The following is a 140,306-nucleotide window of genomic DNA, read 5'->3' on the forward strand; positions in this document are numbered from 1 at the left end:
CAGAAAATGTGGTACATCTACACAATGGAATATTACTCAGCTATCAAAAACAACGAGTTTATGAAATTCGTAGGCAAATGGTTGGAACTGGAAAATATCATCCTGAGAGAGCTAACCCAAACACAGAAAGACATACATGGTATGCACTCACTGATAAGTGGCTATTAGCCCAAATGCTTTAATTACCCTAGATGCCTAGAACAAATGAAACTCAAGACAGATGATCAAAATGTGAATGCTTCACTCCTTCTTTAAAAGGGGAACAAGAATACCCTTGGCAGGGAATAGAGAGGCAAAGATTAAAACAGACACAGAAGGAACACCATTCAGAGCCTGCCCCACATGTGGCCCATATATATACAGCCATCCAATTAGACAAGATGAATGCAGCAAAGAAGTGCAGGCCGACAGGAGCCGGATGTATATCGCTCCTGAGAGACACAGCCAGAATACAGCAAATACAGGGGCGAATGCCAGCAGCAAACCACTGAACTGAGAACGGGACCCCTGTTGAAGGAATCAGAGAAAGAACTCGAAGAGCGTGAAGGAGCTCGATACCCCTTATGAACAACAATGCCAATCAACCAGAGCTTCCAGGGACTAAGCCACTACCTAAAGACTATACATGGACTGACCCTGGACTCTGACCTCATAGGTAGCAATGAATATTCTAGTAAGATCACCAGTGGAAGGGGAAGCCCTTGGTCCTGCTAAGACTGAACCCCCAGTGAACGTGATTGTTGGGGGGAGGGCAGTAATGGGGGGAGGGTGGGGAGGGGAACACCCATAAAGAAGGGGAGGGGGAGGGATTAGGGGGATGTTTGCCTGGAAACCGGGAAAGGGAATAACACTCGAAATGTAAATAAGAAACACTCAAGTTAATAAAAAAAAAAAAAAAAAAAAAAAAAAGAAAGAAAATATAGTGGCCTAAATTTGAACCTCTTTTGTAGCAATCTGTTTTCCTTTATTGAAATGGATAATTAAATGTTTAATATCATCTTAAATAGGTTAATAATGTGGCAAATCTAAACCAATTTTACTTTTTTGATGCATTAAGTTTGGAAGGATATTGAGGGGGTAAAGCCCTAATTCAGACTATAAAACTTTCATGATAGCCCTGAAATAAATTAAAACTCAGTTTTGTCTCTCTTTTTAGATAGCTCGGAAAAGGTTCACACTTAGCATTCTACCTTGGGTCCCATACATACAGAAGAAGAAGTATATACAAAAGCAATCATTTTTACGAAAACCATGCAAGAGACCACATTAATGAACAAGCTAAGAGAGCCAGATGAGAAGCTGTGATTTACAGCTGTCTCTTCCTTATTAATGGAAAGAGTAAGGAAGATGTCAAAATCATAAAAAATAGAGTTCAGTCTTAATTTTTGTAATAAAAGTGCTTGGAATTTGTTTAAAATATAAATTTGACCTAATTAGCCATAGATCATGTAAGGAAAGGAAAGTGTACATGTGGTATTGGACAGATGATTGGCTGGAGATCAGCACCTGTGAGGTATTAAGGGAGCTGCTCAACTCCTTTTGAAATAATAAAGATTGTTTTCAATACTTTCTAGACCATGTTTTCCAATATCATGTTTACAGCATTAGTTTTTGGATGACTTTAAGATGTACTGAGTAAATGAAAAGTAGTTTATCTATTTTCTAGTCTAGTCTAAATATATTTCTAGTTTATATAAATTTCAGTTTAGATAAATTTAAATATGATTCAGTAGGATTTCGTGAAATCTCTGCAGTGCATCCGGTCCTACTCTGAGAACAGAAATTACCATCAATATCTCCAAGACCTAAACAACTTCCCCCAAATGAGAGGTTGAGGAAATCTTCATCCTTACCAATGGCAAGGAGCAACCAACTGGATCTCTGCCCTTTAACTCTTCTTACCAGTATCCTAGAAACAGTTGTTTGTGCAAGAAGAACGAGGTCCATGTGTTGGTAAAAATCACCTCGGAGTAAAGGTGAACATGTTGCAAACATAGAAAGTGTACATCTGCCAGCATAAGGTGAAGCATTTTATTGCTCTCCCACTCGTCCTCAGAAAAGGAAATGCACCATCTGCACTGGGTGTAGAACTGGCTTCCTAAAGTCAGGATATGCTTGAAGGACTCCCTGAGACCTGAAGGAAAATGCACAGGCATGGTGAGTTTTCCTGGGTATGAATTTTATTTAATCTGCGTTGGAAACATTAACAAAGTCATAGGTTGTGATATAAAGTAAAACATAATCAAATATTAATTATGTAATGGGAGATGCATGTTCAATTTACCCTTTAGCCATGCATAATTATGTAACATGTAACACATCCTGTTGCGTATTACATAATTGTTTCGAGTTACAACGTGTTCTAAAAACATAAACGAAAAAAAAAAATACTTTCAGGTACTGAATAGGCATTGCGGCCGTGTTCTTGGAAAAATGAAAGTGTGGTAACAAAACGCCCACCATCACCCAGCTTTCCCATAAATTGCTTCTCAAAACAGGGTGAAGGGGAGTGGAGCTCAGCAGTTTTTCTTTGTAATTAAAAAAAAAAAAAAACAGACTCCAGTTTGACATTTGAGAACAGGAGCAGGAGAGAGATGTGAACACAAAAAGCTGTAGAAATGAGCACAGAAGTATAGAGCTCTTAGCTTAACATGGATCTAAATTTTAACAAGAGCAAGAATACCTGTCTGTATACAAACATGTATATGTCCAAACACAGAGGGAATATACATATAAATACACCTGTACATATACAGACAGACAGATAGACGAGTAGAGAGACAGGTGGTAGACAGACAGACAGATTGTGATATTAGTGGGATTTCTGAAAGTTACAGAGTTATGGGAGATGACTTTGAGAACAGAGAAGACAGTGAGTTGAGATCTCCAAGATGACATGGGGCAAAAATATGTTACAGGATTTGCAACAAACCTTACTGAAGAACAAATTCTGCCACACACACAGTTGCTTGAACCAGCGATGGAAGAGGATGAGACCAACACAGCAACAGCATCACACAATGATCTCTGGACCAACAAACTAAACAAACTTGAAGAACCAAAAACTTCGACAAGATGAGTTAGATCCAGTGACCCAGTAATACATGTATTTCCAGACTAGAAAAGATAAAAAAGAAAGAAGAGAAAGAAAAAAGAAAAAAAACTATTTAAAGACAACACAGTTTACACGGGCCTAGTGGCAGATGTATAATTTCAACTAATCTGCTCAAGGTCCTACGCCTAATTTCAATCCACAGTATTAAAGAACAGAGGGGGGTTAAAAATCTGGCATGTAGCACTCATTATTAAATATAAGCCATTAAAAGAGCCAGGAAATTTGATGGTAGAAAAAAATACTAGAAGCAGAGCCAGATGTCCCACAAATTTCAAATTTAACCATCGATATTTTAAACTCACCACACAAACTATCCTAAAACATGTATGCATATGTAGACTAGAAATAAATACTGTTGTATGGATGGATATAAGACAAGGATCGTGAAGTGTTTGTCTTGATTTTTAAGTAATTTTAAGTAATTAAGGATTGCTGAAGCAATAACTCAGTAGTTAAGAGCATGCACCACACTTATAGAAGATTCGAGTTTGAGTCTCAGTACCTACATCAGGTGACTCCCAGCCATCTTAACTCCAGCTCTGGGGAGACCAGATTTCCCTGGGCATCAGAGACACGTGTACCCAAGTGCACATACCAATACACATACATGTAGATATAATTTAAATTTTTAATGTGATTTTTTAAAGAAAGAGAAAAAAGATAGTTCTGAAAATAAATAACGAAGAAAATAACAGAAGATCCAGAATGTAGAAATAAAAGATTCCTGTGAAAGAAAATAAATTAGTCAAAATATAAGAAAATATATATATATATAGATTATATATATATAGATTATATAGAATATATATATAGATTATATAGATTGTTTATATAATCTAACAAGCTGACCATTCTCCAGAAAAACTCACCAAACAAATGATTCTAAAATATATATGCATGTGTAGGCCAGGAATGAATACTGTTGCATGGATAGGAGGATCACATGAGATCTAGGTAGATTGTTTTAGGTAACTTACAATTTGTGTGGATTGTACAGTACAGATGATAGTACAAAACAAATCACTCTAGGTGGCTCACATAAAATAGAAAGACGTGTAAGTGATCTAAGCTATTGGGGATTTGGGTGGTGACAAGGGTAGGAATTTTTCTTATGTAGGGATTGTTTAGGTGTAATGAGAAGGCTACGCACCATTTGAAAATTTGTCATCTAAAATATTATTATTAATGTTTGGAAGAATGATCATATCTGTGGATAACAGCACATGTGGTATTTTGAGTTAAAATTGGTTATCCTAAAATTTCTTACTAAAACCCTAACCCACTGCACTTGAAAATGGGACTACCTTTTGAGAGATCCTTGATTTAGAAAAAGCTATTTTTCTTACTTTTTTAATTTTTTGAGATTATGATATAATTACACTTCTTCCTTTCATTTCCTAGCTTTGAACTCTTCCACATACCTCCTTTTTCTCTCTGTTAATAGTTTTTACTTCTGTGTATGTTTCCATAACTGACCATTTTGTAGTATATAACCAGTTACTGCGTTCTTACTGGGGAAGATTATTTCTCCCACTCTCAGCATCCTTGGTTGCCTATAGATCTTGGTGTGGGATTGAGGCCTCCTGAGCTTTTTACATCCACTTTGGCATGCCCACTGATATCACCTTTGTTCATCTCATGTTTGGGCACTCACATTGGCAAGGTTTTGTGGGTGTAGCTTCTGATAATAACAGGAGACAGGAACTTAGACCAAACTCCCTAATCTTTTTCCTCTTGAAATCTTTCTGTCCTCTATTCTGTGGTGTTTCCTGAGCCTTAGGGGCAGAAGTGTTTTATAGACTGGGCTCCACAACTTGGCACTTTGATTTGTTATGGTTTTTAAAATTTTAAATATTTGCCCTAATACTCACGGGTGAGTGTAGTCTTTCATCCTCATCAGGGAAACTTATCTTTGCAGCAGACGGAAAGCATGTGGAAATTACATTTTTAAAAACTGAGTTTAGAGGAAGGAGTCACAGCGTCACACAACAAAATTTTCGTCAAACTAGAAGATTAAGACATGAACCTATGAAAGCCCAAGTAAAGACAGGGAAAACATATCTAATTATAGAGCAAAAGAAGAAAATGGGCTTCAGAAAACGCTGACCCAGTCAATACCTCAACAGTTGACTTCTACCTACAAGAATAGGCGACATGTGGTTACTTTAGTCTATTTGAGCCACTGCCTATACAATAACCACTCTAGGTGAACTAATAAACATGGCAAGAGATTTCCTCTTAATAATGAGTGAGATGAGGGAATTTTGGAAGCCTATCTTTAAGAGTTCTAATATTGCAGAGTAACTTACAACAAAGAAAGAGAAATGAAGATGATCTCAGAGTCCATGATTTCCGTTTTGATTCAAGATCGCATTTTGACACTTTATTTAATGGAGCTGCTAAAGATATATCTCAACATGAGAAAATATCATTAAGGTTTTCTGTGGATTATCACACTTATGGCTCTTTGTTTTTATTTTCCTTTAAATGAGGTACATGACCTTGGTGTAGGAACACACTGAGTATTTGAACATGAGAATAATCTTCACATATTAAAATACAGACAAGCTGCATTGTGTAGATGAGAAGGAAGATGTTGCATAGCACAGCAGATGTGTCTGTGACAGTCGTTAATCCCCAGTGTGGCTCTCAGTTTTATGGAGCAATCAAAGAAAATTCAGTGGCTTCCCTTGTTTGCTGCTTTTGATCTTCAAAGGCCCTTTGAATTGTGCACTATACAATAGATTATTCTCTTGGACATTTAAACCTTTCTTCTGACAATCACCTTTTTCTGCAGACATACAAACCCATCTTAGTGAAACACAATCAAAGAAATAAAAATATTAAAAGAAAAGCTGTCATGGAAATCAAAGCACCAGAGCCTGGCTCTCGAAGACGGTCTGAAAACAAAAAAATACCTGGAAGAATTCTGCAACAATGAGATAAATAAAAGTCAAAATAAACCCCCAAAATCTAGGAGTTGAAAATAGAGATCTTTTATCTTCTAATGGGAGAGAGAAAGGCAGGGACTGTGTTTGCTGGTTATTTGATGGTAAAATTAGTGAGATATATATATATATATGTATATACATATATATATATTCTTAAGGAGAAAGAAAACATTAAAGGCATAACTTGCCAGCCACTTGAATGGCTTTGTAAAATAAAGTTTATAAATTGAACTCTCCAAATTTAACACTTGAAGATATAGCTTTGATAATCAAAGCCAAGCAGAAGCATCATACGTGCTCTGGTTACCCTCTGTACCATGTTTCTGTTCTGTGTGCTTATTTCTTAACCAGAACCATTTATGAAGAGAATGAAATGTTGTGGAAGCAAATGTTCTAGGCTAATTGCGGGACACAGGAATCAGGCTTTACAGATCAATATCAAAACTCAGATCTTGCCAGCCTGTTTCCTACCTATTCATATTTAAGAGAACTTGAAAGCAACTGAAAAGCAGAACATTCTCTAGGCTCACTGCTGCATTTTGCTTTGTGCTGTTCTGCACCCATCCGTAAAAGCCTTGCTGGAAGCAGGCAAATCTGCCAGTGGCCTTTGTACAGAGCACCACAAGCCTTCATCCAGTCCACCCTGAACAGAATCAGAGTGATTTCCTGCAAGTGGACACATGAAACAAACCATCTGGGTTCTGAATTACCATTACATTTCATGCTCAGTGATTGCTCTGGATGATTCCTATTCAAAATGTATCCAGGATGAATCCATGAAAACAAATACACTACAAGAGAAGGAAGAACAGTTTGTTTTATTGAGAGTAAGACATGGAACAGTTGCTATACTGGACCAATGCACTAGCCAGGACCACTGACTCTAGGAAAACTATCACATTGAATTGGAAAAACTTAATAAAAGAACAATTACTATCTCCAAGTTCATACACTAAAGTAGTTGGAATAAAGATTAGGAGGAACAAAAAATTCATTTCTATATAGTACTTCGATGTTAACAGATTGCTTCAATGGCTCATCTGTGGAAGGAGTAGTGTGTCTTCTATTCATAAATCATGACACCAAGATTCAATGATGCAAAACTGCTTGCCCACAGCACTTATATATTAAATATTTCTAAAAGATTTTAAACTATATTAATATTTCATCAAAAACAAGTCTTTTTAAATAGAGCTATGTAATGAAGAGCACAAAAATACCCATAACCAAAATATGTGCCTAAAACATGTGTATACATAATATTTATACATAAATAATGGACTCCAAAGATATGGAAATTATTTCTAAGAATGTAAAGCATTCTTTTCTTGGTATATAGATGTCATTAATTTTCTGTGTAAGTTTTTTCTCTTATAGACCATGAAACAAAAAAGAACTTCACCTTTGTTCCTTTCTAACCTAACATAAAATACATGCCAATGGAATTATCTATGAGATTTTATTCTAACTGTAAAATAAAGAGGTGATATGTCTTTGACACCCTGTTCTGACTTCAGCCCTATAGGACCTAAAAACATTAGAAGGAATTGAGAAAATAAGTATGACTTTGAACTATAGTTACATTTTGGCTGGGCTACATGAGTTTTGTAACATGGGAGATGTTGAAAGTAACAGAGTTCTGGAAATCAAACTCAGTTGTCCATTATTACCACAGTGAGTCACAGCCTAATTGTGGCACAAATTATCTCTAGGGAAAGAGAGAAAATAGAGTGTACATTCTGAATTCCCCTTTGGGTTCCTTGAAAAAGAAACCAAGAACATTGATACAGAGGATAGTACTTGCCAAAATGCTTCACTTGGGAGTAGAAGGTGTTTAAAACTATTACTGAGGAGAAAACTTCAGTCTATTGTTGAGGGGCAAAAATCAAGGTCACAAAATGAAAGCTTTAACCTGGTGTATATATTGAAAATCAATACAAAAAGATCTGAACAGTGCTTACAAGAGAACGATAACATATATGGGTGTAAGTTTTGAAATTGTTATGGTCATGGTTAGATAATTGTGAGTAATATGAGGAACTGTGACAGTTTACACTGGATTGGCTTTGGCAGAATACTAAACGTGCTGTTCAGCATTTATTCTGTTTCTACTTCAATAAACTCTGTGCTCATTGACAGCAGAGACAGGACCATATACTTCTACATAATTATTTAATGCTGATGCTTTTTATATCAAACAACCATCATAGTAACTCTGTAATCATTTTCAACAATGCGCAGACAGGGAAAAATTAAAAACATGTATTAAGATAACAGCATCATGTTACACAGGTCAGTGAGTAAAAGTGCTGGTCCTACAAGCCTGACAACTTGAGTTTGTTTTCCAAAATCTACACAAAAATTGTAAGGAGAGGACCAACTCTACAAAGCCATCCTCTGACCTCCACACACATACACACATGAGGCATGTACACACACACTAATAACAACAAAATAAATATTCTTAAAAGATATCAAATAGCCTGGCTACTCTCCTTCATTTAATAAGTGATTGACCATATCTCTCTGACTTTAAATCAAAACTTGGGTCAACTGGTGATGTCTGAAGAGAGAAAGGAGACAGGAAAAGCCATGCAGACAGAAAATGTTGTAATACGAAACTTGAATCAAATATGTGGAGTGTAAGCTAAAATATTCAAAATCAATTATCTATGAAGTATGTATGGAACATACGTACATCTCAAGAAGCATGACCTCACTACTATATCAACATGGCAGGTGAACTACCAACAATTATAAAAGGATGTAGAAGATGCTTTTAAGCTAAAACCAGGCCATATCCAATTTGTGTCTCCTATAATATTTTATTAGACCTAAGCCTCTGTCTTTTTTTTAATGAAAGCCCCAGGTGGTTTTTTCAAGAGACAGTAGCACAACTCTTCCTTTTGACATGCTCTTTCATTTGGCAGCAACATCCCAGGAGTACATGAATAAAATAACAATCAGAGGAGGCTCAGCAGCTGTGAAAGAGTGGATAAATCGCAAGAGAGAGGCTTCTTTGCAGCAATACATCAGCAAAAATCATGGATGCAAGTGTGGTCTTATAAATTCAGTGCAATGTTTTTTAATAATTAAAAGTTATGCCATTAGTTTTATCTCTAGAGCATAGTACTGCTTGATTATTGTGATACTTTTAATTAAAGAATATATATACCCAGAGGTAAATCCTGGGCATGGGGGTATTCTCAGAAAGTAGGGCAAGCTCACATTAACTAAGTATAGGCAGAGTCCTTGGTTTCTTCTCTGGGGCTGAAAAAGATTTACCAAGTCACTCAGAAATGTAGATCCAACTAAGAGCACTCCAACACATTACCATTCAAAGCCAACTCTTATCTAAGTGCATAGCTCTAATCTTGCAGATAAATGGGATATATAAAGTTTAATAGAGATATCAAGAATTTCATCCGCTGAGTGTTTTTCTGCCACATGACTAAAGAAATCTGCTGCATACATTGAGCAGAACTGATATTTCTGGAATCATGAATAATATTAGTAATATGAATAGGCAGACAGTTGTGGTGGGGGTGGGGGTTGTAGTGCTCAAATGCAGGGCTTTGTGTACACTGCTAAGGTTTCTTCTCTGAGCTACAGTAAATAAAGATATTCCATTGTAAAACATGTATCATTGAATCTCATAATACAAATTTGCATAAAATGGTATGGATTTTGCCCATTTCATATTTTAGTTAGTCTTTTGACCTTTATTTACAAGTGTATCGATGCTTTATGTAACATAAAATGAACTTGTCTGAGAGAATTTGACTATTACCAGATTATAAAAGCTCTGGAAAAACGAGATGAACAAAGGTAATTTTCTCCTAAATCCATTTGGCAGGTAGCAATTAGGGATAATTAAACTTATATCCAATACCCTCTCCTGAGCTCAGAATATAAATACAGATTCATGAAGAGCTCTTGATCACAAGAACTTCATTGGTCTAGGGAAACATGGACCCATAAATAAACATTATAATGCTGTGAGGCAGGTACACTGAAGGTGACATACACATGGGTAGGACACCTGGGATGATGAAAGAGAATCCATCCTGAAGTTACCCTTGTATGGAGGTCTGGAAAGCATGAGAATATGATGAGCATAGAGTAATATATGGAAGACATACCAAGAAGAAGAGTCACTGTGAACAAAACCAGTGAACTAAGAATGTATGGTAAGAATTATGAAATGAATCTAAGTCATCAGATTATAAATGATAAAGAGAAGAGTGAAGAGCTATGAGGCTACAAAGCTAAAGAGAGAATAGATATCATTCACAGGCAATGATTTGGCAGATGACGTACAAATGGGCAAAGGGGTATAAAGTCACAAGAAGAGTTAAATGGAGTGAGGGATGGGAGGATGAATTAAACGAGGGAGAATAGAGAGAGAGAAGTATACTAAAGATATTCAAAAAAGAAATATGGAAACCTACCATTGTAGAAGCTGAGATGCCTAAAATAGATACAAAAGTTAATAAAAAGGAAAGAGAAGAACTATTCTGGGGAAAGAACAGCAAGTGGGGAGAGGGAGAACAAGGGAAGGCAATGGAGTCAAATACGAACACAGCATAATATGTGGATGAGAGGTCACAATCGAATTCATTATTAAAATAAATTAGTCTATGGGGCCATTCTTATTCAAACCACCACTGAACTGTCTATGCTAACTGATGATGATGTTGATGTTGATGAGGATGAGGATGATGATGGTGGTGATGATAATGGTGATGGTAATGGTGGTGATGGTGATGATGATAACAAATTAGATAAAGAATCCACAACAAAAGCAGAAGAGGATTACGCAGAGAACCATCAAGAAAATTAGCAGACAAAAAGGCTATAATTGTAAAAAAAAAAAAAAAAAGGAAAAAAGTAGAGAATACTTCTTTTATTTGAGAAGTCAAGAGGGGATTCACAGTAGAAAATGAAGAATCATCATCTAAGAAACCAATTATGGAAAGATGTTCAATTAGAAGCCTAATTAGGAATTCAGTAAAGTCTTTAATAAAAGTGGTTTCATTTGAACAGTAAGTGAGGAAGCTGAAACGCTGTGGATTACGGAGTAAACAGAGGGTGAGAAGGACTCGGTGACGAGGAGCTCTCAGAGACACTTGTGTCAGTGAAGAGAAGCTACTGGGTGGCTTGCACAGGGGGCAAATGAAGTAATAAGGGAAAGAGGAAAGACGCTGAACATAGAAGAAAGAGGGGAGATGTTTAAAGGTCGGTGTCCAAGGGAAGGTGAGGCAATGAAACGTACGAGACGGAAGAGAGGAAATGGCAACCACCCTTTCCAGCGTGCTATTAAGGAGCCGTGAGGCTATCTCATCAAGATGGGGATTTTTGAAGTGAAGGAGACTGAACCTTAAAGTCTTGATTTCTTAATGAAGAGATGCCAGGAGAAAAAGGATTAAGCCGATGTCACAAGATGATGCAGGCTCTTTGGAGTTATGTATTCCTTACAGAACAAGGGAATAGGCAGACGGAATAAATCTGGGTTAACCGTTTCGAAAAACATCTGGAAGACTAAGCTGTCTACTCACAAAGGTCCCCTTTATCGCAGTGGTCTAAATATGCAGTTTCTCTTGCCCGAGAAAAGCATTCATCAAGCCATATGCCAGTGTTTGGCCTTCACAACTAATTCTTCCTGAAGTCCTATGGTCATTGCCCGTATTAAACCCTAACACACTGTCAGTTAGTCTTGTGATAAAGCATGCCAGGTTTTCCTTCCTCAAGGGTACTGTTAGAAAGAACATCCTATCCTTGTTTAATTAACATTGATTTTCCTCAAACTGGTGGTTACCCTCCGGTTTTAAGGTGTTTTTTTTATTTCCTTGAAATGAGGAAAATATTTCATTTTGCAAATCTTCTAAAAGGAACACTCCTGATGCCTTTGACCAATTGAAGACTTTGCTATTTGTTCATATTTCATTCATTTTGTCTTTGGAGGAGAGCAATTTTTTCTTATTGTCTGAAATTTTTTTGATGAGTACCATTCAACCCAGAATACAATATTATTCAAATCTAAGTATGTGCGAGCCAATGGGTCCATTCTGTGGCTCTTTACTTTTGAAGAATGATTTCATCCCTAAATAACTCTAAATAACTAGATACCTCTTCTTGTAGTCAGTGGATAATAAGCCCCAAGCTGCTGCTGTGTCTCCATGGAATACAGGGGGATGTCACCAACCACAGTTAAATCATCCCTAATTGATCAAAATATCCCCCCCCCCCCCGTACGCATCACACTCTTTTCTCTACCTGTAGCTCAGGGCTCTAAGTGTCAACTGCTTTGATCCAACTAAACTTAACATCATAATACTAGATTAGGCCTTGGGAGTAGAGGCAAACAATCGTGTGAAAATTGTTGAATTTGCATATGTCACTAAAAAGCATTCACATATCACCTACCTATTCTCAAAGTACGCTTGGAATGAGGAGTTGCATCATTTGAGTTTTTTTTTTTTCACCATTATATTCTGATCACCACCCATCTACATTCTAGCAGTCAGCCATCCTCCTAGCAGACCTGCTGCTCTGTGACAGATCTGTGATTAGTCACACTTTAAAGAAAAGAAAAGACAAAAAAAAAACCCTAGGGCGATTTGGGAATTTAGCCAAGTTTCAGTAACTAATTAATGGTTAAAGGAGGACGGTACCTAGAGTGAGAGTCAAACAGAATTTAAGTTGCTAACTGGCTATTCCACACCGCTACAGCCAACAAACCACAGTGAGAGTCAAACATCGAATGCCAGTGCTAACAGGCTATTCCACATCGCTATGGCAATCAACAGCAGGGCACGGGGTACCCGGATTCTCTTCTAACACAGTATACATTTAAATCGCCAAAGAACGTAAGTGGCATTGGTGGGTGTAGCCTCTGCAATGGTGAAGGTGTACTGATGTTCAGCTCTGAGACAAAAATGGTGTGGATTCTGACACGAGCCAGATAATGTGTCTGTGGGACCTGAAGAATTTTGTCCCAGGTTGTACAGTCCCAAGTTCTGTAACTGGGTAATCGTGTGCCCACTCTGATGGTAGCGAAAAATTCGTTCCCCTTTTCCTGGTTTCACAACTAAAGAACTTTGGGTCACTTCTGGGATGTATATACACCTGCAGGCTGGGGACCCAGCTGAGCCTCTGTGGCTTCAGCCTAGGGCTACACCTGTCCATGAGCACTACCCATGAGTGGTCCTTGCATCCTCAATGTTTCAGTCCCTCTGTCCCAAATACTGGCATGTTATGCTATCCCGGGTCACTCACTCTTGCTTGGAACTGCCCTCAACCCCAGGCCCTGGTCATCTCTATGATCTTTAGCTGTTGATAAATGTCCCTTCTCTCTTACTCTCTCTATTTCTCTCCCTCCAAGTGAGCTTCAAAGATTCTACGAGTCCTTTAGTAAGTTAGTATTTGCTTGCCAGTTGTCTTCTCTCAAGACTGAAAATGGCGGAGGCTTTTCTTGTTCTCATGCCATCCTTGCGTCAGCCTTTTGTTGGAGGCCTTCTAAGATAGAGAGAACCGGGTGGCAGAGAAAATGAAAATGTTTGTGGGGTCAATCAACCCTAATCTCCAGGTTGTAAAAAACAGAAAGCACGTGCTGGGATGCAAACACTCTGAAGAAGCTCAGATAGGGCAAAGCAAAATGTGGTGAACCTCGCCAACAACTTCCCAGCTGGGAGAAACTCTGAAATAGAAAACTATGCCATGTTGGCCAAACTGGTGTCCATCACTGCAATGGCCGTACTGCAGAACTGGGAACAGCATGAGGAAACAACACGGAGTATACTCACTAAGTATCGTTGATCCAGGTGATTCTGGTGTTATTAGAGGCATGCCAGAACAGACTGGTGAAATTTTTTATGATAATAATTAATAAGAAGAAAGAATAAAGAGCCAGAGATGTTTAAAGAAAGAAAGAGTAAGAGAGGAGAAGTTCCAAGTTCAGCTGCTGCTTGGGTATCCCACATCGTCTCTCCAACCTCCACAAAAGCATGCACTTGCCATATGTCCTTTCTATTTAGATTAATAATAAATAAATATATGATACTTAGGAAAACACAAAAAAAGTTGTCAAGTTGTCTTGTTTTAAAACAGGTTCTAAATTCCGTTTCCAGTAAAAAATGACCTTGAACTCCCGATCATCCTGATTCCATCACTCAAGTACTGAGATAACAGGCTGGCACCAACATACCAGGTAGCAGTATATGTAGTGATTGAGATCCTACCCAGAGAATGATACATGCTAAGCCAGTATTCCACCAACTGAGCTGCATCTCCTACCCTGGGAGTGTCTGATATATGTGACTTTAGGAATCAACATTAAGCAAGATTCAAAACATCTTTTCCAGAATCTTACATGATTCTCCTTCAAAGACTTAACTCTGTTCTTGTAACACACACACACACACACACACACACACACACACACACACACAGAGAGAGAGAGAGAGAGAGAGAGAGAGAGAGATGATTAATTTTAATTTTCTGCATGTATGTTTGTGTGTGCATAATTGTATGCAGGCGCCAAAGGACAGTACAAAACAGTGTTAGGCTCCTAAAGCTGGAGTTACAGTCAGTTGTAAGCCACCCATTGTGGTGTTTGGACCAGAAACCTAGTTCTTTGCATGATTGGCAACTTAACAGCTGACCACTCTCTCTCTCTCTCTCTCTCTCTCTCTCTCTCTCTCTCTCTCTCTGTCTCTCAGCTTTTTGTTGTGCTCTTCCCCATCCCTAAGCTGTTTCTCTCAAACTCCTTCTCTTCATTTCCAAGAAAATTGCTCATATTTACTTTAACAGGATCTCTTTAATGATTTTTTCACAATTAATCAATATTCAAAATGTAAAGAGTTACTCTGAGTTATTTAAGTCAATTAGAATCTACACCCTTGAAATTATGGATTTGAAGAACTTGAGAGATGATAAAAGTATCCAAAAGTAGTATGAAATGCTATTCCAAGGAAACCAAGGAGTCTAAGGATAAGAAAAGAAAGGCAATTGTATCTACTACAGGCTAATACTTCTGGGACTATTTATACATAAAATGCAAATTATTGTAACAGATGCACAGATTGAATATGCCAAGAAATTTAATGCCCTGCAGAATGAAGGGCATAGATAATAATGATCTTCTCTCTCGTGTTTATCAGATTGTAAAGTGGTATCTTGTTGTATTGTATTAGGGAGTTACATAAAAATAAAATAGGTATACTTGGACTGGAGATATGACTTAGTGGTTAAGTGGTACAACTTAGCAGAAAATAGAAGTAAACAGAATGTTCTCAAACAATTAAATATAAATGGCTAAGAAACACTTTTGTTGTTTTTGGTTTGGTTTGGTTTTTGAAATAGGGTTTCTTTGTGTAACCCTAGCTGTCTATTGAAATTCTCTATGTAGAGCAGGGTGGCCTTGAACTTAGAGTTCTACTGGATTCTCTCACCTAAGTGCTTCCTCTTGCCTGAATTGTTGAGAGAAGGAGAGAGAGGGGGAAGGGGGAGGGAGAGGGAGAGAAGGGAGGGAGAGAAGAAAGAGAGAGGGGGGAGGGAAGAAAGAAGGAAAGAAAGAAAGAAAGAAAGAAAGAAAGAAAGAAAGAAAGGGAGGGAGGGAGAAAGGGAGGGAGGGAGAAAGGAGGGAAGATGATAAATGCTGGCATTGATACAGAAAAATGTAAACACCTACTGTCTGTGGAGGAGCAAACTGATGCAGCCAGTAAGAAAACCAGTGTGGAGGCTCCTTTAAAAGCTAGGCATAGATCTACTGTATGATCGATGTAGTTCCAAAGGATCCCAGATCTACTCTATTGATACCTGCTCATCATCATCTTTGCTGCTCTATTCACAATAGCCAGGAAATGGAAACACCTCAGATGTCCAACAACTAGCTAACTGAATAGTGAAAAGGTGTTACATTTGCCCAAGGGAATATTACTCAGCTGCTTAGAAAAATGAAGTTATGAAAATCTCTTGAAGTTAAGTAAATCGATAGAGGTGGAATGAGCATTGTGGGAAAAGTAACCAAGACCCAGAAAGACAAGCATGACGTATTCTCAGCTCTTTGTGAGCCTATTTTCTCTCAGGTTTGTAGGCTCAGAGAAGAGTGCTGTACTCTGTTGCTGTTTCAAGACAGGGCGCTTCCACTTTCCATGTCTGTTTCCTCAGCCCTTCCTTAAGCTCAGTGACCTGTGCATTTTCTCCTCAGTGAATTTCATTCATTCAGCTTTTGTTTCATTTTGCTGTTTCTTTTGTGATCAAGAATCCTGACTCCTGGCGCAAGTCCTCCGAAGAGACTGTGTGCCCTCAGGTACCTGTGTTTTCCAATAAACCCTCTTGCTGATTGCATCCGAGTGGACTCGGCTCGGTCATTGGGCGCTTGGGACTCCTCCTGAGGGAAAGGTCCTCTCCGGGGGTCTTTCATTATGGGGGCTCGTCCGAGATTCGGAGATCCTCCGCCCAGAGATCACCGACCACCCACCGGGAGTTGTAGATTGGGAATCATGACCATCTTTTGACAAGTTAAGAAAGCAAAGATCTGGAAAGGAGGAAAGGACCTGCTCCCGGAAACAGAGAAAAACGAATGAGAGAGCCAAGTGAAGTCAGCTAACCAAGAAGAAAAGGAAGGGAGGCGGAGACACCGCCGGAACCTGAAGGAAACAGACCGGATAAACAGTTCTCTGCACCCAAATCACGTGGGAGGGAGAGCTAAAACTACAGAGAGGCAGACACGCCTGGGAAATCAGAAGAGACTGCACTCTGAGCACATCCAGACGCCAGAGGAAAACACCAAACGCCATCTGGAACCCTGGTGCACAGAGGCTCCCGGAAAGAGCACCGCAGATCTTCTCGGTTGTTGCCGCTGCTGAGAGGACTTAGGCAGTACCCCGCGAGCACACTTGAGCCTCGGAACCTTAGGTAGGACCAACTTTTCCCCTGCAAGTGACCTGCCTGGTGAACTCAAGACACAGGCCCACAGGAACAGCTGAAGACCTGTAGAGAGGAAAAACTACACGCCCGAAAGCAGAACACTCTGTCCCCATAACTGGCTGAAAGAAAACCGGAAAACAGTTCTACAGCACTCCTGACACACAGGCTTATAGGACAGTCTAGCCACTGTCAGAAATAGCAGAACAAAGTAACACTAGAGATAATCTGATGGCAGGAGGCAAGCGCAGGAACCCAAGCAACAGAAACCAAGACTACATGGCATCATCAGAGCCCAATTCTCCCACCAAAATAAATATGGAATATCCAAACACACCAGAAAAGCAAGATCTAGTTTCAAAATCATATTTCATCATGATGCTGGAGGACTTCAAGAAAGACGTGAAGAACTCCCTTAGAGAACAAGTAGAAGCCTACAGAGAAGAATCGCAAAAATGCCTGAAAGAATTCCAGGAAAACACAATCAAACAGTTGAAGGAATTAAAAATGGAAATAGAAGCAATCAAGAAAGAACACATGAAAACAACCCTGGATATAGAAAATCAAAAGAAGAGACAAGGAGCTGTAAATAGAAGCCTCACCAACAGAATACAAGAGATGGAAGAGAGAATCCCCAGAGCAGAAGATTCCCTAGAAATCATTGACTCAACTGTCAAAGATAATGTAAAGCGGAAAACGCTACTGGTCCAAAACATACAGGAAATCCAGGACTCAATGAGAAGATCAAACCTAAGGATAATAGGTATAGAAGAGAGTGAAGACTCCCAGCTCAAAGGACCAGTAAATATCTTCAACAAAATCATAGAAGAAAACTTCGCTAACCTAAAAAAAGAGATACCGATAGGCATACAAGAAGCCTACAGAACTCCAAATAGATTGGACCAGAAAAGAAACACCTCCCATCACATAATAGTCAAAACACCAAATGCACAAAATAAAGAAAGAATATTAAAAGCAGTAAGGGAAAAAGGTCAAGTAACATATAAAGGCAGACCTATCAGAATCACACCAGACTTTTCGCCAGAAACTATGAAGGCCAGAAGATCCTGGACAGATGTCATTCAGACCCTAAGAGATCACAAGTGCAAGCCCAGGTTACTGTATCCTGCAAAACTCTCAATTAACATAGATGGAGAAACCAAGATATTCCATGACAAAACCTAATTTACACAATATCTTTCTACAAATCCAGCACTACAAAGGATAATAAAGGGTAAAGCCCAACATAAGGAGGCAAGCTATACCCTAGAAGAAGCAAGAAACTAATCGTCTTGGCAACAAAACAAAGAGAAGAAAAGCACACAAACATAACCTCACATCCAAATATGAATATAACGGGAAGCAATAATCACTATTCCTTAATATCTCTCAACATCAATGGCCTCAACTCCCCAATAAAAAGACATAGATTAACAAACTGGATACGCAACGAGGACCCTGCATTCTGCTGCCTACAGGAAACACACCTCAGAGACAAAGACAGACACTACCTCAGAGTGAAAGGCTGGAAAACAACTTTCCAAGCAAATGGTCAGAAGAAGCAAGCTGGAGTAGCCATTCTAATATCAAATAAAATCAATTTTCAATTAAAAGTCATCAAAAAAGATAAGGAAGGACACTTCATATTCATCAAAGGAAAAATCCACCAAGATGAACTCTCAATCCTAAATATCTATGCCCCAAATACAAGGGCACCTACATACGTAAAAGAAACCTTACTAAAGCTCAAAACACACATTGCACCTCACACAATAATAGTGGGAGATTTCAACACCCCACTCTCATCAATGGACAGATCATGGAAACAGAAATTACACAGAGACGTAGACAGACTAAGAGAAGTCATGAGCCAAATGGACTTAACAGATATTTATAGAACATTCTATCCTAAAGCAAAAGGATATACCTTCTTCTCAGCTCCTCATGGTACTTTCTCCAAAACTGACCATATAGTTGGTCAAAAAATGGGCCTCAACAGGTACAGAAAGATAGAAATAATCCCATGTGTGCTATCAGACCACCACGGCCTAAAACTGGTCTTCAATAACAATAAGGGAAGAATGCCCACACATACATGGAAATTGAACAATGCTCTACTCAATGATAACCTGGTCAAGGAAGAAATAAAGAAAGAAATTAAAAACTTTTTAGAATTTAATGAAAATGAAGGTACAACATACCCAAACTTATGGGACACAATGAAAGCTGTGCTAAGAGGAAAACTCATAGCGCTGAGTGCCTGCAGAAAGAAACAGGAAAGAGCATATGTCAGCAGCTTGACAGCACACCTAAGAGCTCTAGAGCAAAAAGAAGCAAATACACCCAGGAGGAGTAGAAGGCAGGAAATAATCAAACTCAGAGCTGAAATCAACCAAGTAGAAACAAAAAGGACCATAGAAAGAATCAACAGAACCAAAAGTTGGTTCTTTGAGAAAATCAACAAGATAGATAAACCCTTAGCCAGACTAACGAGAGGACACAGAGAGTGTGTCCAAATTAACAAAATCAGAAATGAAAAGGGAGACATAACTACAGATTCAGAGGAAATTCAAAAAATCATCAGATCTTACTATAAAAGCCTATATTCAACAAAACTTGAAAATCTACAGGAAATGGACAATTTCCTAGACAAATATCAGGTACCGAAGTTAAATCAGGAACAGATAAACCAGTTAAACAACCCCATAACTCCTAAGGAAATAGAAGCAGTCATTAAAGGTCTCCCAACCAAAAAGAGCCCAGGTCCAGATGGGTTTAGTGCAGAATTCTATCAAACCTTCATAGAAGACCTCATACCAATACTATCCAAACTATTCCACAAAATTGAAACAGATGGATCACTCCCGAATTCCTTCTATGAAGCCACAATTACTCTTATACCTAAACCACACAAAGACCCAACAAAGAAAGAGAACTTCAGACCAATTTGCCTTATGAATATCGACGCAAATATACTCAATAAAATTCTGGCAAACCGAATCCAAGAGCACATTAAAACAATCATCCACCATGACCAAGTAGGCTTCATCCCAGGCATGCAGGGATGGTTTAATATACAGAAAACCATCAATGTGATCCATTATATAAACAAACTGAAAGAACAAAACCACATGATCATTTCATTGGACGCTGAGAAAGCATTTGACAAAATTCAACACCCCTTCATGATAAAAGTCCTGGAAAGAATAGGAATTCAAGGCCCATACCTAAACATAGTAAAAGCCATATACAGCAAACCAGTTGCTAACATTAAACTAAATGGAGAGAAACTTGAAGCAATCCCACTAAAATCAGGGACTAGACAAGGCTGCCCACTCTCTCCCTACTTATTCAATATAGTTCTTGAAGTTCTAGCCAGAGCAATCCGACAACAAAAGGAGGTCAAGGGGATACAGATCGGAAAAGAAGAAATCAAAATATCACTATTTGCAGATGATATGATAGTTTATTTCAGTGATCCCAAAAGTTCCACCAGAGAACTACTAAAGCTGATAAACAACTTCAGCAAAGTGGCTGGGTATAAAATTAACTCAAATAAATCAGTAGCCTTCCTCTACACAAAAGAGAAACAAGCCGAGAAAGAAATTAGGGAAACGACACCCTTCATAATAGACCCAAATAATATAAAGTACCTCGGTGTGACTTTAACCAAGCAAGTAAAAGATCTGTACAATAAGAACTTCAAGACACTGAAGAAAGAAACTGAAGAAGACCTCAGAAGATGGAAAGATCTCCCATGCTCATGGATTGGCAGGATTAATATAGTAAAAATGGCCATTTACCAAAAGCGATCTACAGATTCAATGCAATCCCCATCAAAATACCAATCCAATTCTTCAAAGAGTTAGACAGAACAATTTGCAAATTCATCTGGAATAACAAAAAACCCAGGATAGCTAAAACTATCCTCAACAATAAAAGGACTTCAGGGGGACTCACTATCCTTGAACTCAAGCAGTATTACAGAGCAATAGTGATAAAAACTGCATGGTATTGGTACAGAGACAGACAGATAGACCAATGGAATAGAATTGAAGACCCAGAAATGAACCCACACACCTATGGTCACTTGATTTTTGACAAAGGAGCCAAAACCATCCAAGGGAAAAGAGATAGCATTTTCAGCAAATGGTGCTGGTTCAACTGGAGGGCAACATGTAGAAGAATGCAGATTGATCCATCCTTATCACCCTGTACAAAGCTTAAGTCCAAGTGGATCAAGGACCTCCACATCAAACCTGATACACTCAAAGTAATAGAAGAAAAACTAGGGAAGCATCTGGAACACATAGGCACTGGAAAAAATTTCCTGAACAAAACACCAATGGCTTATGCTCTAAGATCAAGAATCGACAAATGGGATCTCATAAAACTGCAAAGCTTCTGTAAGGCAAAGGACACTGTGGTTAGGACAAATCGGCAACCAACAGATTGGGAAAAGATCTTTACCAATCCTACAACAGATAGAGGCCTTATATCCAAAATATACAAAGATTTCAAGAAGTTAGACTGCAGGGAGACAAATAACCCTATTAAAAAATGGGGTTCAGAGCTAAACAAATAATTCACAGCTGAGGAATGCCGAATGGCTGAGAAACACCTAAAGAAATGTTCAACATCTTTAGTCATAAGGGAAATGCAAATCAAAACAACCCTGAGATTTCACCTCACACCAGTGAGAATGGCTAAGATCAAAAACTCAGGTGACAGCAGATGCTGGCGAGGATGCGGGAAAGAGGGACACTCCTCCATTGTTGGTGGGATTGCAGACTGGTACAACCATTCTGGAAATCAGTCTGGAGGTTCCTCAGAAAATTGGACATTGAACTGCCTGAGGATCCAGCTATACCTCTCTTGGGCATATACCCAAAAGATGCCCCAACATATAAAAAAGACACGTGCTCCACTATGTTCATCGCAGCCTTATTTACAATAGCCAGAAGCTGGAAAGAACCCAGATGCCCTTCAACAGAGGAATGGATACAGAAAATGTGGTACATCTACACAATGGAATATTACTCAGCTATCAAAAACAACGGCTTTATGAAATTCGTAGGCAAATGGTTGGAACTGGAAAATATCATCCTGAGTGAGCTAACCCAAACACAGAAAGACATACATGGTATGCACTCGCTGATAAGTGGCTATTAGCCCAAATGCTTGAATTACCCTAGATGCCTAGAACAAATGAAAGTCAAGACGGATGATCAAAATGTGAATGCTTCACTCCTTCTCTAAAAGGGGAACAAGAATACCCTTGTCAGGGAAGAGAGAGGCAAAGATTAAAACAGAGACTGAAGGAACTCCCATTCAGAGCCTGCCCCATATGTGGCCCATACATATACAGCCACCCAATTAGACAAGATGGATGAAGCAAAGAAGTGCAGACCGACAGGAGCTGGATGTAGATCTCTCCTGGGAGACACAGCCAGAATACAGCAAATAGAGAGGCGAATGCCAGCAGCAAACCACTGAACTGAGAATAGGACCCCCGTTGAAGGAATCAGAGAAAGCACTGGAAGAGCTTGAAGGGGCTCGAGACCCCATATGTACAACAATGCCAAGCAACCAGAGCTTCCAGGGACTAAGCCACTACCTAAAGACTATACATGGACTGACCCTGGACTCTGACCTCATAGGTAGCAATGAATATCCTAGTAAGAGCACCAGTGGAAGAGGAAGCCCTGGGTCCTGCTAAGACTGAACCCACAGTGAACTAGACTGTTGGGGGGAGGGTGGCAATGGGGGAAGGGTTGGGAGGGGAACACCCATAAGGAAGGGGAGGGGGGAGGGGGATGTTTGCCCGGAAACCAAAGAATTATTATTAAGTATTAAATAAATTAAAAAGAAAAGAAAAGGAAGGGAGGCACAGAGAGACGACAAAATATGCATAATAGAAGAGAGTTTTTAAAACTTATAAGAACCTAGATGAGTGTTGATAGTCCAGGCTTTTAATCTCAGCACTTGGGAGGCAGAGACAGGTGGATCTCTGAGTTCTAGGTCAGTTTTGTCTACAGAAGAAATTTTCAATGCAGTGAGGGCTACACAGTGAAGCCCTGTCTTAAAAATATAGTCAATCACCCACCTAAACAACCAGTAACAGAAATGAATAAACAACACCAAACAAACAAACAAAAACCTCACTTGAACCTGTTATCTAATTTAATTTCTATTCTCTTATTAGTCAACTGCAAAAGCTAACATTAGCTTTTTCTTCACACTGTATACTGAGTTGAATAAATATATTTGGATAATGTAATAATGCAAAATTTTCAGTAGTCTTTCATGTAAGTATATAATGCAGTAATTTGCGAACATATGAAATGATTGTTAGAATGTAAGAATGAAGGTATTTCAGATTGTATCTAGTAAGGAAGATGAGAGAAATATTTGTAACAATAAAAGACATGATTTAATGATTATCTAATGGACAATGTGACCTATAATTCATCTAAGACAACTATGCCTACTTTGTGGCCAAACTGACTGTTTGCAAGGGATACCAAAAGTTTTATTTGTTGTTTATTTGCTAAAGCAAAATTAATATAATAATTTTAGTTGTAAATGGATGTTGTTTTATGATTCTATTTCATGAGCAAAGACAATAAACCTTTAGAAACCCAAAAAAAAAAAAAAGAATCCTGACTCCTCCAGATTTTACTGTCCTGTTCCTTACTATCCTGATGATTTTTTCATTTCCATTTTGCTAAGAGAGGAAAGACTTAACAGTGCTGAATATGTACATTTTCAGCAAGTTCCAAATGCTTCTAGCTCTTGTATGGCTTAGTGCTATTAAATAATGGCCTTATTGTTCAATAATAAATTTATAAGGTAATATCATTAATAATATCATAACGTGAGATAGATTCAAAGGTCACATGGTTGCTGAGGAGATAGTGGACTCCAGATGACATTTAGGATGTGTAAGTGTCACTGGCAAACAACTTGTACTATTCTCAGCTTTTTCAATGATTTTTCTCCCTTCAGTTCACAGAGAGGATTTTAACTTGCTCCTATTTGAGGGAATAGCTTTTCAGTGATAACAATTCTCCACTTCCCGTGTTTCCCCTGCTTTGAATTTTTACTTCTTTTAATCATAAATAACACTTAATATTCATCTACCCTCACAAATGCAAAGAACACAGTAGTGGTTCTGGCTCCAAGGGAGGGAGGGTGGGAAAGGTGATGTCACTTTAAACTATCATACTGTTGACATTAAGATTATCACACAATTCACCATAACTGACTCTTTATGTCAAGTGAAATTAGTAAGACAAAAAACATGGAAATGTAACAAAAAGTACACTAAGAAAATGAAGTCTGATGTGGGTTCTCAGTGGGACAAAAAGGCACCTATCCTGGAGTGTGGTTTATGTACTTAGTAACCCTAAGGTGGAAATATTTTAAGAACCAGAGGTGGTGGATGACCCCAAGAAAACTGCACCTTCAAAACACAACAGAACTGATGAACATATGAGCTCAAATATCCTGGGACAGCACACACAGGACCTTCCCAGGATTCTAACACTGAGATCCCACAAAATCCCATCCCTAACCAAGAACTGATATTGAGGAAGATGACAGCCTGTTCTTTTCATTGGAACATATGAGCTGAAGTGACCAGGAGTCACTGAGAGGCTAATACTTCTAGGACCCACTGCCAATAACATTAAGTCTCACTCTTATCTCTCTTGACATTATCCAAAGTATAAGTCCACAGTAGCTGGGTCTTTACAACAGCAGTCTCCTCACCCCGGTAACATAAATGAACATGTCTAATGTAGACATTTTTCAGTTAAGGGTGGTTTCTAGAATTGAGGTCCTATTGTTGATTTAAGCTTTCTCATTTCTATCTGTGATCCCTAGTTTAACAACTGTCCTAGATTCATGTCTTAATTCTGCCTAATTGAACAATGTGCTTTACTTACAAATCTCTTAGTTGCTCTAACTATTGAATGTTACTTCAATATAAATTATGAGATCAGGGCTGGGCATTTCTATGTCTAAAATTTATTCTGTTACTTAGAATAATTCTCAGTAAAGAGTTTTATCCTAACATCTAAAAGAAACCTCTAGAGGTTTCCAGTATGGTTCCAAACAGCCTTCATTTTGGTCAATTTCTGTTATCAATCATTATATTACTAAGTAATTTAATGGGTCATAAACCTTTTGAAGTCCAGTAGAATCATTTATTTAATGTATTTGTCAGTCCTTCAAGAAAGATTTTTATCTTTATCCTGAGTTAATTGTCTAGGATAGAATCAGAAAGCAACGCTTTATGGCCAGGGGCATGGTTCACCATGTAGAACACTTGTCTCCATGTCTGATGATGACCTGATTTGATCTCTTGATACACATGGTAGAAGGAGAAAAGCCATCCCTCAGGTTGTCTTCTCACCTCTATGTGTACTCTGCAATCCCCCCTCCTCTCTCAGTAAGTTCCTCATTTGAGAATTTTAGATGTATTACCTTACTGACAAGAGTTTCCAATGTTTCCAATAACAGTCTTAGAATTTTCATAAAGCAGTTCCTTCACAAATGATACCTATGATTTTTTAGTATTTCTACAAATAATTTTGGACAGTCTTACTGAATCTAGATTATACTTTAGGTTGTTAATGATGGAAACTTGATGCCATGACATCAGAAATGGGAAAGAGGAGAAAAGAGTCATGAAAGAAAAACTAAGCAGCTGCTACAAATGGAGTAAGGGAGCAATTTATACAAAAATCTAAAGTTTTCCATTGCAGTTTGGGGCCATTGTTGGAAGAGCTGTCTGTGATAGCTAATGTGTCTGTAGAATTCTTTATCTTGCCTATAGCATGCCTTCTTTCCATGTAAGTCTAGTTTGCATCAGGCCGGGGCGCTGTTGTCTCTGGCTGATAACATAGTTATATGAGCTGAACAATCTGTTCTGACTTCTCTGCTTTGTCGTTTCTTTGCTCTTGCAACCACTCTAAACCTCAGTTCCCCCTTTCTAAATATGCCATGGAAATGCACACAGAGATATTCAAACAGAGAGGGAATATGTAATAACCCAAAACAGCCCTAATATTGGAGGGGAAGTATAAATATATGTTAGGATAAGTTTGCTTGCAAGGCAAAAGTGCCCTAATTGGTAAAAAGAAAAAGCAGTATCTTTTTCACATGTGATGAAAGTTCTAGAAGCAGGGCTATTTCAGTGCCTGAATAAAAACTCGGGGATGAAACCAAGATGCCTCTTTGTGACAGCTTTCCCTTCTGCCACACTTAGATGACTGGAGTTAGTCTTGATTTTTCTCCTGGGGCTTTCAAGTCATCACAACCTTGGTAAAGCACAGCAAGGTAAGGATTTTATTTTCACGAGTTTTTATAGCAGGGAATAAAGTATATGCCAGGAACTATAGAACTACTTACTATTTGGGACTCATAACTGTTAGGGTAGTAAGAATGAGAGCTGAAGACAGCTTCAGCCTCAGCAAGTAGCCCATAATTCTGACAGGAAGGCAGCATGGAGGAGCATATAAGGTATAGGTGGGTGGTGGGAGGGCAACGAGCATATTCTGTCATCCAATGTAAGGCATATTGCATTTCCACGGGGCTTCCAATTTAACACTCATGTCATCTAGTGTGGTTTTTGACAGTTCCTTAGGCGTTCTCAAATAAATTACCCCTTTCATCTTCGCATTACTTTGAAATATAGATTCTTGGTTCCGATTTTTAACCAGAAAAGTTAACTTCAGTAATAAAATAGTACAACACAAATTAAAACCTCTGCACTTTTGTAACTACAGGGAAGCATGAGTTTAAAACTCATCGATGTTGATTAGGACTGGAATGGAGACATTTAGTCAAGAGACACTCAGTGAGGGGAATCAATTGCGACATAGCAGGATAGCAACCAAAACTTCCTTAATGATCAAGTGGAAGGGGGAGTGAGTAAACAAGAAACAATTAGCGCCACAGAAATGGCCGTTTCTCACATATGAGCTCAGAGACTGAAGCAGCAAGCACAGGGCCTGTAAATTATGGTCCAGGTCCTCTGCATACATATTATGGCTATTAGCGCAGCATTTTCGTGGGACTCCTCACTGTGAGACAAGTGGGTCTCTGACCTTTGCTGGCTCTTGGGCCTCTATTCCTCCTGTTGAGTTGCCATGTCTAACTTCAATAGCTGAGAAGCTTGATTTCACAGGACTAATTAGGCACCTAATGTATACAAGATAGCCTGTGGAGAAAACAAATGTGACTTGAACTCAGCCTAGTCTTCAGAAAGCAGAGTCAAACACTAATCAGTAAGTGTTCCACCTGAAATTAGAATAGTACTCAGTTATGAGCTTATGAGGAAAGATGAAAGATATAAGAATACCTGAGAGAGTAGTCAGCATCACATTTAACATTGGCAGAAAGATTTCAATTAGTGAGTAAGCCGAAGGTGGCCATAAACGTCTTGGCTGTGACAGGCAGTCTGGGGTATGCATAAGGATGTGAAGGGAGCCTAGATCGGTAGTAAACATGTTCATTTCGATAGGAATTGGTGAGTGGGGAGGCTGGAGGATGGTGGCTGAAGGCACAGAGGAGCAAATTAAGGAGAGAGAAAACCCAAATAGCATCGCAAGTGTGTGCCATAGAACCATGGGGCATATGTAGTAGCCATGGGACCTAGGGTGTGTTTATAAAAAGATAAAGGGGGGATATGTTCTATGGAGGTCTGAGGAAAGGGGGTGCCTCAGTGGGCCCCTGCTGAGACATCCCTTCCCCCTGAGGGACCAGACACATGATGACAGTATAGACTAGAGTTTATTCAGGGGATGGAGAGGGGAGTAAGAGAGAGAGAGAGAGAGAGAGAGAGAGAGAGAGAGAGAGAGAGAGAGAGAGAGAGAGAGAAGAGTAGCAGCTCTGGCCATGAGAACCTGTGGAGAGAAGGGGGGAGGGGAATGGGAAGAGAAGGGACAGAGGAGGAAGAGAGTAAGAGCAAGACATCAAGAAGGCAACAGAGTGCAAGAGGGAGCAAGAGAGTGAGGAGGGGACAAGCAACCCTTTTTATAGTGTCAGGCATACCTGGCTGGTAACTGTAAGGTGCAGTATACGTGGCTGTTGCCAGGCAACTGCGGGGGTGGAGCTTAGACAGAATGAAAGCAGGGTGGATGGGTGGTTAAAAGGGTAACATATAAGAAAGAGGAAGACTGGCTTTTAGATAGACAAGATTTTATAAGGCAATAAGACGGTATTTACAAGTACAGAAAAGTAGTATTAGACATGGAGTCCATGAAAGATTAGATTATCTAAAATCTTGTGTAGGAGAATGAAAGGCTATAAAGGAATGGCTAGTTTGGCACATGCTCAAAAGTAAATTAGTGGAAGAACTGAACTTGAAAAGAATATGTCTCGGATACTTCTGAACCAGTGGGTCACGGAGAAGCTCTATATTTTGTTTGTGGAGGTTCTGTTACATTTCCCTGTGTCAACTTACATTCCACCAAAAGTGTGCAGGAGCAAGTTATTTTAGAGGCTTTTAAATGAACTATTATTCAGCTAAAAAATAAATAAAATTACTTTGCCAATAACATAGATGGAACTCAGGGATTATATTATGTTAAATCGGCTAGGAACAAAGATGAAACTATGTGCCCTTAATCATCTGTGGAAGTTATAAAAAGTTGGCTACAATAAAATAGAAAGTAGAATCCAAGATGCAGGGATGGAGAAAGATAAGAAGAAACATATTAGCTCAAAGAGAGAAGCCTGCTGTGGCGTTATATGCCACCACAGGATAACTACAACTACAACTATGTATAATATATCCTTTGAAAACTAGATAAACTCAAAGGTTTCTAACAGATAAAAATGAGAAATGCTTGAGAAGTCAAGATTAATAACTCTGGTTTGGTCATTATTCACTGTGATCAGGTATTGAATTAGACCCTACGTCTCATAAATATGTGCAAGTATATATGTCGATTAATCTATACGTTGAAAATCCCCAGAAATAGAGGACAGGATGTAGATAGAAAATTACAGAAATGTTAGGAGAATTTCTGAATGTTCTACATTGAAATATTAAAAGAAATTTATGTGATTCTGGGAAATGAAGGTGATTAGAAAATTGGTTTGGAAGGTTCGATGCTGTTTGAGTCTGAGATATATGAAATCTATGAGGATGATAAAAGAAACGTAAAATGCATATTGAGGTGTTACTACTAAAGAAATAAAAACACTGAAACAAGAACATTTCTTGCATAGATGATTACAACAGAAGATGAGGATGTTAGGATGGAGATGAATGCTTTAGAGACCCCCCCCCGCCCCACATGAATCAATAGTAACTTATCCATAGAGTTTAAAACTCCTGCTACCTAACAGAAAAAGATGTATTTTTAAAACCATTCACATGAGGCTCAGCTGGCAGAGGGCTTCCTAGATACAGTCTTAAGCATCACATAAAGTAAGTTCGTTGTCCATGCCTGTATCCCAAGCACTCTGGAGGTGGTAGTCCAGAGTTTGGGGCTGTCCTAAGCTATATTGTGCGTTAGAAGCCAACATATGCTATTGGAGACACTGCAGGAAAACAAGCAAGTCACTACGTAGGGAGAAGAGGGTAAGGAAAGAGAAGGACAAAGGAGAAAAGAAGGGTCAGAGGAGGGAGGGAGAACATTGCAGAAAGAAAAGCAGAAAGGGACTAGGAAAGGTGGGAAGGAGAGATAATGGTTTAGTACACTGAGGGGATAACATAGGAAATGATTGGCACGTTTTCTGAAAGTTTGATTAAAAAATAAGAAAGTGGTAGGGAGACAAAATTTAGAACAGAGGCTGAAGGAACGCCCATTCAGAGCCTGCCCTACATGTGGCCCATACATATACAGCCACCAAACTAGATAAGATGGTTGAAGCAAAGAAGTGCAAGCTGACAGGAACCGGATGTAGATCTCTCCTGAGAGACAGAGCCAGAATATGGCAAATACATAGGTGAATGCCAGCAGCAAACCACTGAACTGAGAATGGGACCCCCATTGAAAGAATCAGAGAAAGAACTGGAAGAGCTTGAAGGGGCTTGAGAGCCCATATGAACAATGCCAAGCAATCAGAGCTTCCAGGGACTAAGCCACTACCCAAAGACTATACATGGACTGATCTTGGGCTCCAACTGCATAAGAAGCAATGAATAGCCTAGTAAGAGAGGAGGGAGGTAATGGGGGGAGGATGGCGATGGGAACACCCTTATAGAAGGGGAAGGGGAGGGGCTAGGGGATGTTGGCCTGGAAACCGGGAAATGTAATAACAATTGACATGTAAATAAGAAATACCCAATTTAATAAAGATGGAGAAAAAAACAAAAAAGTGGGAAACTTTTTATGTATTTTACTTAAAATGTAATTACATTCCTTCCCACCTTCCCTTTTCCCCCTCCAAATGTTCCCATTTCTTCCTTCCAATCTTTCCCATGTCCCCCACCCTCAATCCCTCTGAAAATTGTAGCCTCTTTTGCTTTTTATCTCATCTTCAAATCATTCTGATGCCTGGGTTGTTTTTTTTTTTTTTTTTCTCCTCTGAGGATAATCACTGTGCTCTGCCCTCCTTCCAACCTTCAAGCTGCTGTGCTTTCAAGGTGCCTGAAAGGGAGCATTTTCTAAAATGCCTCCATACATTTTGTCTCTCGTCTGTGTGTGTCATCATAAAATTTTGATTGTAGTTCCCAAATTCCGTGGCCCAGACTCTCACTGAGTGCGGTGAAACTTCCATAAAATGACACACACAGAGACGGAGCCCAAGAGAAGAAAATGAGGAATATCTTCACCCTCGTGGCCTCAGCGAGGGGTGCTTAGGGACATCAACACAATCCCAAGTCTGTAACCCTGCAAGTGAACAGAATCCATGAGGTAAGTCCCCTCGGGTCTGTAGAAGTTACTTGTGTTTTGTCCTGTTTGGGATTACTGCTTGATTCAGGTACTGGAGGGCATAGTCATTGCCACACAAGAGCTTTGCTGGGAAGTTCCTGGGGAGTTACCTCGCCTTCTCAGCATCCATTCATTTCCCCGGATATGGGGGAATGGGTGGGACCACCTAAAGGAGAGGGTCACACACCTTGGTGAACTGTGATTTACGGCGCCTGTTGGGCTGGCTCCAGTTGCACGGTGTTGACCTTTGGGAACCTGAACAAACAGATAACTGATGTCCTCTACGGATATTTAGAAGATCCAGGCTGTTCCCATGGAATTCAGTCAGCCCCTATCATTATCGGATCACCCCGCCTTCCCTAATAACCTGATGGTCGGCTCCCAATCCCCTAAGCAGATGAACCTGGAAATAAACGTGATTCTTTTGCTTCCTAGTGCAGATAAAAGACATTTTTAGTCCCTGGGTCATCTGGAGCAGCTGAGAATAGGAAAAAGGGAGGAAGCAGTCCTTGTATACTGTAAGCACGTGAGGAACAAGCCTAAATTGAACAGTGACAGCACAAATGACTGAGAGGCTCCTGCTATAACAGCCTGGCTCAGGCCCTTAGTAGCTCTTCAGAGAGAAGACAGGGGTAGCATAAAGAATGAAGCAGCCATCTGTGGAAATGGAGCAAGCCCTGGCGATGCCCCTGGTTTCAATTCATGATTACACAGCTTGACAGAAAAGCCATTTAAGCATGCTGAGCCTCGTTTCTCATTGTATGTGGGCATCATAACTCATTCTGCTTGGAATGCCTGTGATGGTTAAAGGTTAAATGGCCAGTGCAGTCCAGGCAAATGTCACGAGTCCTTCCTCTGTTCCAGCTCTTCCTCTGTCCTCCACACCTTTTTAGTTCAACTGAGAACCTCCCTACAGTATTTTATACTACAGTATTTTCTTTTTTGTTGTTGTTGTTGGTAAAAAGCATTTCCAATAAATGCAGCCATTTATTTTTTTATAATTTTTCCCATCTTTATTAACTTGAGTATTTCTTATTTACATTTCGATTGTTATTCCCCTTCCCGGTTTCCAGGCCAACATCCCCCTAACCCCTCCTCCTCCCCTTCTATATGGGTGTTCCCCTCCCCATCCTCCCCCCATTGCCGCCCTCCCCACAACAATCCCGTTCACTGGGGGTTCAGTCTTGGCAGGACCAAGGGCTTCCCCTTCCACTGGTGCTCTTACTAGGATATTCATTGCTACCTATGAGGTTGGAGCCCAGGGTCAGTCCATGTATAGTCTTTGGTATAGCACAGTATTTTATCCAGCTTCCTTCTCCCTCTTCTTGAAGCAGTCCCTGATAATGGAAATTCCCTCATAACAGAATCCTTACGGAACTATACTGAGAGTCATAATATTGGACAAGAATATTAATTAGTCAGGATGAATGTTGGCCAGTATACCACAGTCTATTCTCCAAATCCTATCTTTAGGAGTCTGAGTTGGGGGAACTCTTTCATGGCTTCATGCAGACCCCTTGGAGAACAGTGATTTGCAGATCTGGGGTCTTTGACTCTCTCCAATTAGGCCTTTTGCCTTGGTGATCCTGAATCACTCCTATTCATATCAGGTTGTTATGTTCTGGCCATCACATCTTCAGTAACCATGTAAATCAAGACATGCCGGGATCTAGGACCTACCCAGAATTTAAACAAAAATACATCTATTGAAAGCAGATCTGATTTTTCCTTATCTTTCTAAGTTTTCCTCCAACTTAATCTATAATTCTAAGTGGTTTTGTTTCTGGAATGTTGTTGTAAAGAATCTATAACCGGAAAGAGCTGAGAGGGTCTGGAAATGGACAAAATCATAGAGAGCAGACAAGGATTTTCTCTCTGGCAGTTGAAAAGTAAAAGTAGGAGTTAATCCTATCTTCGGTAAATTTTATTTTTTTTATAAAATTGTGTTGATTTGACTTTACAACACAAATTCTTGTCTTGAACAATTGGGGTGTGCTCAGCAAAATAAACCCCAAGACAATAACTTCGTTTCATCCACTCAAAATTTCTCTGTGTTTTTCCTACACTCAGCAGAAATTTCATCAGAGATGTCAAAGGCAGAAATAATTTTTAAAAATGAAACTTTGGCATTGCCTGACCTTCTAGGAAATAGGGCAAATCTAGATTTGTGGTCACCTGAACAAACACTTCAAGGACCTGCCCTCTGGGTGTCATTTAGCTGGCTATACAGCTAGAAGAGCTCGGTGCATAGGAATGTGGAAACCGTGGCTGTGATGTGAGTGGCTGAATGACTAGAAGCAGCCTTCTTCTCAGGAGCTAATAAAAGGTGGAAACACCCTTCAACTCTTGTATTAAATTTTATTTTTTTAATGCACCAGGGGTTGCACAGAAAATTGGGTTTTGCGGAAGCTAGCAAAGTGGCATATCCATTGCCTTCCCTGGAGAGTTTGACATTTATATTTATGACATTGCTTCAAAACTGACAAGGTGACTCAAATCAAATTCACTTACCGAACTTGGGACGTGCCGCTGTAGGTTCTGTGAATTACAAGTCCACACCTTGAAAGCGACTAAGTAAATACCATGTCTCCGGTATCGGTGTCCTGTAAGCACTCTCATAGTCAATGCTAAGTGAAAATTCTCATTTTGTTTCCTTTCCCATGTGAAACGTCTACAGTGCAGCTGCATAACTCCCAGGTATGATTCCCTCACTAAGGGAAGAAAAGCTAACATGTTCTCAGTTGGCTCTCTTTACAGTGCCCACTTATGTAGAGAGAATTTAAGGAAAATATCAAAATAGTAAGAAAAAGGGAGGCTCAGAAGAACACGTAAGGGATTTGACCCCAAACCAAATCCTAGTTAGTGGCTGAATGATAGCTACTTCCTGTATCTGTCTACTGACTAAGTCACACATTGATTTAGTTCGAAAAATTAATAGGAATCGATGTCCCCGGTGGGACTTATGTTGCTGCTTGCCTTCGAGCTCCAATTTGAGGTCTTGGGAAGCTGAGGCAGGAGAATTTCTAGATTAAAGTAAATTTGGCCAACAGAGTGAGATACTATTTTTCAAAGGGCCTCAATGAGAAAGTGAAACCTGGATCAAAGGAAGAGAAAGAGAAATTCATTTTCACATTGGGACCAAAATCATATAAATGACAGCCACTGTACCTATACAAACCTAGAATTATATTTCACCTTCAGCTACAAACATGTATGTTCAGCAGCACACAGACAAAATTACCTTCAAACATACCCACCACATGCCCATGCGCACATATATACAAACAGGAACTTTAAAACCATCTCACATTATTTGAGAATAAATGAATTGACAGAAGAAAAATATGTCTATAGAGATGTGTTAGAACACATCTCTTAGAACATTGTTTCCTTTCTACTGTGGTCCCGATGGAGTACAGAAGCCCTGTTCTCAATCTCTTCAGGAGTCGTTTCTCTTCATAATACTAGGAATTACAGATACTTGAAGCAAAATGGCCTCATTAAATCCATACTTTCTTTGAGGTCAAATATTATGGTAGGAGAAAGAACAGGAGCTTGAGCTATACATAGGGTGTGTGTGTGTGTGTGTATAGTGCCAACTTACTGCAAGATCCAATCCCCTTTTCTCTGCTCATCTGTACATTCTACATAAATTACTGTTTCACTTCCCTAAGACCTTTACAGCGTCACCAAAATCAAACCCTATTGTGTAGACTAATAAAGCTCAGATTATACACACCTGTTAGAGAGATAGTACATGCTCCATTTTAAGGAGGCTAAAGAGGCAGTCAGTCTACCTAAGGTCAGTTTGCAGTAGAACTTCCCATTCATGTGACTGCATTTTGAGCAGCAACTCAGACGTCATTTTACTTCATATTTCCTCTCCACTGAAGAGTCATGCTTAGTAACTGATTGATTAAAAATTCAATTGTAGAGTTTGTATCCTTTGATACATAACAAATGCAAGTCTACACTTATCTCAGAGACAATGAAATGTGTTTTCCATGATAAGATCTGACATTTTAGAAGAATGGGCACATTAAGTCTTGCGATAAATAAATAAACAAACAAATAATAAATTACTTTCTGATCCTTAACATCTTACTTATCAATTAATTAAAGACAATACACATATTTTGGATGAGAATGCCCATATGATTGATGTTGCCTATCCAAATATTTATAAGCATAACTGCATAACTGAGAACCATTTTTCTCAACCAAAAAATACTAGTTTATAGGCTACCTATAAAATTTCTCTGTGACCAGTAATATATTTAGTGTAATAATCTTGGATTCCATAGGGACCTTACAAAATGGATTGAAATTAAGAGTTCAGCTCGGACATGACCAATATTTTCAATAATTACAATGGACTACAAAGTAGGCTGGACATATTCCATAGCCTGAAAAATACCTTCCCAAGCACAAAGGGATTGGCTATTCGTACGAAACTGCAGGCAAAATACGTTTCTGTTCATTTTCCCTGGCATTTCCGATTGCTATTATCCCTCAATATCCTCAAACTCCTTAGACACAAAAAGACACAAAATACAGAAATCATGAAAGGTTAGAAATATTTTGGAAATAGAGAAATGTTGATAAATCAGTAATAGGTCTACGTGAAATAAACAAGCTCCCAGAAAGAAATCCAGTTTCAAAGCTGTTTCAGAATAAGAAGTTAATGAACAATGAAAAACTCTTAGAAAATGCTTTCACTCGCATCCACTTTGGGGGATGACATGTTCCTCTCTACCTGCTCTTTTCCGTGAGCATGCTGTGCTTCCGAACATCTCTCCTGGATATCATCACACTTCTGCCTACCGTATCCCTCCTGCAGTTTAAGCTCCAGATGTGTCTTCATTGAAGCTTTCCCTTATCCCACAGGAGAAAACTGGCTCCTCTTTCTCTACTTCCACAGCACCAGGGAGACCTCCTTCATGTCAGGTAGTCATAGTTACCATGAGGCATGCATGCATTTTTTTTTTCATTTCTAGAAGCTAGACACGAAGTACATTTCTAGGGGCTAGAATACATATTAAATACTGCGATACAGGGTGGGCTCTCAGAAAATAAAATATTTTCTAGGCGGTAAATGTTTTATGTTGCTTTTACTGCATGCTGTACTGTTCAAAGATTGTAAATATAAATGTCACTTTTACTTTCTCAGAGGAAGGAATGAGATGAGAGCCGCACCCAAGCTTTGTGAATACACGGCTTGGCCTTAGCATTTCTAACTATCCCTAGGCTGAGGGCTGAAAGCTTCTGCAAGCCCAGACCCTTGAAGGCTTCAGTTTCCAGCCTGTGTCTGCTAACCTAGGCCCCGAATGTTTCAGCCTCTGAGACTGAATGCTCTTTCTGTTGGCTGGTTCAACTCGGATGCTCTGGCTCAAACTCCTAAAGATTCAAATTGGCTTCTCTCAGCTTCTGAGTGAATTGTTCTGTTTAGAAAGATTGCTTCTGAACTCGATGAACTGAACTGAACACAACTCTCTGAGCCTCTCCCTCATGGCTCTTTAAGTAGCCTCTCTTTCCTGTTTGTTCTTGTGAAAGTTGGTCGTATCCAATATCTGACTCATTCTGTTCAATCTTTCTCTGATTCAACAATTTGTCTGCCCCTCAATCAGACATCACTTTCAAACATGGCTTCTTCCTTCTACAAATTAACCTTACATTAATCATTAAGGATTGAAGGTGGGTACTAATGGTATGTCTATATTTAATCCAGAACACACTGCAATCCAGGGTGTGTCTGTGTTCGGGCCAGATCATATCTTTGGGTGTGATTCCTTGCCAAAGCAGCCATGTTACTACACTAAAACTCCTCTACAAAAGACGACATAAGCACTATTTCAGTCTTTCTACTAAACAAGTTAGTGGGTCTCTATCATCTTTTCATTAAACAGAAAATGACAGCCAGATCTTACAGTACATGGTGACAATGTAAATATCACCCTGGAGTTAATCTCAAAATTAGTAGTGACTCCCTTAGTGGCTTTAGAAACATATTAAAACAATCAACCTCATACTCAGCTTTTTCCAGGAATATTTATAATCATGGGGAGTATTTTTAAAAGCATAATTGCCTTAAATCAAAAGGAACATGTCAAATAACATCTGCTTTATGTTCTTCAATACTTAATGTCTGGATAATGATTTATTCTTTCTGGCAGAAAATTGTCACTAATATTGTTCTGATGAGCATATGGTCTGACAGACTGACAAAGAACGATGGTTCATGAAACCTAAGGATAACATCACACTGTTCTGGTCTTGAACCCCTCTAAGTAACTGTGGGCGAAGCTTAAGATTCCCAAGAAGACTGAGAAACAAAGCTGTCTGCACAGACATATAAGGTTATTGACGTTACAACTGTGCAAATTTAAGAGAGAGTGAAAGTCATGTTTGGGGTACAAACCTGTGATCTCACACTTAAGAGGCTGAAGTTCAAGCCAACAATGAGAAGTTTCCTCGAAAAACCAAAAGTCACAGCAGCAGAAAAAGAAGACAATCCTTATTTTCTTTTATTTTTCAAAGCTGTAATATTAGAATTTAACAATTACAAAATATAATACAATTATAAATTACCAGTCAAAGAAAAACACATTACAATGAAAACAGATTGCCTCTGATTTAATAATAAAAAAAATCATCATGAAACAATTTTTTTATTTCTGCACTTCTCTTTTTAAGTATTTCCAAGTAATTATTAGTGTGTAAACCAGACTCTATTTCATAGTTTTGTTTCATGGTAGATAGTAAGAACTCAACACAGTAAAAAATTTCAAATGAGATGGCACAGTTCAAGAAAATTTAGTAAGTTAAAATGAGTCTTTGTAAATTAAGAGTGGGTTTATACAACAGAATTCAACATTAATCCATCCTATCTTAATTGCGGTGCTAATAAACTGACCTCCTTAACAACCATGTGAAGAACAGTTCATATGCAATTACCAACAAAACATGCTCCAAACAATGGACTAGGAATGCCATTTTTCTGACAGTGCTTATGGGCAAAGAATTTCAAAAATGAGTAGTAGCATGACAAACAGTAAAAGAGTAATCCTGGGCTTAGAGTGCCACCTACAGGAAAGAAAAAGAAAAGAGGAAGATTTTGAAAATCAAAGAAAGAGAGAGAGAGAGAGAGAGAGAGAGAGAGAGAGAGAGAGAGAGATGGGGTGAGGGATCTTTTAAAATATTTCTAAGCCATCCAACTTAAAAATTACTTCTGATTAAGGCTAGAGGTCAAATCTTTGGGGCGTATCGCAGCCTACCACTTCACAACTTCCACACCACAATGAGACTCAGGGGGAAATCTCCATCAGAGACACTCAAATGTATCTTGAAATAAGCTACAAGACTCTTGGAGTGACTCTTACCTCCATGAGGTGATCTAAGAAGTTAAATCATTGGTCTAAGGTCAATCAGAGACAGTCCCATGCAAACTCCTTGACCTTCTAACCTCTTCACCCTGCCCATCAGGCCCAGAACAGCCTACTCCTCCACCAAGGTTCTCACTTATAAAAAATTGGAAAGAGCCTGAAACTAGTCAGTATGGGAGACAATTTCCTGAACAGAACACCAATGGCTCAGGCATTTAATTAATAAAAGGGACCTCATGAAACTGACAAGTTTCTGTAAGTCAAAGGACACTATCATCAGGACAAAACAACAGTCTATAGATTGGGAAAAGGTAACCTACATTAACCCTACATTTGGCAGAGGGCTCAGATCCAAAATATATAAAGAACTTAAGAAGTTAGATATTGGCATTCTAAATTGCACAAATTAAAGAATGGGGTACACAACTAATCAAAGAATTCTCAACAGAGGAATCTCAAATGGCCATTTTTGTAAAGAAATGTTTAATGTCCTTAGCAGGGAAATGCAAGTCAAAACACCTCTGAGATTCCACCTTACACACATCAGAATGGCTAAGATTAAAAACTCAAAGGACAGCACGTGTTGGTGAGGTTGTGGAGCAAAGGGAACATCCCTCTACTGCTGGTCAGATTGCAAACTTGTACAACCACTCTGGAAATCAATTTGGAGGTTTCTCAGAAGGTTGGAAATACTTCTACCTGAGGACCCAGCTACACTATTCCTGGGCATATACTCAAAAGATGCTCTACCATCCCACAGAGACACTTGCTCAGCTATGCTCACTTGATCTTAGCCAAAAGACCGAGAAGCGATGCTCGTTTATGTTCAAAGCAGCTTTATTGATTATAGCTAGAAACTGGAAACAATCTAGATGTTCCTCAATTGAAAAATATACAGAAAATACAGAAAATATTGTATGTGGAATACTGTTCAGCCATTAAAAACGAGGACATCATTTGTTTCATAGGCAAATGGATGGAACTAGAAAATATCATCCTGAGTGAGGAAACCCAGACCCAAAAGGACATGCATGGTATGTACTCGCTTAAAAGTGGACATTAGTCATAAAGTCCAGGATAGCCATGCTATAATCAGCAGACCCAAAGAAGCCAAATAACAAGGAGGCCCCAAGGGAGGATGCTTGAATCTTTCCAGAAGGGGAAACAGAATAGACATCAGAGGTCAATGAACAGAGCGAACTGGTGGAAGAGGAGATGGGGAGGGGAATGGGGAGAGTCAGGGAAAGAGAAGGGAGATCATCTGAGCAGTGAGGGCAATCTCTAGGATGTGTCAGAGACCTGGGATGGGGAGAGGCTCCAGAGGGTCTAAGGAGGAAACTATCTGAGATTCCTAGCAGTGGGGGATATGGATCTTGAAGTGGTCGCTTCTTGTAGCCAGGCAGGACTCCCAGTGGTGGGATAGGACAGCAATCCATCCACAAGCCTTTGACCCAAAATGTGTCCTACCTACAAGATGTACAGGGAAAAAAACGAGCAGAGACTGAGGGAATGGCCAACCAATGACTGTCCAAAATTGGAATCCAATCCATGGGCAAGAACCACTCCCCAACACTATTTTATGATACTCTGTTATGCTTGCACACAGGAACCTAGCATAATTGTCCTCTGAAAGACTCTATACAGCAGCCAATAGAAAGAATTGCAGAGACTCACACTCAAACATTAGATGGAGTTTGGGGAGTCTTATGGAAGAGTTGGGAGCAAGATTGAGGGACCCAAAAAGGACAAGTAGTTCACAGGAAAATGAATGGTCAACTAATCTAAACCCTTTGGGACTCTCAAAGACTAAATCACCAACCAAAGAGCAAGCAAGGGCTGGACCAAGGTCCCCTGCACCATATGTAACAGATGAGCAGCTTGGTCTTCATGCAGGTCTCCCAAACAACCATAGCAGGGGCTGTCCTTGAGCCTGTTACCTGCCTGTCTATCTGTGGATCCCGCACTCTAAATGTACAGCCTTGTCTGAACTCAGTGGAAGAGAATGTGCCTAGTCCTGCAGCAACTTGATGTGCGGGGTAAAGGTTGGAGTATGGGGGTGAAGGGTTGAGGGGAGGGTTGACACACAGATGGGGATTCCCCTCCTAAGGAGAATGGAGCAAGGACTTGTGAGAATGGGTATGGGGAGGAAAGTAAGAGCTGATATTAGGTTGTAAAGTTAATAAATACATTTAATAAAAATTTTTAAAAATTTTCTAAAAGCTGGGGGCATCTTCCTTAGTCATAAATTTAACAGACATAGCCAATAAAGGCACTTGCAAGCCTGACAACCTGACTTTGCTCCCAAGACTCATAGGGATTAAGACAAGAACTGATCCTAAAAGTTGTTTTCTGACCTCTACATGCACATGTCAAACCATGTACATACACCCACGCACACACACGCACACTCACACACACACCATAGTGCAAGTTTGCTTACTGTTGCTGTGTTATGCTATGTTAAACACCACGGTATGAAGGAGAGAGTTCATCCAGCTTCTTATGAGTTCCAATGAAGAAGCCTGAAGCAAAATTGAAACAAAGCCAAGTATGGAGTAAGGTCATTTGCTGGCTTGTTTCCTCTGGCATGCTCAGTGACCTTCCCTATGTATCTCAAGCTCATCTCCTCAGGGATCGCACTGCCCACTGTGCTGGGCTCTCCTACATCAGCTAGCAATTAAGAAAATGCCTCACAGAAGTGGCCACAAGTCAACCTAATTAAAGCACCCCACCCCCAATTAAGGTTCCCCCTTCACAGAAACACCCAGTTGACAACTAAGGTTGATCATCAGTTACATCGTAAAGGATATTATTTTCATGTGCTCAAAAGCCAGAGTGCATACAATGTTCTAGTATTAATCCATGAGAATTCCACAACTTCAATTTCCTTCATTTTAACATTATATCTGTGTTTTCGATCATAAAATCGGGGAGGATCAAAAGAGTGAGATAGAAGGGAAAGGATGTGTTGGGATGTCTGAGGGTTGAGAGGGAAAATTGGGAGTGTTGTGTATGTACGAAAGTGCCAAAGAAAGATAAAAGATACTCCATTTTTTAAAGATCTTCAGAAAAGCAAACTTGGTTGTGGGAGAGAGAGAGCAGGTTTCACACAACAAATACAGTATGTGGGCAGATATCTTTCTGAAGATAAAATTCACTTTCTACAAGTCTTTCTTTCAAAATATGGCTACATCCTCTCCATCACTGCCATCTCCAAGCTGTACCTAAGTAGATAAGCTTACAGGCTTAGAATGTCTGTAACATCCCTATAAACTCTCAACTCTTATCTTCACTCCTGTGTCCATAAAAAGCAGCCTATGCACTGCTGCTGTGCTATGCAACATGAGCCTTCTTAATATTTACCGAGTTAAAATTGTATGCGGCTATTTGCAAGCTCTAGAATAAAAATTCAGAGGAGAAGCCCTTGGTGCTATGAAGGCTCCTTTCTCCAGTGTAGGGGAATGCCGGGGCAGTGAGGTAGCAGTGGATGAGTGGGAGGGGGAGCATCCTCATAGAAGCAGGGGGAGGAAAGATCTGGAGGGGGGGAACCGAGTAAGGGGATAACATTTGAAGTATAAATACATAAAATATCCAATAAAAATTTCAGATCCTCTAATTGTAACCCTTCTAAATGATCTAGCCCTGCCTTTCTTCTGTGATTCAGACCTTTCCGTTTATTTATTCAGAACAGCAGCAATGGGAGATACAATAAGATCAGTACAATAGAGGCTGGATAGAGAGCTCAACAGTTAAGAGCACCAGCTGCTCTTCCAGAGAACCTGCAGTTGGTTCCTAACACCTACGTGGCAGCATTTGTAACCCCAGTACCAGGGGATCTGACAGCCTCTTCTGACCTCTGCAGGCACCGGGTACACAAGTGGTGTACCAACCTAAATATAATCAAAACCCACATGCACATAAAAATAAACAGTTTAAAAGAACCACCCATACTTAGACTAAAGACTGTACCATATGCCAGGTATTGTCCTTAATGCATAAATATGGTAAAATGTGAAATGCACTTCATTGATTCTATCAATTAAGTTTATATATACAGCTACATAGCTTTTTATGTGGTCATTTTATTGTGTAATCAACACCACCTTACACCTCCGGGAATGTTTCCATTCTCTTTAGTTGAAACTCTACAGGGACAGTCTTATTCCCTGCTCCACTCTGCCCAGGTTCTGGTAATCACCAACCTTCTCCACAACCATCTCCATCTCTGTGCAGGTAAGTCCTCTAGGAATCTCATATAGGTAGAAGCATACAGTATCTGCCCTTTGTGACTCACTCATTTCCCTTTGCACAATGCCTTTTAGTTCAACTTTGCAGCATGCACTACTATTGCTTTTCTAGCTTAGGTCAAACAATTCATCGTAAATATATGCCACATTTTTCAGTAGGCAGAAACTTGGATTGTTTCTGCCTTTTGACTTTTATGACTATGAAGCCAGTGTCAACCTGTCAGATTGCTAAAACAAAATAATGTCCTGTAAGCCCAATAGAAAATTTCAGTTTTAGAAGTAGTGAGAGATCAACATGTGAGCCTCCATTGAGGGATGTATTAAAGCCAGTGCCTGCCTCCTTAAAGGTGTGTTGACAAGGATCAGGATCTACAGTCTCTTATTTTTCCATGTAGAAAGGTTTAATGATAGAAGAAGAGTAGAAGAGATGTATAGAGGTCAGCCATGAGCACATGGAGAGAAGTGGGGAAGGGGAACAGGGATAGAAGGGGCAAAGGGGAAGAGGGCAAGAGCAAGGAGCAAGAGCCTATGGTCTGTTCTTATCAAGACATATATTCCAGCATGGAGAATGGACAGTGATTCCCTTATCTAATCCCTAAATTCCATCACAATGTCAATATTCAAAATATAGGCTATAGGCTGAGGAGACACAGGCCATGACAATTGCTATACAAGTTATGTGTTTGAACCCTTGCATTCACCTTTTGAGAACATTAAAAAGCAAGACGTATACAACTAGAATTGCAACTGTTAGACAATATGGTAATCATGCTTAGTTTTGTGCAGGACCTAGATTGTTCTCCACAACAAATGAACCCCAGTAAATTCCTTCAGGAAATGCACAGGGTGCCAAATTCCCCCTATCCTAGCCATTTGTTCATTCCCTTGGTTTTAACCATGAAAGAGACATTCTTATAGGAGGGATGAAATAATGCTTGGTGTCTATTCGCATTCACTTAAAAACTAAGGCATATTGAGAGTGATTATCTTTATGGGTGCTTTTGGACATCTACAGAATTTAAGAGAAATCTACTTAAGTCCTTAGCGAACTCTTTTTAAAACCATCTTTAATTCCTTGAGAATTTCATGTATGCATACAATGTATTTTGTGATACTTGCCTCCCTCTATTCCTCCGAATCCCTCCCAGATTCAATCCCTCTCAAATTTTGTCCACTTTTTATTTTCATTATTTCAGATTTATTTTTAATCTATGTATGTACGTACCATGTGCACGCTTGGTGCTGCAGAAGCCAGAAGAGAGCATCTGACCCACTGGAACTGTAGTTACCATTGTGTGCTGCCATGTGGGTACTGGAACAGAATCCAGCTGCTAGAGCAGCAGGTAACCTTAACCTTAACCATCCCCTTTGCCTACTTTTAAATTGGATGGTCATTCTTTTGCTGGAGATTTACATATATTCTGGAGATCAGGTATTATAAAAGCACACTACAGTAAACATTCTTCCATTATGCGACTATTCATTTCTTGTGTACTGTACTTTGAGGCACAAATTTTCAATTTTTATGTAAAATTTTCCATGTTTTTTATGTTGCCTGTGCTTTTGATATCACATCCAACAGCCTACAGCCAAGTTCAGTCATCCCTTGTTCGCTCTTATTTTTATATTTGGGTCAGTTTGAGTTAAGTTTTGTAAATGTTATAAAGTAAGCATCCCGTCTTGTTTGTGTAGTGTTTACTTTTGCCATTGCCATGGCCGTTATCACTTTGTTTAGGTCTACTCTACTGCTTGGAGGCCGTCTTGTACTCACACTGTATAGGAAATTAAACATATGCAGAGTGTGTCCGTGTTATAGAGCCAAGGAGCAGAGGTCAGAGATCAGAAGGTAAAGGTGACTAGGACTTGCAGGGAAGAGTATCAAAGAGTCACTTATCAAAGAGAAAAATGCCAAGGAAGACCTCTCTGCCCACGGAAGTTGTAGCATTCACGTCAAGGAAAAACTAGCGAAGGGAATATTTGCATGGGACTAGGAATAGTTTGATCTTCCCACAGACAGCATTCAAAAAGGCTTTATGGCTCTTGCTCTCTTCCCCTCTTCCCTCTGTCCCTTCTCTCCCCATTCCCCTCTCCCGTCTCTCTCCATGTGTTCACTGCCAGCCTCTATTCCTCTACTCTCTCTCTGCCTTTCTCTTGTTTCTACTACCCCCTTGATTCCCCTCCCCTTTCCCTAAATAAACTCTATTCCATACTTAAAAAATAAATAAAAAAAGGCTTTATAGTCAAATCCTCAGAAACCATTCAACAATGAAGCCATAAAGCCCACAACTCATTGGTAGCATTGTTGTTTAAACAACTTCTATCCTTTATCCCGACTCTCCTCAGCCTTGGCAAACCTGCTCTTCTCTCAATTTCTATAAAATTAACCTTTTAAAACTACCTTTAAAAGTGAATTTTTATGACTTTGTCATAAAGGAATTAAGTAACTTCAAGGTGATGAATATGCTAATTACATTGTTAGAATCATGAAACAATTGTGCATTTAACAAAACATCATACTGAAGCCCCATTAATATGTAAAAAGCTATTCTTGCCTCTTCCTAAAAAAATTTAAAAGTAAAAAAAGAATAAATTGAAATCCAGCTACTTATACATTCTTTAACTCAGTCTTGAGAAGGAAAGGCAACATTGTGCATATTCTGTGTCATGAAAGACGTTATCCCTATCCAAACTTATTAGGTTTTAAATGAGGCAGTTTTCCAGAAAATATCTAGAAGGACTATGAGGAACCAACAGTTTATTAGAAAAACTATTAATGCTACGGACAAGACAGAGGCAAAATATGTTGAGGGCTTTGAGGAGAGTTCAGGACAGACACTATTGTGGGTAGAAGTGGAGGCCTGTTCTTACAGCTCTCTGTTGATGGGAGGTTTCACAGCAAGAGTTTGCAGCCAGGCTCTCTGGTTCCTAGGCAGAAAGATGATAGGGAGCAGGAGTTGTGAAGGAGCTTCCCTAGTGAGAAATCCAGGCATGGTTGCCTGTAATGCCTCAACAGGGGATCTCGATATATAGAGTATCTGTGGAAGGAGGGCTGAGACATGGCTGGATTCTAACATCACTTTCTTACAAAACCCCAGTAGTGAGAGGTTCATAAAGGACCACTGAGAACAGGAGTACTTTTTATTGACTAGTTGTAAGAAAGGGCATTTCCAAATACCTTGGAGGGAACCAATTTTAATCAGTTTCAGTGTCATTTTCCTTCAATTTTTATACCACCAAATACATATATCTGTTGTTTCTACATGTGGGCTGCCATGTTGGATAGAAAACAGACATGTGTGAGTCTCTGGTTCCTGTGCCTTTCTCCATACAGGAACATGAAAGCATCCTCTAACTGCTAATACTGTGTATGTCCAGTTAGGTAGCCTCCAGGGTTAGTCACTTTATGGTAGAAACATAAAAATAGTCAGTTCTGTGGCACACTCGCAGACACACAGACACAGGTACACACGCACGCGTGCACGCACACGCACACACACACAGACACGTGCACAGACATGCATGCACATACATAAAGTCAATCATTTCTGAATCCTTAGATGATACTGAGAAGGATTTTATAACTAAAGTTCTTATTCAGGCTTTAATCAAATGAGTGGTTATCCTGAGTGAGTCATCTGACCCACTCAGAGCGGCTGAAAACCTTTTCTCCACAGACACCACAGGGAGGCTGCATCTGCGGTTGTTCTCTGTAAACGCACTGCTTCCTTTCCTCATTGCCCCCTGGCAGAGAGCATGTCTGTGGCTGAGAGCAGCTGCCTCGTTGTGGTCTTTTGTAGGTTCAGTTGTGTTAATAAGTCAGTTCCTCGTATTAAATCATAAGGCACATCGCTCCCCCACTGATTCTTCTTGCTAAACCCTGACTTACGGAGGTTTTCTTCTCTCTGCAGTTCCATGCCGTGTGTGCAAGGGTCGGCTGTTTCTCACTGATCTGTTTACCTTTTGTCTGTAAACACTTAAAGATTCGTGTTCTATGCCACATGGCATATGTCTTCATCACCTTTGCCCACACCACAACAATTCACAAACCAACCTGTGATGAGAGATGTGTCTTTGAACACTTCAGCAGCTGGTGAGAGGACCTGTGACTCGGGGATCTTAGGAAGGTAAATCCTCTTGGCATTATGTTTTGAATGTGCTTTATAATTTTCACTAAATTTTCTATTTTGATTCCAGTTCCCATCAGGAAGGCGTAAGGATAGCAAATGCCTTCCTAATCTTTTCCTCTTGTGTAATCTGTGGTGACTATGGAACATTCGCTTGCTTTTCATACTTGGTCACTGTCTAATTCCAAAAGTGCTTATTAGTTAACCCAGATGTTTTGATCTAAAAGCAGAAAAAGTGACAGAATTGTATTTCCTTTGGAATTTTCTGAAACAAATAGTACATCTAAATGTTGGTGTTTCCTACATATAATGATATACACTTAACCTACAGTAAGACCAAGTTTATCACCTAAGCGTCATGCTTCTTGGGACTTTGGGAAACACATTCTCAAATGTTTGACTATTACCTGGAGTTCAGGTAAAAAACACTTGATAAACATAATATCTAGTAGCTTTTGACGACTATTCTTTTCTAAGTGGTAATCAAACAGAAATTGTAGATATATAAAACACAGTATATGCCATGTCACCAGCACATAGTGCTGGATGACACATGATAGGAACATCACATTTATTGAATATGTATTTCTTTATACACAGTACATAAGTGAGTACATGACAAAGTGAATACATTGCTGACCTAGAAGTCAAACTGCTTTTCTTTAAAATGGAAACAATAATCATGATACCCTCCCCAAGAATCATGTTCTGAAAACAATATTATAGTACAGTGTATTAATTCTACAACAATATATGATTTTTCCTCCACACTATTATCTGATCTACAATGTAGAAAATTACCAAAGAATCCTTTTGCTCAGCTTACCTTCATTGAATACCTTATGTTAACACAGAGTGATTCTCTTCCTTCAATGAGTACATTTCTTAACATCACACTACAAGGGTTCTTCAGACCATCTTTATTTTTGTAACATCTTTCATAAAAAAATCTATACAGATAAGCATGTTTCTAGATCTGAAAATTCATTTATTTTGTGTAATAGACTTAGATTGCCATTATAGCAAATTCCTATGTCCATCAGCACTTCATTTAGGGAAGTGTTCACAAACATCTTTTCCAGAATTTGGGGTCAGCTCTGACATTGGCAATATCACTCCCATGCTGAGAAGGAGTTGAAGCAATCCTGGAAGGCATAACTGCCATGCCCTCTACTCCATTGTACAGGAGATGATAAATACTACTTTTATTGAAGCAATAGTAGATCTGGCTGAGGATCATAACCCCAGTCTATTGCCATCCATAAATACCATCCACTATCTCTTATAAGATAAATGTTATTATTTTATTAATATATTAACACAGAAACTTGAGTTTCTAGTACTCAAATCAACACTTAAATTGAAGAAAGAATCAGCCAAAATTTTAAATGTAAAGTTTAATTATTGGCTGGGCATGTGGCACATACCTTTTAACCCTGTACTAGGGATGCAGAGGCAGGTGGGTCTCTGTGAGTTTGAGGCCAGACTGGCGAGAGTGAGCTCCAAGACAGCCAGAGCTACATAGTGAGACCCCATCTCAAAGGACAAAACAAAAGTTTAATTATTTATAAGAATTGTATTATTAGCTATTTCAAAGCAGTATACCATTTTAATTTCTAAAATAATGTACTTGAAAAATATTTGGTTTAGATGATTTTCAGAGATTTTTTTATAACTCAGATTCTTTAAACACGTGTGTTGGCATGATTGCACATTTATAATCAGAGTCCTTTAATATACGGTTTCTAAAGCAAGCATACTAACAGATGTTGGGATTACCTGTAGACATAGTCTGACTACTACTTTCTTTGGTCATAACTAAAGGTCCAGATGTTATACAGATTGCTGCTTCTCTGCCAAAGATTTCTCAATATCATCAAGCACTTGAACGGCAGCCTTGGGAATCCGGGTTCCAGGACCAAATACGTTGGAAACACCAACTTCATATAAAAATTCATAATCCTGTTGAACAAATTTGCTTGATTAAAATAAACATTATTTCAAATGCAAAGAAATATTTTATACATATGTGCATGTATGTATGAGCGTGTACGTGTATATGTGTGTGTGTCCGCGCACCCAAAGCTTTCTCAGCTGGAACCCTGTTTGTGGAGCTTCCTTCACTGAAGCAGCTAAAAACCAGCAGCACTGAGATCAGACTATAAAAGGAATTATATGTTCTAGCCAGTCCATATAAAAAACACACAGGCCTAGTATTTTATTTATAAGATGTAGGCCTAGATTGGGCAGGTGAGAGAGCTATTCCAACACACATCTCAGCCATATGTCCCTTGTTACTTGCTGTTTCTCCTGGCCATGTGCTCATGGTCCATCTCCTCTCATGGTGGCCTTCTCTTCCCTTCCTGTCCTTTTTCCTTCTCTTTGGTCTCTCCTGAAATCCCCTCACTCAATCCTCAATCCCACCTTTCTCTTCCTAGTGCCCAATCGCAGGCTCTAGCCTTTTATTAACCAATTAACTTTAAACTGGGGAGCAGGGTTTATACTGCATCACTTCATGTATGTGAGGATCTCCTTGTCAGAGGCAACCAGGTCTTGGGGGCCAGGATTTAGCACGGAATACATAGCAGTACCAGACCAACCTCCAACACACACCCCAAGTTTAAACCAGAAATCTGCCCAGTGTTATTTGTGAAGCTATGTAGCCTAAACAAGGAGGGAACCATGCTTTAAAACCTATTTTTTCTCTAAATCTTCACTGCTTATTGTTCTATGTGTTAAACTTACTATAATGGTATGTCATTGACTTTAAAAGTCAATTTACTTCCTCCTAGAAATATACCTCTCCCTAGTGAATGCTGGCCTCATGGTAAATCACTTCTGCTAATGAAGACTAGGTTTTTGTTTTCTTTGTCTTTTTGTTTTGTTTTGTTTTGTTTTTGTTTTTGTTTTTGTTGTTGTTGTTTTTCTGTTCTGCTACTGCAGTCATTAGCTTATTTTAGTGACAGTGTGTAAGGATTCCTGGGGCTTGAGTTCTCCAACAAGCTTTAGGCTGTGTTAGCATCAGAACATGTTCAGCACTAACACTGAATCTAGTATGTGCCTTGAGGTTTGACCCCATACAGGACAGATAGTCTGGCCTATATTTAACTGTTGCAACACAGATCTTTTCCCAGTTTTCAAATGATCAAAATTAGGCAATAAATTACCAATCACATGAATTATCCACCAAGGACCCCTTCCTACCTTTGTACTGCTCCTCCAATGCTAAGAATTATGCAACAGCATTTAACATATACTCCTAAACCTGTGTCCTTCTTGCCTGAATTTCTGAGAGTAGAGATAATGTCCAATCATCTTTGTATCCCCAGCACTGGACCGCTAAGTACTGAAAACACATCACTGACCGAGACAGCAAGTGCTATGTGTTAAGAGCTTGTAAGAATGACTGAAGCATTTGGTAGCAATCATCTCCAAGTTAAGAACAGGCTAACACATTACTGTTTCCTAAGAAAGTGGTGCTCCATGGTGCTATCCTAACATCTGAGATATGAACTGGGAATGGGGTATTCAAACGGCAGGGCTGTGGAGTACTCTGAAATTTTGATACCCAAAAGAAGGGCTGACCTACAAAGTCTTACATAGGCTTTAGTAGGTCCCTTAAATGTACCTTTAGTGGGTAGTAAAATTAGGAATACCTGAATGTAGGCAGAGGGCACACAAATAGTGTTTATGCCATTTTTATTTTTGTACCTTAGTTATTAACTTAAAACTATTTCCAAATAAAAAGGTACTTCCCAATGTCTTCCACACACCAGGCCAGGAAAATCATGCTTTAAAATGTAACTATAAGTCCATGCAGTCACTCAGTCAGCTTAAGCACTTGAGGACAATGATGCCAAGAGGTGAGGATCCTGGCTGAGTCACAAAGTAGTGATGATGGAGCATGTTTCATCACACTACAGAAACTGTAAACACTATATCAGGAAAGGCTACATCTGCTGGGTTCAGCACTTGGTGTTAATACTTTCTAATTCAGTAACTAAAGAGTCCTAAGCTAAGCACCAGGAGCACTTCTCATACTCCCTGAACTAGCGTTTGATCAGAGTTCCCCAAAGGCCTGCACGTCAAAAGCTTGGGCCCAGTCCTGTGCTTGTTTACAAGGTGCTGAATCCAAACAGGTGGGATCTACCAGGGGTCTTGGGTCACAAGCCTAAGAATTCTTCTTTATCTTTCATGCTGGAGCCTGAGGCAATACTTTTCGTTCTCTGTGCTCTCCTTCTTATAATGTAGACTTCCAAAAGCAGCAGGAAAATAAACAATGGACTGAACTCTCTAAAACTGAGTGGGAATAATTTTTTCACTTTGAAACTTGGCTATCTTAGGTACCTGCTACATAACTCATAGTGAGTAGTATATGGGGTCTGATCCTTCTCATTCCCTAGTAAAGGCTACCCATGCTACACAGAAGTGTACCATAGGAAGCAGCCGTGTTCAGACTGTAAATTACAGAAAACAGTTAAAGATGGCCTCAGTGACTCTACCAAGAAACTTAATGTAAATTTAAATATATTTCTTGAAAATACCAGCAATGGCATATTTGATTTTTTTCTCAACTCTTATATCAATCCAACTATTTCCTAGGGCTTAATTAGTTTAACTCCTACCTTTTAATACTATACCATAGAGCTTATGTGTTAGAATTTCCATCACCACAAGATACATTCATTATCCCACAGATAGGCAATCCTAATGAATAACAGCCCACATGCAAAGTGTGGTGGCATGTGCTGTGACATCACAGGTGTGCCTGCGGCTGACATCACAGGTGTGCCTGCGGCTGACATCACAGGTGTGCTGTGACTGACAGACATCACAGGTGTGCTGTGACTGACAGACATCACAGGTGTGCCTGCGGCTGACATCACAGGTGTGCTGTGACTGACAGACATCACAGGTGTGCCTGCGGCTGACATCACAGGTGTGCTGTGACTGACAGACATCACAGGTGTGCCTGCGGCTGACATCACAGGACTGCTGGAGCACAGGCATTTGTCAGAATCTGGCTAATGTACTCATACCTGCATCTAAAGAAATAAAAACCATACAAATAGTTTCTTTCTTTTCCAAAGCATAAAGTACACTTATGAAAATAGAAACATATTGACTAAGGTGTTTCCGTGTTGACTAGATCACATTAAAAGCTTTCGATATAGGAAGACAGAAGTGTGGAAGCCACTCACTGCATCATCACCAATTGCTCAGTCTCATACAGATGGATTTTCTCATTTCCTAAAACTGTATAAACTTGATATTCTTTTTTCTGAATAAAGTTTGTACATCTAGATGCAAAACTCTATTTAATAATGGATGCTGAGGTGAGGTCTTTGCAGTGCCTACAAACATTTGCTTCTGAAAGCCTCATACACACTCACATCCATTTTTTCTCCTAACCCTAATTAAAAAGAAAAAGTGGTTACCAGTGGAAGCCTGGTTGGGGACAGCCCCTTTTGCATCTTAATTTTTCTAAACCATCAGTAGTATAACACAGGACGGTGTTCTTTCAGCTCATAAATAATCAACTAATACCATTGTTTGCTACTTCACATCTATTTCTCCTTTCCAAAGAGATCTCGTATTTTTGTTAAAATATCTACTTCCTTCTCCTGTAGCCTGTAGTATCCAGGACAAGCTGGTTCCGTGGGCAAGCAATAGGGTATTTTTCACTCATGTCAATCAAAGTGGCTTCACTAGTAAAGGAATTCTGTAAAGCTATGCAAATGATATAACTCTGAGGTGGGGCAACAATCGAGGGTGGGTTATGGAAGAAATGGATGAGTGATGTTTTAACCGATGCAGCTACCTAACAAACCCATTCTGAAGCCACTATACCACTATTGAGGGTTGGGGGACAGACTATATTTACAGCATTTTTCTCTCTCTATTGTGAAACCTATTGCTCTTATCTGAATCCTTCTGCCACTGCTCATTGAATATGAAGATGATAGATAACTATCATAAGTTCCTAAGAGTTTCTCATAGAATTTTTGTAAAGAGTTAAATTAATTAAATTAAATGTTATATAATGAATTAAAATATAATGTTAATAGAAAACAATAGTGTGCACTGTCTGCAAAGTTTACCAAGTAAGATCTAGGATACAATTTGCCTCTACAGCTAAAGCAAATTCATCCTTAGAAACATGTCTATGTTATCTGTCTGTCTGCCTGCCTTCTGACTCTGACTGCATCGCTCCCTCTCCCTTTCCCTCTCTCTCTCTGTCTATGTGTGTCGTTGTATCTGTGTGTACATATGCTTGTGTGTGTGTTAGATCCATGTTATCTATAATCTCAGTCTGGTACATACACATCATGGTGTGTGGAGTGTGTGTGTTGTTTTACATAGCAATTGCCTCTGAATTACTGAAAGCTTCCTTAAGGGAAGAGGCAGAGAGGTTCCTATGACTCAAAAGAAAACAAAATCCACAAGTCTGGAATGGCTGAAACCTGCAAGATTCCCAAGGATCCCACTGCAAGGTTGCGGAAGCAATGAGCAGCTGCCGGAAGAGACTGGCCACCAGAGCTGTGAGGCGGGGATTGTTCTGAGCTCCTGAGCTACCCAAGAACCGCAGACCGGGCTTTTGTGGTGGAGCTGCCTTTGAGTCATCCCTGATTCTGTAAGTAACCCCTCACCCAACAACTGTAAGCCAAACCTCATGTGTGCGTATGTACGTGCGGGCACATGTACATGTATGCACATGCAGAAGAGTACAGAAAAGAGAATACCTGTGGTGGGATCACACCCCCACACATGACAAGGATATCTGGCCGTCCCAGGGCACTAAGTTCTTTGATGAGCTCAGGAACGAGGGTTTTATGACCAGCAGCGAGTGTGCTGACACCCACAGCATGGACATCTGCATCCACGGCTTGCTGCGCCACTTCACGGGGAGTCTGAGCACAGAAGCAGAGATCGATCTGGTTATTACAATGGAACGGTGAAGCAAAGCACTGTGCCACTTCTATCAACATCCGGGGATTCTGACTGACTATCGTACTTCCTCATCTTAGGATTTTGAGTAACATTGACACTACCGATACAATGAACACCAGGCCTGCATTCGCCTCTGGCACTGGAATTTACAAATAAAGTATAAGTTAGAACAAACAACTTCCCCCAGGAATATTCAAGGTAATCTTCATGGACTATAAAATACCAATCTCAAAGAATACACTAATAAAGCCTCTTAAAGTACTCTTCACCTTCTGAAGCCTGATAAAAATTTCATTCTGGGGCAACACTTGGAATGTAAATAAAGAAAATAATTTAACAAAAAAAACTTTATTCTGAATTTATATGTCGTTTTATAAAAATTTGAGCTATCATGAATTTGGCTCTATTTTTATCATAAATTAAATGGAAAATATACATTAGAAAATGCAGAATTTGTTGGGTTTTTAAAAAAACAACTTTAAAAACATCATCGTGGCTATTATCTTTTATTTTTCTAAATGTGCCGCATACCTGAAAAAGAGGGCCTATGTCCACATCAAAACCAAGATCAGCAAAGCCTGTAGCAATGACCTTGGCTCCTCTGTCATGGCCATCTTGTCCCATTTTTGCCACAAGAAGACGAGGTCTGCGACCTTCACGTTCCATGAATTTATTAACTCTAGGAACATTTTAAAAGGCAATAATACAGTTCAATTATTAGCTGTCCAAATATAAGACCTAAAATGCACATAAATATCCACATAAGTCTTTCAAGGACACCCACTGCTGTACATCTTAGTAGTGACTCTGTTTAACAGAAAGAATGCCATTCAAACCTTGAATATGGCTGTCTCCTGTTAACAGCCACATTTGAAAGACTGCACAGCCTGTGAGCCCACAGCCTCAAGAACAATAAATCCCTAAAACATCTAGGCTCCCAAAATTAAATCAAAAGGTCAAACCTGATTGATACACAGCAGGCGATGGACTCAAAGCAGAAATAGTCTCCCGAAAAGAAACGGTTTGGACCATAGTTCGCTGCCAAATTCTACCGAGCCTTCAAAGAAATGGTCCTCAAACTGTTCCATAAAGTGGAAAGGAAAAGGACACTACCACACGCATTCTGGGAAGCCAGTATAACATTTAATGCAGCCCATTGTGATAACACATAATCAGAATGTATATGTGTGTGTTTGCGTGCGTGTGTGTGTGTAAAATGACAAATTATACCAACCACTACAAATCTCTTATCAATTTTTGTTGTTTTTTTTAAATTCCTTTTGATGGCTTTTACCTTGGCGATCTAACATTTACACAGTGCATAAATGCTAATGCAGTTTCTAGAAGAATGTTTAGAGATGAAAACACCAATCGCTCAGAAGCCAGTGTTACATCCAAGAAACAAACCACGCTGCAGCTTCATGCCAGACAGTCGCACTAGTCCTCTCTGTCAGCTCAATGAAAACCGACTTGACTCTTGGCACAGGAAGCAGACAGGTGTTTATAGGTGTTTACTTTTCAAATGCGAAAACTAAGTTTTAACTCTTCAAGCAAGTGAACCATGTGAAGAAAGTTATGAAAACATGAAAGTTTATGGTCATATGATTGCAAGGTCTCTACCTGGAGGATCTGAAGCACCATTAGCATTAGTTACACAAAGGAGTGTTTAAATAAGAAACACCTAATGGCGACTATGGTGCAAGGTAAAAATAATATTCATTTTGCCAAATAAATACTAGCTTAAATATTTAATTTAATTCTCATTAGCCCATATTTACTCTATTTCATAATTATATGTAACTCATTATAGCCATGAGTTATTAAATTATTAAATGTCCTGGTGGACATCTTCAGAGAATCACATCATGAGGTGGTTTTGTCAATGTCCAAACATTATACAATATACGTAAGCTCAGTGGTACAGTCTACTATATATCTAGGCTCTGTGGGGTGTGTGTGTGTGTGTGTGTGTGTGTGTGTGTGTGTGTGTGCGCGCGCGCGCGCGCGCATGCGCGTGCACTATAGCTTTCTGTTCCTCCAAGTGTTGAAAATTAAGTAAATTTCAGGAAAAAATGGTACAATTGAGCTACAGTAAACAGAATGCATGTGGGCCGCTTACTACCTGCATACTATTTTGCAGTACACCATTTTTACCATTAGGAAGAACACACTTTAAAAAAAATGAAAAGTACAGCCAGTGAGTAACAGCATTGTTTGTTATCACTAATTGTTATGTAGTGTCCATGAGGGTAAGAGCTATACTCCTGTGTAATTGGCAGGGAACTCAGGAGTACAACAGCATCACCGTAAACACATGACTGTGACCATGGCTACAGCATCATTAGGTGCAATACTTGCGGGAGACAGGGATGATCACCATTATAACCCAATGGGATCTCCACTGTGTATTCAATCCACTGTTTGTCAAAATATCAATGCTTCACATACTGGCACAGGATTGTTATGAATAACATTAGTTATGGATAATAAATTATGTAACAGATTTTACAAATTATAGATTAATCATCTATTATATATCAGCTATACAATATACATATTTAATTTAATAATTATGAGTTTATAAGAATAACAGATTAGCAAAAATGTTAGCTAGTGTATTTCACAAGTAAAAGGAATACTGAGCCATCAGCAGGCTCAAGGGAATTGTACTAAAATGAAAATGAGAGCCAAGCTCACTAATGCTCACACAGTACCTCTTGATGGCAGATGTGATCTCTTTGCTTTCTCCAAACTCCTGCCGATATGCTCCACTCACCATACGATCATTAGCTTTATGCTCACCAAATACTTTCTTCAAAGCATCTGTGATTTCTCCAACTGTACATCTACAATTTTAAAAAGAGGTTCCAGTAAGAGCATTAATTTACAATAAATAGCTTCATGTTTAGCTACTTATGTTAATATATTTATAATAAGTAACTACATCTTTAGCTCAATAATCAATACAAGTAGAATATTTTGTGAATAAATAAAAATAAGCTGTAAAAGTCAAGAATGTTTTAAAGATACTCTGAAATCATCTTTCCTAAGAATACATAGATGAAGGGGATTCTTGGTGCAATTCTACATTGTAATCCCTTTATAATATCTGTCAACCAACACAAAGACTACATGACCTAAAAGTTACAGGTACATAAGTATCTGAAGTCAGCTCAACAAAGCCCATTTATCAATACCAACCAGCAGAGCAGAAGAACCACTGACAGTTTCGGATGAGCAATACATCTTTCAGTGTGCTTCACCCAGGGATAGTAGGGGACTCAAGACCAGGCAGATTGCAGAAGAAAGCGGTGTGAAATAGGCCAAGATAGCAAGAGAAAACCAGCAACTAAACACCACTTGTACGGGCAAGCTCTGGCCATCCCTTCCCCTTCCCCTACCCCTTCCCCTTCCCCTTCCCCTTCCCCTTCCCCTTCCCCTTCCCCTTCCCCTTCCCTCCCCCTCCCCCTCCCCTTTCCCTCTGTATTCCTCTTACAACTTCAGACTTACTTAGCAACAGCAGAGAAAGAATTAGGATTGGACTATTTATTCTTCTGGTTGCTCCATGATTAATGCCTCGAAAGTGAGAACGTGACAAAAACTCTTTCCCCTCTCCTTCAAAGACTTTGACAAGGTTGTACACACAACCTTGATGATATAATTGAGAGTACATCAGATCTCAACCTAAAAATCTGAGCTACAGTCGAATCACACAATTACTAATCTCTGTCACAGTAAATGTACTACAACTTGACAAAAACTAGTACCAAGTTTCTAGTAGTTTCCATTACTTTCCTTTGGATTCAAAAGGGTTTACAGAAGCGATGGTTTAGTTGTTGAGTACACTCTGAAAAATTAGACTGACCAAACTCTTATTTTCTGGAGTCCTCCCAAGACCCCCATGCTCACCTTGCACGAGCTGCATCCACTGCAAGAGCTAGAATATTGCCATCTCCACTGGCAGCACACTGGGTAAGTGCATTGAGGGACCGCTCAGCCAAAGCCTGATCCCGGCTGGATTTGATCTTAGAAAGAAAAGAAAAACAGGAAGTTTTATCTGAAGGGACAATAAAATGGATACTAAAAGATTAAACCTGGACACATAATTCTATAGACCATCATGTTCCATGATCCTGACCTTAAAAGAGGGGAATCTATGAAATATGATAATATTCAACTGAAGAAGTATGTTTGTCGAACACATTTATTCAGGAGTCTGCAATATAATTCTGATTTAGTACAAAGCCAACAAATCGTAAGCAAGCATAGTAGTAACTTTCCTAACTGTTACTCAGGCTTTTCTGAAGCAAATGCCTGATGAAAATAGGTGGTCCATTTACAGTGGAATGCCAAAGACCTCACAATTAACAGTGGAAGACCGGACCAGAGCTTTCAGATTTTAACTACAGCAGAAGTGTCCTTTAGATGACTGACAACATGCTAGGTATCAGACATATTACAACTCTTTTTATTTAAAAATAAATCTAATAGACTGAGTCAGAGAAGAAAGACACTGAGAAAGAAAAAGATAATAGAAAGTGTTAGCATTCCTTCTAGACTCTGCCCAACAGTTAACTGGCAATAGCCATGTAGGTCTGGCTTCTTATAAAAGAGACTATTTGGCCCTTCCTGGCTATCTTACTGTTTCTTTCTTTCTCTTTCTTTCTTCCTTTCTTTCTTTCTTTCTTTCTTTCTTTCTTTCTTTTTTCCTTCCTTCCTTTCTTTCTTCTCTCTCTCTCTCTCTCTCTCTCTCTCTCTCTCTCTCTCTCTCTCTCTCTCTTCCCTCTCCCTTCTCTTCCCTCTTCCTTTTCCCCTTTCCCCTCTCTCTCCACATATTCCTGTCCAGCCTCCTCTTTCTCCCTCTCCCTCTTTCTTTCTCTGTCTCTACTCAACTCCCTTTCCCACGTCTACTCTATACCATACCTCTCCTAAGGCTGGGATCTCAGGAAGAAGCAATACCTGGGCACAGGCCCACAGAGGCACCCCTCCCACCCTCACCATACTTGGCTCTATCAAACATATCCTGGCTCTGCCTTCATATAATTATGTCTTATAATTTCAGGATGAAATTAAAATAAAACAGAAGCATGGTGCTCGGCAAGATGAACATACAGGGTACACTACAGCAAATGCAGACAACGCCCTTGACACTGCAGCTTACAAAGGTGACAGTAAACACAGGTAATTTTAAAACTCCAGAAGCAAATGAACCATGGTCTGGTAGAACAGAATGATGAGAGCCCCACCCAAACACTGATCCTAAGCCACACTGTGTTCTCATGTTGTGACTTCAGCACTAAAGTCTTAAGAGACCTACGTGAGTCATGACTGGCCAATTATTTATTCTAAGCAACTTTCCCAATGTCTCTCTCACTTTAAAATTAAAAGAGAGTGAGAAATAATATTGGCCTCATGTGTTGTTATAGATGTCATGCAGAACAATATAAGAACACAGAACCCAGGTCCTACTTAGGAAACAATCATGTACAATACCTTCTTAAGTTTTTCAATCTGCTTCTTACGCACTGAAGTATTATCAATGGCCAGGACCTCCACAGAGTCTTCTTTTTCCAACTGATACTTATTTACTCCAACAATTACTTCAGAACCTGTTGATTTCCCAAGAGAAAATAAGGACTTTGCTCATAAATGGTCTCTTATTGAGAATGCTCTGATTATCACATATTTTTAAGGAGTCATCTTAACTCATAATGAATTTCAGCTCAATTCAGAAACTGCATCCTGTGATACAGATAAGGAGGGAAGAATGGTTACCTTGTTCCATGAAGGCCTCTCTGCAAGGAAGGGCTTTGCTACTCTCCTGAGCTACACACTATCTCAGTTCCTCACACAGGAAACCGAGTCAGTTTCCAGCACAGCCTTAGAAAGCAAAGCAAGTAGCAATAGCCAATAGCTTTCTAGATTTTTAAAAGGTTTTCTTACAGCGGTTACTGTTAAATGAAAGGACAAATGTTCTCAAAGCCTATCCATAATATGTCAGTATTATGAACATACTTTCTCGTAGGTTGATGTCAAGGCGATACGTGATTGGACAGTAGAGAGTGGGGTGGGGACAAAGGTTTTGTAAGGCAGGAGAGAGAAGAAAGGAGGGGGATCAAGATGGAGTCTAGGGAGGACAGTTCAGATTTAGGTGAACTAGATTGATTTTATCTTGTCTAGGTGGGCAGTTTCATCAATTGACAATGAATTTATTGTGTGGATGAATTGTGGATTGAGAATTTAACATGTAAATATAATTGCTAAATTACAAGTTTCTGGGACTTTGACTTTTACTGGGTCAAAGAGGACAGTGTGTGAAAAGAAATGGCTGGGAGGCAGTTGGAGCGTGTGGACCTGGTTCTGTTGCCCAATCGGAGAGAGAATGTGCAGGGCCTGCAGAACAAGATGTCTCTGTGTGTCAGGCATGGTAACTACTGCCTAGGGGAGAGGGCAGCTAAAAGGGAGACAGCCGGGAGTGGGCAGATTGCAGATCTCATGGCAGAGGAGCAGCCACAGCGAGTGTATCTGGCGTGTGAGAACTGATAGGAAACGTTCCTTTTTAAATTTTTATGCAACACTTTCTTTCCTCCAAAGATAACTCACTACATGCATCCTTACTTCCTTCACAGCAGTTAGCATCATCAGTAATGACTTTGTTTCTTTACCTGTACATTTCCTCTTTGACTCGAATGAAATCTCTACACTCCCAAGAGTTCCTGTCTGTCCTAGTCACAGTCACACGCCCAGCCACAGCAAACACCTCAAACGGATTGTACCAAATAGTATCCCCGGAGGGAATGAGTAAAGCCCCCATGGAGAGCACAATGACGGTCAAGCACACCATCCTTAATATAGTCATTGGCAATATCCTTTCATATAATCATGTGTGTTATAAGTACACTTGCATATGTGCTTGCAAGAATGCAAATACATAAGATATATACATATGGATATATTCAGATATGCAGCTAGGAGGAATATTTTAGTGAAGCCTATTTTCCTATTGTTTCATTTAAAAACGTATTTGTATCAATTGTGCACACTAACCCTAGACAAAAACTAGTAGTCCTCCTTAATTATTGAATGTCATATATAAGCTTTGCTCTTCTCTCTTACCAGAATCTATTCTAGCTTGTCTTCGGGCAGCACATTCTTCAATGCGAAGTTTAGGGATTCCTTCAGCTACAGCTTTGGCCATTCCACCCATTTCTTCAACTTCATATATCAACTAAGGAAAAAAATAAAAGCAAAAAAGGAAAAAGGGCAAACAGAAAACTAAGACATAAGAGCATTCAGCCCTGGAAGTTACATATCCCTAACAACATTCAAATTACAGGCTAAACACTAATACTTAATAGCTCCAATTCTCAAGCCTTCACTTTTATTTACATGAATAAGAAGTAATGTAATATATGTTATATATACAAGATGGAGGAGAACCGTCAAAAACCCAGTACAATATAGGAAAAATATGCATACAAGATGTGTGTCAAGACACAAGTCAGAAGAGATCTTGATGCATTCAAAAAGAAAGATCTGGAATAAAACAGAATCGAATTTCTGATCACAAATATTAGAGGCAAGAGTATGAACTCAGAATGAAAAGCAGACTAATATTAGCAAATTTGCTCACAGAATTGTTAATAGAAACAGTTCCAAACTAAGTCTGCTACAGCTCATGTGCATGGGTTTGTGAACTTGACTGGGGTGAAGGAGGGGGAATGATAGAAGACTGAGGAAGACGGAACATAAGCAAAGCAGGGATAGGGTGGCCCTGAGCTTTGTGATGCAGAGAGATGTGCCAGCTAGGAGCAGTGGCCATCCAGCTCAGTGCTTCTGCTGTTTTCAGCACAGGAGCAGGGATTAGCGAGTCTCCACATGAGGCCTACACATGGCAGCAGCCTCAGACTGGGAGAAGGAGGCTACTGTTCCTGTTCTGGTACACACTGTGTACATCTCCCATGGACCAGAAGAAGGCTGCGTCAATTCCCTGTTCTGAGTCACTGAGGTCCTTGACCCGGCTGAGCTCAGGATTTAACAATGCTAATCAAGGAGAAGAACAGAATGGAGAAACTGTCAGACATGTAAAATTATAAGTAATTTACCTCCTAGTAAACTTCTGCGAGAAGCGCTTTGTGATTAACATAGATATATAACCATTCGATGCTTAAAGAGCCTGGAGTGCTCCACACAAAACAGGGCATTTATATCACATCCCTTCCCCCTGGCCTCAAGTGAACACTGTGGAAGGGGAGGTAGAAAGACTCTAAGAGCCAGAGAAGGTAGATGTCTGGGGAAAAACAGTTGAGCCAATCACGACAGGAAACTCTACACATGAACTCACAGTAGCTGCTGGGACTACATGTGAAAGACCTGCATGAAATTAAGGCAGTCATGATCTCATTTTGGAGAGAGAAGCAGGTTGTGAAGTTCCATCTATTTTAGGAGCTCTTGGCAGTTAGTGTCTATTAGGAGCAGGGAAGACCATTTTCTATAGGGAAGATGGTCCTGACAGTAGATGGTCTCACATCCATTCAGAGAGGCAGCACAAAATGGACATAGTGTGTATGTAACACATAAAGTAATGAGGAAAAGTGAATGCAGGAAGAATTCAAACAGAAGATATAGGGGGTGGATTTGACCGAAATACATGACAGGCATATATGAATATTGAATAATTTTTTACAAAAGAAGTGCTTCGGAATAACAGGTATGAGATTCACACTTCATATTCCACAAATCTCAGCAGACCTACAGAGAAGTTCAAATCAAATAAGGCCATGAGAACAATAAAGGAGGAACCCTGATATAATAATATCGGTAAGAAGGGGAAAGAAAAGACATATTAACTAGCTGAAATACTATTACTTAACCAAGAAAGCAACAGAAATTGTCTAAAGCTTTGTGTCTAACAACTAAAGCCAAAAAAATTAGAATGGTACACATGTCACTTAAAATACACAGATGATAAAAAATAAAAAATAAACTGTGTCATGTATTCAAAAAAAAAGAAAAATAAGAAATGAAGTCAAGAGAGTGCTGTCTCTGTGTGTGTCTGTCTGTGTGTCTCAGCATGTATGCCTGTGTGTGCATGTATGTGTCACTGTGTGTCTGTGTCTGTACCTGTACATCTATCTCTGCGTGCGCGCGCGCGCGCGTGTGTGTGTGTGTGTGTGTGTGTGTGTGTGTGTAGGTCTGTATTTGTCAGTTGTGTCTGTGTCTATTATATGTACACGTGTCTGTGTATGTGTGCTGTCTGTATGTGTCTGTCTGTCTGTGCATCTATTTAAGTAAATGCACTTTTTAATAGTAGCTATCTTTGATTCCCGCATAAAATACAATCATAGAAACAGAAATGTATTTTAAATTATGTTTCAGTAGTAAAAACTCTAAAGTCAAAATTTCCCTTTACTCAGATATATTTTATCATTTTACTATAAATCTAACAACAGTTATTTATAGATTAAAAAATTATAAAAAGCTAGGTTATAAAGAAGAGCATCTGACCTTCAGAGCAGCTTCATAAACATCATTTGTGAGAGACTCCATCATGTATGATCCTCCCCAAGGATCAGCCACTTTTGGGATCCCAGACTCTTCCTGAATGATGATTTGTGTGTTCCGGGCAATCCGAGCACTTTTCACAGTGGGCAAGCCTAGAGCTTCATCAAAAGAGTTCGTATGCAAGGACTGTGTTCCTCCAAACACAGCTGCCATGGCTTCGATAGCAGTGCGGACAATGTTATTGTAAGGATCCTAAAACATTTGACCAAAACTCAAAGTCAAAGCACGAAAAAGGTTCACAGGCAACAGTGAAAAGACACATTATAATTAAGCAACAACTCTGTCACCTACACCAATTTCAAAAGCACTTTGGGGATGGATTGAACATCAGATAGCACACATCAGAGTAGCAAATAGAGTCAGCCAATTTAGTCAGCAAGCCAGGAAAGAATTAAGAGCCAAGGTGTCTAGTCCAGGTTTGGGCATAAAAACATTGTCTCAAATATTCCAAAGAAATGTCAAACACAGTTACACTGTTTTACTACTGCTCCATAATCATAAAATGAAGTATAGGTTTTCTTAGATTACAAGAAAAATTTTTGTTATCTCCTAATTATGTTGTATACTTCAGAGTATCACCTCAGTGGATATATATAAAGTGTGCACTTAATAAATGACTAATTAAACTGATTGAGTGTAAACTCTTAGGTAGGAAATTGGATTCCACTTCATTATATTCCTGTAATGTTGGCCAGTCACTCAACTTTTATAAACTTCAGCTTTAACTGTAAAAAAATCAATGTATTCAAATATAGTTATAGAAGTTCCTTCCAACCTGGGCATCTCTACTTCTCTAGTCATGAAGAACATGTTCATGTCATTCAATGGTAAAAGTCGAAAAGACGTAACTTAAAATCACAGTAAGTGAACATGGGAAATGAATCGATATAGAAACAAGACTATCACCACACAAATTTAATGGAGTCAAATTACACTTTCCAAATGAATGCCTGTTTGTCTTTGAATGCCTGTTTGTATTCTGCTTAAAACACAACTGTGTGTGTCTAGGTGAATATGTTTAGATAAAATAAAATTTTAAAGAGGTAGTTTTAAGCAAAAACCTATCTCTTAAAATTATTTAAAAGTATGAATTATAATGGTGTTTTTATTTCTTCATCAGGAAATAATTTTGTACTGTATTAGCAGAGTACATAATCCCAAGAACTGAAAAATGAGATTTCATGAAACCAAAAATCTTCTATATAGCAAAGGAAACCATTACCATAATAAAGAGACTTGCTTCAGAAATAATTGAATGGTTAAATTATAAAAAAAAATTACCAATAGGAGACTAATACCTAAGACATATAGAGAACTGAAAAATTAATCTTCAAAACCAAAAACCACTGAGTCAACAAATGGGCCAAAGAGCTGGACAGCTCTCAAAGGACAAAATACAAAGAGCAGGTGAACATGAAGTTTTCACAGCTTTAGAACCAGGGAAGTGCATGTTAAACTGCTTTTAAGATTCCATGTCATAAGGAGCCTTCACCAGCCATCATCATCATCATCATCATCATCATCATCATCATCATAACAATAAAGCTAAACATTAGGCAGAACATCCTGAGGATGACGGGTAGAAATGATTGTAGAAGCCAAGGGTCAGATACACCACAAGAACACAGCACACAGAATCAACTAGCCAGGGCTCATAAGGGCTCATAGAGACTGAGCTAACAATCAGGGAGCCTCTATGGGTCTGGCCTCTGCATTTATATTATGGGGTGTTGCTTGGTGTTCTTGTGGGATTTCTAACAGTGGGCATTAGGACTGTCTCTCTTTTGCCTGTTTCAGGGACCCTTGTACTACTCCTACTGGGTTGCCTTGCCAGGCCTTAATATGAGAGGAGGTGCCTAGTCTCACTGCAGTGTTTTTATACCATGTTTGATTGACGTCCCTGGGAGGTTTGCCCTTTTCTTAAGGTAAACTGAAGAGGGGTGTATCGTGGGGAAGAGGGAGGTAAGAGGGAGAGACTGGAAAGAGAGGAGTTTGGGAAAACTGTAGTCAGAATGTAATACATGAGAGATTAAAAAGGTTCCATTACATCCAAGTCAGAATGGCTATCGTCATGAACACAAACGATACAAGGTATGGAAGTACACATCATTAATCCCAGCACTCAGGAGGCAGAATGAGGCAAATGAGGCCAGCCTAGTCTACGTACTGAGTTCCAGACCAGTCAGGGATATACAGTAAGACCTCAGATCAGAATGGGAGAAAATTAAAAGATAGAAAGAAAAAAGGAAGGCGGAAATACAAGAAAAGAAAACAAATACCAACAAATGTTGGCAGACGTGAAGATGAGCCCTGGTCACTGCTGGTGGAAGTGCAAACTGTTGTGTCGCCACCATGGAAACCAGTGTGCACATTCCTAAGAGTCCTAGAAGTGGACTACTATGTGTTCCAGCTCTAGTGCTCCAAGTATACACCCAAGTATTCCAAATCAACACAGCACACAGACGCTTGCCCACCCAAGTCTCCTGATTCTCCAGTCACCCTGGATCTCTATCAACAGATGTAAACAGAATGTGGTACATAAGCAATGCTGGCTCTTATGCAGCTATAAAGAAAATGAAATCATGACTTGCAGGGAAATCTGTGTAACTGGAAATCCTATTCAGAAAAAGAATTCAGAGTCAGGATAAATGCCTATGTTTTCCTCTTATCCACAGAACCTAGATTTAAAACTCTGTGTGTGTGTGTGTGTGTGTGTGTGTGTGTGTGTGTGTGTGTGTTTGTGTGGGGGTATGGGAGTATGGGGGTGTTTACAAGTGTGTTTGTAGGTCACAAAACTAAAAAAGGGCCATGTATGAATGGAGAGGAAGATACTTTATGGTTGGTGAGTAACAGAGAGAATACATATGATTAAAAAAAAAAAAAAGAGTTCAACAATGGTATCTAGGAAAAGAAAGGAAATCAGTGGGAAAGGGAGTGGTGAAGGTGAGTGGACGGAAGGAATCAAAGTAGAATGCCAGATGTATCTGAAGAGGACTTGAAACAGACGTTGTATGCTAACCTAAAATAGTAAGAAAATAAAGCAGGACTTTGCCTGGACTGAGTCAAGATGAGAAAGATTTTAGTGTTAACCACTAGAGGGAGCTAACTGTTCAATATGTGTGAACTCAAAACCTAAGTACACATTATGCTTCGAGATATTTATGACTCTCAAATATTAACAAACAAGTTACCGAGCACATTTCCTGGCTGTGCCTGCTGCCTAGAATAAAACGGTCACTTTCATATTCAAGTTCTCTATTTTTACATACATACCTGCTCAGTAAGGGACCACCCTGATGTCTGACAATGTGCTCTTAGAAGGAGAGATTTGGAGTTTTTAGGCTGGAACATTTTTTCTATTAAGTGAGCCCACAGTCTTCTCCCAGCTCGCATCTTCGCTATTTCCATGTAGAAGTTCATTCCAATTCCCCAAAAGAAAGACAACCTAAAATGGCAAAGTCCAGAACCCGCCGAAACTTAAAAATCAATAAAGTAAACTAATTGTATCATACACTAGAAAAACTATGTCCAGATTTGAATATCAGACAATGTAATTTGAATCAAAAGCAATGCATGCACATCTATCTAAGTAACTGTAAGCTAACATATGAGTGGCTCTGAACATCTGCTTCTGTTCAGAATTATTCACTTCACAAGTGATTTTCCTTAGGAAGGAATTTTCTCTTGTATGCTGATTTAAAGACAGATTCTTGGGCTGAGGATGTGGCTTTGTGGTTCTTGCCTAATACACCCTGGACCCTGAACTGCACCCCCAGTATCCCTGAAACAAACTCTTTTATTTTCTTTGGGCTGAGACTGAACCTATGGCCTTACACTGGCTTAGACATAAGCTTCTACCATCCAGTACATGTCCAGTTCAAGATCCATTTCTTCTAAAAAAAAAAAAAGGTTGGAATATCAACCTTGCAACACAGGGGTTGTGGCAAAAGAAGAGAATCACATGCTTGCTTTGTTTGTGCAGCGCAGGGTTAACTCTGTGTGTGTCTTAAGAACATGGCTGAGCACTGCGTTTAGTCATTTTCTTCTCTAATTTGTCCTCGGCCTCTCTGTGATCTTTGGTTTCACATTCTGTTGTAGACTAAACTGATTTACATATTTAGATTATTGATTTGCCTTTGATAGCCAGTTGTAAAATCTCAAATTAAACAAGTGAGCTTTAAGATACCAAAATTTAATGAAACCCAATGTACTCCTGTAAGCACTAAGGTCTTAGAATCTGTGCTCCTTCTCAACATCTGAAGGCTGAAGAACTTTTCTTTATTTCAATATACTTATTTAAATTTCATCCGTTAGTTGATATCAAATAATAATCATATTACATGCAAAATGGATAGTATCTTATGAAGAGTAATATTTATCATAAACTTAAAAGAAATATTGTACTTTCTACTTTAAAATGTTTTTACAAGGGTGTCCATTTTGTGTGTGCAGCTGTGCATGCAGAGGACAAAGGACATTGGACAATGTGTTTCTTGAGCATCATCTACCTTTCTTTGATTGTTTATTTATTTTTGGGACGGGTCTGTGACTGATACAGAACTCTTCAACAAGCTGAGATAGCTGGTCCATGAGCCTCAGGAGCCTGCTCTGCTTCCTCAGCACTGGGATTACAAATACACCTCTAGCCTTGACGCTCGAGGTGCAGTGACTGAACGCAGATGTGACTGAACGCACATGCTCAGCACATAGTGACCAACCGAGCCATCTTCCCCGTCCTCTTTCACATTCTTGAAACCTCTTTAATATGCAGCTTAAAAGAAGACAGGTAAGACCTTCAATCTATTTCAGTACATCATGCCATGTAGCTTTAGAGAAACACTTACATAAATTCTGGGAGAAACAGAAATTTAAAAGGAAATTTAAAAGTTAAAGGAAAAAAATGTTAAAGAAAATTTAACAGACCACTTTTAAAATACTCCAGAACAGTATAGACCTTGAAGACCCATGTAATCCCTAGGAGTAACTGGACCACATTTTGCAGTCACTGTAATGAGGTACAATATCTTAGAATAAAGGAACCGTCGTCACTAGCCACGTTTTATACATTTGAATTTCCAGCACAAAGGTGAGAGTAGCTTCAGGGACAAGCTCACCAAGGGATTGCTGATAGGAATGAAACCTAGACTGGTTTCTGACCAATTTAAATACTTCAGAAACTTCAATGACATGTTTCTATACTTGCCATATAACTTTATTAACAATTCATTTTGAGACAAAATAGTATTATGCATCCCCAAATATTTATGTAAGTATTACAGAAAAAAGGAATAAAAAGGAATAGGTGATTTCCACGTTTTCAAATGGAAAAAAATTAAAGTGACTTTATTTTCTGTTTCTATTTTAATATACTTTCTACATATGCATAGTTGTACTCTGTATATCATTAGAGAAATGGCATTACTCCAATTAATGAAGTATGGTCAAATTAACTTCTGAATTTCTTTTGTTATGTGTTACAGATAATACTGACTTATTTTCTCTTTCTCACTTGGAAAAATATAACACAATCTAAACTTATCATGGCACTTATCTCTACAAATTTATTTTATCAGTGTATTTTGCTGTACAAGCAGAAAGCGGTCCTATGCATGCTTTTAATGGAGAAGACACCTAAGTTTAATCTACTGACCTTGGCGCAAATTCATCAATTGTGAGTCCAGCCTGGAGTCCAGTTCTGCAGTACTCCAACCCATCCGCGATGGTATAGGCCAGTTCTAAAATGGCATCAGCTCCTGCTTCCTGCATGTGGTACCCGCTAATCGAAATGGAATTAAATTTTGGCATGTGCTATTAAAAATAACAAAAACAACAAAGAATGAAATATGAAAATGTTTTGTTAGACTTATTTTAGGAAAGCAAGTATATCTAAATGATGTTCAATTGCAGATATACTCTGTAGTTTATAATCTTAACTGGAAAAATACCAGCATCTGTTACATTAGACTCACTCTCAAACGGAAATGATCGATCTATGAAGTGTTTTCAAGATGTTACGCTTGTTTATCTCCCAACAGCTGCACCAGTCATCCCTTAGGCTCATACTTCACAAAGACTTTATAATTTTACCTGACAAGTTGAAGACACATTATTACTTAGATTATTCTCATTTGAATTTAGGTATCAAATATGAACAAGTACCCTGTGAACAAAACTGATTTGGAAGTAAAACAGGACAAAATGCAAGCTTAAAAAAAATCAAAGACTTCCCAGCAGAGACTAAGCAGTTTAAAAAAAAATTAGTCGCCATTGTTTATGTATGGTATAAAATAAATATACCACATTTATATATACCTTGCATATATGCAAATATACATTCAAATAATATATGTAGTTCTTTATTTTATATTCTACTTATAACCCAAAGCCCTTTGAAAATGAACTATAGCAAAACCAAAAGGCGATAGAATCACGTGGAATTGAAAAAAAATGACTGTATATTTGGAGCTAACACACAAAATCTAGGAGCAGGTGCTTTGCTGTGCAGAGGAGTGAATTGATAGTCTTTTAAAATAAGAAAAAATTAAGTAAAATAGGATATTTTTCAACCGTTAAAAGGAAGGAAATTCTGGCATGGTATAAAATGGACAAACACTGAGAAATACTGAATGATCCTACTCATTTAGCAACGTGCAGTATTAAATCCGCTAATGTTTATAGCAATGCAATGGTGGAATACCAGAGCAGGAAAGGGGGCAGAATGGGGCTTTCTGTTGAGTAGATAGCTTCAGGTCTACAAAATTATGAGTAAAGGCAGACGTTGATAATGGTTGCATACGAGTGGAAATACACCTCATGCCACTGTACACTTGTAAGTGGTTAACACAGAAATATCATAATATGTATATTTTCCCATAAAATATACTTATCAGTTTATAAAGTACTTCAAAAGGCATCAGTTGATCAGCATCTGAAATTGGAATGTTGTCACTTACAGGAAGGACTATGTAAAGCAATTCTCAACTTTTGGATAACATTAGGCTCTTTTACAAGGTAAAGTACACCAGGATATAGAAGCTTAGGGTGATACTATGCACTTCAGTGACCAGTCTCCACCTTCTTCCTCTCACACAAAGTCCTATGGTTAGAGTTCCACGGTACCAAGTCCTACACTCCAGTCTATTCTTACTACTGTGTCCACAGAGATAGAAGGAGGACTTGGCTACATTCCTCTGTAAGATCCCTCTGCCTCTCGCACATGTGGCCATCCATCCCTTCGTCCTTCCTTAACCATAACTGATACACCTAACAACAAAAGAGAAACAAGATAAAAGGAACCTGGAGTTCCAATTACTATGGAGCTCTGCAGACGCAAACCCCTCATAGTACTCCTCCTAACTCTCTTAGATCAAACAGAAGTGATTCCTATTCAGCTTAAGCTCCTGCAATTTATATGCTTGCTACACATCACTACTCACAATCTTTCCATATATCTTATAAACTCAGAATGTGATACAAATACACAGCTCTATAGAATGCGAGTATACATATACAATTCTATCTAGTACAATTCAACTGGGCAGATGTAAAACATGAACATATTTGGCAAGGTACAAAGGCTAAGCATCAAATGAGGCATGCAGAAAATGCTTGCAGAATTTCTGATCTAACTAGAAACACAGTGTGAATAAGTTAAAAAGAAACTTTGATGCAGAACGGACTGTGTCTTTAGCATTAAGCAGTTTTAAGGGATACAAGGAGTAAAGCCTCACTAGCTAGGAGTGAACTGTGAGCCCCTCAGAAAACATACACGGCCTGAAGGCAAATGTAGAGGAGATGCTGCCTCTGCAGCAGCCCAGGGAGCCTTCATCCCCCCGCTAATCTGGGCCTAACTTGGGTGAAGTATGTCATTGAGGTGGCAGACACGTAAGTGGTCTGTTCCAAGCCACTTTGTAGAAGAATGAAAGCTAACATTGTGATGCCCATTTGTCTCGACACCAGTATGTATCTTCACTCCATCTGAACTCTGAAGGGGACAGAGGACTAAGGTAGTTAAAGTTCCCTGACGCAAACAATTATCAGACAACTATGAACCAATGAAAAAAACAGTCAGTAAAATATAGCTTAGGTTATGACAAGACGGCAGCCTGACAATATAACTTACTCCGTTATGAAATTGTAGAACTCTGTGAAAATCCCTACAAATGAATACAGCAAGATCTGTGGGAGGCCATCGTACCTGTGCTGTGTATTGGAAAATGTCAGCGATAATCTTCATGGATGGCTCTGGGGGGAAAATATAAGTATTTCTGACCATGAACTCCTTTAGGATGTCATTCTGAATTGTGCCGGTGAGCTTCTCCTTCGGTACACCTTGCTCCTCCCCAGTTACTATAAATGTTGCCAGGACTGGGATGACGGCTCCATTCATGGTCATGGAAACAGACATTTTTTCTAAAGGAATACCATCAAATAGGATTTTGGTGTCTTCTACGGTGTCAATAGCAACTCCCGCCATTCCGACATCGCCACGAACTCGGGGATTGTCTGAATCATAACCACGATGGGTTGCCAGGTCGAAGGCAACAGACAACCCCTGCTGACCAGCTAAGGACATAAAGAAAAACATTGCATACGTTAGAGTCTCATATAGGAGGGAGTGCAGGCAGATGTCCCTCATCACAGTACAGTGTTATTACATGTCCGTGCTCATGTGAGACAAATTTGAAAAACATCTGACCTCCTGGGAATCAGCCCTTTCCCGGAGGCTGGGACACACAAAGTGCTAGATTCATAGGAAATAATAAAAACAGCAGAGAACCACTCATCTCAGACCTACACGAGGATTTGCTGCTTGAGCTCGTGCATCTGATACTTTTTGTAGATGTTTTTACTAAGTTTTTTATTGAGATATTTTCCAAATTCACAAAAACCTCTAGCTGACCCCATATACTCAATACAACTTAGCATGCATATGCTTTTGTTCCTCTATAGTTATTCTTTCCTGTGGTCACTGAATAATGCAGAGCCACTCAAGTATTGTTGAAATAGAAATTTAGTATGATGAGATCATTCTCATCACCCTCAGAAGTGAAGTAGGAATGAAATGCCGGACCTTCCACACACTAGGCAAGTGCACTACCACTCAGCTAAACCTGCAATCCCTGTGCAGTTTTCAAACAACTACAATTGTTTACGTTGAAATAAACCCGAGCTCTCCGCACACAGCATAAGCTTAGAAATTCTAAAGCTTACCATTCAAACAGGAAGATTTTCCCATACATTAGAATGGAAACCCTCCATAGCTATGACTTTCTAATGATAGACAGATGTCACTGTGCATATGGTTATCACCTTATAGCCTAGGACTGTGCTTGGCATCATTTAAGCTCTCCTCCCAACTCCTATTACACAAAAACTAATTAAACGCTTTCCAGAGGCAAACTGCATCTTGCTACATGCGTCATCATCTTGTTTCTTTTCTACCATGCGTGGAGAAGTGTGATTTCTCTCCAACTGTTTTGAACGTCTTACTTTTGATTCCTATCTCTTTGAACACAGAGTTGAAAAGCGTCCGTTTGCTTCACAGAAAATTAAGCACAAGATGAATGTCCTATTTACAGAAATGAATTCGTGTCTCATATTGTCCTGAGCACCATGTCTCATATTAAAATCTTACCCTTAATATTGTCCTTATAGAATTTATTGCTTTCCTCCACAGTACTAAAGCCCGCATACTGACGGATGGTCCAGGGTCTATAGGTATACATGGTGGGATATGGTCCACGTGTGAATGGCTTCACTCCCGGCAGTTCTTCAGGTAAGTCCATAGTATCAGCCCTGGAATATAAGGGCTTTATAGAGATCCCTTCTGGGGTGTGCCATATTAGATCCTCTGGGTTTTTGCCTTTCAGCTGTTTTTTGGCCAGGACAGCCCATTCTGGGTGAAGGGGTTGCTGCTGATGTAGGAGCCGTTTCCATCTGTAGGATGATGCATCTTTTAGCTGCTTCAGGTAATGGGGCGATAACAAAAAAAGCTGATTCTTAGCTCTCAACATGGTGAAGCATGAATACTCCCAAACGAAAATGAGAACGAACCTAGGAAAATTAAGAAAACAATATACATTCATTTAGAAGTGTGAAGAAAATTGAGAGCTTTCAGTGAGTAGGGGGGAAAAAAAGGAAGGAATATTGGTCCTGTTACATCTTTCTTCCCTTTCCTGGTCTTGTACCTGATATAACACTCTTGTTCTTCCAGCTAGTCTTCTTTCTTCACAGTCTCATGGTTGGTTTTACTGACCAGTTTTAGCCCCCTCCAACCTGTTCTATACTCATACAATGCAAATCTGACTATATCATATGTTCCTCAAAATTATGTGGTAGATTATAACATAATATCTCAATTAATCTGCATTCAAAACCCATTTACAGATTATCAGCATATAGTAGACACTATATTGGTATGTGGAGAAAATACAGTAGATAAGACTAGCAGGCATCCACGGCATCTATGACCTGGTCTCTGTGTAGCTATCAAATTTATATCTGACTTAGCCATTTATACATTTTATATACAAGAAATCCTAGAAAGCTCATAGTTCACTGCATTTGCCATTTACCCACACAGAAAAGCAGCAAATTGCCCCAATTTACTTGATACTTGAGTATCACACAGCCTCAACATGTAGAGCCTACAGTTTTAAAGAAGAAAATCAGACACAGATCTCTTTAATATAGTTGTCTCACCAGGTGCTTTACACTAATTGGGCAGTATGAGTTTAAAATTCTATTTTTCATATCACTTCCAACCTTTCAATTTAGTGTAGCCTGGAAGACTGCCAAATACTTATTATGAATCACAAAACAAGAAGCATAAACCACTGATGAGGATAATTTTTAACTTCTTTACAGTGTAAACTTGCAAAGCTTAAAACTCTCAAAAATGCTATGCCCTTAAACTGGATACATCCACCTTGGGAGTTTCTATAGTGAAAGATAGAATAGAAATTCTCTGCTGTTTTATCTGCCCCAGAAAAACAGAAACATAATAAACATCTACAGTTAGAATAGGTGTGCTACATTATAGACAAACGGCAGAATTTAATGGAACTATTATATTTCATATTGGAACTTACAGGAGTATTTATTTAGGACAGTTAGTACATAAAAGATAAAGAGGAAGCCTTTATGGTGACTATGTGATATGGAGATAAATTACATGATGTACCTTGTTTATGGAAACTAGTACTCTGTGCAATTACCTTTGCATGAACTTTCTCTAAGTATCTTGTAATTAATTTAAAAGTTATAGTAACACTCCAGAAGAGTTAGCCACTCTCACTGTTCAATATACATAGGACTACACAAAGCAGGAAAATTATTAGCATAAAGGACTACTAGCCCAAAGCAATGATTCTCAACCTGTGGGTCATGATTCTTTGGCAAACCTCTGTCTTCAAAAATATTCACATTACGATTCATAAAAAGTAGCAAAATTACAGTTATGAAGTAGCAAAAAAATAATTGTCACCACTGTATTGAAGGTTCTTGGCATTCATTAGGAAGGTTGACAACGACTGGACTAAAGAAATAATTAATAAACACAAAACTATGTTTACATTTAACACAACTATGTTGGAAAAAATCAGCAAGTGGTAATTACACTCATGTGTCACGCTCTCAATGGCAAAACAGAGAAGTTAGGTTATTTTTTCTTTTTTATCTAATTAGACCCGCCTTTCTCTTTTCATCTCTTCCTTGTGTCACTTAGCTTTTTTTTGTCCCATTACCTCTAGCAAAAACACCTTAGAAACCACTTGAGTCCCATGCACCTCTAACTCTACAAGTGACCTCTCCCCTGAGCGTGTTTGGGAAACCAGGGAAGAACAGCGACAAGGCAACCGCGCTGTTGAAAAGCACTTTGCAGCGGTGACCTCCGAATTCCAACAGCCTAGCGAGAAACGAGAAGCCAGTCAGTCCAAATGAAAATCTACGCTTCTTCAGGAGCAAGCAGGCGGCTTCCTCTCACAGAAAGTCGGTGAAGAAGGAAGAAGGAAAAGCTAGCAAGACAGAGAGGTGGAGCAGAAAGAAGGATGAACTCAATAAAGGGAGAGACTTGCAAGCCTGACGTGCTCCACAGCGAACGGGCTTACTCACAGTGTTGGGGGTCGACCGCGCAGATCGAACCCCAATGCCCTAGAGCCACTGGCGCTCGCCGCTGGAGCTCCGGAGCCAGTCAACTCAGGGGGCGTAGCCAACTCCGCCCTCGGCTCAGCCAATCCAATCCCGCCGTTGCGGGCGCGCGTCTGATGACGTATAAGACATACGCCCTTAGTCCAGCCTTTTTCTACCAGTGTGTCGGGTTTCTTCATTGACACTTCCGGTTCCCAGGTCCTTGACGTTGTCTCTCTTTTCCTGTTTTTTGGGCGGAGTAAACCAGACGCGCGCTCTTTGAGTCGATGAAGAAACAGAGAAGAGTCGAAGTGCTTAAGCGGCTGACAGATCCAGAGCGGATTAATTTTGAGCTTCACGACTTAGTGGTAAACTCCGTTGTTTTGTACTTTTTTAAGGGGTAATTTCTAATGTCCGAATAGGTCTGTCATCTAGGGCAGCGGTTCGAGATAACTCCAGGGAGGAATAAAAATATTCATCCTCCGTCTCTTTCCCCCCTAACCCTCTCGGTCCTCATTCCTTCAGCTCTGTACCTCATCCTGGAGCTACCGACTGTGTAGCCAAAGTTCGTTCTCGTTAGTGCTTCGCAGATAAACAGCTTAAGTTGAGATAAGTTGACTTTAACTAGTTCCAGTAAACCGGCAAAGAAAACAACAAGCAAACAGTAGCAGGGCGCCTTTTTCCACTCCTCCCATAAAGATTCAAGTGTAAACAAAACCAGGTTCATAAAGCAAAACTAAGCAATTGCCCTTGGAACTGTCACGCCGTCCGACTTAGGCTTGTACCTGATTTGTGCCTGATACCATGGTTTCTTTCAATCTTAAGCAAATGAGAGGAGACTTTAAGGTTTTGGGTTTTTTGTTTTTTGGGGGTTTTTTTGTTTGTTTGTTTTTTTATTGCTTGGGTGGTTTTAATTTTTTTCAGGGGTTCAGCACTGACTACTCTTTAAAGGGTCCAGGCTCAATCCTAGCACACACATAGCATAGTCGTCTCTGACATGTCCCAGAGGACCTGTGTTCTCAGGCCTCTATAACTGCCAGGCATGCTTTTGGTTCACAGACCTACAGAAAGGCAAAGCACTTAGATTTAGAATTTAGAAAGAGAATGGTTGTAAATTTAGTAGATACATGCTAAGAATTATAACGTATATATGTGAATATATACTTTTTTCACTGTGTCCAATTTATAATCTTTTACTCATTATAAAATACAGGAATGCATAACTCATCCTTGTTTTCTTTTTATCAGAAATGAGTTTGGTTATAAAAATCTACTAGAGGAAAGTTACTCTAAATGTTATCAAAGATCGCTCTGTTGCCATTCTCATGTCTGCTTTGTAATTCACAAGAACACTGAGGAATCAGCTTCCTTGTGTAGCATTATTACAATTCACATAGTCTTAATGGAGGCACAGCCTACCTCCTTATGAGTGACAGATTTTCATGTTGTGAAATGATAGAAAAGCCTAAACCGTAACTCCTCTCACTTTTGCAGTAGATTAAATTACTTTGCCATAGATTAAACCTATTACTTGAATTTTCTCTGACCTGACATTGCTTTATATTTTCTTGAATTTAGAAATAGAGATAATATTGTTATGTGGGAGTATTAAAAAAATCAAAAGCATCTTTAAATGATTTTTCTGAAACTATGTAAATGATAGCCATTTTAAGCAATGAAATTATTTATTTTATTTTTTTTTTTACTAAGGAGAGCCAAAGGTTTGCATTAGTTTGCTTGATCATTTGATTTTGAGACAGGATTTCATTTGTCTTGTCAAAGGCTTACCTCAAACCACTCTGTAACTGGCAATGGCCTTTGACTTACAGTCTTCCTGACTCTGCTGTTGAATGCTGAAATTTCAGACATACACGGCAAGCTAGATTTATTCAGCTCTGGGAATTCTATGCATTTTAGATAAGCTTTTAAACAGTGGAGCTAGCCCCAAAGTTACTTTTTTAACATGATTAAATGTATTAAAACATAAGGTGCTTTTCCCAAATTCTGAAGACATAGTTTAGAACTCTTAATATGTAGTTTTTTTAGCTTCCTCTGGCAGTTGTTGGAAGCAGATGAAGAGACTCACACCATCATTAGGTGGAGCTTGAGGAAGCCTCTGGAGAGGGGAGGAAAGAGCTGGAGTGCTCAAGGCACCACAGAAATCAATGCAGCAGTGCTTGTAGGGACTCCCAGGGACGGCAGCAGCAACCACAGCCTTCATGGGTCTGCAGTAGGGCATATATATATATATATATATATATATATATATATATATATATATATTTGTTACTTAGCTTGGTGTTTTGGGGAGACTCCGAAGGTGAAAGTGGGGGTATCTCCTGCTCTTTTGTCCCCTCTTAGAAGACCCTTTTCCTCTTACGGGGTTGCATCGTCCAGCCATTGATATGAAGGTTTGTGCCTAGTCTTATTACATCCTATTATACCATGTTTGGTTGATATTACTGGGAGACCTGTTCTTTTCTGAGGGGAAATGGAGAAGCAGTGGTTGGGGAAAAGAGGAGAGAGCCCGTGACTTGAGGAATAGGAGAGGAAACTGTGGCCGGGATGTATTGTATGAAAGAAGAATAAATGAAAGTTTTTTTTTTTAATGTACTCTTTTCAAAAAAAGAAAAACATTATAGAAGCCTTTATCTCTTTTTTTTTTCCCCCACCTTTGCAGACTATGTGTCATTGTGACTGTACTGTTTAGATCAAAATGTCTGGTAAAGCAAATACTTCTAAGAAAAAATCTCAACGGGTGAAAAGAAATGTAAAACAAAGAGCCGATAAAGAAGATGAGGAATTGGATTCACCAGAGAATAAGGTATTCAAGTATCAAATCTTATCTCTCAGATCTCTTGGATTAGAAATATCTACTCCCTTCAAAGGACTAAAAGTCAGTTGTGCTACAAATTGTAATATATGTCACATATTTTACTATACATTTTTTCTGCCTATTGGAGGGTACAGTATTTATATACATGGAATATGGTATTATAAAACCATCTTTTTATGTGTTGTTTGTATGTCTCTAGGTTGGAAACAGAGCGAAAAGAAACAGAAGTCATGCAGGACATCTGTCCTCTAAAGGTATTGTTCTGTATGTCTTGTTTAAAGTGCCTTCTACTGGCTTTCATGAAAAATGTTTCAGCATCTTGATTATGAGTTCAGAAATAGTAAAAGGTAGTCATAAGCAGCCACATCCACAGTATTTAGTTCTAATAGCAAATATATAGAGGTTTGCTTGTCACATTGGAAGGAACTAGGAGACAAATTATTATCCACCACTATGAGTTACTCATCTTTGATATAAAGACAAACCTACTGCTTCCTCTCAAAGACACCTGTGCTTTTAGTTCTGCTAGTACTGTATAGGCAGTTTGTAATCACAGGCTTAAGTAATTCTAAGGTAATTAATTTGAAGTGCCATTTTCTTAAACATCAATTCTTTGTAAGAAGAATCAGTGCAGATAGTGTTCTGATTTTCTTTTTCCTGCGGTACCATGCTTTTACTGTGTAATTTCTGCACTCCTGGAATTTGCGTAGCATCCCCTTTGTCTTTACCTAATCTTTGTGAAGCCAATACTGTATATTATTGCCTATCCCTTGTAAGTAGAACAGTTCATTATGTAGTTCTTCTAGCAAACACTCTTGAGGTTTACCTGCTATATTGATAAGAACTAGAAAATATATCATTGTTTCCCACTATGAGTTACTTATCTGTAATATCAGTCAGTGTCTATTTCTTGCCTATTCTCTTTTCTAATGTTTGATAGAAATAGTTTTCCAGTATTTTTACTGAAATTCTTAAGAAATCAAGTCATTTTTCAGAAGCAAGTTTTAATAATAATAACTTGATCCTTTACTGAAAAATCTTTGTATTACAGTGTCAGTTGGTAGTATACTGGGTATTGTCCCAATAGCAAATGCATCTTCAGTAACTGACATGTTATAGCTGCAGTAAGACGTGGATTAAAGAGTAGAATGTCTTAGCTTCACAATGCCAGTACTATTCTTTATGTTAAAATTATTTTTAAGTAAAACTGCAAAACTTCTAGATTGATTAGACTCTCTTGTATTACCAGTAACAGAACAAACAAAATGTGTTCATCTAAAACGGGTGAAAATATCATCCAACAAGAGAACAGCCTGGCAACCTCTTCCAAAGAATACTGAAGAGTATTTGCAAAGTATGATGGACTCAGCAATTCTGTGAGTTTAAATAGTTTTTTTTCTAGCTCTTGGCTCTTGGGTGTTTACATTTGTCTGCTATCATGGCATATCCGAGTATTCCTGCATATTCTTTCTTCATGGAGGTGACAGCACGCCTAACATAAACATCCTAAGCAGCAGAGAGATTGCTGAGTCTTACGGGTTCAGCACCTTTGACCCATAGTCCTTAGCGGCAGTGATTCTGAGCCCTCGGGAGGCAGAACATGATGGCAGTGGGAGCAGTACCCTTCAGGAAACAAAGCAGAAGACCGGCACCAGGGACCAGGTGTCACTTAAAAGCATACCCCAGTGCCCTGTGTATTGTTCAGCCGTCACTACGTCCTAGAATTTCCATGAGCTGAAGACCATATATTCCACACATATGCCAATGGCAAGCATATCAAATTTAAACCATGATGGCCTTTTAAGGCGGTATTCTTTAATGACACTGAACTGCCAACCAGGGAGCCTGAATGGGCCTGACCTAGGCCCTGTACATGTTATGTTACAGTTGTGTAGTTTGGTCTTCTGTGACTCCTAACAGTAGGAAAGGGCTATCTCTGACTCTGTTCCTCTTACTGAGTCACCTTGTCCACCTTTAATAGATAAAGAGGTGCCTAGTGTTACTGCAACTTGATATGCCATAGCTGATTAACATCTATGATAGGGCTACTTTTAGCTGAAGAGAAACAGGAGTGGATTGGAGTGGGCAGGTGATGAGAAGAGATTGGGAGGGATGTAAAAATAAATAACAGTAATAATAATAATAACAAATGATCATCTAGTATAAAGGAGAAAGTAAATAATTCTGCTTAGCTAGTGAGGATGAACACTTGAAATTTTTTGAAATACAGTTTGTTTTATGTTTCAAAGTAATATTTATTCAATCTTTTTGTTCCCCAGTGGAATTTTAAACAAAAACATTAAAAGAAAAGAACAAATTCAGTATCATCTCGACCAGTTGAAGAAAAGGTAACCCACGGAAGTGATATCTGCATATGTTCTAAAGTAGATTTCTACAGTATATGCTTTTCATTACTTTGTAAAGGAAATGATGCTTGGAATTACATAGTAGGTTTCAGAGAATGTATACAAAAGAGTATGGTCCTCGTGTAATTTTTATTGCCACTATTTTAGTGTTCTGTGTCAGTATTTAAAAAATACTTGATAACGTTAACTTCTTTACATTTTAACAACTTGAAGTCAGAGTTTACGACGCTCCTTTGCTGTGGTTTACCCAATTATTTTCCTTCACTTCTGTCTTGATTACATCTTCTTTTGTTTTGATAAAACACCAGGACCAAAAGCAACTTGGGAAGGAAATGATTTATTTCACCTTACAGCTCATAGTTGATCACTGAGGAAAGCCATAGTAGAAACCTGGAGGCTGAAACTAGAGCGGAAGCCAGGGAGGAACACTGCTTATTGGTTTCCTCCTTGTGGCATGTTCAGTCTGCTTTCTTACAGAACCCAAGACCACCAGCCCAGCGGTGGTACTACCCACAATGCCCTGGGCGTTCCTACTTCAATTGTCAGTCAAGAAAACACACCACAGGCCAATCTGGTGGGGATGTTTTCTCATTGAGGTTCTGTCTTGCCCACTCAAGGTCATATATTCTATTGCTCAATTATTTACACAAGCAACAAGTTTTATCTGTCTTGTTGATTTTTCTCAACCAGCTCTTGGTTTAGTTGATTCTTTGTATTGTTCTCTTTGTTTCTAATTTATTGATTTCAGCCCTGAGTTCGATTACCTGCCCTTCTGCTCCTCTTGGGTGTGTTCGCTTCTTTTTTTTTTCTAGAGCTTTAGGTGTTCTGTTAACTCGCTAGGATGAGAACCCTCCAATTTTCTTTTTTTTGTGAAGGCACTTAGTGTTCTACACTTAGCATGTCTTTCATTGTGTCCCATAAGTTTGGATATCTTGTACCTTCATTTTCATTGAATTCTAGAAAGCTTTATATTCCTTATTTCTTCCCTGACCCAGTGATCATTGAGTAGAGGGTTGTTCTGTTTCCATGAGTTTGTAGGCTTTCTGTTGTTTCTGTTGTTGATGTCTAGCTTGAACCCATGGTCTCTGACTGAGGCCTGGCTGAGAAAATGTTCCTATACTTGTGATGATTGTACTGCATTATTGGAATGAACTAAGTCCTGTTCCCATCCCCATGAGCAAACAGAAGGTGTTGCCAGGCAGACCAAGCTGTTAGCTCTTAATTTCTAAAGAAAACTGTCCATAGGACATAGGAGCCAGGGAGAAATAGTGACTGTGTAGTTGATAGAGTAACTGTCTTTAGGGTATACTTTTTTAAACTTTAAGTTTTTCAGATTCTTGAAAACGTTAACACCAACTTCAAACACTTAGAACATTTGGAACAGTAAATTGAACCTTACACATAAGTGGTTTAATGAAATAGAAAGGTCATAGTGTTTATGTTAATTCAAAACTAAAATGTATGCTGCTTGGAGTTTTTAGAAAGGATGCTCATTGTAGTCCACTAATGACTTTGTAGGTAGCTCAACTTTATCCTAACAGTTTAGCGAGACTGACTAACTGTAAGGTTTGTGCCACCAATGTTTTCCTACAGAAAGATTTAGCTTTTGAGCATGGTTCCTAAAAGAAAGATCTGGGTTTCACTCTTAAGTTGCTGCTTTCAAACCATTTTTCTTATGTTTTTCATGTTTATTTTTTTATTTTTATGTATAAGTAATCTATCTGTATATAGAACCTGTAAACCAAAAGAGGGCATCAGATAACATTATAGATGGCTGCAAACTACCCTACCTATGGCTACTGGGAATTGAACTCAGAACCTCTAAAACAGTGGCCAGTGCTCTTTTTTTTTTTTTTTTTTTTTTTTTTCCGGGTGTGCTGGGTAGTTTTTTTTTTTTTTATTTTTTTTTATTTTTTTTTTTTTTTATTATCTTGAGTATTTCTTATATACATTTCAAGTGTTATTCTCTTTCCCGGTTTCCGGACAGACATCACCCTCCCCCCTCCCCTTCCTTGTGGGTGTTCCCCTCCCAAACCTCCCCCCATTGCCACCCTCCCCGCATAGTCTAGTTCACTGGGGGTTCAGTCTTAGCAGGACCCAGGGCTTCCCCTTCCACTGGTGCTCTTACTAGGATATTCATTGCTACCTATGGGGACAGAGTCCAGGGTCAGTCCATGTATAGTCTTTAGGTAGTGGCTTAGTCCCTGGAAGCTCTGGTTGCTTGACATTGTTGTACTTTTGGGGTCTCGAGCACCTTCAAGCTCTTCCAGTTCTTTCTCTGATTCCTTCAACGGGGGACCTATTCTCAGTTCAGTGGTTTGCTGCTGTGGCCAGTGCTCTTAACCACTGAGCCATCTCTCCACCCCAGTTTTCAAATCTTTTTTTTTTTTTTTTTACATTTTATTTTTTTTTTTTTTACATTTTATTTTTTTTTTTTATTAACTTGAGTATTTCTTATATACATTTCGAGTGTTATTCCCTTTCCCGGTATCCGGGCAAACATCCCCCTCCCCCCTCCCCTTCCTTATGGGTGTTCTCCTCCCAACCCTCCCCCCATTGCCGCCCTCCCCCCAACAGTCTAGTTCACTGGGGGTTCAGTCTTAGCAGGACCCAGGGCTTCCCCTTCCACTGGTGCTCTTACTAGGATATTCATTGCTACCTATGAGGTCAGAGTCCAGGGTCAGTCCATGTATAGTCTTTGGGTAGTGGCTTAGTCCCTGGAAGCTCTGGTTGCTTGGCATTGTTGTACATATGGGGTCTCGAGCCCCTTCAAGCTCTTCCAGTTCTTTCTCTGATTCCTTCAACGGGGGTCCTATTCTCAGTTCAGTGGTTTGCTGCTGGCATTCGCCTCTGTATTTGCTGTATTCTGGCTGTGTCTCTCAGGAGCAATCTACATCCGGCTCCTGTCGGTCTGCACTTCTTTGCTTCATCCATCTTGTCTAATTGGGTGGCTGTATATGTATGGGCCACATGTGGGGCAGGCTCTGAATGGGTGTTCCTTCAGTCTCTGTTTTAATCTTTGCCTCTCTCTTCCCTGCCAAGGGTATTCTTGTTCCCCTTTTAAAGAAGGAGTGAAGCATTCACATTTTGATCATCCCTCTTGAGTTTCAGTTTTCAAATGTTAAGTACAGGTATCTGTTCTCTGAAATACTTTAGACTAGAAGTGTTTTAGGTTTGGAGTTACTCTGAGACTTGGAGATATTTATATATATAAATAACAGTGAGTCCTAGAGATACCAAATCTGAACACAAACTTCATTTATTTTATCTTATTTTATCTTGTCAGTTCTCTTGAATTAGTTATATGCAATTTTTCTATAAAACATCTTTATTTGTGTATGTGCAGGCTCATAGACACATAAGCAATGGCATGCATTAGAGATAAAACACAATGTTGAGGAATTGTTTCTTCTCCTACCTTGTGTCCCATGTGTTGAAAGCAGATCATCAGGCATTCATGCTAAGGATCTAGGGTCTTTAGCCACTGAAACATTTTACTAGTCCCTTATAGAGTGCTTTTTACACTTTTTTTTTCATAAATCAGTGTCTTTTGATAGAGTGAATTTTCCACTAGTTTGTGAAATTCCATTAGATAGGGAAGTTTCCATCAGTTTGGCACAAAAAGTGGTTGAAATCATGGATCCTTTTGTGTTTTAGCTTTGGAAGGGTATTCACTTTACAGTAGAATTTTTAGAAAAACTACACTTACTGAGGCAAATGATTTTATTCTTTATTTCTTTCTCATAAATTTGAAGAATCAAGTTTGAGAACATTATTTTGCTGACTGCTGGAAGTGGGGACTCACACAGATAAGACTTTAATTAGGATATAAGATAGAATTTGTGTCATACTGCTCTACAGTAAAGCTCGGAGACATCTTATCTGCCTTAGCTTTAAAACTAAATGATCTTTGAAAACATTTAGATTAACCTTTATTGGTTGTGTCCTTTAGAGTGAAAGGTGGGGTTTAGGGTCAGGCTCAAAACTTCCAGAGTTCTTTCTTTTATCCCATATTCGATACTAAATGGACAGACTCACATGCTATAGTAGTATAGAAAGTGTATTTAAATAATAATAGGAAATTCTGATTTTAAAGTATATTATAAAATGTATAAACTAAAAAGTGTTCAAGTAAAGTAGCCTTAACATTCCATAACTTGAGGTAATTGTCAATGTATTAAAAAGGTAGTTGTTGTTTTATCAGGAATGTTTTTGGGAAAGAATGCATTAGCTATTGTTGGGGGGAAAAATAAAAAATGAATGTTGTAACCCTTTCAAGTGTGAAAAGATGAAACTTTAAAAAAAGTTATTCCTCACAAAATAAACCTGTATTCTATTTTTAAGATTTCTGCAACAGTGTGCAACACTGAAAGTCCCCCCAGGAAAGCTCAACTATTTAAGAGATATGTCAAAGCTGCTGAAGGTGGAAAGGGAACAGGAAAGGGCGAATGAGGAGAGCCTGGCTTCACTGCAGGTATGCCAGTCTAAGGCCTGGAACTGGAGAGCCGGCCAAGGGGGGCAGGAGAACTGTAAGCTTCATAGCATTAGTGGGCTAGCATTAAACTCAAATTTTGGATTTTTGTATGTTTTATAATAAAAGCAAAGCTGTCACTTGAACATGAGCCTCTAAATTTGAAGTGTTTATGATTTATCCATGGTCCCATTCTTGTAAAAAACTTTTTTGAAAAATTTTTTCATGTGTTCTGATCATATCCGTCACCTCACTATTTCTCCCAGACCTTCCTTTCTTTCCTACTTTTCTACCTTTACCCACCTTTATATTCTATCTGTATCTCTCTCTAAAACAAAACAAAAAAGAAACAACGACAACCACTTTTCTCCTGCCTCTGTCTAGTACACAGAGGAAGAGCCTCTGGTGCATTCACCATTCGGTGTTACTCATATTCCACAGCCATAGCTGAGGAAGGCACACCTGCTGAAGGTGTAATGGACGCACCACTGCTCTCCACGAGATGCTAAAGACCGCCCTCATCCAGAATGGCCTAGCACATGGCATATGCAAAGCTGCCAAAGCGCCATGCCCATGTCTGTGTGCTTGCACCGAGCTGTGATGAACCTGTGTATATCGAGCTTTCTACTGAGCACCAAACCAACGTGGTTAAGGTTGATGACAAACTAGGGGAATGGGTAGGCCTCTGTCAAATCAGTGGAGAGAGAAAGCCCCGGAAAGTGGTTGGTGGCAGTTGTATAGTTAAGGACTATGGTAAAAACTCCTAGGCCAAGGATGTCATCGAGGAGTACTTCAATTGCAAGTAACGAATAATAAAAATTTTGACTCATTTAAAAAAAAAAAAACCGAAAAACTGGAAATCAAAATAAGTAAGCAAAAAACCATAATAAGACCAAAAAGTCTATACAAAAAAAAAAAAATAGGATTTAGTTTATTTTATGTTGGCCAAATACTCCTAAGCATGGACAACCGCAATCTTTTACTCTATTTTAGTTGACTTTTCAATATTTGTAATTACCAACTCTTATCAGGGAGGGCTATAGTATTGCACATTATTTCCATAGTGTTATGGAAGGTTATAACCATCTAACCATCGTTTGATTGTTATTATCTCTATCGCTCATGGGTATTGAGGACTTTGTGTCCAAACACACCACAGTTACATCTCTAATCCCCACCAAGGTCTGAAGAGTCTAAACTTTATCTGACTTGAGAAAAAAAAATGTTACTTTATCCAGCTGAGCCATAAACAAACTGATTAAAGTGAATGAATGTCAAGCCGTCATACATCAGAGTCTTCATTCTCAAGGAAGCTCTCTCCCTATAGTTTTCTGTCTCCTTTTGAAAGGTTTCCTAGAGCCAAGGCTGTCCTCAAAACCCTGATCTTCCTGCTCCTGTCTTTACTTGTGATTAGAAGCAGATGCCTTCATACCTAGGGTTCCCATGTAATCCTTTTTTCTCAGCAATCGAAGACACATTTCTTGGGGATGCAGCAGAACACAGAGAAGAAGACCCTCCACAGAGCAGGGGAGCTCAGAAGCTGAGTCTTCAAGTCTCAGAAAGCTCTTCCAAGCCTAATTTAATGGTTAGTTTGAGGAAAAGCAGGACAGCGATTGACCCTCGAACTGTTGTCCTCTTCCAGACTTGAACTGGTTAAGCCAGTCCATGGGGAGTGGCACAAAGCCTCTGTTTTAAGCTGCTAGTGTTTTGCTTCAGGTTAGGAGTGTGAGGAAGAAGCCAGACATCTTGAAATTTGCTGCCTTTATTATCTAGCCATAATCTCTACTTCCCTATCTGTCTGTATACCAGGCAGTCTAACTCCTAGCTCCTCATTTCCCCCTTTAAGAGACTACCCTAAGTGCTGCTGGGGTTTAAGGGGTAGAGTGTCTACCACTCTAGCTTCCTTGGACTGTCAAAATGGGCAATGAGGAGAGAGGAGCAGTCAGAGTGCCCAAGAAGGGGAGCGATCTAAGTGGCCACAATAAAACTTAAGAAACTGCAGAGATTCTGAGCATAAGCTATCTAATTGGTGATAGATAGCATGTTTCTTTAGGCTGTGCTAATGGAGAAGGTAGGCTCTTAATAATTCAGTGATCCTCAGAAAAAATTCTGAGATGAAGGCCCCCAAAATTATACCATCTGGAGTCTAGATAGGGTTTATTTTCTCTGCCAGATAAGAATTTAAAAGCAGGGAGTAACTGGCTATGGTTGCATAGACCATTAATCCTGGCACAGAAGCAGGCAGATCTCTTGAATTCAAGGCCAGACTGCCCTACAGAGCGACTTCCCAGGACTACACAGAAAAACCCTGTCCTGAAAAGAAATTAATTAATCAATTAATTCAAGCAAGCTCAATAAGTAGCAGCAGTGAAATCTTGAACACAACAAATTATCAGTTAGAGAAAGGCCTTTATTGGAAGCAAAGAAATTTACATGCAGCAGGGGGAAAAAAAGCAAACATCCAGGAAGAAAAGACCCTCTACAAAACAGAGGGGACATGAAAACCAAAAGTCCCCCCACATAATTTAGAGGGATCATAGCCAAGCCACCATCTTCGTTTTGGGCTTTTGCCCTTCAGGATAATTATTGCATGTCATTTTTCTTTTAATCTATTAGGTTAGCAATAACAAACTGATATACATGGTTTACTTTATAATTGTCTTTATCTGTACTTTGTGAATACAGCAGCCAGTTCATAGCAGTGTGGTGCTAAAGAACAGGTTAACTTCACTATGGAGTGCAGTTTACAAAGAATTCAAGCTCTGGGATGTTCATAAAAACAAACAGCCTGCTCCCTTCTACCTAGCAATTTCAGTGACATAAAGAATTGGACAAAAAAATACTTGAAAGAAAGATAAACCAGTCATAACCAACATGGAGCCTGACTCAAAGTGTAAAGTGGTTCCTGTGTACAAGGAAATCAAAAAGTGAATACGTTCAATATTACAGACTTTATTAGGATTTTAACTAATGTGGTATACTGATCCTAATATATTTGTTAAGTCTTTCAGAGTTGTGCACTGTAGTATTTACAAGTGAAATGTTATACACTTTAAAAGAGTGCAGCTTTAATGACCCAGAAGCTGATTTACAGTTTACTTGGCCTGCAATCAGCATATTTGTGTTATTCCGATATTTGTTCCATAAATTTTGTATATTTTGTCTTCCTCTATAAGTTAGCATATTTCTTTAAGTATTTTACTAATTAATTGTTTAATATTGATTCCAGTGCCTAGCATTCCATTCTTTTGGCATATTAAAACAGCAGGCATTCAAATGTTCCAAACTAAAATTAAAAATATTTTCATTTGTTTCTGGCACTTGAAATTACCTGTTATTTAACAGATTCTGTCGCCTGGGGTCCCTGGGCAGTGCAGCTCACACAAAGGGTTTTGCAGACTCTCCAGTGCTCATTAGCATCTGTGGTAAGGTTTTGAAGAAGCATCGACAGGCAGAGTTATCTCCTCTATTGGCCACGTAGCTTTCTAGAGGGTTTCTTTTTGAAAGATAAGCAAAAATAGTTGACATTTTCTTCCAGAGTGTTTTAAAATATGAGGTATTATATATACACAATCTCCTAGGGTTTCATTTATCATACATTTACTTTAAAATATTAACTTTTCTTTTTGCCTTAGGAAGAAATAGACAAAATAGTAGAGACCACAGAGTCAATGACTGAGAATATTGAAAGCCTAAAGACCAAAATTGAAATCCTAACAAATGAAGTAGAGAAAGAAGAAGAGGAGATGAAAGAGGTAATGGATAAAAGCCATATTGGTAGCATTCTAACGGCAACTTTTAATGCTAAAATGCTACCACGATAACTTGAGTTTTGCAAGGTGAACAAAATCAGCTTTTTGAAATAAACCCTAGCTTTCTGTTTCTATTTAGGTATTTCACATAGATAGCAATAAAGTATTGGCTCTTCCAGAACTTTCTCAGAAAAGTCTTAAAGCACCTATACTTCAGGTAAGTACCCGTTTACCATACTGACTATTGCCAGGCTCTATCACACACACATACACACACACACACACACACACACACACACACACACACACACACACATACACATACACACATACACACACACACACACATACACACACACACACATACACATACACACATACACACACACACACATACACACACACACACATACACATACACACATACACACACACACACACACACATACACACACACACACATACACATACACACATACACACACACACACACACACACACACACATACACACACACACGGTGATATAAAACCATATACCATTTCTTTAAATAAACTAATCCTGTTATAAAACTTTTGATAAATTACTTTTCTTTACTGGCATATAATTTGAACATCTTTTCTGTTCATTCATGTACATTCATTCTTATCAGTGTTTATATAAGATTATATTACACAGATATACCATTGTTGTAAAGTATTTATAGAAATAAGAAATTTTATTTTATACTCCTTTATATACTTTTACATATTTGTATAGTCATAACTATAGGTATATCCCTCTCTGGTGTTTGACTTTTAACAAAGTTATACAGCTCTTGAGAGACTAGCATTGTGGTATGGTATTAATCAATATTCTTGTAAATTGTCTTTCTTCCAAAGAGCTCATTGATATTGTCATATAAATGCTCTTTTTTATTATCTGGAGTACTCCAGCAGAGCAGGAAAGGGGACCAGGAAAGACTTACTTGAAAGTGAAGGGCTCTCTTGCTCCTCCCTTCCTGCCCCCATTCTCTCCCCATTCCCCCCCTCGACACCCCCCCACCATGCTCATGGCGGTCCCCTCCTCCTCTACTTCTCTTCTCTCTCTCCCTGCTTTTCTCTGCCCCTACTACCCTCTTAACTCCCCTCTCCATGCCCTGAATAAACTATTTTATACTAAAAAAAGAAAAGGAAAGAAAATGAACAGCCAGTGGTTGATGACTAGTGACTTCGGGTAGTAGTTATAGTATGTCTCCAAATAACAGACGTTTCACATTTTTCATTATAAAATGCTAAAACTAATTGTGCTGTCTTACCCACAGAAAGAAATTTTAACACTAATTCCAAACCAGAATGCTCTTCTGAAGGACTTGGATGTTCTTCAGAATTCAGCCCCAGGGAAGAACATGGCAGCCTTCATTCAAGAAGCGTATATGAAACTTAATGGCTCCTAAAGAGTTGGTTTTTATTTTGGTATTTAAGCCTTGTTCCATGTTAACTTATTGTTCATGAATTGTAAAACTTTTATCTTTTTATGACAGTCTCTCACTCTGTTTGTAGCCTAGGCTGGCTCAACACTTACTCTTATCTCCCACTTTGGCCTTGAACTCACTGCAGTCCTGCCCCAGCATGGTGAGTGCTAGGATTACAGGTGTGAGTTTCACATCTGGCCCAAAGGTGTGCAACTTACCTGTATTAATACTTCAAAGCTGATGTCTCTGCAGAACAATTACCCTCTGTTATCTACTTTAAACTAGCCTTTGTGGGCTTATCATTAGTATCTAATGTCCTGAAAACATAGCAGTCACCAAATCTAGTAAATCCATAGAAAGAGAGAGATATTTCCTAAAACCATGCACTGAGAATTATTTTCAAAAATAAAAAAAATGTCATGATGTAATATTTATGGTGTATGAATGGAACTTATTTATTGGAGGTTACTTTGTGGCTATGAAGAGTGGCTGAACAGCACCTACTTCTCTCTCCCTCTCTCTCTTCTGCGACTGCTAGGCTTCATTTTCTGTCTGGTCATGTGGAACTTGGAAAGAAAATTCCAAATGCCTTCTTAAACCCCTCCTCTCTATGGAATTGTTGCTATTTTTTTTTTCAGGTGTTTTCGCACTGAAGATAATAACATTGGTTCTTTGCCTAGTGAATTGTTAGATGCTGGATATTTTCTGCTTTCTCAAAGCAGACTCTAAGATTGTTTAAGGGGAACCTGAGTATATAGATCCTTTAGGATAAAAGCAAGCAAACAGCAATAAAAAACAGCTGGAAAACCTTTTTTGGGAAAACCCAGCATTGGAGGAGTGACCGCCGAAGGTAGAAGGCAGATAGATAACGGGGGAAGAGCTGCAGTCTAGGCTTACAAATGATAATATGTGAGACTGGCAGGCAAAAGGATGGTTGTTGGCTTAACAGCAGGATCCTGGCATTGTGCAGTGCAAAAAAGGGTTGCTGTGCTAAGCTCCACAGAAGTGGCCCACAGCTAACCAAACCGTTCCTGCACTTTATCAGGAACTGTTACGAGTTTCTCAGGCCATGTCAGTTATGAGACAGCTTGATGTTAGTGCACACTAAGGGTGTTCATCTTATGTTTCAACAACTATCTTCTAGAATAACGTATGTGCCAGGGCAGCTGACAGGGAAGTTGGCAATTTTTGATCAAGAAAGCATTAATTATATCAAGCTGCATTCCAGCAAAGCATCTGCCTTGACTATGATAAGTTTATATATGTGAAGAAATAAATTCCATAAGCAGGTATAAAATCATCTCTAAGCAATAATATAGTATATTGGCTTGGATTTTTTTTTTATCCACTTATGACTGCGATTGAATTTTTTTAAAGTTTTTTTTTTTTTTTTAATGTATGTGAGTACACTGTTGCTGCCTTCAAACACAAAGAAGATGGCATTGGATCCCATTACAGATGGTTGTGAGCCACCATGTGGTTGCTGGAAATTGAACTCAGGACCTCTGGGAGAACAGCCAGTGCTCTTAATAGCTAGGCAATCTCTCCAGCCCCAAATTTTCTATTGTACTAGAATATTTTTGTTAGTTTAGGAAATGCCATAATACGGCTAATATCTCCCAAACAGAACTGCCCAAGAATTTACCTATGGCTAAGTACCATGGGATTGATATGTGTTATAGAGTAAGGTCATGGCTTAGGGGTCCTGGAGCTGCTCGAGCCCAAAGAATCAGAAGCAGGAGCATCTTCAGAAGGTCAGGAGGACTTTAGGAAAGTAATAGAGTATACAGGATGCCCTAAAACCCTGCCCTCAGCAACTGAAAACTTGGTTCTTTTAGGTTAATAGAACCCTAAGTCATTGTTATCATTAGCTAGAACATTTACACTAGCAAAGTGTTTTCCTCAGGATATCTACTTAGTAGATAATTTCAAGTCAACAGAATATCAGTTTATCATTACTACTGAACGAGAGCCACCTCATGGCTGAACTGCTACCCTCCTAACTTTGGAACTATAGCCTTTTAACTTAGAGCTATGCTATACAGTCCAGAACATAACAGACAATCAAAAACATAGTTTTTCTTTAACTGCTTTATTTTGGCATCTTTTTTGTAAATGATCTGAGGTAAATACACATCTAATACTCTTTGTTTCCAAGTAGATGCTAAGTAGGTAAGGTATGAATGAACAATAGGTGTCAGTGTAGCAAAAGCCCATGTCCTAGCAAACAGAGACGACACCGTGGTAACTGTATGGCTCTAATGGATTTGTAAAAGAGCCAAGCCAAATACTGAGCACACAACAGAGCAGAGAACGGAGCAGTCATTAAACCAAGCCCAAATATATAAGGAACTGCTAAATAGATGTATGTGAAATACCAAGAGAAAATGGGTTAATTCTTGAAAGGTTAAGAAATGTTAACCTTAAAAGCTAAGAAATGTTTGAATAATTATTCAGTCATATAATGATCACTTAGACATAGAAACTAAGTGCTTTCACCAGTTAGGTTAGTGAATCTTTATCATTTTGAACTAAGAATGAAAAGTGTTGAATTAACTCACAGGGAAGTAAGTGTTGACTAAACTATGAAAGGACAGTAACTTGGTATAACTGCTTGGGAGCTACAGTACACAGGTAAGTTGCAGCCTCCATGTCAGCCATTTATATTCTTTATATAAGCCTCTCTATTGCCTGCCACCTCTGTTTGCATAGCTTCAACAATTAGGCTCTGTTCCATGTAAAACACCTGCAGCAGAACCTACGATTAAAGGATTTATTTTACTTGGTTGGATATCATTTCTTTGCATTCTCTGTTTACCAAAAGTATGCAGCTTGCACCTGTCAAAATTAGCATTTGGATTGTTCACACCGGATTCCTTTCTAAGCATGTCTAAATCCTCTCAAGTTTCATTCACTATCAAGAAAGATTAGATGTTGGGTCAGAGAGAGGAAAGGAGAGGAAATGCAGAGAGAAATTCAAATTTTCCAGTGGAGTCATAGTGGGGCTACAGGTGTGAGCCCTTTTGTGTTCAAAGGAACTTTGCTTACAAAGCTGCCTTCTTACCTGCATTTCTTCACTACTAAATCACTACACAGCCACTTCTTGGCATAGGTGTTTCCCTTATTCTTTGAGGGGGCTTCCCTTTGTAGCCCAGGCTGGCCTGGAACTTGTATCAGTTCTACTGGCTCTAATTAGAGATAGCTAGGATTCAAGGCATTCACCACCATGCCCAGTTTGCTACCCTCTGAAATAGCTTCTGTGACAGGGCCGAAAGTTACTATAGCAACAGTACAAAGATAGTAATGATTCTGTTCAAATTGAACAAAAGGATGAAGACTCCAAATTCAATGAAACTATTTTAGAATGTTTTTTAAAGGAAAGTTCATTTACGGACCAATAGGGGGAGAAATATATCTTAGACAATTTTAACAATTTTCATTTCTAAGGAAGTTCTTAAAATTAATGCAAGTTTTCAAATGAGACAAATACCACAAAGGGGTCTTTGTGACAGTAACAATGTTAGGGAGCTGTGTGTGTGTGTGTGTGTGTGTGTGTGTGTGTGTGTGTGTGTACCCACATACAAGCTCATTCCTGGCCTATAACAATATTTAATCTCATAACAACTCAGTAAGGATTAAACCACATGATACTTACTATTTATCCATTTAACAGATAAAGTGAGGTACCAGAAAGCTAAGTCCTAAGATTGCAAATGGTCTGTGATAGAATTTGAACACGTACAATGTAGTTGAAATCTTGAGTTCTTTGAAACTTCCGGAACTACAGTTGTAAGGAACTATTAAATATTAGTGGATCTCCTTACAGTGTCACAGATCTGTGTGTTTTTCCTGTGGAAACAACAAATGAAGTACAGAATTAGCCCTTGTGTTTACTGAGGAAAGCCACTTTACATTTATCTTCATTCACTCTCACGCAAGTTCCAAGTTGAGTGCTCACCTTCCTCCAAGAGGCGTACTGCAGAACAGTCATAATCACCCTGAACCAATTCGGATTTTCTGGGACGTGCACTTGGCCTTTCTTATTTTCCCTCAGGCCAGAAGCAACTATTCCACATCTTCTCAGGTTAAGCAAAACAAAGAACCTTGAAAGGATTAGAAGCTTGTTTTGAATGCAGTTGTACAGGAAATGGTCCACATTGAGGGAGACACTCCTATCTCAGAGGCCGTAAATAACCTGACCTCTAACTTCAAATAATTTTCCAGGATGCGCTACACACATTTTTATTTCCACAATAATAGTGTGAGTTTATTTTTTTAGGTCTATATTTCTTAGTACTTACAAAAAAATACTAAGAAACACTACTTGGAAAACTCTTAGGATCACAATAAAAGCTATACAGTGCTCTCACATGTCTTAAGTTTTTATCAACATACCAGCATACAACACTTTTAATTTTAACACAATGCAATTTTGATAACTTCTGAACTCACTGACTTTCAATTGCTGGTTACTTCTTTGTTCCTGAGGCCAGAGTCTTTTAGTATGAGTGTCCTTTCTTATTTACCTAGACTTAGCATCGAAGACAGAAGACAGTAAACAGCACCGTCCCCTGTGACTACTTCAAGCAAGCACTCTCCCTCTGCAGCTGACCGCATTTCCGTGGCTTATTTTCCAAAGGTGTGTGGAGCTCAACACCTGAGCTTCCACAGATGGGAGATGCTCAGAACGACTCTTTTCACGGGTATCCTTTTCTGAGACTTCCATAGCCTTGGAAGTTTAGGGCAACAAAATCAATTTCTTGAAAATAATTTAAAAATATTCAAGAATGTCAGCTCAAATACCACTTTTCTATTGTACTTCCTTTGCTGGCTTCTGTTCTATTTTATTTCCCTCTGATAAGAGTCTGTTAAATAGGTGCCTATATGTCAAACATGTAGACAGACATCTACTCAAGATTCATATTTATTGGATTTCACACTACAAGACTAGATGAGGTCAAAAAGAAATGGATTGCAAATAGTGTACATTTGAGATGATTTTTTTTAATCAGGCCCTACATAAATCCCTCCCCTTCCCTAGGTGTGGCCACTCTCCCTCCCCTTTCCACTAAGGCTTAATTAGAAAAGTAGCCCTGACGTATAAGTTTACCGTTTACACAGAAGGAGCTCTGCATGGACACACAGCTAAAATACCTGTTTCCGACTGAACTCTCACAGCAAGGTATGTTACAAAATAAGACCTTCCAAATAATCAATCTATCACTAGGAAAGGATGAGAGATGCAGAAAAGATAAAAATTCACTTTGTGTAGACAAAATAAACTATTAGGTTCAGATGAAAGAACATTTTTGTGTGATTTCATTTTTTTTTTTAATTTTTGGTAGGAAAATAAACATCAGGTTTCAAACTCTGCACCGTGGTAGGATTATAACTTGAGTAACAAAAGATATGTCATCTGCACCAGAGGTACTTTAATATGTGACAGTTTCAAGCAATGGATTGCAGGTGCTCAAAATAAACTTGCCTCGCTTAAAAAGGAAAGAAAAACAGTCATATTTTTAACCTTAATTTTGATTCATTCGCCCTAACTCTAAAGTGCCACATAGAAAGCATAAAAATTGTGAATCTGATTGATAAAGAGCTTTGTTCTGATTTTGTTTTTGTTTTTGTCTTTCCCCTGTTACATGATATTTATATCAGAGTCAGAAATCAGAGCTCAATCCTTAGCTTCACAGCTAAGGAAAATGATTTTGTTCCACGGGAGGATAAGTGTTCATTGCTGTTCTCTTTAGCAAGGAGCCTCCCCGAACACAGTTCTGCACTCTGGAGTTTACCTTCAGCAAATTTCAGAGGCTGGAACAGCCAAGGACCCTTCCCAGAGCACTAGTAAACCTACCCAAACCCTTTCCTCGATCTCTACCCTATAGGGTTGTACAATAAACTTCCGTTGTGCTGTATGACTCTGATTGAAGGAACTTGTTAGAGTAGTCCTTGAAAGCTTTAAAAAAAAAATAAGTTAATGATTGTAACTTAAAGTTTACCAGTAGCTGAGCTGCCATAGTGAAGAAGGTAGTTTTCCCAGAGCAATCTTCATCCATCCCACCTGGATGTAATGACCTCCAGAATTTCTGAAATTTGAAAGACTGGATTGCATGATTTATGGTAGTGGGAGATTATGTTTATAGGAACTCTCTGTGAAAATTATAACGAAGAAAAAAATGCTAGCTGTTGTGTTGCAAATGGCGCACCACCAAGAAAACAAATCTTATTTTCCTTTTTTTTTTTTTTTTATAAAAAGTCATTTCCAAAAGAAAGCCATGCTTTCTTTGTACAATTAATCAGGAAAAATTTCCAAGTCTTGCTCTGTGTTGATAAATGCTTAATGCCCATGAAGAAACTCGAGATTTTACAACTTGAAAAAAACATATTTTATTTATTTATTTATTTTTTTTGGCAAGACTTTCTCTGTGCGCCTATTGATAGAAGTTTAAAAATGGGTCTTGCCCCTTTACTTTCCAACTCTAGATATACTGATCTTTAGAGATGTGTAGTGGAGTAGGAAGGATATGTCATTCTTTTTACATAACTTTAACACTTAGTAGTTGTATATATAACATATAGTTGTATATGTATATATGTGTACATACACAAAATTTTAAAATGTATAAAAATGTTTTCTTCATCCATGGCGTCTATGAATAGGTGCCATATTCGGTTTTGTGGCATTAACCAAAGTTTCACATTTAATTTCATAGGTATGAAATTTATCACTCTTTACTGAACAGACCTTTTCACATTGTGTGTGTTAAAATTAGTGTTATATGTTTAAGACCCTGGCAAGTCTGGTCTTAATCAGTTTACCTGAGTCACTTGTCAATTCCAAGAGCTTAGCCTGGAAGGTAGACTGTTAGCTGATAAAGCTTTGACTATTGGGAACTGGTCTATAGTGTAGAGATCACAGACATGCAAACGCAAGCAACCGACAGGAAAAGAGCATGGGGTAATTTCATAGATAACTGAAGCAGCACCTAATCATGTAAGGTTTAGTGTCAAATGTTCGCACTCAGCCTCTCATTTCTCATGAGGAGTCTCAGTCCATAAACTCATATGGAACACGGGTTTAGTTGATAGTGACATAAGGAGACTTGTTTTCATTCACAAGAAACATATAATGTTACTTGGTGTGTTGTTGTTTATTCAGTATGCATTACTCATTGGCTCTCATGAACTTGTCAGTAACACAGAAACACATACATGAACAATGCTTACCTAACATTTTCCTCCAAGAGATCACAGCCCTTTTGCACCAAGAAATATCAAAGCAGTGCTTATTGAGCCATTTAAAAAATTTTTAATTGCTTGATAATTTCATATATTGTGTCATGGACTGTATTTCTTTTGTCCCCTGGGCCTGCAAGTCTTTTCTGTCACACCAGTGAGAATGGCTAAGATCAAAAACTCAGGTGACAGCAGATGCTGGCGAGGATGTGGAGAAAGAGGAACACTCCTCCATTGTTGGTGGGATTGCAGACTGGTAAAACCATTCTGGAAATCAGTCTGGAGGTTCCTCAGAAAATTGGACATTGAACTGCCTGAGGATCCAGCCATACCTCTCTTGGGCATATACCCAAAAGATGCCTCAACATATAAAAGAGACACGTGCTCCACTATGTTCATCGCAGCCTTATTTATAATAGCCAGAAACTGGAAAGAACCCAGATGCCCTTCAACAGAGGAATGGATACAGAAAATGTGGTACATCTACACAATGGAATATTACTCAGCTATCAAAAACAACGAGTTTATGAAATTCGTAGGCAAATGGTTGGAACTGGAAAATATCATCCTGAGTGAGCTAACCCACTCACAGAAAGACATACATGGTATGCACTCATTGATAAGTGGCTATTAGTCCAAATGCCTGAATTATCCTAGATGCCTAGAACAAATGAAACTCAAGACGGATGATCAAAATGTGAATGCTTCACTCCTTCTTTAAATGAGGAAAAAGAATACCCTTGGCAGGGAAGGGAGAGGCAAAGATTAAAACAGAGACTGAAGGAACATCCATTCAGAGCCTGCCCCACAGGTGGCCCATACATATACAGCCACCCAATTAGACAAGATGGATGAAGCAAAGAAGTGCAGACCAACAGGAGCCGGATGTAGATCGCTCCTGAGAGACACAGCCAGAATACAGCAAATACAGAGGCGAATGCCAGCAGCAAACCACTGAACTGAGAATAGGACCCCCGTTGAAGGAATCAGAGAAAGAACTGGAAGAGCTTGAAGGGGCTCGAGACCCCATATGTACAACAATGCCAAGCAACCAGAGCTTCCAGGGACTAAGCCACTACCTAAAGACTATACATGGACTGACCCTGGACTCTGTCCCCATAGGTAGCAATGAATATCCTAGTAAGAGCACCAGTGGAAGGGGAAGCCCTGGGTCCTGCTAAGACTGAACCCCCTGTGAACTAGACTATGCGGGGAGGGTGGCAATGGGGGGAGGTTTGGGAGGGGAACACCCATAAGGAAGGGGAGGGGGGAGGGTGATGTTTGTCCGGAAACCGGGAAAGGGAATAACACTTGAAATGTATATAAGAAATACTCAAGTTAATAAAAAAAAAAATCTAAAAAAAAAAAAATTTTTAATTGCTTGATAATTTCATATATTGTGTCATGGACTGTATTTCTTTTGTCCCCTGGGCCTGCAAGTCTTTTCTGTCATCCCCTTCCTCTCCTACTGGAACCCTTAAGTCTAACTCCTACTTTCATGTCTTCTTTTTATGCATGGGCACTGCATTTAATTAGAGTTCCTTGCCCTTGATCATGGGTAGGAGGTAATTCACTAGAGCAAGGGCTATTTATTAATGGCTATACCACTGAAATAATGGCATGCACTCCCTTAACAACTGTTATTTGTCAACAACCTGTAAGGGAGATGTAGAGCCTCTCACTCCCATCCATGATAAATGTTGACAGGTCCAATCTTGTACAGATAACCACATTGTTTGCTTTCCATCTCCCATCCTCTGGTTCTTTCTTCCTGCCCATTCTTCTATGATGTTTGCTAAGCCTTGGAAACAGTGAAATAGAGGTGTGCCTTTTAGGGCCATTGCTTATCTTCACATTTGAAACATCAAAATTGCCAACAAAAAGCACCAATTTCAGTTGAGTCCATTAAACTTTCAGTTAAGTACATTAAAGCACTAAATGGTGACACCTGCTTGCATCATAAGAAGTGAAATATGACAATAAAGTTCTCTTGAACATTACCTGGAAATGTGTGTCAGGAGATCGGTTTTTATTGCTCTTTGCACATCCACAGAGAACTACTACCAGATTGCCAGTGTTGATTTAGGGGTTACAAATAAATCCTAATTAGAAGGCAGGTGGTCATCAAATTCCAAATCTAGGAGTAAGACCGATTATCTCTGTAAGAACATATTTTATGTTTGTAGAACAACTTTTCTATCAGCTCTATTTCTTTTTTTATCTTATTTCCCATCTGCATGAATTTAAATTTCAACTTAATTGTTCTGCACATATGTAGTAAAAAAAGAATATTAAAAATCCCAGTGTGCCCTGTTCTCCAATCACCCCCCCACCACGGGTCGCAGCAGTTCATGTGGTAGCTTAGGCAGTGCAGCTCCGTGACAGATCCAACGTCACATGCATCTCCCACCTTGATGCACAAGAGGAAGGTTAGAGTGGAAGGAACGGCGAAGGCAGAGCCCAAGTGCCACTCTGCGAGGCTGTTGGCCCAGTCTGCCCCTGCCAAGGTGGATGCGAAATTGAAAAAGGCCGTGGGAAAGGATAAAGCATCAGACAAAAAATCGCAGATAAAAGGGAAGAGGGGAGCGAAGGGCAAACAGACTGAAGTGGCTGACCAGCAAACTCCCTGCAGAAAATGGAGAGACGGAAAACCAGAGCCCAGCCTCTGAGGAAGAGAAAGAAGCAAAGTCTGACTAAGCATCCATCACGTCTGTCAGTGGTCCTTGCCTCAATTCTTGTACAATCCAGAGGAATATTTTTATCAACTATTTTGTAAATGCAAGTTTTTTAGTAGCTCTAGAAACATTTTTAAAAGGTGAGGGAATCCCACCTCATCCCATTTTTTAAGTGTAATTAAGTGTTTATTTTCCGGTATAACCAGAAAATAGCACGATACTGAATCAGGAGAGGCTGTGACTGTCTCAGGGGTCACCATAACATTCCGTAGAGGGGGCTAGTTCTATAACCTACAGTACAAAGCATACTAAATGGTAATGTGGGGTCTCAGTCATGCATTCGTGTCTGGAATATTTTCAGTTATATCTGGTCCCATGTTTCTAGTGGAACCATTTTGTAAGAAAGCCAGTCTTTGGTCCTTGCCCTGTCAGAGCTGTGATGTCTGTGGTCATGGCAGTCCATTTTCCTAACAGTTGTGACAATGTGCTGTGAAAGATGGAGATTTTGAGTATGGTGGAACTGAGTGAGCATTGTGAACATTCGGTTGTTGTGAGAGGTCTTCAAGAAACTTGCCAAGCTTGAGGCTGGAGCATCACTGGAATAAGTTCAAAGAAAAACAATATGTAGTTCTTCATTTGCGTACGTGAACGCAGAGTGACTCTTCAGAGTTTGGGTACATGAACACTATATGGCTCTTTGGATTTTGGGTACCTGTGATAAGAACCGGAATGTCTGTGTACTCTGCTCCTCGACCAATAAAATCTCAGTTGTGAAAGAGTAAAAAAAAAGAAAAAGAAAAAAAATTCCAGTGCTGGCATTCTTCCTTGCCCCAGACCATTTGCGTTCCTGGACGTAAAACACACAGCCTTAATATTTTTAAATAGCTTTAAGCAACCAAGAGCTGAGCAGCTGCCTACCTTCCATGTTCTTAGAATCTCCGTTTGATTACCCCAAGTTATTACTTACTATTTACTATGGTCCATCTGGGCTGCTCTTAACACAATTGGGCAGCCCTCTGGGCCATTTTATCTTGTCCATTAGCCTATGGCAGCTTTCCTTCCCCCTTCTGTATGCTCTTCTTCCATGGTGGCGTTTTACTCTTTCCTTGCACTCTCACAATCTCAACAAACCTCTACCTCACCTATGTCTCTTCTGCCAAGCTATTGGCTATCAACATCTTTATTCACCAATCAGAATGGACTTGGGGGGGGCAGAGTTCCAGGGGCAGACTTCAGGTCTTGGGGGACATACTTAGCATGACAATAGACAGTAAACACATATCTTTTGCCTCTTCCAAAAACTGTTTCAAAACATTTAGGGAATGATGTAGGTAGTGGGTGGTTTCGTTCTATTCTCCAACTAAGGGACAGGGGAAGGTTTCAGAACAAACCAAAGATAAGGCTTGTTGCCAAGCATGACAGTTCCTTCAGTAGAGGAGGGGCCTCCCAGAGCTAGAAAGACCACTGTCTCTAAAGGAGTTTGGGTTTTTATTCCAGTTTAGAATGACCAGCCCAGTTACTTCTCTAGTCATATTCATCATTGGTCCATAGATGTCTATAGTTCTCTTCTATACCACAGAACTTACATGACAGGCGACTTAAAGGAAACAAGAAGCTATTTGAGGGAAACTCACTGAAAGAGAACATACATAAATGTGATATCCCAGCTCTGGCAAGTTCCCTGATGGAAATGATAAGACTCCAGTGGATCTGTAGCCCACTCTATAAAGGATGACGTCTAGTGATCTCCATTTCGACAAAGTCACTAGTTTACTTACCCTCCCATCCATTTCCTTCCTCATCCAAGGAAGCATCAGTGTTATGCTCAACATCATCACAAGCACGTTCCCAGTAGATATGCTAGTAATAGGCGGTGTTAATAAGCACAAATTAAATGTCTATCGTCAATTTCCCCATTAGGTGCAGAAGTATATAACTGTGGAGACGATGTTGGTGCTCAACTGCTCCACCAAATTACTCTTACTGGAGAACATGCTGAAGAGTCACTTTCCTGAATCACTCAAGGTAGTATAAGCCTGGTAATAACACTAAATTTCTCTGTTGCGTGCATCTAATGACAATGTCAGACATGTGGCTGTGCCTGTTCTTCTCTGATGAAAGCATGTTGGTTTCTCAGTCTGCTTCCGTCATCCTTCTGTTGTTCTAGTGGACACTTAGGGGAAATTTGGGCAATGGTAGATTGTTATTTCTGAGGTAAAGTGTCCTAAATGGTAGAAGATTGTGGGTGTGGTGGCATTGAAGGTAAGAATATGCTTGAGGACTGAAGTTTAGATGTAGGTTTGTTACCTCTTGGTTACTCAAGCCTCTGATCGAAAATCCAAGGGGGCCTCCTGATCACTCCGTGCTAGTATAAACGATGTCATAAATCAAAGATTATAAGAAATGGAGAAATAGGGCTGCTGTGAGCACTGAAGTTGCCTTTGAGCTGACAGACATTTAGGTTGTTTCCAGTTTGATGATGATGGTGATAGTGGTGGTGGTGGTGGTGGTGGTGGTGGAGGAGGAAGAGGAGGAGAAGGAGGAGAAGGAGGAAAAGGAGAAGGAGAGGAAGAGGATGAGGAAGAAGAGAAGGAGGAAGAGGAAGAAGAGGAGGAGGAGGAGGAAGAAGAGGAGGAGGAGGAGGAAGAGGAGGAGGAGGAATAAGAGGAGGAGGAGGAAGAGGAGGAGGAAGAGGAAGAAGAAGAAGAAGAAGAAGAAGAAGAAGAAGAAGAAGAAGAAGAAGAAGAAGAAGAAGAAGAAGCAGCAGCTATGAACATTAGCTCAAGAATCCTGTTCCAACTTTCATTAGTTCTGCGTATGCATGATGTTTTAAGATATTTTTCTTAATGAAGGAAAAAGATGGGAAAACTACAGAACAGATTATCATATTACCCTCATATTAATTTGTGCTCACCACGTATTTTCTCACCTTCTTCAGGATTATAGGGTATCAGCATTTAAGTGAGTCTATCCGTTTCAATGAGCATCTTTGAAATGGCAATGCTAAAGAAATCCATATTGTCTATGTGTGTGTGAGTTTATCTATACTTCTCCTCTCAGGGCTGTGATTTTGAGTAGAGCTGGGAGATGGTGATGCAGCTGGAAATGCTAGTGGTATAACTAACTGTCTTCTTTCTGGTTCTCGGGCTCAGGTGTATGGAGCAGTGATGAACATAAATCGTGGAAATCCATTTCAAAAGGAAGTGGTATTGGATTCATGGCCAGACTTCAAAGCCATCATCACCCGGCGACAGAGAGAGGTAAGGTGCTGAAAGGCAAATAAGAAAAGTGCAAAGTAGGGCTGGAGACATGGCTCAGTGCTAAAGAGTACTGGCTGCTCTTCCAAAGGACCTGGGTTCAATTCCCATACCCACGTGGCAGCTCACAATTGTCTGTAATTGCAGAACCAGGAAATCTGACACTCACACAGACATCCATGGGAGCAGAACACCAATACACATAAAATAATTTTTTTTAATTTAAAAAAAAATTAAAAGTCTGCACCAACTGGAGAGAACAGGTTGGATAAAGAGAATAGTATGACCATTATAATAACAAACATGGAAACATGATACATTTCACCCTAGTTTGTAATTGATTGCTTTAGAGGCTCAGATATGGAAGACTGCTAGCCCAAAAGTGGCCCTTACTACCTTACAATCTCTAGAAGATGCAGCAAGCAGTATGCATATACTAGTTCCCTCACTGAGTAGGGGTTTCTTATGACTGATGAATTTGGGAATTTGAAAAACTATTGAGAAAAAAGTAAAGAAGTCAGTGGAAGGAGGAGGCCTCATGATGCCTGTAAAGCCAAAGCAAAACTAGACCAATCATGAGCTGCCCTCCTCATTAAATAGACTGTGAGACCTGCTGTCATTGTTCCGAGTTTTACCTTTTCTGTTTGTATTTGTGTGTGTGTGTGTGTGTGTGTGTGTGTGTGTGTGTGTGTGTGTGTGTGTGTAGCTAGGGGTTATAGCCAGGTTTCCTTATTAGCTGTAGCTGTTAACTGATGTGTTCTAGAATCACCTGAGGCAGTCTCTATTGAGGCACTGCTCAGTATCTATTGGTCTCTTGCCATGTCTGTGATGATTGGCATGGGAAGGCCCAGGCTTCAGAGTGGCAGACTCTGACTATGCTATAGGGGACAGCCAGCTGAACATGAACCAGGCAAACACATTCCTTCACACCTTCTTCAGTTGCTGCCCGAGTTCCCCCTGTAATGGATTGTGACCAGGAAGTATAGGCCAAGCACCCCACCCAAAGTCACTTTTTGGTCAGAGTGGTTTATTATAGAAACAGTAAGCAAGTGACAAGAAGAGAATCTGACCTATGCCAGGCTTTGCTGCTGAGCTGCATTTCCAGCAAACCCCATCTTCATCTTTTGTTATTGTCATGCTTTGAGATGAAATCCTGATATTCCCCAGGTAGCCTCTCAGAATCAAGCAATTCTCCTGCCTCATCCTCTCAACAGCCTCTCAGCTCATGCAGACTGGACTTGTATGCCACTACAATTTTTATTTATATAAATTAAATCCTCAAAACTTGAAATAATTCTTATAGTTTTCAAAGAAAAAATCACAAAACTTCTATTTTTCTCACTGCAGATTATTAGTCTTGTTGTTTCTCTGTTTCCAGGCAACTAATTTGAGAGATAGAAAATTAGCTAGGTAGTAATGGTAACTTAGATAGTAATCTAAGACATGAATTAATCAGAAGATTTGCTTCGGTGTTGTACTCATGACTGTGTCTTCTGCCCTAGGCTGTGACAGATAACCTTGACCATTACACTAATGCGTATGCTGTGTTCTACAAAGATGTCAGAGCTTACCAACAGCTATTGGAAGAACATGATGTTATTAACTGGGACCAAATTTTTCAAATACAAGGTAAGATCAAGTTCAAGGCATACATTACGTACTCATAATCTCCTTTTGCATCAGGTATAACGGAGAGGTAAAGAAAAGACATTTCATGGAGACTGCAGAAATGCTTTAGTGGTTAAGAGCCCTTGCTGCTCTCCCTAAGGATCCAAGTTCAGTTTCCAGCATCATGTTAGGGTTAAACAGCTCACATCCACCCGTGACACCAGCTCCAAGAGATTTGACACAGTCTTCTGATCTCTGCAACCCCCATGTGGACACACACACACACACACACACACACACACACACACACACACACTTTTTCTAAATCTCTTTTAAAAGATATGTTATACACATGTACATTACATATAGGTAGACACTCATGGACAAGTCCGTATATACTTAACATATATACTTGAGGATTGTACAGTTACTCTTCCTATAGTAGAGTATGCCAGGTTACCTTTGATTTACACCGCTTACTTTTTCCTGGTATACAGTCTTTTGAGGGTTGCGTAATATGGGAGCACACACATGAAACTCTGGTGCTTGTGAAGCGGAGGCAGTAGGATCCCAACTCAAGGACATCCCATGCCACATGAACTACATATATAACACACTGTTTAAAAAATAACAATAAAACACAAACCTTTTATTTACTTAGATAGAGCTCAGTTTTGTAATAAGGGATGCTAGCTATTGTGGCAGTAATTTTAGTAGAATGAACTTGTGAACTTCCTAGTCTTGACTGAGATGTAGCTCCCAGGGGGAGATGTCGAGGTTCAGCTGTCACACTGTGTTCAATATGCCTTCTCCCTCAGCTGTAGTCTCAAGACCATGCTGAGAAGTGGCTCACAGATGGAGAGGAAAACATACAGATATGGCATTCTTCAAAACCGAGACCAGAAGAGGGAAAGGCAAGTTATAAAGGATTCAGTTCACTAAGAGTAAGAGTCAGACTGCAAAGGATAGAAAACAAGGGGACTCGAAAAGAAAAGTAATGCCGTAGCTTTGAAGAGCACGAACCCTATTTGTGTACACTGGGGAGGCAGTGGGCTGCAATTCCTAGAACACCATTGAATAAATATGAAGCGAACAAGTGCAAACCCTATATTATATCTGTAGAAATCAGTGGAATTGAGACCTCACTAACAACCACCTACACCTGCAATACCATAATGCATAGTGTGGAAATGCAAGAGAAACTGTAAAAGTAGCCTTGTGCTCTAATCTCATTTTTGTGGGCGATAAAGTATCATGACAAAAGGCAATTTACGGGAGAAAGGAGTTTATTTCTGCTTCTAACTCCAAGTCATCATTCATCATTGGGGGGAACTGAAAGAAGGAACTTGCAATATCACAGCCACAGTCAAGGGCAGAGGAATGAGTGTGTATGCACACACATGCGCATTGCTTAGCTGCTTTTATACTCACCTTGATTTCTGTACTCTTAAACAGTTCAGGCCCCATGCCTGTTTGAATGGTGCCACCCACTGCGGCCTGCTTCTCCCCATATTTTAACGCCAAAGGAACCTGGACCCAGGCCAACCCCAATGTAGGCAATCCTTACTGAGACCCTTCGCAACTGATGTTAGGTTGTCGAGTTGAAGCTAAACATCACATCCTACCATACGGAGTACATCTAAACTCTTATAAAGTTGCTCTTTAATTTTAAAGCTATAAATAAAAAAGACAGTCCTCTTCAAGAAATTTAAAATAATCTGAGGCACTAAGAAAGTTAACAAGTAAAACTTCCAGTAAGAAACTCCAAATTTCCATTGAGATATTTCCAACAGAAATTCCCTTGGCCGGTGATGAGAACATGGCTTGTATTTGTAGGTGAGGAGGACAACACTTACACTAATACATACAACTAACTGTATTCTGGTTACGACATGACAGGGCAGTAAACCTGCAGTATTGATATTGGGCATATAAATGCCAAAATAAATATAGTTGGCTCAACTATCATGAGTGTGTTTTTGTGTTTATTGTTATCCAGGGTTGCAAAGTGAATTATATACCGCTTCCAAAGCCATTGCCAGCGCAAAGCTGTTAGACTTGGAAATAAAGTTGGCTTCCTTCAAGGCTGTCCACTTTTCTCCTGTTTCATCTGAGCCAGACCACAGTTTCCTGTATGTAAGCCAAGTTTTACATTTAGGGCTGGGTGTGTTGTTATACAAGTCCAGAAAACAGTGCTAACATACTGTTATTGTTAAAACTGGTTAAGCTTTTTTAATTGAGCCACTGAGCTGAAGGTGTGTGTGTGTGGGGGGGGGTGTATGTGTGTGTTGGGGGAGGGGTGGGGGGGAGGAGTGTGGATGTGTGTGGGTGTGGGTGTGTAGGTGTGTGTGTGTGTGTGAGTGTATGCGATATCTGTGTGTTTGTGTATTCTTCCTCTTTCCTGTGCTTCACGGTTTATAACTTCTCTGGAAGTCAAATCAGTGTCTTTGCTTATAGTCACTGAGCTCATGAAAACTGCATAATATATAGAGTCTATATAGAAAAATCATCTCTCGGTTTCTTCCTTCATAAATTAATTCTAAATGATCTCTGTGGACTGGAGTCCAAAATTGTTGAGGTTTCTGTTCTTAAAGCTAGAGGTGTATTCCAGATTTATGTTGAGCTTCAAGTACAAAGGACTAAATGTTTGATATATATCACTCTCCCTTTCTTTCCATGGGCCTCTAAAGTAGAACCATCAATATCGTATCGTATCGTATCGTATCGTATCGTATCGTATCGTATCGTATCGTATCGTATCGTATCCTTTCATATCCTATCCTATCCTATCCTATCCTATCCTATCCTATCCTATCCTATGCATTTTGGGTTTTCAAGACAGAGTATCACTGTGTAACCCTGGCCGTCCTGGAACTTGCTCTATAGACCAGGCTGGACTTGAAGTCAGAGATCCACCTGCTTATGTCTCTTGAATGCTGAAATTAAAGGCATGTGCCACCACCACCCAGCTATTATTCTATTTTTAACATCGGAAATAAAATGCAAGTGAATTCTGAGGCCAGCAACTAATTACAGAGAGTACAGCATGAGAAGGCTGTCCTTAAAATCATGTGACAGTGTGTGTGTCTCCATTGCTTCTTCTCTCTTGTTTGGAGGCCTTCCTCTGTCATTATCTTCCCTTCAGCTTCTCCTTCCTGGACCTCATTTCTTCTCAAACATTAGGAGCTCAAGAGATAGCTCACTCAGGCAAAGTGCCTTTGATCCTAGCACAAATACCTAAGTTTGAGCCCAGCTGTGGTGATTCACACCTTTAATCCCACTCAGAAAGCAGAGTCAGGCAGATCTTTCTGAGTTTGAGAACAAACTGGTCTGCAGACTTTGAGAACAATCTGGTCTACAGAGAGAGTTCTCTGACAGCTAGAGCTACACAGAGAAATCCTGTTTTGATAATATATATTGTGTGTATACACCTATATACACACATATATACATACACATGTATACATATATGCATATGCATGTATACATATGTACATATAAACATAAATACCTTGTCTGAGGGTTTTCCTGCTGTGAACAGACACCATGACCAAGGCAACTCTTACAAAGGGCATTTAATTGGGGCCGGCTTAAAAGTTCAGAGGTTCAGTCCATTATCATCAAGGTGGGGGCATAGCAGTATCTAGGCAGACATGGCGCTATAGGAGCTGAGGGTTCTACATTTTGATCCCAAGGCAGCTAGGAGGAGACTGACTTCCAAACAGCTAGGACAAGGATTTTAAAGCCCATGCCCACAGAGACACCTACTCTGACAAAGCTATACCTCCTAATAGTTCCATTCCCTGGGCCAACCATATACAAACCATAAATATATACATATACAAATATGTGCATATGTACACACATATTTATATGCATATACACACACACAAACACACAGACTTTTGTTTAAAAAAATAAGTAAATTAAAAGAACCTGGGTATAGTATCTTTATTCTTTTTCTTTTTCTTTCTTTTTTTGTAAAAGAATGACTCGAGATCAGTTACAAAGTGCCTGCCTCAGTGCACGTTAGTTTCCCTGTTCCCTATGGTACATGTTGAAGGAACTGGTGCTAAAGACTAACTTTAAAGTCACAGGAAATTACTAGGATTTTGTTTTATGTTTTTGCAGTATGAAAACATTGAGTGTACACAAACATTGAAAAGAAAAACTCTCCCCCAGCACAGAGATAATCTTTCCCATATACTCTGAAAACTCCAGGCTAGGAATGCTACGCACCATTCAATTAATTGTCATAGAACAGTACACAGACATGCTTAATCCTAGCTTTAAGATGCATATCTAAAGGAAAGAGATTTTTTTGTTGGTTGTTTCAGGATTTGGGGGTTTTTGCTTTTGTGTTGGGTTCTTTGTTTGTTTGTTTGTTTGTTTATCTATTGGTTTGTATTTTCTAGTGGTAGAGGTTGTACCTAGGGGTTCTCCATGTAGCCCTGGCTGTCTTGGAACTCACTCTATAGACCAGGCTGGCCTCAAATGCAGAGATCTACCTGCCTCTGCTTCCCAAATTCTGAGATTAAAGGTGTGTGCTTCCATGCCTAAGTAAGACAAAGATTTTAAAAAAAAATCAATCTGCCCCTAGCTTCCTCTAACATCTGCTAACCACGGTTTCATTCTCTGCTTTCTAGAGATTATAATTTTAGATTTTCATGTGAACGCGATCGTGTGTGAGTTTTTTTTTTTTTTGTCTTTCTGTACTTGACTTATTTTGATGAATAAAATAATACTCCCACCCATATTTTTATAGATGATAAGATTCAACCTTCTTTTTAAAGATAAATATGATTTTATTTTGTATATGTCCTAGTTTTCATAAACACTTAACATGAATCTGTGTCTTGCTTATTGTGAAGCATGCTGTGGTCAGCAGGGACTGCAGATGTCTCTACTACACACTGATTATTATTTTAGTATACTCTTCATAATATGATTGCTTGATCACAGTATAGTTCTAATTTGTTTTCGCCAGTAACTACACTAATTTACCTTCCTCCAAGTGCTGAGTAAAGGTTTCCTTTTCCCATCAGCACATGACTCCTTGTCCCATTTTGACTTTTGGATAAGAACCATTCTGACTCCCATGAGGTGATATCTCGTTGTGTGTTTGATTCACAATTTTCTTTTTCATCTATCTCTTGGTCTTCTATACCTTATTTTTAAAAAGGTCTCTGTAGACCTATTAGTCATTTCTAAATTAGGTTGGTTGGTTTTAGCCCCATTGAGTTATTTCCATCCCTTCTGTTCTGGATATTAGACCCCAGCATAGATTATAGACAAGCATAACTTGCAAGTGCCTTAACCCATTCGGCAGGGTTTTCCTTCATTAACTCCATTATTTCATTTTTTTTTCTGCTGTACATAGCTTTTACCATGGTGTATTAGTGGTGTAATACCTAGTATAGCTGTCTTCTGGAAGCTTTTATTTTGATGTAATCCTATTTTTACACCTTCCCCTCATACTTCTGTATCTTATTTAAAATATCCTTGCCCATGCGAAGGTCATAGGGCTTATTCCAGTGAGTTCCCCCGGAGTGACACTTTTTTTTCTTTAATCAGACGCCATACTCCAGTTGTGGACTGTACTCCTAATACTCAGTCCTGGTACAAAGTGTAACGCAGTGCCTGAAGTGCACGACTCCACAGTGTTTCTGTCTGTAGTGATATTTGTGCTCGAAGCTCTCTGCCCTTTCTTTGAAGTATACTTTCAAATTTAACTGAAAAAACCCTAAAGCAGTTTCCCCCTTCCCTCCTGGATAGAAGACGGCCAGTGCTACAGCTGGAGAAAAGTGTAAGACTGAATCAGATACATTTATCTTTATACAAGCACAGCAGGCCTGAAGTCTGAGTCTTTGCTAGTCAATGAACTAAGCAGTATCAGCGAATTAACAGTGAAAGCAAATCCCAGGGCACTCAGCCTCATAGGCTGTAATCTGTTTCTGTTTTTCTTTAAGATTTATTTACTCATGAATACGATCACTCTGTTTGCATATATGACTGCATGCCAGAAGAGGGAATCAGATCCCATTATAGATGGTTCTGAGCCACCATGCTGAAACACCTCTGGAAGAGCAGACAGTGCTTTTAACCACTGCCAGCCCCCCTTTGTTTCAGTTCTAATGTACCAGGAACTTTATCAGGGCTTTTACGTATAAAATTATTAGACGCCTTGGTAAAATAAAAACCAAATAAAGGCTAGTAGCCGGCAAAACTTGGCCAGTGAAAAATTGAGGAGCCAAGGCAAAGTCAATTCTTCCAGAGAATGTTCATATGTATATTGATTTTTAATTCATTTGCTAGCCTTGGCTACGCAAGAGCAGAACAATCCTGAATGCTAGAATACCATTTACTACCAAAGTATTAGAGCTCAAAGGTCTGGAATGCCTAAGACTTCATGGAGGTCTTTTAAGGACAACTCTAACCAATAAAGAGGAGGAGGAGGAGGGGGGGGGAGGAGGAGGAGGAGGGGGAGGAGGGGGAGGAAGAGGAGGGGGAGGAGGGGGAGGAGGAAGAGGGGGGTAGGAGGGGTAAGGAGGAGGAAGAGGAGGAGGAGGAGGAGGAGGAGGTAGGAGGGGTAAGGAGGAGGAAGAGGAGGAGGAGGTAAACTAGTATGTGTTTGTGTTAACTGTATTGCAGCTTATTTGTGCAAAGAATGATTCAAGAATCTGGCAGCACTCACAAATCAAGGGACCCCAACACTCTACCATTCACGTGATAGTGAGTGGGGCACTTGTGGGAACAAAGTAGAGAAATCATTTCATTGGCCACTGCTTGGAATCTGCCTCCTTTGAGAGTGACTCAGGTCAGCTGCCTGCTTGTGACTGGCTGAACCCTAAGTGTCTGCTATTCTCCTGTGTCAGTCTGTAAGCAATCCAAATCTAAATTAAGCTGTATTTCGTCTCGCAGAGAATGGAGATGCTGAAGCAGCCTCAGCCACATCTCAGTCAACAGAGCTGGCGAAAACAAGCAGGCATAAAACTAAATTTGACATGATTTTTTTTCTCTTTTAACTAGGAAGTACTTAGGTTCTAAATTCTTGAAAATACCAGACATAGTCTTGAATATAATTTATTTTACATCGGTAGAAAAAGGGTATTTATCGGTAATCATGTAACTCCAATGTCTTCCCCACCCCCACCCCTTGCCATTTTCTTCTAGAACTGGGTCAACCCCGAGACTGACCTACCTGAGTGTCACAGATGCTGATCTTCTCAACCGAACTTGGTCACGAGGAGGCAACCAGCAGTGCCTTCGGTACTTGGCCAAACTCATCGCCTGCTTTCCCAGCGTGTGCGTGCGTGATGAGAAGGGAAACCCAGTGTCCTGGGGTATCACAGATCAGTTTGCCACTATGTGTCATGGTTACACCCTGCCTGACCATCGCAGGAAAGGTTACAGCCGACTGGTGGCCCTCACTCTGGCCAGGAAGTTGCAAAGCCGGGGATTTCCCTCCCAAGGAAACGTCCTTGATGACAACATGGCCTCTATAAACCTGCTGAAGAGTGTCCATGCTGAGTTCTTGCCTTGTCGTTTCCACAGGCTTATTCTAACCCCTGCAGCTTTCTCTAGACAAGCTCACCATTAAGTAGGTGAATTCCAAGAGTGTTCTTACTTTCCCTTAGAAGAAACCCCTTTTAGCAACCAGTGAGATGGGAATTAAACCAAGAGGAGCCTGTGTCATTGAAAAGGGCCAGAGAAAGGCATGCAAGATCACCTCCCCAACTCCCCAAAACTATTTGCATCTTAGATTTCCACCATCAAGAACTTTAGGGGTTGGGGTCCCTGTAGCTGTGTCTCACAATAGAGGGGTGACTGCAGGGAAGAAATCTTTAAAATCAGCTATTGTTGCTCTAGTGTTGTAAGACTGAATGAAAATGAGTGTTTTAATCTGGGGCCTTTGACCTCCTGGCTCCAGGTCCCTGTCAATACCTCCTGCCAGTAAAAATGCCCCTCCCCCGCCCCCCAGCTGGAGGTCTTGTCTCTAGCCTCTCAGCAGGTGACAGCCATTTTCCTCTTCACTGACTAGCTGCGAGGGCAGACTATGACTTTAAGCCACAGTTCTTCCCTGGGAGCATTCAGTTGCTCTCAGAAGAAAGGTTGCCTCACAGATGTTGGCCCAGGCCCCATTCCCCTGCCCCCCATTGGCTGAGCACCTGAGCCTGAGAATTTGCATTTCCCAGTTTTTCCTTCTCATTTGTCTTGGCTTCATGAACAGCTGCCTTCGAAAGACCGGACAGGACCTATGGACTGTGCCAGCCACCTAGATTACAACCTGCTTTTTCATAACATCTGAAATTCATACATAGGTGTGAACAAGATTATAAAAAATGGCATATACATTTTATGTTACATATATGTTTCCTATAGGCATATGTTTATAACCCTAGAAAGTTTACATCACATTCAATTTCAATCTTATTACACTGAAGAAATCTGAGATCTAGAGACAATAAATACTTCAAGATTACATTCAATGTGATCATTACTGGAAAGGCCGAACTTTGTAATTTTTATCTTAGTTCTTAATAAATTAATGTTTTATTTCATTGTATTGTTGTGTTTCTTCTTTTTAAGGTTATTGGTATCTGTGTGTAGGTCAGAAGATACTGTGTAAAAGTTGGTTTTCTGTTTCCACTGTGCAGATCTCAGAGATCAAACTCTGTCAGACTCAGTGGCTGGCACCCTTTATCTGATAAGTCATTTCACCATCTGTTATCATTGTTTTAAGCTTAATTTCCATTGGTCTGGAGATATGTGTTTTTCAAGACCCATTAAGAAGAAGATAAACCATATGATAAGAGCAGACAAAAGTGCAATGGCTGAATTTATAGAGACTCACTAAAGTTAACTTTGTCGTATACAAATGACTGCTTCCCTCTCCCATGCAACTTAAAAAATCTTAACAACAAAATAAGTCAAAATCTAAATTTTTGGTGTTTCCTCTGAGAAAGGAGACAAGGTGGTTGACATGTTACAAAATGTAATAATAGGTAAGACTTCTTGAAGGTGGATTTATTCTTAGGTCACCCTTAGCCAGTGGTTACCTAGAAACTCGTCCTTGGTTCCAGAGGGAAGTAAGAGGAGGCCTGTAAGACTCTTGGGAAAACATGGTCTAATTTCTGCCCTTGAGATGCTCATTATCTTTAGCCCTGACTCAACATGAGTAGCATCTGTCTCCTTCTTGGTGGGATAATTATTGCTTTGTTTCTTCCTAATGATAATTGACCTACCATTTATTGAGCATTTAACTATATACTGATAAGTAATCCCAATACTGTATATATACAATGTAATCATTGGAATACATAAACTCTTATAATAAGTTCTGAGTTAGTGACGTACTGACTCACCAAAAGTTATTTATGGTGTAAGTGGCAAAGTCACGACCATAGTCTGAGTCTGTTGCATTCCAAATTGTACACGTACCCACTGTTATATTAAAATATAATTATATAATTTTCCCCTTTCCCATTATCCCCCCTAACCCTTCCAGTGTAGCCCGAGCTCTCAAATTCATGCCCTCTTTTGCTTAAATTTTAGTTACACATTTCTAATATATAAATACAACCTGTTCCGTTCATATAATACATCATATCCTATGTGCACATGATTTTAAGGCTAGTAGCTTAGTACTGGATAACCAGAAAGGGCTGATCTACCCTGAAGACTATTTCCCCTACTGTTGGCATTCCATACTTTCCTAAAGTTGTTTGTCTAGTGGTGGGGCCTCATGAGATTACACACACACACACACACACACACACACACACACACACACACACACACGTCAAGCTAGCATGTCTGTTGGTGCTGTCCTTGTTCAGATCTTTAGGCATCTATGCTGGTGAAACTTCGTGGATGTAACTTCTCTAACATTTCAAGGAGATGCCATCTTATGTCCTGTTCCTCTGCTTCTTAATATCTTTTTGCCCCCTCTCCTGGAATGTTCCTTGAGCCTTAAGGGCAGGAATTGTATTGTAGTTGTTACAGTTTTAAAAGTATGACAGCAGTGTTAGCAAAATGAAGATGACCACTGGCTGATTTGAACAGCAAGGTTGTAGAAGAAAGGATGTTAATAGCATCCCTTATCTTGATGCTCCAAGGTTTGGGCTCTGGGTATACACAACCTGCTTTTTGCTCAGACCTGAGAAAAAATAGTTTCACCAAGTGATGGTTCTTCTTTTTGCCATGAACATAGTTCCTTGTGGAAAAAATTCATCTTCTGCTTGTTTTCATTTGCTTCTTATGTCATTTAGAACCTTCTAGAAGTGATTCTATTATCTTCTTTTCAAATGTTTAACTCTTTTTGTCCAGTTTTCAGCTTTATAGTAATTTTTACATACCTTAGTTAAAAGTCATGCAAGTGTATAAAATCATTCATCATTGAAAAACCTTTAAGATGTCTACCAGAATGCTATTAGTCTTGCTTAAACGGACTAGGGATATATCTCACTGGTAAAATTCGTGCCTAGCATATGCCTGCCCTGCCCCTCAGCATGATGGCTATTATCATGAGAAAGAAAATGAGTAATGCAGATATATCATTAAATATGGTAAATTCCCATGTTAAGAAATTTTAAAAACATTTTGATTCTCTGCTTCTTCAAAAAAATCATTGCTGTACGGTGTAAATAGTATCTAAAAGAGTATATATTTACTTATATAATAGACAAAACATCAAGTTTTAATGTGCCTGATAGTTTACTCAGTAACTATGTAATTTTGTCAGAAATATTGGACCCAATATTTACATTTTTTTCTCCTAGTTTGCACTGTATTAGTTATTCTATCTTACATGGAACCGAGATGGATATAATTGGTCAACTCTCAATCCCGTTTCAATCATATTTAAGGACTGTGTAAATGTATGGAGAAAAACCTAGAGGAAGGATGGGGGGCTTGGGGGGAGGGAGACTGGCAGATTATTAAAGAAGTTCTTCGATTGATTGGAGAGATGGCTCAGCAATTAAAAGAACCACTTCCTCTTCCAGAGATCCTGAGTTCAATTTCCAGCAACTACATGGTGGCTTACCACCATCTATAAGGAGTTCTGATGCCCTCTTTTGGCATATACATGTACATGCAGATATAGTACTCATACATAAAATAGATTTATTTTTTTTTCTTCTGTGTGGTATAAACCAATGCAGACTTTTAAGTGGAGTGTTGTAGGAGGAACAGTGCAGTCACCTCTGCCTAAATGCCAGGGGCCTCGCAGTTGCAAAGGCATCTCCTTCAGGAGGACCTAATTGAGGACTGCCTAAGAGACCAAGGACTGTTGACGCAATGCCAGCCAATTGGGAACTGCTGTTTAGAAGAGATGCTTTCTTGGGATACAGGTGGAGGCCATTAAAGGAGCTTGCAGCAGCATTTAGATGAGCTTGCTGTGGCGTTTCTCACCCACTTCCAGAGTCTGTGCCTTGATTCTGAGCTACCTCACTCCCAACTCCTAAGGGCAAGTAGGGTTGGACAGCAAGTAGTCCTGGGCACAGGTAGCAGAGTGTTAATTTTAGTTGTTACCAGGAAGGCTATACAGTAAGCAAGGGACAATAGTGACTTGTATTCGATGTTGGCAAAGCTGAGCTGAAAAAGTGACCAGTTTACTATTGAGGACATGAGTGGTAGGACTGAGCTTAGAGGCAGTCAGGTATAGTTAATGATAAATGTCAATCCTTAGCACTGTCTGAAGTGGCTGCTGGTGTGTTTCAGAGACCAGAAAACAATGGCTGGGTAGAGGGCACCTGGGAGGAGGGCAAATGTTTGTGTGATTTTCTAATAGGAAATGGTAGGGGGTCACATTGAATGTTAAGTCTTAAGGTCAGAGAAGTTAGGACACAAATGTGTCATCAGGAGTCATCAGGATACAGGCAAACATGAGCTACCAGTTTCACTAAAACTGCTTAGAACAAGACCTTGAATAGATCATGTTAAATGTGAGTGAAGGAAGCTCTAGAATGGGAAAACGAAATGAGAAATGTCAGCTACCCAATGGAGTACTACTCAGCTATCAAAAACAATGACTTCATGGAATTCATAGGCAAATGGATGGAACTGGAAAATATCATCCTGAGTGAGGTAACCCAATCACAGAAAAACACACATGGTTTGCACTCCTTGATAAGTGGATATTTGCCCAAAAGCTTACAGTCCACAGAACACATGGAACTCAAGAAGAAGGATGACCAAAATGCAGATACTTCAGTCCTTCTTAAAAGGGGAACAAAAATATTCATAGAAGAGGATATGGAAACAAAGTTTGGACTAAAGGAACGTCCATTCAGAGCCTGCCCCACATGAGTGTACAACCCATATATATGTGTGTGTGTGTGTGTGTGTGTGTGTGTGTATGTATATGTATATATACAAACACACATACATACATATATATGTTGTTATAAAATATAAAAAATAAAAAAAGTGTAGTAGTCTTTTATCCCCTCTAGGTCCGGCACTGCAGTGCCCTAAGATATCTGCTGGATATCTTAATTCTCAGCAAAGCGTCTCACCCGCTCTGCTCCATCCCATATCACACTGCCGAAGGCCTCTCTCTGAGCCTGGCAGCAATCTCTCTACCTATCTAGTTCCCAAGGCACATTTGCATGTCAGAAACACACATCCCAACTCCGTGGCAGTCCAGACCAGCCACCATACACTTTCTTATACTTAAATTGCTACACGAAAAACACACAACACAATAACCTTTGACCCAATTAATAAGATATAATTGCCCGCCTAAACATACAAAACCCAATACACATCCATCCCTTAAGAACATTTATAACAACCTGTAAATACACAGAGTGGAATCTTAACGTCAGCCTCCATTGTTGTCCCTCGGCTCCTCTCCCTGTCCCTCCTGTCTCTTCCTCCTTTCCGTTCCAGTCGCCTCCTCTTCCTTCAAACTTTTCTCCTGCCCATCCTTCCTTCTCATCCAATGACAGGACTCCTATCTCGTAGCTGCCTCACCTGTGACATCGTCATATTCATATATATATATATATATATATTTGTATACATATATATATATGCACATACACACACACACACACACACACACACACACACACACACACAGCCACCCAAACTAGATAACATTGATGAAGCTAAGAGGTGCATGCTGACAGGAGCCTGATATCACTGTCTCCTGAGAGGCTCAAGCAGAGTATGACAAATACAGAGGCAAATGCTAGCAACAAACGATTGAACTGAGAACAGGGTCCCTGTTGGAGGAATTAGAGAAAGGATTGAAGGAACTGAAGGGGTTTGCAACCCTATACAAACAACAATGACAACCAGCCAGAGCTCCCAGGGACTAAACCACCATCCAAAGAGTACACATGGACAGACCCATGACTCCAGCTGCATATATAGCAGAATATGGACTTGTTGGGTACCAATGGAAGGAGAAGCCCTTGGTCCTACCAAGGCTGGAACCCCCAGTGTAGGAAAATGTTGGGGGGTGGGAAAGAGGGGGTTGTTGGAGAGGGGAACACCTCTATAGAAGAAGTGGAGGAGGATGGGATAAGGGGCTTATGGCCAGGAAGCCTGGAAAGGGAATAACATTTGTAATGTAAATAAAAAAAAATCCAGTAAAATATATGACAAATGTCAGGGGATGACCATCAGAGAAAAAGTAATTCCAAGACGAGAAATGATCAACCTGTGGAAGCTTGCTGAGGGGCCAAGAACACAAACTGAGAGAAGCCTAGAGTTGTAATGCAGGCCTGAAATCCTGCTCCTCTGGAGATGGAGTCAGGATTCAAATCCATCCTTTGAAGCATAATGAGTTTGAGGTGCAAGAGTCCATGATTAGCTGAAGAATGATACCCCAGACTCAAATAATACGTAAAAACAAAGAGTATTTTATTCTGCAGTACAGCATGCTGCCATCTCCCATTGCCAAGATAGAGAGACAACCAATTGAGCTCTCAGGCCTGATTTAAAGCACATTAAGGGATTCTGACATAGGTGACCATTATCTTGCTCCACCTCTAGGGACATTTCATTACTAGGGTACAGAGGCTGAAAACTGTTGCTGAGGAAGTCTGGAAACTGCTGCTGACCCACTGTCCTTGCCTCAGGCCAGGTGACAAGGCAGCTTCTGAGGCCTGGACTTCCCTGGACTTGCTCAGTTCTTGGAAACAGAGAGGTAGGCCTCATCTTTTGAATTGCTAACTTGAAACCCTGTCATGGAGTCAGCATAGCCTTCACAGAAAGTCAGTCTAAGTTACATGGAACTGTCTCAATTGAAGCAAAGCTTCAACAGATCACAAAAGGAGCAGTCTCTGTTGCACCATGAACCACATGCATGTCCTGAAAATCAAGAAACGTGATTACAGGTGGATGGTTCTGTCTACATAAAGTCTGAAAAAATAACCAGGCAAAAAATAATCTACCCCTTTTGAAATCAGAAACATGCCATACCTCAAAAGGGCTGGGTTTCAGTGTCAGGATACTTACTGGATAAGTTTCACTCTATTAAAAGCCATCAAGTGACAAAACAAACACTTCTGTTTTTGTCACTTGATGCAATTAAAACAATTCATTAATTGAAATTGAGTTGAAATCTGACAAAAGGTCATCCCTTTGATGGAACTTCTGTCAGTAAAATTTATTATAAAGTTCAAGACTTTATGTAAAAGTCCTACTTATAAGGGAAAAATACTTTTTTTTTCTTTTCTTTTTTTGGGAGCTGGGGACCGAACCCAGGGCCTTGTGCTTGCTAGGCAAGCGCTCTACCACTGAGGTAAATGCGCAGCCCCGGAAAAATACTTTTTAAAGCAGTACGCTAATTAAATAAACACAACCACCAAATGAATTTTTATGGCATATTAGAAATTTATGTCAGGCATTGCAAGGGATTTGGGGGTTCCCACTTGGGGTTTAATAATAAAGACATGGAGAAATCCGTATAGTATAAGACCTTTCGCTGGGGATAGAGAGCCATTCAGACTCTACCCACCTCTCCTGTCACTGACCATAAGGTTGGTTCTCCATCTGCCTGCCCTATCCTTTCTCAGCTCCAGCCTTAAATTCTTTTTATTGTTACACAAAAGGTACTTTAGCAAGTCAATATCTGCATACCAAACTTCTTAACGTATCTAGGGGGTGTCCAGAAAGACTCATCACCTAAGCAATTCTAAGCTTTTTAAGTCCTGGTTTGCCAGGCCTGTCTCCTGGACTAAGTTATGCAAAGGGTCTGAGAAAACTTCAAAAGAATAACCCCACAAAGTCACAGATAACAACCTTGACAAAAGCCTTCTTCAAAACTTAGGGGTCATCACTTCTCCCCCCCCCCCACCCCATTACAACAGTTCTGCTAAAATTCTGCTACAATAAGGAAACATATATCACATGTAAACGTAAAACAGTTACAGAAAAGCATATATAATCTACTTAAAATTTAACTTAAAAGGTACAGGTGAGGAAAATCGATCTGAAAACACCTTAATGATGCCCAACAAGAGAGAGGAGCCCTAGGTAAGCAGTACCAAGCATTGTATATTACAGCCATCGCTGAGGAGGATGATACATAGAGTCAGTAGAGATAACAAGCCCTTCTTCATTTGTCTCTTCTTGGGTGGTGTGGGTGGGTGGGGGTGTTTCGTGGGGCTTGTAAGACTCTAATATGTTTTCAAGAATGAATTCACTCTGCCTGAGATCCACCAGGGAAAATGACAGGAGGAAGCAAGACTAGAATATTCTCAAAATATAGCAAAGGAAGATACACAGAGATTAGCACCTACCCTGGAAAGGAATATTTAAATGGCTGCTTTTTCCTGATGCTGTATAAACCAAAACAGGATAGATCAGCACATGCCCGCAACCACAGTTTCAACCTTGCTCATTCTCTGTGGTCCTGTAAGGCCTAAAGTGACCTTTAACTACCACCCAAGTGAGACACGAGAACGGAGTTCGATGCAAACGCAAGAGGTTTATTTTCTGGGCACATCGGGGTTGACCTTCAATCAGCCCCTCGTGATGAGTGACTAGAAGATGACCCGGAATGACTACAACAAGCAGTTTTTATACTTTTTAGGGGTACAGGTTACATCAACAAGATTAGAGTTTAAACTTATTGTCTAAGCATATTGACCTTTGAATCTGTTGGCTAGCAAGCATATGACATACATTCAATCTGTATCTGGAACCAGAGGGTCAGGTGACTACCAGTCAGTACATTCTGCAGTTTTTCAAGAATGTATGTCCCTGCTCCTCCGGAGAACTGTGGGTAGGTAGAGAACAAAACTTGGCCTAGCCTTGACCAGAGGTGGGAAGTTGGTACTTGGCCTAATCTTGACCTAAGGCCGTGGGTGTAAAGCTGACGAAAGCCCTTAGGATCCTTCACAGGAACTCCATAACCTACCTACTTTCTACCAGGCCAAGCCGCTTAATAGCTCTTACACTTCAGTAAGAACTAGGGTCCTTCACTCCCGTGTTCTGCCTCTCCACTGGTGGTGTCTGGACACTGCAAATACATTGGCTAAAGAAGGACTAGGCAAAATCCTGGATAGGGAATTCGAAGTCCACATCTTCTTTTGAGGCATCAGAGTAGCCATGTATGCCAGGCTGGAAAAGGAGATTGGGGAGAGGAACAAGCAGGATCCAGTCCAGTTTGGATTGAGTGCTGGAGGGGTGAGAGGGGCGAAATAAGAGTGAAAGCCCTCCAGGAGTTTTAGTGGTATGGTTCATTCAGGTGAAGGCCTTTCCCATGACAATCTTTAATGAAGCAGCTCTCTGATCCCATCTTCATCTGTTATTATTTTTTTGTGTTGTTGGGTGTGAACACATATGCTTTATTGTCATCATCATCCAGGAATTATGTAATTTGGGGAAAGTACATGAGAATATCCAGGAAGGGAGGGTCATTGACTGAAGGCTAAGGCTATTGAGCTACCTCATTACCATGAAGAGTTATTCCAGGTACTGTGCTATGTGACTGACTGCTCCTTGTCACCTCAGTTGGGTGTCATGGTTATATATGTGTTCCAGAACAGGTACAGAGGCAGGGAGGGAGAATTTCCACTCCTTCAGTCTCAGATTTCTGTGATCCCTGGGTTTGAAAATGCTCCACCTCTCCAGTTTTTATTGTTAGCATTTCTTCTAGGCTCTGCCTAATGGTTACTTAGCAACAGCCAGGTATGAGCCTAGCTTGCTATGAAAAGTCTGTTCTGGCTTCTGTCTATCCATCCATCTATCTTTCCATCTATCTTTCTATCTATCTATCTATCTATCTATCTATCTATCTATCTATCTATCTATCTATGGCCTCTCTCTCCCTCCCTTCTCTCTTCTCTTCTTCCGTTCTCTGTCCCTGGCTGTCCTCTTCCCTTCTTTCTGCCTTCTCTTTCTTTTTGTTCTTTTTACTTCCCTTTCTTTAACTGCCTCTACTCCACATAATTTCATTTTATACTAGACCCATCATATGACTAGTACCTGAGGAGTGTGCCTCAGCACGGGCCTGCCAAGGTACCCCCTCCCAAAGCATCATTCTGCCACACTGCAAAACATATGACTTATGTCTTTCTGGTGGCATGGTCCATATCCCCTACACTTCCTGAGAGATTTCCTTTTCTGTAAGGAAATTGCATGTCTGTTTAAGGCATAGAGATGCAGCTCCCGGGCAGGGTCAAGTAAGGACTGGTGACAGGTGCAGGTAGGGGCTGGAATGCTGCCCTTGAGAAGAAAATGTTTTTCTCACTTGACTTTAAACTATGTTCTGCTGTGTCCTGTCTCTGTGGGAGAGGTTCTCACACTCTCCTGGTTATGGTGAGTATATTTTGATATAAGAAGAGGGGTTATTTGTTATGTGAATATTTTGAGAAGAAGCCTTTGTTTAGTCTTATTTCTTTGTTTAGTCTTGCCTCAGTTGTTCCTGGTATCATGGGAATAAGGATCTTATGGTATCTTGCCAAAATGGTAATTGAAGGAATGTATATTCATAACTATATAAGGATTAATAAAGCTTGCAACTGAATGTAGTTGCTTCTGTCTTTGCTCTGCACCCCCTGTGTCCTGGTGGTTTGCGACCGTACTCAGGGCCCCCAACACACTAGACATTGACACACGTCTCCTGTTTCTGTGTTTTAAAATTAATGAAAAAAAAAAACAAGCATCATGCAGGTATTCCTCCCAAATCTTTGTCTTCACTCAAAAGATCTGTGTTTCTAAAGCAAAATGTACATGAGATTTTAAACACTGTCTAATGCTAGCCATGCTCTTTGGATGCTAGTCAAGATCCTGCAGTTACTACAGTGAACACTAGATGTCAGATTTTAGTTTGAGATTATTTCTAACAAGGGGTGTACTTGAATCACTTCTAGTCGTTCCTTAATATTTTGCAGCATTTTGAGCTATTTTTAGAAAAATTCCTATCTAGAAGTTTGCTTGCCACATCAACACATATGAACATTTAAAAAATCTTGATATATGATACAAAACTCTCGATTCAAATTATTTTGACAAATTGTCCCACTTGATTTACCCAGTAACTGAAAAATATTTTGTTTGAAATTATAAACATTTTCAAAACTTAACAGCTTTCTGACTGCTAACCTATTAAGAAAATAAATCTTGGCGATTTTTCCAAGTATTTCAAAAATTTCCCTGGTAATAGAATATCAGAAATGTAGATATTGTCAAGTTTATCTATTGTTGTCTTACTTATTGTCTTTGCCATATATTTATTGTGTTACATTTCCTGTTGAGATAAAGTACACTGAGAAACATGATGTGGTGTAGAGGCATACACTTTTTATTTCAGCACTTGAGTGGCTGGAGTCACAAAGGTATCTGTAAGTTGAGGTCAACCTGGTCTGCATAGGAAGTTCTAAGACAGCCAGGGCTACAAAATGAGACCCTATTTCAAAAAAATCTATGTTGGGGTGATTTTCTTTTGGTACATTGAAGCGCCCACCTCGACCGGCAAGGAAGACGCAACACCGTTGGATCCTTCTTTAACAGCCTTTATTGTAGGAACAACTCATTGATGATACAGGGACCCCGGAGAACAAAGGCACTTGCCTTAAGTACAAAACAGACAGATGGCTGTGAACTTGTCCTCTGGGGATTGGTGGAGTGAAGACATCTTATTAACATGTTTATCAACTATGGCCTAGTAAAAATGCCAGAAGAAAGCTAAAGACACGGCTTAATGGTGGTAATATCACAAACGACCACTAGATGTCAGTGCCATTAATAAATGCTCCCAACAGTACATTGTGTAAAGATTGTTTTTGTATTGTTCAAATGCTGATATCTGTACTGACAAAGTTGATAGCAGACCAGACTTTGGTATTGTTATTCATATGGCGACATCATATTTTGTAAACACCCCTCTTTCTCACCTTTTGAATGGCCTAATAAAAATCTGGTGGCCTATAGCAAAGGAAGAGAGAATAGGCAGGACTTCTGTAGAGATAGGAACTCTGGGAAACAGTCAGTCATGGGAAGATTCACCAACTGGACACCAAGCAAGAAGCAGGCTAGGCCTGAAGGAGAGGAAGTAACAAGCCATGTGGCAGAACATAGTTTAGTATATATGGGTCAACTTAAGATATAAGATCCAGTTGGTACCAAGAATAAGCTATTCCTAAAGCTATAATTAATAAAATCTGTGTCTTTATTCAAAGCTGAGATGGGCATAGAAAGACCTATAGATATATACATCTGTTGTCAGGAAGAAGAACAAGCAATGAATGCTGTACCCAGCTACTTCTCCTTTTTATATGGTTTAGTATCTCTGCCCAAGGAACCGTGTCATCCACATTGGGTGTGTCTTCCCACCTGAAGTAACTTAACTGAAATAATCCTACAAGTGTACTGGGAGGACTGTGTTTTTCAAGAAAGTGACAAGTGAAGGCTTGTCAATTGATAGGCTTTTTGAATATTTAAATATCTAAGGTATTTTTACAGTTTCTACTCTGCCATCCATTGGCTAATTTGTTTTACACTTTGACAATTACTTTTAAATGCATTTTTAAAATAACAATAGGAACTTCTCCCCATGTGGCTGGGTACATTTGCAACAGTCACAAAGCTCCTTTTACAGGCTTGCTGCTGACACATGATTAAAAATTTATGTATCCACCTAAAATTGTGCTTTCTGAGAAGGTATTAACAAACTTCACAAAGAACAATACTAACATACATAGCAAGCATATTTTTAAATAAACCCTTGAATCAAAAATTAAATGAAAACAAAGGTGGAGTAATAAGCATTTTGCTCTGACTTGTGGAAATATGCTTATTTTAAAAAATCAGAAGGGATGACAAAGTTGTCGTTTTGCATTACCCATTGCAATAATTGATTCTAGCAAGGAGGATCCATTGGCAGCATGACAGGATTGCTGGGAAACAGGGTAATGATACAGTATAAATTCTTGTGCTGCAGATCATTTACTGAACGTAACAGGGGGAAGTGCACAATTGTAGCCTACTGCTCACCATCTCAGATGGGTCACCATCCCTGAGAACAGTGGAACACTCTTGTCCTGGGAAACTCCTGATGGAATGCAATGTGGTATGCTGAGGGCAGTGCTTTGCCAATTTCTAAGTAGAATGTTTGTCTACAATCTTTAGACAGCCACCTATGGAGGCTCATGACTTCCATTTCAAGTTTTAGGGTAGCTTGGGCTAGAGTGAGATCTGTTACAAAACAAAGCATGAAATTAAAAGTGCCCAACGAAAGTTGTGCAGTTGTGAAACCTGGCACACAGCTATAGACAGAAAGATGGCCAATGGAGGATACATAGTGAGACCCTAAAGCAAAACAAAACAAAACAAAAACAATCTAGTCATAATAAAACTATTTTAAAAACCTAAAATGTGGGACATAGTAGCAATTTGCATGACTACTTCAAAAGTTGGTATCATTGGAAAAAAATACAAACACTACACTTCATATTATAAGACAGCCAAAAGATTTTATCAACTATAATTGACGGACCTTCAGGCGAATTGGGTAAAAAAATGTGTTTTAAGGTCTCAGGACAGCGAAACTTGAATTTTATATTAATTTACATTTGTGAGTTAATGTTAGTTTTCCTAGATGTTGCAGGGGTCAAGTGATTACATAAGAACGTATTTTAAATAATATTTCCAGGCTTATGATAAATCTTGTTTATGTAGATTAATTTCAAATTTTCCTAGTGAAAGATGTATAAAGGTTTACTGGTTTACACACTGTGTGTGTGTGTGTGTGTGTGTGTGTGTGTGTGTGTCTGTGTGTGTAAAGAAAGAATAGGAAGAATGTAGTTACTGTAGATGACAAAATATTAATAAATGCAATACAAAGTATATAGAAGTTTATTATACTATCATTTTCATTATTTTATGGTTAAATCTAAATAAAACTATTGCTTAAAAGTGAATATTTAAGAGACAGCTCAAACTATAGAAGGAACCAAAAAAGAAGTTCCCATAAACTCTACTTAATATAATATAAATGTTATTTTCACTCTGGTCAAGTAAGCCCACAATTAAAAATTATCAATACATATTGAGTTTCCAATGTCCTAAGTTGCTTTAAAATCTTAAATGAGAGCACCAGCATTGGACGATGGCAAACATAGAGGAGGAACTCTGCTAGGAGAAAATGGATCTCACAGAGGAGAAAAGAGGCAAAGTTCACGGGGCAAATAGTACTGTAAATGATAGAAACCAAAAAGGGATACATTAGCTCAACAGCATTGCTAAGAATCCTTTATCTCAGCTAAAGAACAGAATAGGTATGGTTGTACTGGAATGAGTGAAAGAAGTAAAAATTCCTTCCTTTATTCCAGGAGGAATGACATTTACTGGCAGGCATTATTCTAAAAGCTTTCTAGAAGAGGACATCAGATCTCATTACAGATGGTTGTGAGTCACCATGTGGTTGCTGGGAATTGAACTCAGGACCTCTGGAAAAGCAGTCAGTGCTCTTAACCACTGAGCCATCTCTCCAGCCCTCTAAAAGCTTTATAGATAGTAATCTTCTCTATCAATATCTACTTTTCCCACTCCAAAGTCCCCTTGATTAAACTGGAGCGAGACGAAACTTAGTTTCCTGCCTAAAGTTTTATATATAACATTATATATATAAAACAGTATATAACAGAAGTAGGGATTAAAGTTACAAAGATTCACTCTACCACCCACAATCCTACCTTTCTACACTGAATCGGTCCAGAAATCAAAGAAAGAATCACATCAAAAAGATTCTATTAGTTTCTTAATGAAATTACAATGTTGAAAATAAATAGAGTGGAACTTTAGACTTTTTGGGGTAGTCCTTTAGAAGAGGTGGAGACAGGGATGGTGAAGTCAAAGCTAGCCTGAGCTACATACATGCTATGAGCTCTAGGCTAATCTTGAAGTGACGCAGGTGAAAAAAAATCTGCAATCGGTCCCCAGCTCCGAAAAAAAGAAAAAAAAAAATCTGCAAAAGAAGTGAGCCCAAGGGTTAAATTGTCTGTACCCAGGTTCAGTGTGCTGTAAGGAAGGTACAAAAAGAGAAAGGTGAGAACTCTGGCTCAGCGCAGTTGATTAAACCGGTTCACACCTAAGACCATGTCTGTTACTTTAAACTCTGAAAAACTTTGTGGTTTAGTCCAAGCTAACTGCTTTTGATTGGCCCGTGTAATCTGCTTTCTAGCTCTTCCTTACTTAGCAACAAAATGTGTATAAAAGATGGATGTTATATGCAGAAGGCACACATTTGTCTCCTGAGTAGAAGTGTCACCTCGCCTTCAGCCAATAAAGTCTTGAAACTTTACCATCTGACATTTGTTCTCTCATTGGGTTTGGACTCCCAGAATTTAGAGAACAAGGATTGAACGTGATTAATTATAGTGGCTTCTTGTTACTGCAGCCGTTGTAGTTGGAGTTACATAGTGAGATCTTTCTTCTCTCAGACAGAAAGGAAGGAAGGAAGGAAGGAAGGAAGGAAGGAAGGAAGGAGGGGAGGAAGGAAGGAAGGAAGGAAGGAAGGACAAGAAGAAAATAAGGAAAGAAAAGAAAGAAGAAAAGATAAAAGAGAGATCGAAAAAGAAGAGGAGGATGTTGAGGTAATATTTTTTACTTTGTATGAAGATGTGTGTCTGTATTTTCAATTGTTAATTCTATACTGGCGAAGAACTAAATTCTGGCAGTATTTTGGTTTTGTTATTCCTATGGCTTAGTAACAGGATTTCCTATTTTGTAAATATTCATCCTCACCTGTCTATAGGAAAGGTAGACTATTATCAGAGGTTGTCTTCCTACTGTAATAAAGATCTTATGGCCAATAGCTGGAGCAGGAAATGGGAGATCGAACTTCCAGGCAGAAAAATGACACAGGGAAAGAAAGCAGACTTACGAGGTTCAGGAGAGACTCAGTAGGAACAACAAAGCAGAGATGTACAGAACTCACCATGTAGTGTTAGCTACATGGAGGGTCTTAGGCTAGAACAGTCTGGTAATCTTTAAATACTAGCTGGGAGACTACTCTAGGAAAAGGCCTAAGCTTTAACCTATATAGAAGACTTTGGGTCATTATTTATACCACTGGTGGTGCTAAAGAAAGTTCTGGTATTAGAAGAGGAGAAGAAGGAGAAGGAGAAAAAGAAGGAGGAGGAGGAGGAGGAAGAGAAGGAGGATGAAGAGGAGGAGGAGGAGGAGGAGAAGAGGAAGAAGCTATCTAAAAGATACAAAGAACAAGAACAAGAAGAACAAGAATAAGAACAAGAACAACAAGAAGAACAAGAAGAATAAGAAGAAGAAATGTTAAAGACCAGCTCAGTCTACTGCATTCTGCTCAAATCTTGCCCTTAAGGAGTGGGCACAATATGTACAAAACAGAGAGCAACAGAACAATTGCTACTTGTGGTGGTTTGAATATGCCTGGCCCTGGAAGTGGCACTATTAGGAGATGTGGCCTTTTTGGAGTAGGTTTGAGCTTGTTGGAGGAAGTGTGTCACTGTAGGGCTGGGCTTTGAGATCCTATGCTCAAGTTCTGACCAGTGCAGGAGAAACTCTCCTGGCTGCCTGCAGAAGGCAGCCTCCTTCTGGCTGCCTTCGGATCAAGATACACAACCCTTAGCTCCAACTACAGTACCATGTCTGCCTGGATGCTGCTTTCCACTGTGATGTTAGTGGACTGAATCTTGGAAACTCTAAGCAAGCCCCAATTTGATGTCTTTAATGAGAATTACCTTGGTCTTCGTGTCACTTTACAATAATAAAACCCTAAGACACTACTAAACCTCTCTCGGAACTGATAAACATTTTAGAATAACTTGTTTGTAAACCTGGGGAAGGACAGACAATATTTTCCTCCTGCTTTCTCTTCCTTAGAGACGTAGCACATTCATGAATCTTCATACAGACTTGAATATTTGGAGGGCAAAGTCTCTGTGAATATAACATTACTCCTATGGTTGTCAAAATCCCAAAAAACACAAGGTTGGGGGCAGGCAGAGAGAGAGAGAGAGAGAGAGAGAGAGAGAGAGAGAGTTTTTATACAGCAATGTCATAGGAAGAAAAGCAACCTTGCATCTTTAATTTTTTTTGTTGTACTCAAGACCGTTGTTAGTTGTTAGTGATCATTGTGAACAAAATACCTTACATATTCCATTTAGAGAGAAAGGATTTAATGCGGGTTAAAGCCATAGTGGCTTCTCATGACAGCTGCTCAGCCTCATGTACTTGGACAAATTATCAGAGACACAAACATGTGGCAGAGTCTGTACTTCCCTTCCTGGTAAATAGGAAGCAGTAAAAAATACGCAGGAATAGGTACACCAGGTATGCTCTTTGAAGACATAGCCACAGTGATCCGGTCCCTCCAGCTAGGTCTCACTCTTTCTAAAACAATTCCTCTAGTAGAGGTCCAGCTTTCAAACATAATAAGCCTGTGAGAAGACATTTCTTAGTCAAACCATAGCAGATACAGAGACCCCGATGTTAACTCACTAATCTCAGCAATTAGTAATTTTAGTAATTAGCGCTAATGTATTGGGTAAAAGGTTAAATTCTTTCTGTGGCAACACTGCATGCTTCTATTGAAGAGGTATACTTTGTTTATGTTGGAAGTGGCTTATAGTCTGAAGAACCCTGGGTCTTCATTAACAGCATTGAATCCTGACTGTTTATTACTGGTTGCACAGTTTCCTGTTCTGTAGGATGCTTGTTTATCACCAGAGAGCTGAGCCCTAAACTGATCTCTGACAGAAGAGAACAATGGGGAATTTACTTTAAACCCTTGAATACTGCAAATAGCTAACAATTAATTCTAATTAAAAATTTCTACAAAAGAACCTACTTACTAATCAGAATGTCATATATAAATATAACAATGATATGCTTTAAATATACATATAGACTATTCCTTTCGGTTAACTGTATTTGTGTTTTAACCAGGAATTTCAAAGTATCTTACCAATAGTATTATGCACAGGAATTGGCACCCCTTCTATGGCATGAAACTGTGTCAATGTTTCACATAGTATTTCTATAGTCAAAGGATCAGCGACACAGAACACATTTGGGTAAAACTTATAGTTTCTATAATCTTCTCCCACAAACATGCATGGGAGCAACTCAAAATGTTTTTTTTTAAAATCCAGGTTGTAAACATTGTCTCAGAGACAGCCAGTGAGATGGCTCATCTGGTAGACGTACCTGCCTCCAAGACTAAGAATTTGAGCTCTACTTCTAGGATGATGGAAGGAAAGAGCTGATTCCACAATTGTCCTCTACCTTCCACTTGTGTGTTGTGGAAAATACATGAAAATGTAAACACACACACATGCACACACACACATACACAGACACACACACAGACACACACACACAGACACACAGACACACACACACAGACACACACACAGACACACACACACAGACACACACACACACAGACACACACACACACACGCACACAGACACACACACACAGACACACAGACACACACACAGACACACACACACACAGACACACACACACAGACAGACACACACACAGACACACACACACAGACACACACACACGCACACGCACACACGCACACGCACACACATGCACTCCCATTTTTCTGGCTATGAGGAACTTATAAAAACTATACAGTAGCTTTTCAATTTAAAAGCAAATACGGACTCCCCACCAGGGTACGGGAATGTTGTTGGGGGCAGGAAGGGGAATGGATGGGAAAGGAAACACCCTTATAGAAGAAGGGGAGGGGGATGGGATAGGGGGCTTATCTCTGGGAAGCCGGGAAAGGAAATAACATTTGAGATGTAAATAAAAAATATCCAATAAAAGAAAAAAATATTTTCCTAAAAAAAAAGTAAATGGGAGACTGACTCTCTCTCTCTCTCTCTCTCTCTCTCTCTCTGTGTGTGTGTGTGTGTGTGTGTGTGTGTGTGTGTGTGTGTGTGTGTGTGTTAGATTATTTGGAAAATCTTACAAGAGTATTTCATTTGAATTGCATAGCGTCTTAGCAAAGCATTCATGTTGGAGGATATGTGATCGCACTGTGACCCCCAAGACTATACCATGGAAAACTTGTTTCTAGTTGTGGTGTGGCTCAGTCTAGCACACGCCTTTAATCTGAGAGCTTTCTGTTTATTGTAGAAGATTGAATAAAGTCAACCATAGGCCAAGAAGCAGAGCAAGTAACCAGTTAACAGGGAGTGAACGTAGGTTAAAAATCAGAGAGAGTGAGAGCAAGTCATGAGGTCAGATAGAGAAATACCCAGGAAGTAAAAAGATAAAACACTGAGTTGGAAGGATTTTAAGACTGTGGAGAAGGAGAACAGGTTTTTTTCCCTTCTTGGAAGTTGCTTGAGGAGGAAGGTCAGCTGGACGCTTTCCCTGACTCTCTGAGCAACAGAGCCACATCATCTGGCTCCTGAGTCTTTGGTAAAATCTGAACTATGCTTTTCTTCTCGCAGCCAGGGTGTATTAGTCACAAGAACATCAGTTATAAAGGGAAGTGAGTAAGCTCACCCTTAAAATTGTTTGTAGTCTCTAAGATTATTCATAATGAGATTAGGTTTTATTTATACTGAGTCATTTCATATTTTCTCAAACTTATACTTTGTGCTTATTGATATTATTCATTAGGTTCCTGTTTGGGGAACTTAATCTACCATATATAGTAATTTGGTTGGATAAAGTTAGATGGTTTTATGTCTTGCCTCAGAGTATTTAGTTGTTAGGTCTAAAGAGGAAGGGAACAGAAAAAGAAAAAAAAAGAAGTGAGATTTCAAATATTTCATTAAATACTAGGTATGTGGGGGAGAAGGAGTTATTGAAGGAGAGAAAAGGCAATAAAATTGTAGTCTTGTTAACCACAGAGATAAGAAAGAGGAATTAGAAAAGATAATTAAGAGACTAAAAGAGCTGACTATGGTGGTACATGTCTTTAATTTTAGCAGGAGGATCTTTGTGGGTTCAAGGCCAGTCTGCTCTACATAGCAAGCTCCTGGATAACTAGTACTATATAGAGATCCTGTGTCAAAAAAAGAAGTAGAAAGAAAGGGAGAGAAGGAGGGGAATAAAGTAAAAGAGACACACACAGAGAGAATAAATGGTATTATTCTGGACATTTGGGTTTTGATATGAATGGAGAATATTCTGAAATGATTCAGCAGAAATTTCATCAGGGACAGCTTTTACTGGGTCAGATTGTAGTAAGAAACAAGCCCCAACTTTTCACTGGCTTGTAGTAACAATGGTGATTTCTTTCTCTGGTTATATATTGCTGCTTCAGCTCTGCTGGGTTCTATTCTGCTCTGTTCAATGCATTGTCTTCATTGTGGGATCACGGCCAAGATAAGAATCTTGATCCAGGCCAACCTCAGGACCAACCTTTCGATGACTGCAAGCTTCTGTACACAGGCTTCCAGTGTCAGAACTCTCTGGGTGTCATGTACTCAGAAAGCATGTGGCCAAACCCAACTCAGTGGAGTAAAGTTCATTCACATACGTAAAGGCTTGCCAGTCACATGGTAAACAAACAACAAACCAGAGGTATATTTCCATTTCACATGGGGAAGGCAGTGATTTGCGATGGCAGCCCTATCTGTTGTAAGAACGAACACTAGCAGCTGCAATAAGAATAAATCTAGATTTGAGAGAAGTATCCGAATGCAGGATATAGGGAAGCTTTGAGTATGGACAATATATGGACATTATTTTTCACTTGTGAGAAGTGTAAAAATAACTAGGTGTGAGTAGTATGATCTTAATCTCAGCACTCTGGAGGTAGAGGGAGGTAGATCTCTATGAATTTAAGGCTCTAATTTGTACAGTGAAGTTCCTAGACAACAAGTGCTACATAGAAAGACCTCTGTCTAGACAAATAAACAGTAACAAAAAAATATTGATCTCTTCAAATGTGTCTGTTTACCATTTCATAGTGGCTCATAATGTTGTCATATCTAAGTTGTCTGTTGGTTCAGTTTCCATCTCGTGACTGAATACTTGATGTAATTTAAAAGGAGGAATTTTTTTTTTATTTTGGTTCACAATTTCCAAGGTTGGAAAAAAGGGTTGCTTGGTTCTGTTTCTCTGGGCCTATACTGAGGCCAAGCATCATGGGAGGAGAAGGCCCTGGAAAGTGCAAACCCTTACTTCATAGCAGTCAGAAAGCAGAAAAAGGCAGACAGTGCAGAACCAGAGCATGCTGTGACCACCATAATGATATGGCCTCAGTGACCTACGTTGTCCAGCTAAACACTCCTTCAAAACTTTGCCAGGCCTTCCCAAATAGATTCAGGCAGGTGGGGACCAAGCCTTCAACCTGTAATACAGATTTCACAATTTTATTATGCAGTTATCTTTTTTTCCATTTATGGAGGTGGATTGGCGAGAATGCTCAGTGGTTAAGAACATTTGTTACAGTGGCAGAGGAAGTTTGACTTCCAACAGTCATGTAGGAGGACGCAGCTCATAACAGTTTGCAGCTCCGGCTACAGGGCAGCCAGGGACTTATTTTATTTTCTACCGGGATTTTTATTCATGTAGACTTATCTACACACAGACATGCATATTCACACAATTATAAAAAGATTTAAAATGTTCTAAGAGCCAACAGTAGTCTCTAGAATATTTTCAAATCTCTTTTGTTTTATTGTTGTTAATAATAGTACATATTAAGGAATAAGAGAAAGGTTGTGCAAGCTGCACTGCTCCAGTTTGTTTCCAAGTGGGGTTCTAATTACTGGGTAAATGCTTCAAGAATAAGCGACAGAATTCTTCATTCAGCTGAGACATGGATCCTGCTAAGACCATCTACAGAACCAGCTTGCTATTCCTTTGTAACATTTTTCTTCTACTAAAGGTTCTTGGTATCCCTAAAACAAAGCCTGTTCTCCTTAAACTGGCTTGGGTTGGTGCATCTGGTTAGACTGTTATAACAAAGTATGATAAAACGGGTGGTAGGCTAAATAAGAAAAAATGTCAGCTGGGAGCTGGGGGCTCTGAGATCCAGGTGTTAACATAGTTATGTCCAGGCTGGTGAAGCTTCTCTTTCTGGTTTGCAGATAGCTCCCTCCTAAGGGCAATGTCCTCCCATGGAGAAGAACTAAATCCATCTCTGTCCTTCCTGTCTGATACAGTCCCATCAGATTGAGGTCCTGACCCTGACAACTTCATGTACCTGCATTACCTATTAAAGATCTGATTTAGCAACACTTGGAATTCCATTTTCTTTCTTGTGTTCAGTAGGTATGTATGTACTTAGCCCAGAGCTGTTATTTTTCCAGCTTCCAGCAAAGGTACCCAGACCAAAATATGTAAAATTTCACCTTGTCTGAAAAGTCTTTCTCAACTACTCTAGCATTAATCTACTTTCTTTCCCCTTGATGACATTTATTTACTGTAAGTTCTGAAGCTGTTGTTCTTAATGTACTTTCTATGCTTTCAAAAGAAACACACACACACACACACACACACACACACACACTTTTTAAACTATTCATCCAAACAATGACAGATATAAAAAAAATACAAAAAAGAGAACAATCTTAATCAAATTTAGTCACCCATGCTTTCATTTCCTAGGAAGACGCTGGCAACACAACAAGCAAGAGAATGAACATGCTCACCTTTCCCTCCTGCCCTTCTCCCTCTGGACCTCTTTGAAGCAGACATTTGGTCACCTAGAATCACTCAGCCCTCTCCCTATCTCACACAAGTGAAAGCACACAGAATATGTCCTACTCCCCAGAATATTGCATCATGAACCCATGACTCATTTCTGGTTATTGCTGGTCAGTATTTGACTGTGTAAGTCAGTATTTATTGTTCTCTACATTCATTCATTCATTCATTCATTCATTCATTCATCATTCATTCATTGTGTGGATACACACATTCTTATGCATATGGAGGCCTGAAGACTACCTTGGAGGTTCCTCAGGTGCTGTCCCACTTAAAAAACAAACATACTGAGTGGACACACAGTAGTTTTATGTACTTTCACAGTTCACTGTACCATTTCAATTTTTATTCTTCATTTAGTGTTGCCTTAAAAGTGATCTGATTCAATGAGTCTGAACTACAGTGGCATGTTAGAACCATGTGCCCTGGCTATAGTCCACCACAGTTATAGTAAAGTCTTTCAGAAAAGACCGCATAACATATTTTAAGAACACTTTGCCAGATTACTCCCATGTCCAGTTAAGTTTGAGAAGCACTGAGGTATTTTAACCTCACGCGTGACTTGGAATTCTGGTTACAAGGTAGCTGGAAATGAATAAGGCTTTTGTTCTGGGAAGGCTTGATTGACAACATTCCATTCTGTTCATCACTTCCTGGCTGCTGGAAGGGCTGCATTTACTTTCCCATAAGCTGAGAACTGGCTGCTAGACCAGTGTTTCAACTCTTGAATGTTAGATCTGATAAGGAAAGAAAGCTGTAAAATATTAGTGTGGGTATAAATTAAGCCAAGAGGCTGCACGCAGATGGTATATCTAGAGGAAGTGGAATTAGAATAACCGACAGGAATATGGTAATTATAAGTCTATGAAATAACTCCTGATGGTGAGGGAGGTAGCTAAGTGATGGTGTCCTTTTTAGAACATTCAGTGTTCAAGGCCCTGGGTGCCTTTCCCAGTATAAGCGTGCCGCGCACACACACACACACACACACACACACACACACACACACACACACACACACGGATGCACACATGTGTAGAGAGAGAAAGACAGGGGAGGGAGAGAGATAATCATCCTTCTAAGTCTAACCCATAGAATAAGAACACCAACAAAAGTAAACATTTAAACTACAGGAAAAAAATAGTAATCGTAATTTTTTCCTTTTTTTATTTTGTGATTATAGTATAACATTTCTCCTCTGCCTTCCTCTCTCCAAACTCTCCCATATTCACTTCTTCAATGTTTTTCAAATTCATGGCCTTTTTCATTCTTGCTATTTCATACATACATGTATGAATGTATACATATAGATAAATGATAGACAGATAGATGATAGGTAGATATGTGATAGATAGATAGATAGATAGATAGATAGATAGATAGATACATACATACATACATACATACATACATAGACAGATTCCTAAATTTAACCTGCCCAATTTGTATGTTTTAATTGTATGTATGTTTTCAGGCGTGACCAAAATTTGGGTGGAATAACCAACTGGTATGCTCTCCTTGAGGAAGACTTTCTCCCAGCATTCCTCAGTTGCCTTTAGTTCTTTGCATGCCTAAAGACTCAAGGGCTTTCCCTCATTCACTTTGGCCCCACTGGTGTAATTATTGTTCATTGTGTGGCTCTGGTTTGCACAGTCATGTTGGTGAGACTTTATGGATGTACCTTCTTCTCACAGTGAATTAATCAAAATCTTCTTCTGACTTTTTTTTATTGGATATTTTATATACTTACATTTCAAATGTTATCCCCTTTCCCGGTTCCCCCTCCCATTCTCCCTCCTCCTGTTTCTATGAGGATGCTCCCCCTCCCACCTACCACCCTGGCATTCCTCTACACTGGGGAATCCAGTATTTACAGAACTAAGGGCTTCTCTTCCCATTCACGCCAGATAAGGCCATCCTCTGCTACATATGCTGCTGGAGTCATGAGTCTCTCCACTTGTACTCTTTGGTTTGTGGTTTAGACCCTGGCAGCTCTGGGGTGTCTGGTTGGTTGATATTGCTGTACTTCCTATGGGGTTGCAAACCCCTTCAGCTCCTTCAGTCCTTTCTCTAACTCCTCCATTTGTGACCCATGCTCAATTCAATAGTTAGCTGCAAGCATCCTCATCTGTATCAGTAGGGTTCTGGCAGAGCCTCTCAGATGGCATCCACATCAGGCTCCTGTCAGCAAGTACTTCTTGGCATCAGCAATAGTGACTGGGTTTAGTGGCTCCATATAGGATAGATCCCCAGGTGGGGCAGTCTCTGGATGGCCTTTCCTTCAGTCTCTACTCCACTCTTTGTCCCTGTATTCCTGTATTTTCTTTAGACAGTAGCAATTCTGGGCTAAATTTTTGAGAAAGGTGAGTGGCTCTATCCGCCAACTGGGGGCCTTGCTTATCTGCTGGATACGGTCTTGGTCTCTACAGATTCTCCCTCTGATTTGTTGGGCATTTCAGCTACTCTCATTCCTCTTGCATTCCTGGCATCTGAGACTTGCTGGTGGCTATCCCCAGTTCCCCACCCCCCATTCCTACACACTTCTGTTCAAATTCCTGACTCTCTGTATATTATCCCCATCTCCTCTCATACCTGATCCAACACCACCCCCCCTTTCCCCTCTGCCTCCTCTCTTCCTCCCAAGTCCCTCCCACCTTCTATCTTCCGTATGTATTTTGTTCCTTCTTCTAAGAAGGACAGAAGCGTCCACACTTTGGTCTTCCTTCTTTTTGAGCTTCATATGGTCTGTGAATTTTATCTTGGGTAATCCAAGCTTTGGGGCTAATATCCACTTATCAGTGACTGTATATTATATGTGTTCTTTTGTGACTAGGTTACCTCACTCAGACCAGCTCTCTCTAGGGCAGGAATTTGGGTATAGACAGCTGTGGGACAGCCTTAGCTCTGGGCACACATGGAGACTGCACTTCTGGCTTTTGAGGATATAGTGCAAACTAGAGTTTCACCACTACTGTTCAGTGTAGCTCAGTATAAATTGACTCACCAATTCTCAGGGAACAGCATACTTGCAGTTCTCATAAGTAACTTAGAGAGATGGCCAGTGGGTTCACCTCAGCACCCTTTGTTCACTTTAGAAACCACTTCAATCTACTAACAGTGTTGTGTGACTTAGGGAAGGAAGAGAGACTGAACAGCTCTACACTCAGTCTTGAAGGGGCCCCGACAACAAGCCAAAGTCATGATGTCACTTAAGTCTAGCTTAGCAGACCTGTGAGTTTATTGGGGTTAATTACAAGAGCATAGGTGACTCAAAGGCAGCTACATCACCTGAAAGCCCACCCGGCTTGACCTATGACTCACCAAACTGCATTCCAGGAGGTCCCTTTACAATTGTCAAATGGCTAGTTCTCTGCTCAGCGACTGCTACTGTGCATAGAACTTTGTGTGGGGCTTAAGGATTGCAGACTTTTCAGTAGCTCCCTGAACCTTCTAAGTTTTGTTTACTCCCTGAATATCATGAAGCTTTCTATTCTTTGTCTAATACACATAGATACATCATTTCTTCTCATATAAAGATGCAAGAACTCTCTGAGGGGTATATTGGTCTCATTCCTTAGCAAATGGTTTCCTCCAATTTTCATTCTCCATTTTAATTCTTCACCTGGTCCTGAGGCAAGAAAATTACTTGGAAGCAATGGGTCTGTGGTTTACATTATAATTCCTTCAGATACAGACTCTCCAGCTAGAATTCTCCCAATTTTGCTGAAAAGAGGGAATAGATAGTATTCTTCTTGCGTCTTCAAAGGAGCAAAATCAGCCTGGAATTTTTGGCAATTCATGCTTGTATTTAATGCATTCTCAATACTCTATTCCCCACACTTCTCTGAAATCTCTCCTATTCCTCTCCTTCCCTTCCCCACCAACCTTCCTCAGGCTTATGACTTCTATTTTTGTTTTTGGATATTTTTTTGAAATTATAATAAAAACATATCATTTCTCCTTTCCCTCTCCTCCCTTCAAGTCCTCCCAAATACTCTTAGTTGCTTGCTTACAAATTCATGGCATGTTTTTTGAGTAATTGTTGGGAACAAGCAAAAGAAACTTATTCTAAGTACTACAAATTTGCTTTCAAACACCATCCATTTAATCATAGGGAGAAATTAAATTCAAGGTCTCAGGCCCTAGGGTATCTGGGGACTTCCCAATAGCTGAACAGTTTATATTATAAGGAAACACTTATCTGAGCCCAGATATCTCAGGGACAACTCATAAGGAAACTGTTTTCTGACTTCAGACATCTCAAGGACAACTTCTCCATTTCGCTGTTGGTATCAAATTAAATTCATGTTCCTAAGCCTAGGAACCAATTCCTATCCTGATTGATGGAAAGTCCCTTGCTCAACCCCTTATATCAAAATATGATTGGGCAATGGTATAGCCTACCACACACTACCTCACTTTATGGTCTCATTCTTTAAATATGCTATACAATGTCTCTTCAGGGTTGTAGTTCAGCTCTGGGCTCTGTTCTGTACTCCTGATTGATCAGTAGCAGTTTGATTACAATAAATTTTTGCTATCTGCATTGACCTGGTGTTTGAGTTATGTTGGATTTATGTTGGATTTAAGTGGATCACATGACAGTTGATGCATATATATATATATATATATATATATATATATATATATGATCCTAAATATAACCTACTCAGTCTGTACAATGTTTCTTGAATAAATGTTTCTGGAGCTAACCATTTGTGATCCATTTAGTTTAATCAGGGTCACCTATGTGACCATTAGATGATTTTATTCATTGAAGCCTGGCAGGGTGACCATTGTTAATACAACTGAAGACAATGATTTCCCTTCTCCAGAATCATTCAGTAGCAAATAGCTTAACAGTGAGGATTAGGTTCTTGAGAACCCCCTCTCCATCCACACCTAACTGTTAAAAGACCCATTTTAATACTAACATGGTACAAACATCTGCAGCTGTTGTGAATTTGTGATATGTTTCTTACAATGTTCATGAACCACCCACATCAGAATTACTGAGAGCCTTGCTACAACTCAGAGTTCCAAGCCTAACTCCAAACCAGTGGGAACTAAATAGGTAAGCACAGGGTAGGATGTTGATCCATAGATAATTCTCAACCATCCAGAGCTGAGTTAATGTCTATGCCTCCTGCTTGATGTCCGGTGAAGAACATGACAGAGATAAGCAGTTTGGCTTGTTCCTCTACACGTCCCATCACTCAGCTA

The 140,306-nt window shown here is 39.5% G+C and overlaps 3 protein-coding genes, 1 long non-coding RNA gene and 1 pseudogene across 7 annotated transcripts; 3 read left to right on the forward strand and 2 right to left on the reverse strand.

The window, feature by feature from the left end:
- Positions 1–893: 893 nt before the first annotated feature.
- On the reverse strand, positions 894–28,095 carry LOC120094642 (uncharacterized). Its single transcript, XR_005489055.2, has 4 exons — positions 28,057–28,095; positions 27,111–27,223; positions 2,933–3,117; positions 894–2,134 (listed from the first exon to the last, which is right to left on the reverse strand). It is a non-coding gene; the product is annotated as an uncharacterized LOC120094642 (long non-coding RNA).
- Positions 28,096–47,158: 19,063 nt separating this feature from the next.
- Positions 47,159–75,426, reverse strand: Mmut (methylmalonyl-CoA mutase). Of its 3 annotated transcripts, none has more exons than NM_001399409.1 (13): positions 75,273–75,347; positions 72,796–73,214; positions 71,356–71,723; positions 68,809–68,966; positions 66,432–66,603; positions 63,102–63,350; positions 60,711–60,822; positions 59,088–59,203; positions 57,504–57,619; positions 56,309–56,440; positions 54,126–54,273; positions 53,387–53,554; positions 47,159–48,605 (listed from the first exon to the last, which is right to left on the reverse strand). In NM_001399409.1, the coding sequence occupies exons 2-13, from the start codon at positions 73,172–73,174 to the stop codon at positions 48,477–48,479; spliced, it is 2,247 nt and encodes a 748-aa protein (NP_001386338.1). In that variant the 5' UTR covers positions 73,175–73,214; positions 75,273–75,347; the 3' UTR covers positions 47,159–48,476. The 3 variants fall into 3 exon arrangements, with proteins under 3 accessions (NP_001386338.1, XP_038940433.1, XP_038940434.1); XM_039084505.2 differs by lacking the exon at positions 75,273–75,347 and adding an exon at positions 74,906–75,244 and having other exon boundaries at positions 47,163–48,605; XM_039084506.2 differs by lacking the exons at positions 47,159–48,605; positions 53,387–53,554; positions 54,126–54,273 and adding an exon at positions 54,313–54,673 and having other exon boundaries at positions 75,273–75,426.
- A 136-nt stretch (positions 75,427–75,562) lies between these two features.
- Cenpq (centromere protein Q) lies at positions 75,563–90,595 on the forward strand. 2 transcript variants are annotated; one of them, NM_001419500.1, is made up of 9 exons: positions 75,563–75,655; positions 77,968–78,111; positions 78,323–78,377; positions 79,373–79,499; positions 80,403–80,471; positions 84,834–84,963; positions 88,596–88,715; positions 88,852–88,929; positions 90,016–90,595. In NM_001419500.1, the coding sequence occupies exons 2-9, from the start codon at positions 78,004–78,006 to the stop codon at positions 90,145–90,147; spliced, it is 819 nt and encodes a 272-aa protein (NP_001406429.1). In that variant the 5' UTR covers positions 75,563–75,655; positions 77,968–78,003; the 3' UTR covers positions 90,148–90,595. The 2 variants fall into 2 exon arrangements, with proteins under 2 accessions (NP_001406429.1, NP_001014237.1); NM_001014215.2 differs by having other exon boundaries at positions 79,379–79,499.
- On the forward strand, positions 85,133–88,665 carry LOC134480438 (small ribosomal subunit protein eS12-like; annotated as a pseudogene).
- A 4,685-nt stretch (positions 90,596–95,280) lies between the features above and the next one.
- On the forward strand, positions 95,281–113,505 carry Glyatl3 (glycine-N-acyltransferase-like 3). Its single transcript, NM_001145062.2, has 6 exons — positions 95,281–95,347; positions 102,000–102,104; positions 103,232–103,339; positions 104,839–104,965; positions 106,944–107,076; positions 112,118–113,505. Exons 2-6 carry the CDS (start codon positions 102,027–102,029, stop codon positions 112,542–112,544), a joined length of 873 nt encoding a protein of 290 aa, NP_001138534.1. The 5' UTR covers positions 95,281–95,347; positions 102,000–102,026; the 3' UTR covers positions 112,545–113,505.
- The last annotated feature ends 26,801 nt before the right edge of the window (positions 113,506–140,306 follow it).

The sequence above is a fragment of the Rattus norvegicus genome, chromosome 9, assembly GCF_036323735.1.
Source record: "Rattus norvegicus strain BN/NHsdMcwi chromosome 9, GRCr8, whole genome shotgun sequence".
NCBI lineage: Eukaryota > Metazoa > Chordata > Mammalia > Rodentia > Muridae > Rattus > Rattus norvegicus.

Bases quoted from the DNA above. Each gene is read 5' to 3' on its own strand.
- Mmut (NM_001399409.1), bottom strand. From the start codon at position 73,174: ATGTTGAGAGCTAAGAATCAGCTTTTTTTGTTATCGCCCCATTACCTG. The intron at 66,604-68,808 runs GTCAGTAGATTA...TTGCCATTTTAG, and splicing joins ATTGATGAATTTGCGCCAAG to GTTGTCTTTCTTTTGGGGAA. The intron at 53,555-54,125 runs GTATGCGGCACA...TTCTGTGCTCAG, and splicing joins ACATAGGCCCTCTTTTTCAG to ACTCCCCGTGAAGTGGCGCA.
- Cenpq (NM_001419500.1), top strand. From the start codon at position 78,004: ATGTCTGGTAAAGCAAATACTTCTAAGAAAAAATCTCAACGGGTGAAA. The intron at 79,500-80,402 runs GTGAGTTTAAAT...TTTGTTCCCCAG, and splicing joins ATGATGGACTCAGCAATTCT to TGGAATTTTAAACAAAAACA. The intron at 84,964-88,595 runs GTATGCCAGTCT...TTTTTGCCTTAG, and splicing joins AGAGCCTGGCTTCACTGCAG to GAAGAAATAGACAAAATAGT.
- Glyatl3 (NM_001145062.2), top strand. From the start codon at position 102,027: ATGTTGGTGCTCAACTGCTCCACCAAATTACTCTTACTGGAGAACATG. The intron at 103,340-104,838 runs GTAAGGTGCTGA...CTTCTGCCCTAG, and splicing joins TCACCCGGCGACAGAGAGAG to GCTGTGACAGATAACCTTGA. The intron at 104,966-106,943 runs GTAAGATCAAGT...ATTGTTATCCAG, and splicing joins CCAAATTTTTCAAATACAAG to GGTTGCAAAGTGAATTATAT.